The 144,179-nt window shown below is 39.3% G+C and overlaps 2 protein-coding genes and 1 long non-coding RNA gene across 3 annotated transcripts; 2 read left to right on the plus strand and 1 right to left on the minus strand.

The window, feature by feature from the left end:
* Positions 1–7,786: 7,786 nt before the first annotated feature.
* LOC124862347 (BAI1-associated protein 3-like) lies at positions 7,787–68,428 on the minus strand. Its single transcript, XM_047356207.1, has 34 exons — positions 68,231–68,428; positions 59,632–59,778; positions 42,901–42,988; positions 41,957–42,040; positions 41,675–41,782; positions 41,192–41,251; positions 31,740–31,806; positions 31,171–31,384; positions 30,885–30,929; positions 28,500–28,577; positions 26,664–26,769; positions 26,472–26,579; positions 26,307–26,399; positions 25,478–25,581; positions 25,276–25,393; positions 24,991–25,115; positions 23,960–24,050; positions 20,459–20,515; positions 20,269–20,366; positions 20,068–20,119; positions 19,805–19,956; positions 19,589–19,712; positions 19,023–19,163; positions 17,826–17,921; positions 17,373–17,588; positions 16,622–16,690; positions 16,459–16,538; positions 14,299–14,407; positions 13,755–13,826; positions 13,576–13,659; positions 13,172–13,292; positions 12,965–13,088; positions 11,098–11,303; positions 7,787–10,982 (listed from the first exon to the last, which is right to left on the minus strand). Exons 2-34 carry the CDS (start codon positions 59,766–59,768, stop codon positions 10,879–10,881), a joined length of 3,531 nt encoding a protein of 1,176 aa, XP_047212163.1. The 5' UTR covers positions 59,769–59,778; positions 68,231–68,428; the 3' UTR covers positions 7,787–10,878.
* Positions 68,429–78,119: 9,691 nt separating this feature from the next.
* Positions 78,120–100,646, plus strand: LOC124863391 (ubiquitin carboxyl-terminal hydrolase 31-like). Its single transcript, XM_047357751.1, has 16 exons — positions 78,120–79,187; positions 82,404–82,538; positions 82,841–82,935; positions 83,012–83,104; positions 84,107–84,242; positions 84,479–84,626; positions 84,738–84,918; positions 85,019–85,130; positions 85,307–85,401; positions 87,277–87,354; positions 88,235–88,364; positions 88,741–88,860; positions 91,211–91,436; positions 91,543–91,701; positions 91,940–92,092; positions 93,841–100,646. Exons 1-16 carry the CDS (start codon positions 78,681–78,683, stop codon positions 95,322–95,324), a joined length of 3,852 nt encoding a protein of 1,283 aa, XP_047213707.1. The 5' UTR covers positions 78,120–78,680; the 3' UTR covers positions 95,325–100,646.
* Positions 100,647–124,336: 23,690 nt separating this feature from the next.
* LOC124862306 lies at positions 124,337–124,816 on the plus strand. The gene is made up of 2 exons (XR_007036898.1): positions 124,337–124,393; positions 124,470–124,816. It is a non-coding gene; the product is annotated as an uncharacterized LOC124862306 (long non-coding RNA).
* Positions 124,817–144,179: the final 19,363 nt, after the last annotated feature.

A 144,179-nucleotide genomic window follows, 5' to 3' on the forward strand; every position in this document is an offset into this window, starting at 1 on the left:
TTTAATGTGGCATTAGGTGTGCAACATTTAGTCTCCCTGTTGGTTAAAACGGTTTTCCTTGTGTTTTTGTTTTCCTGGTGTACTTTGTGCGGCCCCCATACTCAGACCGACAACATTGATGCGAAAAGAGAGTGCCTCCGTCAGGCGCTGTCGGTCTACTTGAACGAAGACCCGGAGAAAGTGGTGAAAGAACGCATGGTATGTAATTTATAATTTTCCTTATATTTACATCTTACAAAAGAAAATGCAATTATAGATCACACATTATGTTAATTAAGTAGATGTTTTGCATTAGTCATTTGGCCCTTGAAGCAAAACAAAATCTGTTGTAATATATGATATTTATGTTTTTGTTTACTTTTTTCAGGACTCTGATGTTGACAAGGGTTCAGCTGAAATGGAGACTGTCTTCGGAGTATTTGTGATACGCAGAGAAGGTGCAGAACGTGATGATGGTCCAGATGATGTGGGCATCATTTTGGAGGGGGTACAAGTCCTCAATGAGCTGGGTAATGTAGCAGTAGCAGTTGCAATGCTGTTCACTTTAGTTCATGCACTCAATCTCAGCTACCCCCCCAGAGTGGAAATACACTTTCGAAGCTCTGCAGAAACTCATCATGGGGCTTGATGGACAGAGGTTGTCTAAGAAACTGCAGGTGCTGAAAACCCTACTTACGTGTTAATATTTTGTAGGGTAGCTGTTAGAGGTCTTCAACAACGAAAGTATCCCAGAGTCATGTTGGGGAGGCAGGTGGGGAGTCGTTCAGTCAATATTAGTGTTTTAAAATGTTTCAATGCTCCCAGTTGTTGCAAAAATGTGGAGAAGCCTTCTGTTCCGTGTTAATCTATTTTTGTGTTAACAATGCTTCAAATTGTTGCCTTGTTTGAATTTGAAGGACATGTGTATGAGTATTTCAGACTATTTTTCCATTAAAAAAGAAAGATGACAATAGGTAAATCTGTTTCATCTGATTTTGAATTTTAAAATGAGACTGAATTTTTAGCATTGCATATTATAGCATTGAAATACTCGTACTCGTCATCTTCTGCTTCATCCGGGACCGGGTTGTAGGGGCAGCAGACTCAGCAGAGACGCCCAGACGTCCCTCTCTCCAGACACCTCCTCCAGCCGAGAGACATAGTCCCTCCAGCGTGTCCTGGGCCGTCCCCTGGGCCTCCTCCCGGTGGGACGTGCCTGGAACACCTCCCGAGGAAGGCGTCCAGGAGGCATCCGGTATAGATGTCCGAGCCACCTCAACTGGCTCCTCTCGATGTGGAGGAGCAGCGGCTCTACTCCGAGCCCCTCCTGGATGGCCAAGCTCCTCATCCTATCTCTAAGGGAGTGCCCGGCGACCCTACGGAGGAAACTCATTTCAGCCGCTTGTATCCGGGATCTTGTTCTTTCGGTCATGACCCAACGTTCATGGCCATAGGTGAGGGTAGGAACGTAGACTGACCAGTAAATTGAGAACTTTGCTTTTCGGCTCAGCTCTCTCTTCACCACAACGGACCGGCACAGCGCCCCCATTACTGTGGCAGCAGCACCGATCCGTCTGTCGATCTCTCTCTCCATTTTTCCCTCACTCGTGAACAAGACCCCGAGATACTTAAACTCCTCCACTTGAGACAGGAACTCTCCTCCAACCTGAAGAGGACAAGCCACCCTTTTCCGGTCGAGTACCATGGCCTCGGACTTGGAGGAGCTGATCCTCATCCCAGCCGCTTCACACTCGGCTGCGAACCGCCACAGCGCATGCTGTAGGTCCTGGCTAGATGGGGCCAGCAGGACCACGTCATCTGCAAAAAGAAGAGACAAAATCCACTGGTCCCCTAACCAGACCCCCTCCGGCCCTTGGCTGCATCTAGAAATCCTGTCCATAAAAGTTATGAACAGGACCGGTGACAAAGGGCAGCCCTGCTGGAGTCCAACATGCACCAGGAACAGGTCCGACTTAGTGCCGGCAATGCGGAACAAACTCCTGCTCTGTTCGTACAGCGACCGGATGGCCCCTAATAAAGCCCTGAGTACCCTAATTGAGGTACTCAGGGCGGATCTCATCCAACCCTGAAGCCCTGCCACCGTGGAGCTTTTAAACCACCGCAGTGACTTCAGCCTGGGTGATGAAAGAGTCCAACCCTGAGTCCCCAGCCTCTGTTTCCACCAGGGAATGCGTGAAGGCAGGATTGAGGAGATCCTCGAAGTACTCCTTCCACGGCCCGAGTTTTTGCCTCTGCCACAGCTCGGGCCGCGGCACGCTTGGCCTCTCAGTCGCCTCAGGAGTCCCACAAGCTTACTGCCGGTGTCCACCACCAGGTCCGGGGATTGCTGCCACGACAGGCACCACAGAACCTACGGCCGCAGCTACGGGTGGCAGCATCGACAATAGATGCGGAGAACATGGTCCACTCGGACTCTATGTCTCCAACATCCCCCAAAATCTGGTCAAAGTTCTCCCGGAGGTGGGAGTTTAACGTCACGTGCCTCGATTTTGTGGTCCTCATGAAGGTGTCTTGGACCGCTCTTTTTCTGACCTGTCACCTACAGCCTGTTTGCCATAGGAGACCCTACCAGGGGCATTTAAGCCCCAGACAACATAGCCTCGAGGATCATTCGAGCCCTTCCACCACGTTAAGGTGGCGGTTCATGGTTGAAGTAGTGTATCTGAATTTTTTTACACTGAAATTAAACCTTCCTATCTTTATTAGTGAATTTTCACCTGTATTTTTCAGTATTTTCACATTCAAAATCAAAATAAATTTGTTTTTAAAATTACATTGAAATAAATGAAGTTTGTGAAAATACAAAGTAGAGGGTGACACGGGAGTGGATTTTCTCTCCTGTCCCATCCCGCTCCCACAGAAAAATTTCTTGTCCCATCCCGATCCCAGGCCAGCATACCGAAAAAAATCCTGTCCCGTCCCACTCCTGGTAAATTGACTCCCACTCCCATCCCGCTCCCATTCAGAACGACTCCCACTCCTGTGCCACTCCCATTTTTGTTTTCTTCATTTAGTCTTTTGGCAATTTCTTTCTTTGAAGGACCAGTTAGGTCCCTGTTTTTAGCTGTAGTAAAGGCCAGTTAAAGTAAAAAGAATAATAATGAAGAAATAATAAAATATCAAACAAGGAAACAGACCATGCTTATCTTAGTTGAATAAACAAAATGTACCTAGTTGTATTTTACTTATTTATTAAGTGACTGTTTCCTTTGAACAATGACATCACTTTTATGTTTCAAGTTGCTGAAACGAAAGAAAAATGCACCTAGCAAGAGAACTGTACTTGTTGAACAAAAGGCCAAAAAGGCATTACCTTCATAATTTAGAAACTGTACCTCAATGGTTCACAGCCCTGGTCCTCAGGGACCCCTTCTCTGCAAGTTTTAGATGTGTGTCTGCTCCAGAACACCTGATTCAAATTCTGACATGACCTCCTATACAGGCATCAAGAATGGAGGGTCAAACTGGACAAATTTAATACAATAAAATCATCATTAAATAAATAAATGTTGTGAATGTCCCATAAGTGAAGTAAATGTAACATGAAAGAAATGTAACATTAAATGTGCCTTTAAATTAAAGGTACCATTTATTTATTTAATACATCATTAGAAACAATAAATGTACCATTATATCATGAAATGGACTATAATGCAATTAAATGTGCCACTGAATAATTAAGTATAATTTTAAAGACGACATGACGTAATTAGTGGTACACTTAATATTTAATGATGTATTAAATAAATTGTACATTTAATGGTACATTCAATTTTTTTCTATTTCACAACATATTTATTTAATATCTTCCCATGATTAAGCCTTTCTATACGGAGTCCGCGAGGGGACATGGGGGAATTTTTTCTCTTTTGTGTCCCCACACAATAGACTTTGCGTTATTTTGCAATACTTTGTGGGATAGTTTCCAAACCAGATAACTGCAAAAATGAAACAAACACTACACCCGTTTTGAGATTTATTGAGTTTTATTTTGAAATCAGCCTTAAATAAAAATTATCTTCAATCAGACTAAAAGACAATTTTTATCCACAAGCTGTCAAACTCCTGAACTCTGGACAATAATGCTGCACGAAACCACATCTGTGACACTTTATTTCCTTATTACTGCTGCATGATGTGTACTTTTTTTTTTTGTACGCCATTAGTGTTTTTGTTTTTATCGTGATTTGAAAGGTTCTTCTTATCCTAAGCATTTCATCGCATTGTTGACTGCGTGTTAACCTGCATACGACAAATAATCCATATCAATGACATATCAGTGTTTGTTTTATGAGCAGTTTGTCATCTGTGCTGCTGTTCCAAAATGCCGAACGCAAAAGTATTGCGTGGAGACGCAAAAGTAATAAATTTCCCCATGTCCCCTCACGGGCTTCCGTACCTTACCTCTTAAATCTTTAGAGCACATGCAGCAATTCTGTTGGTCAGATGAGACTTGACACATGTTGGTACTTTTGGTTTGATGAATGAAGAGATGCAGGGCTGATTTAATCCAGAATCTGTCTTACAAGTGTCTCTTAATCACTAGTGAACTTGATTACGACTAAACACGTTTTATAAGCAGCAGACTGCGTGTTAACACCGCTACATTCAACTCTCCTGAAGTTCGGTAATATTTGCGACTTTCCTGTCAGCTCTATGAGTTTAATAGATAAGTCCTTACTTCTGACTTTACGTTACAAATCCAATTTTACCACGTCCAGTTCTCCACCTGCGTTTGCTCCCTCCATTCTGAACGCAGGTGGAAAACACCGAGCAGAAGCACTGTTGGCTTGTGGGTCGTGTAGTTCGTTTGACTCACATTATACTATAGGCTTCTTGGAAAAAAACTACACAACGGCGGCGTCGATCCAAGTTTTTTTTTCTTAAAGTTTATAACAAAGTCTCAGTTTTACATTTCCAAAGACAATTGATCCTAGTTTATTTTCCCTCCTATTAGTTAGCTCCTGGTCCCGTCTGCTCCCGTTCATTTTTTAATCCTGTACCGTCCCAATCACGGGATCTTTACTGATGCTGTCTCCCGTCCCGCGGGTTTCCCGTGGGAATCCCGTGACCCGTGGGACTCCCGAAAAAATGTCAGCCTCTAATACAAAGTTTAGATTTCAGTTGCTAAATTTTCAAGACGCCAAATTCAGCATCAAAATACAACGTCTGAAATTCATGAAAACAGCGAAGATTCTAGATCAAGTCAAACCAATATCCAGCCTGTTCATTAGGTCTTAATGTAAAACAAACCGAAATTGTGTCAGCGATGCTGGAGATGATAGCTGACTAACAGAAACAGCTGGACAGATGAGTTACCAGCTGTTCACTTTATAGAAAACAGTTTTACATGAAACCCTGATGAAAAGGCTGGATATTGGTTCAACTTGATCTATAATTTATTGCTTTTCCCTGGGATCTCAGCTGTTTCAAATTGAATTTCAGATTGCATATTTCGACACTGAATTTTGCCGGTTAAATTTGACTATTAGAATGTTAGAATTTCTATTAGAATTATTTTATTAGAATTTTTTGAAACATGAAATTTTGATTCTGAATATGAAAATAGTGAAGCATTGCTATTGAAAATTTGAAGCAGTAAATTCAGGGTAAAAGCAATTCAGGCACACAATTTCAATGCATTAATATTCACTGGTAACAATTCTACTTCATTTTTAATTCAAAATCAGATGAAACAGATTTACGCCGTAAATAGAGGGCTCTGTAGTATACAGATTCATTTTGAGAATTTTATTATTTATTTCAAATTCATTGATGCACAAGAATGCACTTTTATTTTATTGTATTTACATTGTTTGTAGAGTCCGATGTTTTTCTATGTTTGCCTCTTCATGGGCAATAAAGTTCAATGTCAAGAAATCCTGTTTGCTTTAAAGTGTTTTTTTCCTAACTTGATATCAACTGTCATAAACTAGGATGACAAATTTTTATATTGTTTAAAACAAATATTGATGTCAGAATTGACTTGTTGAATTATTGCTATTGATTTTCATATGAATGAAACGACTCACAACTAAAGTATTTGTGATTGTCAAACACACATAAGTCTTGTCTGATCAGCACAATGAATTAATTGTTTTGTATCATTTTAAAATATAGTTGCAGCTACCCCATTAAAGTGGGTCATCCACACTTAAATCAAACATGGGTGAATATGTTGAACTAACCTTTAAAAATGATGTTAGATTTACCTCTATTCGGCGTGTTTACATTAATTTCCCTCAACAAAATTGTCACTTGCTAAATGAGCGTATTATAATTGGGTGGAAATACTTTCCATAAATTTTGTATGTTCACCCAACAAAAGATTATTATATTGGACTTACCCCTTGTGATTGAGTAATAATAACACCAACACCTTATGTTGAACCAGCATATTTACATTTATGTCACTTAATAAAACAATTTTTTGCTAAATTAGCGTATTATTATTGGGTGGAAATAATTTCCATAATTTTTTTATGTTCACCCAACAAATAATTTTTTTGAGTGTATAAGCTGTGTGCAACAACGTCACAAAAAGCACCTATCCAAGAAGATAATCATAGTGACACAGGGAAGCATAATAACAACTATCTGGTTTTTAAACAAATCAGTTTACATCTAGTTAGGTAAGAAATGTGTCAGTGGCCTACACAAAGGAAAACAGGATTTGTTATTGTCCGCAAGGTATGACTTAATGCAACCTTTTTATTCATTTTGTGAAATTTCAAAGTGAATGTATAAGCATGTTGAATCCTTTATCCAATCACGTGGTTTGCTGTATTTAATATAAAGCACAAAAAACTGAAAAAGTCCTATTGCACTACTATTTTGGGATTACTGTCAGTGAGGTAAGGTGGTGCTTGGAAAACACATCAAGTTTGAGAACCAGTACTAAATCAATGCATTTAAGGTTTTTTCTCTCTCAAGAGCACTACTGAGAAACACAATTTTATAATTTAAAGGAACTCAATGAAATATATTGTCCCTTTGAAGCAAACAGAGAATTTAATTTTCCTTTTTGTGAACAAGAGGATGACATGACTGCATGAGTTTCTAAGTGGAAACAGTTCCTCAAACTACGAGGACATCTAGTGGTGGGGGATCAGAAAACCTACAAAAATTCACAGGGAACCAGTATAATCTACAACAGGCGTTAACCTTTCACATGCAGCAGCTGATGCACTGGCTAGAGGGCTTAGTGTCTATATTAAATGACAAGATCCTCTCCACACCTGAGCATACATGTAGTTTATAACCCATCTGTCTTCACCAGGTTTTTAATTTAAAATATATCGACTGCCGGTGCGTAAACTACATGCTTTCATGTCTGGCAGCTATGAGAACTCCTTGTCTAATCCACTATCACAGCAGTCCCTGTGTGTCGACACTAAGGTTAGTGTGTCCTGTCGCTGTGTATTCTTACAGTGGACATAATGAACAATACTGTTTCCTACTGGTTGTATGTAGCTTTTCTGCAGAGTTGCCACTGTGCTGCAGGGCGTTTGATCTCCGGCTAGTCGCGGCAGTTGGGAAGGAAAATATTAAAAGGTCAAGGATTGCCAGAGACACCGGACTGAGAGGAGGAGTGTGGGTGAAGAAATGTGAGAGATTGACAGATAGGATGAATGGACAAAAAGGTCAAAATCAGCCTGTGGATTTTTTTTTTCACACTAAGTTCAAGTGTTGTGTTGCATCATGTGCCGTTGTTGTTGTACCCTTTTCTGTACAATTAATTCAATGAATAAAGACAGTTATTCTCAAGAGAATGAAGAAACCAGGATGATATTTAAATACAGTCTTTATTGGGTCAAGACATTTTCTAAATTTTTAATCTAATAAACAGCAACACAGCAGCACAAATTCAAATACTCGATTCATTACGCCTGGGAAAAAAGTTAGCTTATGTTCTAATTCGTGCCAGTCTGAAATAAGTAATTGTGGTAAATGAATAATGAGATTTGTTTACTTCTATGCTTTCTTGATCCTTTTGTTTTGCTGCTTTTTTTATGCTGGCAAGAAAAAATAACAACAAGTATACTGTGACTGAGTACAGACAAGTTCTTAATATTATTCCAAATATACGACCCTAAATTTAAAACTATCCCCCTCATCACTGTCTTTACAAAGATATAAATGGCTACTAAGTCATGACCCTAATCAAAATTTTACTTATGCTTGTTTGTACTCAAAATGAGGTTGCATTGCTTTTTGTAAACATTAGGCAGAAACAAATGAAAGTTCTTCAGGGAAAATGCCAATCAAACACTGTTAGCTATTTAAGTTTTACCTTAAAAAGCCGTGCTTATTATACCCTCTTAAGAAACAGATAATACTGTAAATTGCAAATAAGAAGTTTAATCGATTCTGATCTAAATGCCAAATCTCAAAAATAAAGTCCAGAGTACTAAAAGATTCCCTGCACCTGTAAGATAGCAGGCTTCTTGAACACATGAACAAACCCTGTAACGCAGAACACTATCTTTTTAGGCAATAAAATGTTTTTTTTTATTCATTTTTTGTGTACTTTATCCTCAACTTCACAGGGTACAGCAAAGCACTACACAAGCAGCTACTGTAAAGTTACGTCACTATCAAAATGCTGTCGGTGTGTGGATTTTGGTGCCAAGTTCTTAGTAGCAGCTACAATTTGTTTACTACATTTCTGTGATAGTTGTTCTGTTTTTTTTAGAAAAGAAACAGCAATTTTATGCGTGTGTGTGTGTGCGTGTTCACATTACCTGGCACCCCTGTTTTTTTTAGAAATCTTTAATTTGCATATCAGTGTAGTAAGGTTTTTCATTTTCACAAAGTAAAAGTGGATGGATTCCAGGTCATAGTTTGACCCTCTGTTTTGCAGCAGCATTAAGGTCCCAATCTTTCAGCTGCACTCACACAGCTCTGGGAGCTCAAGCTGAGTTCTGCCTGTCAGGCCAGTGACAGCTGCTGCAAAGGGTCAGACTTTCTTTTCCTCTCAAGTGCAATTACACCACTGCACGTGTCATTATTCTACTCACTTCTCTTCACCTTGAGAGATAAAATGTCACTTGGTGACACAGATTATATCATAAATGAAGGCCTGCATTGATTTAAAGCTTGGATATCACAGGCGCTGTGATGTCTGTGCTAGTTTTCGAGAGGTTTCTGAATACTGTATGAGCTTTTCCAAACCAATTAGCCTGGTTTTCTTTTAAAAGATTTTCTGAAGCGCTGGCTCTTTGAAACAAGGTTGTCCACTGTGCCGCATTTTTGCCTCTATCAGAAGTTCAAGGTTTTTCTCAAATTATAAAAATGTGACAGACTAAGAAAGAAAGGTAGGAAGATTCTAGAAATGAATTGCTTAAACTCTTTAGATCCATGTGTTTGACTTGTTCAATTTTGTTGCATTTAATATTTTTAATCACTTAAATTTAAGTTGTTTCGCATGTAATAACTTCTGTATATTATCATGTTTTTTTTTATGACTAAAGTGTCAATTAGGTCATTAAAAAAATATCTAAATCCATAACATTTGTTCCATCAATATGAATGGTTCATACTGCTTTAAATGTATGAATTTGCTCTATGTCAAAGTTTTGCATAACCTTAAAACAGCTCTCAGTAAACCTACTGTTCTTATGAACACAGGAAGAAAGGCTGAGATAAGTGACTGAGTTTTCATAATACTAAAATTCCTTGTCATCGGTTTCCTTAGTGACCTTTCACAACAATAACAAGCAATCTAGAAAGTTGAATGAAACCAAGCAGTGGTGTGTGTATGTGTGTGTGTTTGTGAGGAAATGTTAGCCCTCCCTGCTGCTGACCACTCACTGGCCCACAAACTTCAAGTTTCAGACTGCCTAAAACTTTACAGTTAATGTCATAAGCTTCATAGTATAGATAATATATCTCTTTCCACAATTATTGGCAACCCTTAGATGTGCACAAAGCCCTATAATAAATTAAGCTTTAACTGCATTAGCACAATATAACCATGAAAATTTAAGAAAAATTCAGCCTTCAGTTTGAGTACGTTTATTCAGAAGGGGAAAAAACACATTTTACTAAAATTTGGTGCCAAAATTATTGCATTTCTAACAATGTCTATAAAATAAATGTACGTAAAGGATTTTTGTGATTTATAACGGAATGTCTTTAGGTTTATTAGGTTTATTATGATGTGACACAGAGGTCAGTTACTCCCTACCACAATTCAGAGAGGGAAAAACAAGAGAAAATACCATGCAAGTGGGGCAGATGTGTGTTGATTTTAGTACCTCAGGGAATGGCTAACTTAGTCTAAACTTGCCCATATTTACAGGCGAAGTAATAATTAAACAACTGAAACTCTGAGAGTTGAACACTTATTAACACATCATTTCCAGGGGTGCCACTAATTGTGATGGATGCTGTAGCTGGTTAACATGCTAAATAAGCTTTCACACAATTGACCTCCACATTATCTTTGAAGAACCCCGATTAAACTCCTCTGTAACTAATGAGCATATCTGAGGTATAGATTTAGACTTAAGACTTAGTGCTATAAGTTGGCTACTTGCACAAAACATTTTTAGATGTTAAATCTATCATATCAAATATTATACAACAAAGATAACAATTACTTCATTACAAAAAATATAGACTAGTAACATTCAGGATCAACTATCCATTGACTTCTAAAATATAGTTAAACTGAGACAGCATACAGTTGCACAGTGACAGGATGTCTGTCTTCCAGTAAGAAAACATCCTCATTTTCTTTTCATTTTGGTATAATTACCGAGCAAACAATACATTGGAAAAAAAAGTTAAATATTGTAAACAGTGTTACAAGTACAAAAGCACATGTCGCAAGATGGGGTCAGAAAACATGGATACAAGCAATACTAACAGCTCTTAGTCCTCCTCCATCGACTTCTCAATCTCCTTCAGCCTGCGGACAAACTCCTGCGCCTCCCTGTCTCCCGTGCGAGCATCCAGCATCCTCATGATTGGCTTATCTGAGGGAGAGAGAGCAAACATGCCTTTTATGCACTTAGGATTTTCTCTAAAGACAAGATACAATGCTATCTCTGTGTAAGAAGTTCAAAACATCCTCAGCTAATGTATTTGTACCACTGGGTTTGCTGCGGGACAAGTGCAGAATGACGGGCTGGACATTCTTCCCGGCAGCCGAGGCGTTTGGTCTCCCTGGCCAGCAGAAGTCGCTAAGAGGAGCGACAGCTTCTCCAGCAAAGTCGTTGGTAGACAGCCAGTCATAGTCCATCACAGTGAAGGTCAAACAAGCGTACCTGTGCCTGTACTGTTCAGGGCTTACATGACTGGAAAACGATAGAACCAAAGAACCAAACAAATGAGGATAGGAGTATACACATATACTGCCACTGCTTTTTGGCATTTTGTCACAGAACAACCACAAACCTCAATCTACTTTATAGGGATTGTGTGTGATAGACCAACACAAGGCAGTGGAAAAATGTGAAGTGAAAGGGTAGTGATTCTTGGCTTTTTAATTATATTACAAATGAAAGTGTGGTGTGGATATGTATTCACCCCCCCTTTACTCTGATAACTCTAAATAAAATCTAGTCCAACCAACTGTCTTGTCTGTCAGATTTCACAAATTAGTCTGTCTGTGTGTAATTCAATCTCACTGCAAATCAAGCTATTCTGTGAAGGCTTCGGAGGTTTGTTAGAGAACATTAATAAACACAGAATCATGGAGACCAAGAAATCATCAGGCAGGTCAGGAATAAAGTTGTAGAAAATTCTAAAGCAGAATTAAGTTATGCAAACATTTCCCAACCTTTGAACATCTCACATACCATCTTCCCAAAATGGAAAGTGTACAGAACAACTGCAAACCTAATACCACATAGTCGTACACCAAAAGCCGAGCCAAAAAATCACGAAGGAGAGAAGCAACCAAAAGACCCATGGTAACTCTGGAAAAGTTGCAGAGATCCACAGCTAAAGTGGGAGAATTTGTTGAAAGAACAACTGTTATGCAAAGTTGTGCAGTAAAAAATTGCCTTTATTGAACAGAGGCAACATTGAAAGAAGGCCAGAAGTCCTTTCTGCAGTTTGCTATGAGCCATGTAGGGGACCCATAAAACGTGTGGAAGAAGCTGTTCTGGTCAGATGAGACCAAAGTTAAACGTTTTAGCTGACATACAAAATGTAATGTGTAGCAGAAAACTAACACCATGAAAACATTGTGGTAGCATCGTGCTCTGGTTTTATATTTCTGCAGCAAGACAGGGAAGCTGGTCGGAGCTGATGTGAAGGTGTTTGTAGCTAAATACAGAGCAATCCTGGAAGAAAATCTGTTAGAGGCTGCATCAACTTTAGAATGGGGCCGTGGTTCACCTTCCAGCAGGACAACAGCCCTAAACATACAGCCAGAACGATAATAGAATGGTTTAGATAAGTGATTCCCAAACTTCCTCATCCGAAAGAAATAACAGCTACCCAAGAACCGTGAATATTGCTTTAAAGCAGAAGCATCTCTCTATAAAATCAATTAAAAAAGGGTAGACAATGTCAACACAAACAGCATTGATAACCGATGTATTGCTTTTACCTATTTTTAATTCTTGTAACATTTTAGCATAAATATGCTTTGCCGTTATCATTTTTGCTGTTTATTTTAACTTCTGAAGGGGATACCTAAGACCCCGAACTTTCTGATTTGCGACTCTAAGTGGGGTCCCAACCCCAACTTTGAAAACCACTGGTTTAGGTTAAAGTATATTATTTTGTTAGTACTGACCTATAAGAGGTAAATACAAATGCCCACCATGATTTGGAAATCATGTAATATTTTCTTTCCAATTATACTTATATGCCACTTTCTGTTTGCTTATTAAATAAAATCCCCCAAAAAATAGATTAAAGCTTGAGGTTGTAACGTGAGGTAGGTGGAGAGTTTCGAGGAAATAAATAGTTCTGCAAACTACTGAGACTAAGGGACGTTACTCACAAATAAAACAGTTCATCAAATACTGGGTGCAGTGTCTTCAGCTTCACTTGAGTGCGTTGACTCTTGGCTGCTGGAAAGAGGTGGTGAGGACAAAGCTCCACTATGACAAATGGGTCACTAAGACCTGAGGAAGATGACAAAAACATTACAAGATATTCAACCAACAGTTCACATCTATCAAAAAAACTTTTATTTTTTTATTATTACCGTTGGCATCCAGTGCGATAATGTCTGCAGCGTGCAGAATTTCCACAGTCAGTCTCTGCTCTGGAGGGTCATAGTAACATTTCACACTGATCCGACCATAGGGTGTATGTTTGAGTGTTTTCTGCAACATATTACAACATCATAAGGTAAAGCAAACCATATTTACTATGTGTTTATGTAGTGGAATTACATCCTCTAAAATGAAGAATCCTTTTTATCTCATGGCCTACAAAAATATTCTAAATATCTCACAATGTCTTACATTAGTTGATTGCATGATGCCTTTAGGGCCTTGAGAGAAAGCAGACTTTCAATCAGGTGTGGAGCAACAGACCACAGAGTATTCAATCAATACCTCTCTATCCACTTAAATGAAATTGTCTGTTCAGTAAATTAAAACGCACCTGGAGGGAAATCTTCTCCAGGTAGTAATGCTCAATCAGATCAAACGAGGAACATTTATTTAGCCTGAGCTCTTCATCCAAGACCTAAACAACGAAGGTGATCGGTTAATGAAACACATAAAGGACATAAATTTACCAGGCACATGAGATTCGGCTAGATGATTTGCATGACTACATACCTTGTAGTCTCCACTTTTCATGTCTTCCAAGGACAGACCATCTTCCTTAACATGGAAGAACTGCAACAGGGTCTAAAACATTTAAATAACAAAATAGAACAAGCCTGCTATGAGTCATCACACAAACCCCTCTAACATCAATAGGCTAAAGTCTCAGCTTCGAGAAAAGGCCCGTTGTTCACGAAAACATTATGAATCCTCAGGGATGAAAACTTGATATTTGTGAAGGAAGGTGTGGATGGATGGTGCACGTGGCTGCTGAATCCCAACTTAGCCCACTTCTGTGGCAGGGCTTGACTTCTCATGGAAATGTGTGATGTCCCCTGCCAGCTTGTTGAATTTGTCAAATAAACAACAGTTTCCACATTGTCATTCATAAGGGGGCTCATGTTGGCACATAGCTACTATCTGAAGACTTCATGAATATCTGACATATGCAAACTACTGCGTTACAGCCAGCATCCAGAGAAAGAACAATTAGTATAGAGGGAAGGTTTTTAATTTTTTAATGGAAAAGAAAGCCAAAGAAAGCTATGACACTAACCTCAACTGTGTACTGGAAGCGGTTGTAAAACTCCACCTGAACACCCCTGTTTTCTGTGACCGTGTCCAGGATCATTCGCAGGAGCAGCTCCCACATGCTCTGCAGAACTCTGCAAGGCAACAAGCACAATGACACCTTCAAAAACAACACCCACAGACCGCACAAATGTGAAAACCCATTTCCAAAATCATGTTGTCAAAACTCCCTACTACTTGGAGACAACAGCAATGTGAACATATTAAATGTTGAACTAAAATAGTCACTTGCTTTCAAAGCCGTTTAGCAGTTTTTGCCAGATCCAGATTATTACCCAAACACTTCATACAGAGCCAGGGCCTGAAAAAAAATTTCATATTTGCTAGCAGCCTGTTTTACTTCTAAAATAAGTAAATATTGTTCAGCCCTAATGGCAATTTCATAGAAGCAAAAGTTACCAACGCCATGTGCATCAATGCACCTCACAGTCATGCATGCTGGCATTGCAGAGTGCTCGTAACAAAAGCAGATGGTGTCTTCTCTTTTTAGGCTGGATGAAGTGCTGTCCATCATTTCCCAGATAATCGACTTGGAAAGGTTGTACGTTTACAGAACAGATTTCGTATGTAGATCCAGCCTGCTAGCTTTGCTCCAGGTTTATTCAGCCAAACATGTTGACTGTGTTTTATATGGGTGGGAAACATGCAGAGGATATATTGGTTTATTTCTGGCTAAACTGTCCTATCAAATTGAATTGACTGCCCATTTTAACGCTACCCACCTTTCACACAATGAAACAGGAAACAACACTCTCCAATTATTTTTACCTCTGCCTTCCTCCCTCCCTGTTGGATGGAGTAAGGGGGAGTCAGGTTTAGCCTAAACCGGCTCAGTTATAGTTGAGGTCCAAACACACCCTCCATTTCTGCTACCTGTATGACCCCTTCTCTTTTCCAATGGTTATAATCAGTCTGACAGAGAGAGGTATCCCAATCCTTGTGGTTTTTAGTATAACAATGGCCACCAGTGGGCTCTACATGGACACACTTTATCAGTGTATTATTTTACTTAGTACCCCTAAACATGCCCCATTCTAAAATGGCCAAACTCTAACACTCAGTAGTTTAATCAAACCTCCGCAACAACCTTATTCCATTCCAAACCCTTTGTGAAGTGCCTTGAGACGACATGTGTTGTGAATTGGCGCTATATAAATAAAATAAAATAAATAAATCCCCTTTAGGTTGAGGTACACATATAAAACTTATTCTGCTGATAAATATAACCATTAAATAAGATGAAGTACACACATTCCCAACTGGATTAGGTCTGAACTTTGACTGAACAATTACATTTTAACTCTGGAGAGATGTTTAGGTTTGCTGCCCTGCTGGACAGTGAAGTTTTACCACAGTCTCATGTGTTTTGTAGCCTCTAAAAAGGTTTTCTGTGATCCTGTAATTAGCTCTATCCATCTTCCGATCAACTCTAACCAGATATCCTGTGTGTGCTGAAGAAAGGAATGATGCTGCCACCCCAATCTTTCATCATGAGGTTGGTGATTAGGGCGATGCACTGTTTTTGTGTTCTGTTTGTAGTCCAAATTGTGTAATGCTGGTTCTATTTGACCAGAGCACCTTATTCTTCATGGCTTGTGGCCTAACTTTAGGTGGGACTTCTTGTGGCTTTCTATCAACCATGAGATTGTTCTTTCCACTCTCCCATATTATGCCACCTGAGCTATGGATTTTTGCAGCTCCTCCAGAGCTACCATGTGCCTCTCAGCTGCTTCTCTGATTAATGTCCTTCTTAAAACATGTCGTTCTCCTTGCCCAGCCTGTCAGTTTAGGTGGACAGGCTATGTCCTGGCAAATTACCAGGTGCGCTATACTCTATGTTCAGATGATGGACTGAAAAGTGTTCAGAATCTGCGTTAAATTTCTCTACACCTTTATCTCTGACCTATCTGGTGTGTTCCTTGGTCTTCAGGATGCTTGAGTCATACCTCATGTTTGTTTTTTGCAAAGTTTTATTCCAGTACGTGAACACTTTCAGAGGAAGGGTTATGTTTTTTTATATCATAAATAAAGTGAATTATCAAAAAATAAAGTGAAGGCATCATTTGTCAAGTTCAAAAGGCTATTTTATTTATATCTATATATATATATCTATATATATAGTTACCTGGTCAGATTTTCCTTAACTAGGTTTGCTGTCAGGATGACCATAGTGTCTTGAAGGTACTTCATGAGAGGGGACACAGCCTGGAATAAATTTACATGTCACACATAAACAGTGGCTGACTAAACTGAGACAGGAATGAAAATGGCAGATGGTTGTTACTAACATCGTCATTGTTGATGGAGTCTGGAGACAAGCTGATGTGCTGAATGTATCTCCGCAGCTCCGGCAGCATCTGCACAAATAATACTCAGTTATAGAAGAGCATGCTAGTGTTTTTATGCATGACCTTCTACCGTTTTACAGGCATCCTATAAAGATCTAAATATGGGAGTCTGTTTTTTTTTTTTTTTCTGTAATCTTGAAGATGGTAGCAAGCAGTTACTTAAGATGAAAAATATTATGAAGATAAACTAATGTGCAAAATTCTGTGGGGATGTTTTTAAAATGACCATTTAGGCTTTATCTATTATACTCTGCAAAATTTTAAACTGATTTTCTTTTCATTTGGGAAACAAAATAGACAAGAACGCAAAAAATAATAACAAACAACTATGTTGTACCAGTAGGTGGCGATAACATTAAAATAGTGACCTGCCTAAAAAGAAAAAAGTACGCTTAGGAGCAAAGCTAACAATTCTAAAAATGTCCTATTTTTATTAGACACCTATTAAGAGTTCATTTGTTTTACCAAAGTTTAATGTTTACATAGTCAGGACAAAGCTAATCAATTGCACAAAGAAAAATATTTGCTTGTTGTTGATGCAACAGAAAATATCCTGTTTTGCAATACATCTGTTAGTTAATTTACTCCAAAGCTCTGATCACCGATGAAGCATGTCTGGACGTGTCAACCAGTACATGTGTGAATGTCTTGCCAGTACCAGTGTAACCTGAGTTGAGGTTAATGTTCTCACCTTATCGGTGAGCAGTGTGATCAGGCGTTTAGCTTCTCTTTGCATGTCTAGGTCCATGTTGAGCAGTTGCCCATTGAGGGCCTTGTAAACCTGCTCTTTTCCCTCCACTCCACAGGACTCCTCCATGGCCCGCTCCACGCCAGGCCAGTCTAGGTCCCGAGGCAGGTGAGCCAGGTACACACGCACATGTTCTACGTTGTTTAGGCCAATGCAAAGCTAGCAGAAAGCCACGAGGAGCAAAATAGGAGAAAGAGAAGGGTGGTGGAGGAGATAAAAGCAGGAAAAGAAGCAGGGCTACCAAGAAGTAGAGAGATGACTTGTAAGTGTAAATAATTCATGACATCAAGACGCAACTGCTTTATTTCTGTGTGTGTACATTTGTGCTCTCCTGCCCAGCCTTTCGTGTTTACAAGAGGGAACTTTCTAACAGCTCTGTCTTGCCACAGGCTTTACCTGCACCGTGAAAGTTTTGTAATCTCGGCCCTGCTGGTTCTTCTCAATCTTGCGTGTCATCAACTCTGAGTAACAAACAGCTTCACTGCAGAAGTTCTGGGGAAAATAAAGCCAAGAGCATTTCTACAACCTTATTACATTGTTGGGATCTTATGTGATAGAACAACACAAAGTACTGCATAATTGTGAAGTGGAATGAAAAAAATAGATGGTTATCTTTTTTTTATTTTCTGCAAAGAGCACACCTGTAGCATTTGGACTCAACCCCCCTGAGTAAATAATTTTAGAACCACCGTTTGCTGAAATCACAGTACATCAGCAAGGCTTTTGGAGTATGCCTCCACCTGCATTTGCACATCTTGAGACTGACCACTACCTGACAGATCCAAACCATTCAGTTGCAGCTTTGGCTGTTTGTTACGTTTTGCGCTGTTTGAGGGTAAACCTCGCCCCCAGATCCATTTTCAAGTTTTTAGCATACTCCAGCAGGTTTCCTTCCAGGATTCCCCTGTATTTATAGTAGCTACATTTCATCTATCCATTAATTCTGACCTGTTTCCCTGTCCCTGCTGAAGAAAAGCCTCCCCACAGCATGATTTTATCACCACTGTGGGTGTCATTGTGGGGATTTTTAAATTCTAGTCATTCACAGTTGTGTTGTACTCTTTTTTTTTGATGATGATGGATTAAGCCGTGCTCAAAGGTCAAAATATTGTTTTGTAACATAACCCTGCTTTAATTTCTTTACAACCTTTTCCCTGACTGGTCAGGTGTTGTCATTAGTCTTTAAGATGCTGTTTGTTCTTCACAGAACAGCTATATTTATAATGAGACTATTTAATTATGTGACTGCTGAAAGCAGTTTGTTGCACTGGATTTTATTTAGGTGTCAGAGTAAAGACGTCTGAATACAGCTGTATGCCACACGTTTTAAATTTTTATTTGCAAGTAAATGTGAAAAGCACCTTGTTTCTTCTTTTCACTTTACATATATGCTACCTTGTGCTAGTTTATAACATAACACATCAATAAAACACTTTAAAGTTTGTGGTCAAGGCATACTTTTCTAAGGCATTGTAAGTTTCTTTTTTCACTTCGACTGGTAAAGTCTTATTTTAACTCTTGCTGAATGCATGTCTTCTTTATGACTGCAGGATATGAGTATGCATGTGTGGCCATGCTAAAAGTGGCACTCACGTCCGTCAAACGAGTGACAAAGATGAAGGCCCCCGCAGAGTCTGGCCAGGCCAGCTGGAGCCAGATCTCGCGTACCTGGCTGAAGCAAGATGTCACTTCCACTGCTGAGGAACTGTGTTTGGCTTGCTGCACAGGCTGAAGCTGTTCACAAAACCCATGCTTTTCAATTATTTTACATTGGCAGAAGATTAATATATTGAGTGAAAACAATTCAGACATTAAGATTTAATCAGGAAGTTCAAGATACAACATTTCATAGCATTCCTGCACATCTATATGTCTTAATGAACCAATTTTAATGTCATTTATTTGTTCACATTTACAGTATATTAACACCTTCACAAAAAATAAAATGTGTTTCCTTAATTTAATCAGCTAAAATATAATATGGTGTGGTCAAAAGCACTGAAAATAATAAATAACTTAATTTCATAATTGTACGGGTTGTGGTTTGCCCCTTAACCAGAATGGATGTCTGCTCCAAGGTGTAGGTCCTGTCATCATAGATCTACTCTCACCAATTTTATTACACAATTATTTGCAGTTGAAGGGCAGAAGTGTCCCACCTGATCGGTTTCCACCGCTTTGTGGATTCTGTCACAGGATCTGTCATGAACAATCTGCAGGAACTTATGAATGGACGACTTGAACCAGTTATGAAAGCCCGTCAGGGCCAACATTTTGGCATCTCTATTTGAGAAGAGCAGAAATCTTTATGAATAAAACGCAGGGTAAGCAAATGATCACAATGGCACATGAATAGTCATCAGAATTGAACAAACCTGAGGGGAAGAAATTCTCGAAACCCTTTGAGGATCTTCAAGGACATGAATAGTTCGAAGATGATTTCCCCCATAATCTGAGTCAGTCTAGAGCTCTCCTGCTCCAGAGAGCCACAAACCCGCTCCATTGCTACATTTACATCATCTGCTACCTGCCAGGGGGGAGAATTTGAAAGAGGCAGGGTCAAATTTAGCAACAACAACAACGCAGCATGACTCACAAAGACTTCAGAAGACATTTTCACCTCGTTTCAAAGACTTACCTGTTTTTCCAACTGCCTGTATGATATGCTGAAGAAATCTACTTTCACGGCACTGTGAGAGCAAAGGATGAAATAACCTGAGACCAACTACTAGGCAAGCACACAAAACAAGTCTTTGCCAGGTTGCACAGGACTTGAACACTGAGGTGCCTTTCATAAAATGCATAGCAGATACTATTGCCTTTAGTAAAAAATAAGCACCTGTAGAAGAGTTTGTTGTAGATGTTTTGAGCTCTCTGTAAATCTGCACAAACGGCATCGATCACCTGAACCATTTTTTTCAGCTGCTCTTCCAGAGACTGAATCATCAAAAAAGATTGACAACATAAACATCTACAAGGCACATTCAGTAAAGCAAGATTATTTTTGCCTTTACACACCATCAACTTACCCCTTCCTCTGGTTTATACTGAGCAATTAAGCTTTCATACCACTCAGATGTTCCTTTCTGTAGATAAAAAGAAACAATGGGTTTGACTGGTGATGCAACTTTTGATGACATAAGATTTTGTCAAAGTGAAGTTTGTCTTGCAAAGTACTTTTTTGCTGCTGTCAGCATGTTAATTCTTCTGAGAAAAAAAAGTATAAACTATCATTAGCAGCCCAAGAAATGAATGTTTCTGCTTGAAGCATCACATCGTGTTGTATTTATGTCTGAGGCTCTTATTGTGTGCAAAAAGATGTAGATCTTTAGTTACCCTGTTGTATTGACAAAACTGACAAATGAAGTCAGCCTAGCTGACAATTTTCAGTTACTAAAGTAAAATGTTTTGTAAATTGTTTTTGTGGAAGCATTTTGTGTACTCGGTTAAAAAAAGAATCAGTGAAAGAGGCTTGAATCAAATTACTTGTAAGCACTGTGAAAATAATGCAACTGGTTAACCATTTGCTGCTATGGATGCTAAACTAGCATTAGAGCTTCAGATTAGCTAGGGTTCCCATCCATCCCTTAAAATAGCAAACTGTCATAAGAACCTAAAATAGGGGCTCCGTATTAAATCAATACCAGACAAACCTTTGTTCTGTATTTTTATGCAAATCTAATTATAGATGAGGATAATATGTATAAGCATTATAGCTAACATGGTTAAAAGCAGTGCGATCTCTCTCAAGCTGCGTTTTACATCAGCTCAAGCAACAAAATCATCACTCATCAGTTGTGAGTCGTGCCTCCTACAGGTCCTTCTCAAAAAATTAGCATATTGTGATAAAGTTCATTATTTTCTATAATGTAATGATGAAAATTTAACATTCATATATTTTAGATTTATTGCACACTAACTGAATATTTCAGGTCTTTCATTGTCTTAATACGGATGATTGTGGCATACAGCTCATGAAAACCCAAAATTCCTATCTCACAAAATTAGCATATCATTAAAAGGGTCTCTAAACGAGCTATGAACCTAATCATCTGAATCAACGAGTTAACTCTAAACACCTGCAAAAGATTCCTGAGGCCTTTAAAACTCCCAGCCTGGTTCATCACTCAAAACCCCAATCATGGGTAAGACTGCCGACCTGACTGCTGTCCAGAAGGCCACTATTGACACCCTCAAGCAAGAGGGTAAGACACAGAAATAAATTTCTGTACGAATAGGCTGTTCCCAGAGTGCTGTATCAAGGCACCTCAGTGGGAAGTCTGTGGGAAGGAAAAGTGTGGCAGAAAACGCTGCACAACGGGAAGAGGTGACCGGACCCTGAGGAAGATTGTGGAGAAGGGCCGATTCCAGACCTTGGGGGACCTGCGGAACCAGTGGACTGAGTCTGGAGTAGAAACATCCAGAGCCACCGTGCACAAGCGTGTGCAGGAAATGGGCTACAGGTGCCGCATTCCCCAGTCCTGGGCTACAGAGAAGCCGCACTGGACTGTTGCTCAGTGGTCCAAAGTACTTTTTTCGGATGAAAGCAAATTCTGCATGTCATTCGGAAATCAAGGTGCCAGAGTCTGGAGGAAGACTGGGGAGAAGGAAATGCCAAAATGCCAGAAGTCCAGTGTCAAGTACCCACAGTCAGTGATGGTCTGGGGTGCCGTGTCAGCTGCTGGTGTTGGTCCACTGTGTTTTATCAAGGGCAGGGTCAATGCAGCTAGCTATCAGGAGATTTTGGAGCACTTCATGCTTCCATCTGCTGAAAAGCTTTATGGAGATTAAGATTTCATTTTTCAGCACGACCTGGCACCTGCTCACAGTGCCAAAACCACTGGTAAATGGTTTACTGACCATGGTATCTCTGTGCTCAATTGGCCTGCCAACTCTTCTGACCCGAACCCCATAGAGAATCTGTGGGATATTGTGAAGAGAGCGTTGAGAGACTCAAGACCCAACACTCTGGATGAGCTAAAGGCCGCTATCGAAGCATCCTGGGCCTCCATAAGACCTCAGCAGTGCCACAGGCTGATTGCCTCCATGCCACGCCGCATTGAAGCAGTCATTTCTGCAAAAGGATTCCCGACCAAGTATTGAGTGCATAACTGTACATGATTATTTGAAGGATGACGTTTTTTGTATTAAAAACACTTTTCTTTTATTGGTCGGATGAAATATGCTAATTTTGTGAGATAGGAATTTTGGGTTTTCATGAGCTGTATGCCAAAATCATCCGTATTAAGACAATGAAAGACCTGAAATATTCCAGTTAGTGTGCAATGAATCTAAAATATATGAATGTTAAATTTTCATCATGACATTATGGAAAATAATGAACTTTATCACAAAATGCTAATTTTTTGAGAAGGACCTGTATAGCCAATCAGATGTCTTCCCTTTTAGTGTTGCGAGGGTATGGATTACAAAAGCACGAGGATAGTTTGCAGGTAAAAACTATGAAAACTGGGAAAATACCGAGGAACATATATAAAAAAACGGTTATCCATGAAGCACAGTGAGATCTTACATGGGAAGTTTTAATTTTTTACTCATGAATTATTGACGTCACATGAGCAGCAGAAGAATACCCAGAAAAGCGACAGGCAGGAACCCAGAGACAATCAGTCACTTCATCAACTTAGGAACCTTTATCTAAACTTCAGAAAGGGAACAATTGCTTGTTTTATTTAGATTTTAGGTCCATATTTATGAGCAAAACCATTTTGTGTGGTCCAGAATACAAATTAGGAAAAATTCACCAGATCACCAGAGAATACAATTCTGATTAAAGTAATGTCTTCTTGATGTTTCCTGATTTGGTCCTGTGAATTCTTTACTGTTAAAAGTTTTTTAAGTTGCATTTTCCTTTATGATTTACATTATCATAATGCCCCCCCCCCAAAATATTATTTTCATTTTCAAAAGGTGGCAATCCCACTATTGCTGTTAAATAAAAAAGCTATTTTACAATTTTTTATGAGTCTTGACTGAATTTAATCATCTCTAGTGTAAAATCTGAAATACCTATACTGGTCCAAGCTGGACTGGATTATTCTACACTGAACACAGCTTATTTTTAGATTCATACATTAGAATTAGAATTAGAACAAGATAAAAACATAACAACAACAGAAAACTTGGGGTGGTGACTTTTTTTTTTTTTTTTTACAAAATATTACTATTATCCTGTTACTGTTTGTTTTTGTGAACCCAATATCTTGTCTCATCTTGTCTGGTGAACCTGATGTGTTGTTACACAGCTCAGTTTGTCATTCTAATACATATAGTAACCTAAATTCTGTATGCTTTTTCTTTGAGCTTGCTTTATTTTTTACCGTACATTAGCAGTATTGTAAATATTACAAAAATAATTTTCCAGAGTAAAATGGAAATAACACAACCTATCACATTTCTAGTTATTTCTATCTTGGCAGACCATGCTACTGCGATGCAACATAAATAGGTCCTGTGGTGAGTGATATTACAGATGTTCTGTTCTGTTATAAATTATCTTTCATTGTTACCTTGACAGCAGTCGTGATGTCCAAATGAAGCTCATTTCGGAGAGGACAAACAGTCTTAAATGCCCTCATGTTTTGCATGTAGCCAATCCCCCTGGCATGGACAGACAGGAAAAACCAATTACACGACAAAATTGCTATTCAACTCATCACACAGTGACACATTGTTCTCAGAATTTAGCAAGTATAATAGCTGCAATCTCTAAATTAATTTCAGTCTAATTGTATGCAGGAGGCTGGATTATTTATGCAGGAGGAGAAAGATATGTGTTGGGTTTGTATGAATGACAGTTTGTTTTTACACTACAATGGGGCCAACACCTGACTAATCACTAACTAATGGGGTGCTTCTGTAAATATGTGGACACAATTATAACTCTCACATTGAAATAATTGTTGTTCTTCAGGATGTTTGTTTTCGGATTCAGATGATCCCAAATATTTGAGTATTAAGCTGATTCTCTATCCAAAGAATGCTGCACATGCTTAATGAATTCCTGTTTTTGGTTAGAAAATGTTCATGTTCAAATGCTCTCAATGGAGTTAATGTTGCTCTGGAGATCTTCTCAAACTAACATTTATATCTTTATTTTTAACACAAACGGTGGAAACAGATCAGGTGGGATACTTCTACAATATCCTGTTTGCATTTTTATTCTTTAAAAAGACATGGCCAGATTTGTTTTGTATTGTGACATGAGTACTGTAAATGCAACCATTTCTTTACAAATTATATGGAAGCTTAGCATGATATAAATGAGAAATAATATAAGGATAAAATGAGAATATGTCAGAATACTTGCACACAAAATTCAGCTTTTTTGCATTTTGTAGTAAGAAACAAATAATCATTTTGTTTCATATGAATAATGAGAAATGATCAAGATAATATCATTGTAATATACTGTGATATTATTGCTTCCTGCACAGAGTGTGACTGACTGGCTTTGGTCCCTCTGTGTTTGTTGGAGTGAAAAAGGTACTTGGTATGGGAGCGCAGGCGAGAGCCTGATGTGATGGTGGTGTGAGTTTACCTCAGCATGAGCTCGTAGCGTGTAATGGCAGCAGCGCTTGTGCAGGGGAAAACCTGACGCATGTTCTTCATCAGGCACAGGCAGTGCTCTGTGTACAGTCTGAAGCTGTCTGATAGCTGCCTCTCCTGGACACAGGAAGGGCCCTCAGTTATAGCTTCCAGTACACTGGCTGTGAGACATTTTTGGCTGAACCAAAAACCTTGATGAAGGGCTGAGCTAATGAGGTGACTGTTTCTAGGCGATGAAAGTTTTTTCCTATTGGAAAGCCGATAATGTAGAACCTACCAGGTCTCCCCTCACGGTGGGAGGGTCCCACTCTGCATCGATGGTTCTCAGGAGGCGCAGCAGCAGGGAGTAGCACACCCTCTGGTTCCGATGATGGCTGCTGTAGCACTGCCAGCGCCTGCATAAAACAGAAATAATATGCACCTTAGAGCCAAATGCTTCAGGTTTCATATTTAATTTAATCAATGTCATTAATACCTACACAATAGCCTGCTGCAGAGGTGAAAGATCAGTTTGCACAGCATGGTGTGTTAGTACAGTCCATGCTGGAGGAGAAACCTGTCCGTTCCAGTTGTACGGCTCTCTCTGCAGTTTTAAAAGAAGTACAATATAATTTCAGTCACACAGACTACGTTGCCATGTTTGCCATGTATGTTTTGAAGGACATGTTACACAGGTCTAAATGTGGGGAAAGGATGGAACATCAAGTCCTGTCACAACTTTAAAGGATGTGTGTCAGTTTTGATGTGATACTGTTCTGAATAATGTGTTTATACTTAAATCAATGATATGGAATTCACAGTGTTCTGCCGGGTCCTGGCCACGACTGTGACTTATCTGCTGTGTTAACTTCTTGTTTTATTTGTTTATTTTTAATATTACAGGACCAACGGACCATCTAGGAATAAAATCGTTATGCTTGCAAGTGGTCAGAGAATTATCTCATTCTGAGATGAGTGAACAGTCTGCACAGCTTACTGTGAGATTCACTGTTGTTCTTATTGGGTCATTGCTTGAGTCATAGCTGCACTGATTTTATAGCATTAGTGAGTGTGTGCAGTTTATATGCAGTGTGAGTGCTGCGGCATTCATATGGCGGAATATTTGGCCATGTCCAAAAAAACTGAAAACCGTGGCAGGCTGGCTTACATGGTGATCAAGCAGTGTATGGTACAGTGTTAGGAAAGCAATGCAAGAGCATTATTTGCAACAAAAACACAAAAACAGAAGAAATCTCTATGGTCACGAATACTTTTTTTACATCACTATATGAATAATATGCTTGAATAAATAATCTGGAGAAAACTTACCTTAACTTGAGCGTGCTCATACTCCACAATCTGGCACAGAAGTTTCTTGTGAATGGAGACATTTGTGTCCCTCTTTGATAAAGTTGTGTCTCTCTGAAGGTAGAACAAATATTAGAGGTTGTACAAACAGACAGGTGTGTTTAACCGATGATGTGTTGTAGAAACCTGGCTAGTGAAGACTTTCAGAATAAGGTGACATTCTCCCTGAACTGTAGATGCACTTGAGCGGGGCTCCAGTTTAAACCAGGTGTCATATCCAGCAACAGGAACTTCCTGCAAAAATGAGCCAGTTTGCAGTTGATTAACTGTTTAATTATGCACGTTTTGCATGCTGATTGGACAGACATTGCCGCTCACATTCAAAGGAATGTTGATGCATCCGAGAAAGTCGTCAACGTTTTCCTCAGACCCTGATGATGCTGATCCATTAGCTCGCACTGACTTTGCTATTTGCTTGAAATACCTGAAAAGAAAAATGATAATTTTTCAGTTTTGTTCCAGTTGAAATTAAAACTCTGCAATTTTCGCTAATCCCTTAGCTGTGTATGGCATTCTGGGTTTTTTATTAGACATGTCTACTATTTATCTGGCTTTGCTATCCGTGTGCACAGCTTTATGGGCCACTGGCTTTTCTCTGAGCGCCTTTCAAAAGACAAAAATCAAAAGATTCTGTGGAATCAACAAGCAGGGTGCAGTTAGCTTTTTTTTTCCAGCAAATACACACAAAGGCCTCTTTGTTCAATAATGGCCACTTCATGCATTTTTACATGAAAGTGACCATTTCATTGACAGGTTTAACCAATCATTTATTTTCTGCCATAATGCTGACTGGGTGAGTTCATTGCTTAAATAATTTTTTGCCCAGGGTCAGAACCTGCTGCATCTTTACACATCAAAACAATTAGTAAAATGAAAAATAATCACAAACAGAAAGACCTGCTAGGTATTTACTGTTTACTAGTTGATACAGTAAACAGATTTCAGTGTCAGACAACGATAACCTGAATAAATACAAAATGTTTTTCAAATCACGATTTTATTTAAGGGAAAAAGCTATGTGATAAAGTCAATGTTAAATCATGAGTTAAATTTAATTAACCATGTTTTCAAATAAAACCACTTAAATAAATCCTATTAGACAACTGGAAGTAGGCTATAAGATCTCAAAAAGCAATATATCATGCCCTATTCTTAGGAAATTCAAGAACAGATGAGAAACAGATTCACTGAAATTTATTGACATTCATCAGGCTGAAAATAAAGTCATTTCCATGGTCTTGGGTCTCCATCAAACTATAGTGACAAAATGGAGAAAACATGGAGCAGTGGTGAACCTTCCCAGATGGCCTACCAAAATTACCCAATAAGCTTATCAATAACTTATTCAGGAAGTCACAAAACAACCAAGAACACCAACTAAAAGACTGCAGGCCTCATGCCCCTCAGTTAAAATCAGTGTTAGCTATTCAAAAATAAGAGAGGTCATGCAAAATCTGGTGAAAACCACGAATGTTCAAAAATAAAATAAAGTCCAAAACATCTTGATGATCACTTAAGACTTTTTGGGAAACACTTTCCTGAAAGAAAAGTGGAACTTTTTGGACAGATTTTGTCCAGTTACATTCATGTCAGAAACAAACATACCTGCCTTCAAACATCATGCTGATAATATGATGATCTGGGACTGCTGATGTATGAACTGAATAACTAATTGTATTTAATAAAGGGAAACATGAATTCTGTGCTCCACCACAGAATCCTGAAGGAGAATCTCCAGCCATCGGTTTATAACTTTAAGTTCAAGCTTGCTTGGGTTATTGAGCAGTGAAATGGTCCAAAGCACACCAGTAAATCCACTCTGAATGGCTAAAAAATCTAATTTTATGTTTTAAACTGCCCTAGTTAAAGTCTGAAATTAAATTTTATTAAGATGCAGAGGCATGATCTGAAAGTTCATGGCCAAAAATATTTCAGTTGAGGTGAATTGAAAATGCTTGATAGCACCGCACCTGTTTTTTGGGGGATTTCAATAGCCATAATAAATAAAAGCATTGTTTAAAAAATGCTTTTTTTATTTACTTTGGTTATTTTTGATATATAAATTTGTTTGATTATCTTAAACATTTAAGTGTGACGAAAAACCTTTAAGATGGCAAATACTTTTTCAAGGCATTGTAAACTGCTTTTCTTTACCGGCCCATTCCTCGAAGACCACTGACTTCATTGAGCTTTTTGCAGGCCTCTGCAACAGATACATCATCATCATGATCCCTGCAGAACAAGATATTACTCAGAGGTTAGCACAAGGTTGTATTTCATCTATGTTCATGTTTCAGTTTGATTAACCATGAGGAGAACTGAGAAGTAAATGAAATGTCCAAATAGAGTGACTTTGGTGCAGGAAAACAAAAGGATTTTTCATTTTTTTGGCCAGCCTGTACAATTTACTTTTTTAATTGTTTTATTGACTAACAACATGTTTAAAATGTGAATTGTATACATTCTCTACAACTACCAAAAACATTAAAAATTTTAATGAACTATAAATAAGAAAAAGATCTACAGTGACTGACCATACTATTACCAAAATATAAAACAAACAAGGAAATGTAAAACAATATAAAACAACAAATTTACTTTTTTAAATGGTTGTGTAAGAGTCTCTCTTAAGCATTGAAATGATTAATTGAAATTTCCACATAGGCACAAACAGGCTCAAAAATAGCATTTGTTTTCCCCCAGAGCTGGGGATGTTCTGGACAAACACACACACATGCACACAGATAAACTATAACAATCAACTCGCTCCAACATTGCGTGTTCTGTCTCCCATTATATCATTATGCTGCATTCTGTTTGCACCGTGTATAAACTGTAAATATAATCACCCTGGGTCACCTTCTCCACATTCTTCAACACTAATTCTGCACAATCCTGCTCTCCACTCATCCTCATTAGTGCTGTTGAACTGTTGGATATTTTTTTTTCTGTTTTTATATTGCCATTTGTCCTATTTTTAATCTGTTTATTACTTCTTTACTCAAGAGTGTTACCATGGAGCTGCTAAAACACATTTCATTATTCTGTACGTTTGCAAACTGAAATGGCAGTAAAGTGTATTGTGCTTTACTGTGACCACTGATTTCCAAACTGACATGTGTTTCACGATTCCAGAATTAAGTAATTTATAACATGACTTTCTATAATGGTCAGAAATGTGTCTAGTCCACCTATTTGTGTGGATTAAAGAAAGCTTACAACCATATACTCCTAGGAGGAGATTGTCTGCTTGTGTGACAGGTACAAGGAGAGCCAGGATCTCTTTTTGCAGGCTTATCCAGTCCCTGTAGGGCCAAAGAAAGAGCCATGTTCACTTTTTTGGCACAAAATGTGTGAAGTGACTAGGATGGCTCCTCAAAGCCTGAGGCTATGGTCCTTAAATGGAAAGGGGGGATGTGCCCCTCAAGCAAGGAATGGAAGAGTCTTGTTTGCACTGATAGAGCAGGAGACGTATTAATGAATAGTGCAGTCAGAATAGGTAAGGCAGGCACTGCCTACCTAAGGCAGAATGGAAACTTTAAGTAAAAATGTTGGTTTGGATTTTTTAAAGCGTTGTTCTATTAAGTTATGAGTATTAGTTCCCTTAACCTATAGCAGAAAGATGTCATTTCACTGTGAGATTGTTGAAAAAATAAAGACAAAAGTAATGTTAATTCCACATAAAAACAGACATTGTTCTGTTATGATCCTTAGGTGTTGGAGCTTCCTTCTTGTCTGTTTCTCTGTTCTTTCCCTGTTGTTTATGTTTTCTGGTTGCTGCTATTTTAGTTCATTTATTGCAAATTAGGTTCCTAGTTCATGTTTTTGTATATTTTAAATGATTTCTGTTAGAATTCTTCCCTGTGTCTCTCACTGTTCTGCTCCTGCTCATTCTCTCTCCTCCCTCAGCTCCCTTTCCCTTCATTGGTCTCAGCTGCTACTCATTTTCACCTGATTACTCACACCTGCTTCTCATGCCTTCTCCTCACGTCTCCTCACAGCTTAAGCTGTATGGTTTTCTTTGTTCCTCACTGGTTTCTTCCATCTTACTGCACGTATGCAGGCAACAGGCTGCAGAATGGTATTAGCCTATTTTTTCACCAGCACTACAGTGCATGGAAGAACAGCTCTGCTCTGTGTTTGTATCTCCAATTCAGAGGGTTTTTTTGAGCATGTGCAAACTGCTGAAGTACAGTTGTAAGCATAAAGGCAGTCTGCAGTCTGTGATCTCATATAGATACTCTGGAGAAACTTCTTGTTTACTTTAAAGATAACATCTGAAAATGAAGCTCAAGCATGCTGACAAGTAATTCTGGGGTTTCTTAAAAAGAAAACTAAAACAGTATTACCGTAAATAGTTTAATGATTAATTATTACATAACTCCACATATGACAGCAATTCTAATGTTTTTACTGTTGTTTCTTCTAGTGTTTGGTAGATTTTATAAGTTGTTTTTTTTCTGCAACTCCAAGAAATCTGAAAAACTGATAAATAAAAAATTATGATGAAGCAGCAATGCACATGTGTTCTCAACTTACCAAATGTCCAGATGTAAGCGGTCACTGTGGACATCATCTATTTCACTAAAAATAAAAAAAAATAAAAAACACAAACAAATAATGACTTTTGATCCTTTTCATTACTAAGGTTGACTATAAACACTTTGGTGCTGCTTTCACAGCGGTGAATATGTGCTGCGCTGGTCACATAACTAACGGCTTTAGGCGTTGTGTGAAACATGTAAAACTGAGAGTCCTGCATGTGACACAAGAATAATTATGGACAGTACTTTTCAAAAAGCTTCAAAGTTTGCCTGGTACTCACAACACAAAGTGCTCGTCCCACACTGGGTTTAGAGTCTCTGGTTTGACTTCGGTCACCTGAATGCACCTGGCAGGTAAAACCTCTTTGGTGCTGGAGCGTTTCTCCAGTTTTTCCCTCCTCTTTCTGAAGCTAAACTTTCTCTCCTTCTTCTCTTCTGTTTCTCGAGGGCTCTGACCAACCAGGATTCCCAGCATGCAGTAGGGGTCGCTATACCCTGTAACAGAGGTTTGGAAAATATATAAATTTGGGCTTTTTGAGGCATCTCTATAGAAGGTAAAAATAGGTCTCATATAACATACTGCTTTTTGCATCTATCAGTACCTAAATATATCTGCAACTGAAAATAATTTCTATAGCCCTACAGTGTATCATTGTTAATGGTAAAAATAACTCAAGAAAGCACATATTTTGCATTAGTTTTAATAATGGCTACTAATTCAGTGGGGGATTAATCCAATTAAGTTACATTAAAAGCTTTTCAGCTGCATTTTATTACAGGACCAAGCCTATTTCATGAAACACATTATTTTCCATTACAAAATACTTAGCTCAAGCTTGAATGGTTTTACCGTTTGCATCCTTGGCCATTAGGTTCTTTGCTTTCATAACAGAGACTCTCAAGGAAAAACTGGCTCGCTGTAAAAAAAAAGGAATATCTGTTAATAAAAGAAACCTGTAACCACAGCCAACATTGATTCTCATGAAAGTTGAGGATTAAATATGGTGATGAGGATATCAAGTGCTGCAAATAAGAATGTATATGATCCAATTCTTGTGTGATTCAATAGGTGCAAATTCTGACTGTGTCACCATTTCAAAAGAGCTCCTAGTTCTTTACAGGTAGGGCCCTGGAATACAAGCAAACGCAAACAACAAAAGCTTTTGGATGTCAGAGGTCACACTTCTCTCTATAGACAACTTCAAGGGCATCAATAGACCTCAACTAAGTAAATAATCTGTTCATACTAAAATTAAAAAAGACATAACAAATTGCATGGGATTTAAAGAAAAATAGTCAAGAACCTAAATGATTTTGCTATTTATCTCTGAAACAAGATCAAGAAAAGAATTAGATTTTGTTAGGCATTATATGGTCATTTTTAATTCTATATTTCAAAAAATAGGTTAGAAATAGCAAGTGTATAAAGCTGTAAAACTATATTTTTAAATATATGTACACACTTTCTGCCAATGTTTTCTTAAAACGTCAATGTTAAAATTATTAATGTAGCACATTTAAAAACAACAGGTTGACCAAAGCGCTTCACAATTACACTGTAAGGATTATGTGTTGTGATTATGGGCTCAAAGCTCTTAATAATTGCAATTAGTTATTTATCATTAATAATTGATAACCAAAACCACTAAATGTCAATGTTTATTCAACCGCTTCACCGAAGGTGGGGGAACTTCGACCTTATTTTGACAGATAAATCACTCTTGCACAAAATAAACACAAATGCTTCTCTTCAATATATATGTGAACATTTATTGAAGCCATATAGTTCTGATATGCCATTATTGTGGTCCAAAAACCCTCACCTAACTAACAACCGCTATTCTACACAAAGGGGATATAAATGACTACCTAACAATAATAATAAAAGAAAAATATGCGCATTGAATATCTATGAAGATCAAACCAGCAGTTTTATGGACAAAATGTGCAATTTGGGTTAACCTGGAAAGAGAAGCCCTCCTGGTGTTCTGATATCTCGATAGCGACGATCAGCTGGTAACAGTGGGCTGTGCTCTTAGCCACTAGCAACTGATTGCCCCAAATCTCGAACAAAGAGTCTCTGAGGCAGGAACTCAGTGAAAAACAGCAGTAATAAAACTGGGACAAAAGAGTGGTCAGGCCACGAGGCCCAGACCACAGTTGCTTTGAATGGAAAACTTTAAAACTCCAATTTCTAACTCCTGGCTGATTTGGGATCAGCTGGACAAAACATACACATGCACCTTGCTGATCGCATCCGCGCTGCGCGATTCAGCACATTTGCGCAGCAAATCAAAACACCTCAGCATAAAACACTTCAATCAGTATTGCATGCAACAAGGTGATAAATTGGATTAACTACTGGTGATTCTAAATCACCTTAATTGTGCCTCACCCTGCCCAGACTTCTAGATGTACCTATCCAATTTAATGTAAAAAGAACAAAATTACTTCGACGTTGATTTCTTCTCTCCACCAGTTGAAGATGGGTCAGGTCTGATGGGAAACGAGGGGGGGATCACTCGTCCATGATCAACTCAAAAGGAAAACTGTAAACTTCTCGTCCGTCCAAAAGGAGAAAATATGAAGAACCGTTTAGTCGACTGAATCACAAGGGTAAACTCCTCTCCTTGGAAATAAAACCTCTGTGGGTTTTTCACCTGCGCCGGGTGTCGGCAGGGTCTTCGATCGGTATATGAATCTTCTGACCTTGTATCAGACACATTTCCAGCTTTCAAGCTCTTCCGGGAATGGCCGTGTGGAGAAAAAAAATTCCCCTGTGAAATTTTGTCTCTCCAGATATTAGCCTCCAATGCGTCATCCCGTGAGATGCTAGAAATGGTGGTTTAAAAGTTAGTTTTTTCAGCTTTTATAGCTCTGATGAAGTCAGCTTCGATGTCCATCACTGCAACGAAGGCCCAAATGGATGACCCCAGCAACATTAACAGTCATAAAATAGCAAATTGAAAAAAAAACTGTAATAAAAATGTATAAAACACGCAAGAGTTAAGATTGCTGAGAACTAATTAGCATTTTATTCTTAATCAAATGCCACGCAAAAGAGATGATTTTTGTAATAGACATTTAGTCCATTCTATGCTCTGATGGATGTGTTGTGGAATTTTCTTATCAAAGTGGGTAGAAGTTGACTCACAACAAGAGAAAATCCGGACTTTGTCTTATAAGTTTTATTCAAAGGCATTCAGCGTTTGAAGACCCTGACACTGAGGTTAGTCAGTGAAACAGAGCCCCGATCAACATTTACACACAGTATTTATACCAGAACATGACTGTGTTATCTCAACTTCCAAGAGTCTGTGCTTTATGAACCAAACCCTTCTTGAGTTCAAAGGTGACAAGGTTATCTAGGAACAGACCTAACTGCCCTTCCTGACATCATCCTAAATAATGGGTCTTAACCATTAAACTCTCCAGCATTGGAATTTAGAGTCCATCTGCTCTAAAAAACAGAACACTAACAAAACACAGAGGTCAGAGGTGAGAGGTAGATGGAAGGTCACCTGTGGGTGATAAAACACAGAATCAAATGAGAGAGGTGAAGGGAATATCAGAGCACTTTAAAATAATTTTCCATTACAGATGTGGACATGTTGAGGTAAGGTATTCCATGGTCTTGGGACGGCCACAGAGAATGAATAGTCATCTCTACATCTTAACTTTGATTTCAAGGAGAAGCTGGATGGTTGGCCAGAGTGCTCTCAAAGGTGTGTGGATGTTGAGGAGCTCACATAGATAGGATGGTACTAGACCATTTAAAACTTTAAAACCAAGTAATACAATTTTTAAATTAATGGGAAGACAGACAGGAAGCCAGTGAAGAGATTTTAAGACTGGAGTTAAGCGTCCATGCTTTCTTTGTACCAGTTAAAAGATGAGCTGCAGCTTTCCGAACTATTTGTAAACGCCTGCAGGAATGATTGATGTATTAAGAGCCTCTACAGTCCTGACGAGAGGTGATAAAAGCATGGACAGATGTACAAACCAAATGACCTAAGTCTTCTTTTCGTTAAGGTTTAGAAAAATGTAATCCAGGAGTTCATTTCAGCCAGTTTAATTTGAGTGTCAGTACATTAACGTTACAGACTTAAAAATAAGAGAATCCAGAATGGGTGTAATGAGACATCACAATATTGTCGGAGTCTGGGAGTGTTCATGTATTGTTTTTTGCCTGCTGCTAACACTTACTCACCACTAAATGCCGCCAAGATCCTCTGGTGTGGAGGGTAGCAGGTGTTCCTCATTTCCATCAACCTGGAGGAGTATAAGAAGGTGGAGCTGTCAGCACTCCAGTGCCTAAGTGTTAACCTCTGTGGTAACTCCAAATGGCCAAGCTATGAGATCTCAGTCTAAAGGTAAAGTTCATAGTCTCTTACCTCTCTTGTGCTCCATCCTAGGAAACCTCAAGTCCTGATCTCCAGTCCTTGCGAGCTTCAGCTCTGGCTCTAAGTCCTCAGTTTGGATCCAGCCTCAGCCTAAGTATTCAAGCCTCAAAAGAAACCCATTTTGGATCAAGCTCCGGCTGACAGCTCAATACCGACATCTCCAGCAAGCTCACCCTGCTCACACTCCACCAATTGCTTCACCGAATCCTCACCAGGTAACCTCAAATCAGTAATAGTGATCTGGATAATTCAACTGCCAAATACTCACCCAAAGTCTCAGCAGAGTACTCACCATCTTCCTGGATAACTTGCCGTTTCCGCAGCAGCATCTATTCAGTCCTCCCAGCCCCCGCATCATTCCTCCAGTCCAACCACCTTTCATCAAACAGTAAGCAAAGAACTTGATCCAGTTCCCAGTAATCCCCATTTGTCTCCAGAGTACTTACCTGTCCTCCTTTCCCATACAGTGCTGTGCCTCCAGTCCTGGTTCCAGTTCAATATCCTCTACCTGTCAAAATAAACTTGTTAAACTTTTCTCCTGCCTCCTGAGTATCATTCTGCATGTGGGTCAAATCAGTGAAGAAAACAACGACAGAACACTGAGGCCAATCTGACCAAGCAGAGACACTCAGGAGGACTTTAGCCGAACACAGCCTCCAGATCCAATCACACGGATCCACACTTCATACCCTCCTGGAACAATAACAACATTCAAGTCAACAGCTAAATCAGATGGCTTCACTCCTTCAACTAGCCCTGAACATCTGGACATCCCAGACACTAGAAGGTGCCGCCGAGTCACCAGTTTCTCCTCCAGTCTCACAACAACTTCCGTACTCCCGTGACGTCACCTCCCCAAACCCGGAAAAATTATCCGGTGAGACCAGTAGTTGTAGAGGATTTTTGTTACAGTGTTCATTGGTGTTTAACTGTTCCCCACAGTCTTTCCTCCTTGATGACGCTAAGTTAGCATTCATTTTAGGGTTATTAACTGGCAAAGCGCTTCGTGGGCAGAAGCAAGATTTACGAATTGTAGTCAGTTTGGTTGTTCATTTGATGAATTTATCCAAGTATTTAAACAAGCGTTCTTGTTACATTTAGATCAAATGAGTGTGGCCCGTCACCTGATGGCACTGAAACAAGGAAATAGACCTGTGTGAGAATTTTCCATTGAGTTTCGTACCTTAGCAGCAGCTTCCAGCTGGAACTCCTGTGCCCTTAAGTCAGCTTTTTTCCAGTCCCTAGATGAGTCCTTGAAAGATGAGTTAGCTCTGGTTGAAGAGCCCAAGACCTTGAATGAATATATCACCCTGGCCACTCGGATGGACAATCGCATGAGAGAAAGAAAATAAATATCCTCTTCCACTGTTATCTTCTGCATTTGAACCAGTCCAAAACGCCACAATATTCACCAAACTAGATCTCTGCAGCGCCTACCACCTGGTCCGGATACGCCAAAGAGATTAATGGAAGACAGCTTTTAAGACCCTCCTTGGCCATTTCGAGTACCTGGTAATGCCATTTGGTCTCAGCAATGCTCCAGCAGTTTTCCAAGCCTTGGTTAACGACATGTTAAGAGATTTTTTAAACCTCTTTGTTTACGTGTATCTTGATGATATCCTCATTTACTCACATCAGGTTACCACCCACAATCCAATGGTCAGACTGAACGCATGAACCAGGAACTCAAGTCAACCCTCAGATGCCTTACATCCGTTAACCCTTCAGATTGGAACAAATGTTTACCTTAGGGTGGAATACAATCACAATGCTCACATCTCCTCTGCTACTGAATTTTCACCTTTTGAAATCTCTCTAGGTTACCAGCCCCCTGTGTTTCCTGCTGATGAAAAGGAAATAGCCGTCACCTCTGTAAATCATCACATCCGCCGTTGTAAACAGGTCTGGCAATCAACCATTCAAGCACTCCACCGCACAGCCCACCAAAACAAGGTATACACAGACAGAAAACGTTCACCTGCTCCTCAGTATCTACCCGGACAGAAGGTTTAGCTATCCTCCAGAGACATTCCCTTAAAATCCATGTCCATAAATTGTCACCCAGATTCATTGGTCCTTACGAAATTGAGTCCATAGTCAGTCCCACCTCAGTCCGTCTCCGTCTCCCTGTCGGCCTCCGCATTCATCCAACCTTTCATGTCTCCCAGTTGACACCTGTCCTCACCAGTACTTTGTGCCCTCCAGCCGAGCCCCATCCACCCGCCTGGGACTTCCAGGGGCATCCTATCTACACGGTTTGACGGATCGTAGACTCCCGTTGGCAGCGTAGGGGCTGGCAATACTTTGTCGATTGGGAGGGCTACGGTCCGGAGGACTGTACTTGGGTCCCCAAGTCGTTCATTTGCGACCCTTCTTTAATCACTGATTATCTTGCTTCTCTGCCTTCTTCCTCTTCTCAGCCGCCAGGAGGCGACCATTGAGGGGGGGATGATGTCAGAGTCTGGAAGTGTTCATGTATTGTTTTTTGCCTGCTGCTAACACTTACTCACCATAGACAACACCAAGATCCTCTGGTGTGGAGGGTAGCAGGTGTTCCTCATTTCCATCAACCTGGAGGAGTATAAGAAGGTGGAGCTGTCAACACTCCAGTGCCTGAGTGTTAACCTCTGTGGTAACTCCAAATGGCCAAGCTATGAGATCTCAGTCTAAAGTTAAAGTTCATAGTCTCTTACCACTCTTATGCTCCATCCTAGGAAACCTCAAGTCCTGGTCTCAAGTCCCTGCGACTTGAGACCAGGACTCAAGTCGCAGGGACTTGATCCGCTGTCTTTATGTGAGCTCGTCTAAATCAAGCTCCGGCTGACAGCTCAATACCGACATCTCCAGGCAAGCGAACCCTGCTCACCCTCCACCGATTGCTTCAAAGAATCCTCACCAGGTAACGTCAAATCAGTAATATTAATCTGGATAATTCAACTGCCAAATACTCACCCAAAGTCTCAGCAGAGTACTCACCATCTTCCTGGATAACTTGTCGTTTCCACAGCAGTCCTCCCAGTCTCTGCATCATTCCTCCACTCCAACCACCTTTCATCAAACAGTAAGCAAAAATCTTAATCCAGTTCCCAGTAATTCCCATTTGTCTCTAGAGTACTTACCTGTCCTCCTTTCCCGTACAGTGCTGTGCCTCCAGTCCCGGTTCCAGTTCAATATCCACTACCTGTCAAAATAAACTTGTCAAACATTTCTGCTGCATCCTGAGTGTCATTCTGCATGTGGGTCAAATCAGTGAAGAAAAAAATGACAAATATTAAAATGACATGACCTTTCATCTCAAATTGAAGTCTGTCTCACGTAGTGCTGTCTAACTGCTGTCTTTATGTGAGCTCGTCTAAAGGTATGCTTTGCCTTAGAGACCCAAAATGTTTTTGCTGGAACCTTGTAATTTCCCCCGGCTGTTTCTTTTGTTTGTCTGCACTGTGGGGTCCAAAAAAGAGTCATTCATCTGAAATATATCCACAGATTCATTGCTGAGTGTGGGAGAGAGAGTCTCTCACCATGAAAATAAAGAGCCTTATTTTTCAGCAATAAATCTATAACCAATGATTCTGTCACAGCAATTACAGTAAATAACTTAAACAGTTAAACCCAAAATTAATCATACATACCTGGCAGCTTTAAATTTAAAACTTTTATCTAACCAAGAACATTGTTTTTGATTGAAAATGAGACAGGCATCTCTCAAAAGTAAAAAACAAAAACAAACGTGAAAGGAATAGCAATTAAAAAAAATACATTTTGATAAATGGACTGAACTTATATAGCGCTTTTCCAGTCATACAGACCACTCAAAGCACTTTACACTAGCACCACATTCACCCAATTGCACTCACTAACACCCACACATTCATACACCAATACACAGATTGGTAGGCAACTTGAGGTTAAGTGCCTTGCCCAGGGGCACATCGACATATGGCAGGAGGAAGCTGGAATTGAACCCACAACCTTCTGATTGCAAGACGACTACTCTTCCTACTGAGCCACAGTCACCTAAATAGACCATGGAAAATTATTTAGATCTTTCTCAGTAATCAATAGAAAAAACGTCATTGACATTATATCAAATAAACAATTATAATCGCTGGCAAGCTTTTTGCATGTTTCCATTGGTATTTTTATTTATTTATTTTTGGTGATGATCTCCAAGTATTTGGGGCTGAAGGGCCCCCTCTTGACATCCCCCTTAGCTCTTATTAGATTCAAGTCAGGACTCTGTCTGGGTCACTCCAAAACTTCAAAATGTTTTTAAGCCAGAAAGAACATGTCAGTAAATGAAAAGAAGACTTTAAATCTAAATGTGCCAGGTGTATGAATAGTGTTGGGCTTAATGGGATTAAGCTGCTACAAAGTCTATGCAAAGGTGTAACTTTCGCAAATTTAAATTAATTTTGCCAATAAAGATACCCAATTTTTTTCACCTGCAAAGTGAGTGAAGAGGGAAGGATAAACAGTTCCAGATAGGTTTATAACCTGGTGCTGATTATATTACATGTGTTAACACTCTGAAACAAATAAAACTGCCTCAATGTCAGAACACGTTTGCAACATTCACAGCTTTTTAATAATATCTGTAATCATATTGTCCCTGAACAGCATTAACCACACATGTGACAGCTCCGTGGGCATTTTGTTTCTTAACTTAAAATCTGTTAAAAATCCACAGTGTTTATGGTTGTTTTTATTTGTGCTTCAGAACATAAACAGTTTACAACCCAAAAATACTACTTTGATTCCATGATTTACTTGCTCTTTTGCCTCTGATAGCTGTGAGCAGATATCAACAAAACAGTTAACGTTAACAGAAAACATGAGCTGTAGACTAATTTAAGCTGAGATTATTAAATAATAATCCGAGCAGAATTACAATAATGTTATTGATTTCTGCTAAAACAATAAGACTTAGAATAAGCAATACAATAATTAAGCAATGTTGATGTCTTTCTGCTCTGAGGTCTTTTTTTTTTTTTTACCAAAGTCTATAATCTGTCCAGCATCTGGGAAAAAATCTATTCATCATTTCTATCTCAACAGCAAAGTTTTACTGGAAAAGCTGGTTCTTGCAAACATCTGCTTTTTTGGCCATACATCAACTTAGTTGTAATTTCTCAATGACTATCACCTTACCACCTCTTGCCTTTATTAAACATTTTTTTGCTGCACTAAACAACAAGTGTCACCAAATATAATACATGCATAGGACTAATAAAATAATGAACTAACATGTATTGCAGTCCAAGCAGTGCTTTGCTATATGCATATTGCATACAGTGATATTGCAATAAATTTGTGATATATTATTCAGGCTTAATCCTATTGCTAAAAACATTCTGCTAATTCGCAATGCTTAGCAACCCCCCTCCCCCAAAACTCGATCCAAAAGAACTACCTACCTACCCGGGCATTATTTCTAAAGTAAATTACTACCCTGATCATTTATTTTTATTATAGTAAATGCAGAGGAAATTTAGGGGTAATTAATGGGCTGGAAAGGATGCCTGTGGTTGAGAACGCACATTGGGCTATATATAGCCCTCAAATCGGGGATATGAAGGTGAGTGTTTCAAGATCTATACTCTACTGTATCTATGTGAGACTCTCATTAGGAAATATAAAATAAAGTAATCAAGTTAGTGCCCTGTTGCCCTGTTTTGTTGACAGGGTACGCTAATAAAGATGTTGGACTGGCTGACAGCATTTGGTTCCATAACAATTGAGGAAGCTTACGGTATTTTTACATTATTATTTGTATGACAGCATTATAGATATTCTGAAAAAAAAAAAAAAACCCAGAACAATACAGGAAAAAAAAACAAAAACATTGCAAGACCGTACATCTAATTTCAGTTTTAGACATTAAGAGAATAAAATGCCTCACCTTTGATTTTTGAACTTTTTGGAGAATGATATCATGTTCCTCGTCACCCATATCAAACACCTTAGAAAAAAAAACAGTAATAACATCCTTATTATGGGACTATATGTAACGTAATGTTTACTAATTGTGCACAAACAAATTACTGAGAGATCTTAAATTATTTCTTTAGTAGGTGAACTGTTGGGAAAATCTTAGAAATAAGACTCCCACTTCAGACAAACAAAAGGCTACAATCCTTAGTGTAGCATAATTATGGCTGAATATCAGTACACAGTGTAACTGAGCTTTGATGTTTAATCAGTTTTGAGCCAAGAGCATCTGCTTGAATTCTTACAGCCTCCTCACAACAAATAACACTCTCTTGGAGGCCACCATCAGTGTTACTGACAGAAATTTAATGACACTCCAGGAATACAGTCTGTTCTTTGGTTGTGTGTGTGATTATTACATGACTGACAGACAGACAGATGGATGGATAGATACCTTCAGCAGGTAAGCAAGCAGCTCGTCGTCACTTTTCACATGTTCTGGAGCAGGCATGCCAACCCTGTTGACCACTGTGTACACAGCTTCCTCATAAAGCAGATTCAGCTACATGAAAACACACTCCACTCAATAACTTCCTTTCAAAGATAAATGCACAAGTTCTTTTCCCTACATGATTTCTGCTCTGCTGCACATCACAAGCAGGGATAAAAGCCGCTGATTTCTAAAACATAACTCCTGCTGAAGCACAATGAAAATAGCAAAAACAAACCGACACACCTCTGTCCTGCTGACTCTTTCAGAAATCAAGGCCTGGTCCACATGCTCTTGTGGTGGTGGCATTGTGCATGGCCCTATTTGGCACTGCAAGGAGAAATATTTAGTTTAGGCCCAATAGAACATGCTTCTGATAAAAGGTTGTGACAGTAGAGGAGACGCTGAGATCGCAGATAGGTATTAGAAAGTATCATTAGGTCAAATGAAAATACTTCACAAAGGTTGCTCAGGCGGCACAATAAATCGATCAGAAAGGACTACGGAGCTTTAAATGTCATCCGCATGGACTTCAGATTACTGTGAATTCTGGAAAATTACCTGCTCTGTTTACAGTTTCTATGAATTTGGCTGCTATGATCCATAAATGCTTGCATTATTCTGATGGACACATTTACATTCTCACATGCAGGCCCCAGGATAATCTGCAGATGCTTTAAGGGTTGTAGTGTATATGGTTAAAACCAGTGAATGACTTACACAATATATATATAAATTCATAACTGAATTAAGGATTAAAACCTGAAGAAATCCCACACTTTGTTCTAAATTTAGACATTACAACTGCAAAGGTAATACAAACTTCTCTGCCATCAGTTTGTTAATTTGTAAATCAGTGTGGACATTCTTTATGTCTCGACCAACATCAACAGTTAGTGTAATTTTAGTGTGTGAACATACAGCAATTTGGGTGTGAAGTCATGAGCTGCTCTCATCACTCATGTCTTGCTGTGGCAGTAAATACTGAGCAAACATATCAATTGACAGCAGCTTGTAACAGCTGAGCTCCCAGTCTTCTGAGCACCCTTTTGACCCAGTCCTTCTGTCTGCAGACGTCATAGTGGTCATGGTGGTGGGCTGAAAGACAGCTCTGTGCCCTGCTTGCAACACAAACTGTTCACATTTTAAGTGTGTAACAGACGGAAAGGTGAAAGTTGGTTTAGGGTTACCTCAGCCTGAGCTGCCCGCATCATGTTCTTCTGTTTCTGCAGGATGGCATTCATACGCTCAAAGAACTCCACACTTTCCTCTGAAACCCTGCCAAAAAAGGGAGCAAAATAAAGAAAAAATGCTTTTATGTCTACAACTTAAAAGAGAGAGAATACATGTTGCACAGTGTGACCTAAATAGGCTACATCACCTTATTTGCTTGACATATTAATAGTAATGGGTTTTGAGTAAACACATATCCAGGTTCATTGACATTGGTGGGATCAAAGAGCATGTTGTTAACACATTTTCAACAGGATCTGTCAGTACACAATCTTTTTGATCTGGTTTTGCTGACCTACAGGATTTCAATTCCTGCTGTCTGCGTTTTTTCAGATGTATAAACACATTCTCTTGTTTAGAGGGCTTTTAATTACACTCCGCATGAGGCATGTTAATCAAATTTTATGTGTCAGGTTGTGCCCAATATGCAAATGATGCTTTTCTGTTTCTTCCAGGTGGGAATGACTCCCCAAACTCTTGCTGGCCACAGTTGTCATGGTGATGAGGGCACATTCAGGAAAAGGGTAGCTGGCAGAGCACCTTGGGAATCCCCACCAAAACCATCCTCTCACCGACTCCTCCTTCCTCCAAAATCTCCCAAGGGCTATCTTCCTTCTAGCCTGAATTGAAATAACGGACAGCCGCCCTGATGTGAGCTGTAGTGGAACCGCCAGGATCACTCGGGCTGTGTTTTTTTTAATGCCTCATCCTGACTATCCCCTCCCACCATGATCCTGTCTTCTTCCTCATCTATCAGGCAACACTGTGCAGAAGAGCCCCTACTCCCTTCTTTATTAGCGTCATCACTTCACACCAGGCATATGGCAGCCCATCCCAGCACCCACTGACTTTCACCATGGTGGGAGAGCGGATGGCAAACTTATTAAGGTGTTTATGGAGACTAATGGCAGTCATGCTGGGAGAACTAGGAACATTTTCACTGATTTCAGGCCAAATATATATTTGAAAGGTGGTATGTTTAAAAGACAAAATGTCCGATTAATTCTTCTTTCCTGCATATAAATCTAGTGGGACTGCAGCTCACAGTTATAGTATGTTACAACTATAGGGGTTTATTTTTATCCTGATCAGACCAGTGACTGACTGATACAAGTATTTTCGAACAGTAAATGCACTATACCAAGTGCTACGAAGTCAAGTTGAGTACAACACTCCAGAGTGTGGACACTATTAGTGAGTGCAAAAGACTCAAAGTTAGCTGTGAGGTGCTTAAAATTAAGTCAGAGGAAGCTCAGAGAAGGAAGAGGCTACATAAAAGGAAACTTCAGTTTCCACATCTCGAGAAAAGAGTCTAAAGTCTAGGTTTCTTTCAAGCCGCACAAAAACAAGACTCAGTGGCTAATAGAAAGGCTGAATAGAGTACAGCAAAGTTCCTCTGTTTTACCTTTTTTAGCTTCCGACCTCTGACTGTTGTGTTTGTAAAGAAACAGAGTGCAAGTTTTGCCAACTGCAATACTGCAATAAGGTGTAAAAGTCGATTTAAAATGCAAGATACTGCTCCCTCACAAGCAGGTTAGCTCAGCTATTAATATAACATACATTGTTGACTCCTCCTTACAGAAAGACTAGGAAAAATATTTTCTGTGCTTTTCTTATATATTTTTTATATTTTGCTGTAGTTTTTAAAATGAAATTGGAGACAGCCACAAGATTTGGACTGGTGCATCTCTATATACCAGAAGTGTTCACAAGTCTTTTTTCCCCAAGTCCAAGTCAAGTCACTAATGACATAAGCATGTTCGAATCAATGCATAACATCTAATAAACCAATAACACTGCAATGCTGTAGGTAATGTAATTCAAACCTGTATTGTTTCTTCTGAGGCTTAATTAAACACACGGAGAATTGAGCATTGTCTTTAAATCTTTAAATTTGCTGAAAATAATCTTTTAAAACGTAATTCTACATGCTAAAAACTGTTATGAGTTGCTTCAAAAACCAATAAAGCATAATATTTTCCATCAGACGTTTATATAAGCAATGAAGTTAAAAGCAAACTAATGAAGAGATGAAAAGCCTGCAAATGTTGACATAGTTAACACCTGTTAATCTCCACATTCATATTGTTACTCCTTCACTATATACTGCACTAAATCTACCTTATTCCGGGCTGTGTTGACAAAGAGTGGACTATCTTGAAAGCAGTGGCAGATGCTGGTCTTTCAAGGAGGGGAAGCTCAATTTCAAGATCGCTGATCCGCTGATTCGCTCATTTCACTGTCAATCAAAAAGGGATTCAGCCTCAGACAGATCATCCAATCTGCATGCAGAAGCTGAGCGTCCGGGCCAGCCGAGGCAAGCCCACTGCCCCATAGACCCCCAGAGACGCTGATGAGCGGGACAAGGCCCAGCATTTATCCAATGACTCGTCTCGTTTCGCTGCAGCCGAGGCTGCCCCATAGACTCCCGGAGACGCTGAGCGTCCGATGGGCGGGACAAAGCCCAGCAATTTTGCTTCACTATTGAACTCACTGTTTAAAGCACTGTGAAGCTGCGGGAATGAGTGAGAGGAAAGCCGCGTCGTTACCAGTGATAAGAAGCTGATTCTGAACACATGTTGAGCGCGTTGTAGCGCATATTTAGTCAATGACATGTACACACAACAGTATATATTTGATCGCATATTTTTTGACATTTTAGGGGAAGATGAGCTTCCCTTGCAGTCTTAGAGCAATCGCCACTGGTTGAAAGGCTGCACCTTTAGTAAAACAAAGCTTGCCTTGTGGTTTCAGCACGTGCTTTGAACATGCACCCAAAGTGAAACTTGATTGATCCTGCAATCAATGGGTTGTTTTATATCAGTAACCAACAAATGGACGAAGATGAATGTGCCTGAAGAATCTAAATTTAAAGCGACTGCAAAAAGTCCTACATGTCTGCTGCTTTCAAAGTTACGCTTTCAATTACAACATAATTAGGGAGGTTCACAGTAGTGAGTAACAGAGATAGAATATCAGACTTTTGAATGAACAGAACAGGAAGTGGTTTTATTTTGATAAACGTGTTTTTGTAAGGATGCAGCTATCATAACGACAAAAGCTGGAGGTAAAATAAGACAATTTATGATCTGAAAACAACCCAAATTTGTGTAATACAACATTTAGTTCAAGAGATATTCATGTTGTCATTATTAAGAAGCTATGGCAAACATGACAATATTGTTATAAGCTATGATCAAATCACAGCCCACAAATATCACTGGCTAATGAATTAAACATATCCTTTTACGGTAACATATGCACATGAGCAAGGGTGTGGCATGTATCATTTTCAATAACATCTAAATAATCATTTTCTAAGTGAGGTAGCTGGCATTTTAGAGACTTCCCTAACATTGCAAAAACACTAAAAAACAAAAAAAAAGCAGAAAACAGACTAGTTGGCACGCATACTCTATGGTATGTCACTGAGGTAAATATAGCATGCTATTCATCAGCAAAGGTTAAGCAACAGTTGGGTTAGGTCTGAAAACAAGAGAGCCAGACAAATTTTCTAACAACTTAACAGCTTTATAGTCTGTTAGCATGTTAGCCAGAGATTTCCTTTCATAACGAAAGATTTTGGCTAAGATGGGTGATAATACCATGAACCTGGCCTAAGTCTAAAGCCTTTGTTTTTGCCACCTAATTGTGACTGTAGTCACCATCTAGATACTGTTGTTCATTTTTCAACAGGTAATATTTCGTTACTGATTCCTCTACAACTTTAAAAACGCCCAAAACCAAATTTTGTTCTATTAAATGCCAACATCTACAAATATACTTTTAAAGCTGATAAAAAAAACAACCTTATCCTTAATCTCGCACATTTTTACCAAAATGTAATCAAAGCATGGTTTCATTGTCAGTCTTCAACACAAGCATGTTCAAATTAGGCGATTTATTAGTGGCATTAATATTTCATTTTGAACTTAAGGCTGTTTTTACCTGAGGGATCCAAACTGAGCAAAGCTCAACATGGTGACATGAATGTTGTACCGGGGGGTGAACACGCCGAATGTTTTTATACTAACATTAACTACTTCCTGCAGGAAACATATTTCCCCTGGAGTGCAGGATCAGGTTGTCAGCTACGTACATGCCATGTAGTCAGGGTGTTACACATCTGTTAACTCCTCCTTCTATCATGTCATTTAAAACTTGTTCTTTTCGACAATTAAGCAGGTAGTATAAAAGGACAGATGTTCATTTTTGTTTACGTGAATGTAGGTTTATTCAGTTGTAAATAAATCAGCATTTTACAAAAATACCAACACTATCATAGTGCGTTTGATTAAAAACATACTCTTAATGAGCTTAAAAGGCCCTCTTTTGACTCAAAATGACCATCTTGATAGATACCTCCTGCAAGCTATCATAAGTTTTGCTGCTATACAATAATGCCCCTTTCCCACTGGCTCGATTTGGCTCTCCACTCGGCTTGCTTTGCATTTCCATTACTGTTTTTTCTGTACTGGTACCTAGTTTTCTGTTCGGGACAATATGTGACCTGAACAGACTGCTGTTCACTGATTAGCAGTGGTCGCAGGATAAATGAGAAGGTTTTTGCTGATGTCTTATGAGATATTCCTGTTGTGTGTGGTGTATTAAGAGTGATCTAGCCGGCTCGGAAGGACGTCGGGATCGCATGGACCTCAAATCGGGGATATTTAACATGTTGGATTGTCTTGGCCCAATATCCTACTGTGTGGGGTGTTATCCAAGGACAAACGAGCACGCAGCCTGTTGAATGTGACATATAGCCAATCAGAAAGTGAAGTGACCGAAACACGCAGGAGAATTACTCTGAACTCACATTTGATCTCAAGAGGGTTTGTGAGATGTCCTGTCTGAGATCTGAATGTTCGTGAGTAAAATCTGTTAATGCGCGGTGTGTTTTGATTGCCGTGAGGCTGGACACGACAAACTATAGCACCAAAGCTATTATTTCTACAAATTTTTATCGTTATGTGTGTGGTCTCTCAGGTTTTGAAAATCAAATGATAACTTTAAAATCTTGCCATGTTAACCAGGCACAAGGCAGAGACCGGATTGCAAATGCTCCATGATGACAAAACTGAGGAATGATGTTATTTACCAACATTTTGTAGGTTGTAGAAGACTTTCTCAAAAAAAAAAAAACCATAGATGACATGAAATTGTTCTTTTTGCAGCTGTGACTTAAAGTTTACCACTAACCGTTTTAAGTGATACATAGTCTACATTGATTAATCTATTTTGAATTGCTTGAGACAAATCAAACTATTTTTTTATGAAGAGTGAACTTTATCATGAAAAATTAAAGCCAAGAACTCTGGGAGCTCTTGGCTTGGAGTGGTTACAGTTTTAATTTAAGCAGAAGATCAATTTCATCGAAAGACTTCTGTTTTGAGTCGGTCATTTTTCTCCAAAACTTTTCCGTGAATTTTGTCTCTTTTTAAACAAGTGGCAACACATTTAAGGTAGGAAATGAAACCATAATAATTAAAATCGTACAAACAATTTTGATTTGATATTTACACATATATAAAAATACAGTTCTTATATCCCTTTCACTTTCTCTCTCTCTCTTTCTCACACACGCAGACACACAGAAACACACGAGCAGAATAACAGTGATTTGATGTTGCTAGGAAACAAGTCTTTAAAAGGAGAGAAAAACAAAACAAAACAATGTTGTAATTTATTTTTTAAATTCATCCAGATGCTTCAATCATGTTTTCCTGTGTAGAGAGTGAATCAGAGGCACAGCAAAAATTTAAAATATGAATCTCATGTACCTCCTTTGTTTACAAGCGTTGGTTTAAACACCAATGAATGGGTGTATGAAAGGGACAGCAGGCGCTGTCTGCAAACTTCAACGTACTATGGCAGTGCATAAATAATAATTAATTCTGTACCCATGACTGTTGTCCCCAGCATGAAAAAGAATGTGACGTCTAGCTGCATTGTAACAAAATAAGATCCTTTTTTTAAAATTGGATTCATCATGGTTGTCACACAACAATATTAGCCAGCAGCTTGCATCATAAACAAGATCTGAATGAGAAGGATCAACCTCAGTGGTATAAAAGACTGTTTGTTTTATTGTAATTATACCTCTGATTAGGCAACACAACATCACAGGTGGAAAGGCTTCGGAGCACAAACCCAGAACAACCACAAAAGCCCTGATCACATCTCCCCATTCAGTAACTTGAAGAAAGAGCTTCACAGGTAGCAGATTACAGCACATTTAAAATGTTCAACAACATATTCAGCATTGATAAAAGAACATTAAGCTGTTCTTAGTACATAACAAGGAAAAAGCAACAACAGATAAATATATGGAGAGGCTGAAATGTCTTATCAAAGGGATATACATGATTCAGGACTAACAGCTGAGTTTGAATGTCTGATAGTGTCTGCAAAATAAAACAAAACGTTCATGCACCTATGATCTACATGATCTCTATTTTTTCCATTTTATTTTCTCAGGTTTTTTATTTCCTTCTTCAGCCTTGACTATTGTAGTCAATATTTTGTGGCCTTTGTGCTTGCCTTTTTGGTTTTTCAGGAATAATGCGTTCAAAGTGGGCACTTATCAAGACAGACGTCACGTTGAAGAGTAATATTGTATTTGTTTCATGAGATCTTGTGCTATGAGAGCTTATAACACCTCTCCTGTTCAGATATTACTGCAATTCCAAAAATGAGGTCAACCTTTTAAATTTGCGAATGAATACAGAGCAGTGGGATTCAGTCAAGGGAATGTATCAAGAACACCAGTTGAATGATGAAACTTGCCCAGCAGGGACTGCACTACTTGACAGGACCTGACAGGATTTTAGGGCCCTAAGCATACAGGGCCCTTGTCCGAGACTAATCACAGCATCTTCAACAACTTCAAACTGCTACCTTTTGGAAAACAGTGCTGCAACTCTAAATGGACTAAAGGACCCTGTTAATGAGATCCAGTTTGCTATTTTGCAGGAAGAGATATAGCCTTATACCCTCCAGGCTGCTTAAACACTGAGACTGTCAATTTTGTCTTCTATACCTGCAAAGGAGACAATACTCCATAAGTTAGCTGGTCAATCAAGCAAAGTTATACTATGGTAATTAAACTGACATTGGGACTTTTGGCAGTGCAAGCAGATATCAAGTCCATTTCAGTCCATTCTGAAAAGCTTTAGATTCTGAAAATAATTTCAGAATCTAAAGCTTGTCAGCAGAGGGAAGCATGGAATGCTCTCAAGCTTCATTGCAGGTAAGAGCACAGACCTTGCACTTGATAAAACATGGTGGACCCATCCCAGCAGAGGATGTGGCTTTCCAAATCCTCACTTGACTGTAAAAACTTCATCACCACCCCACACTCTAGGACTCGAGATTTCAAAAGGAAATGCAAAATATACTTTCATTTCAAAAGAGGTATTTGAATCAATGAGCAACAGTCCAGTCTTTTCTGGACCTTTGCCCAGCTAAGACTTACCTTGACATCATCTCTGTTTCAGAAGTGTCTGTGTGGTGGCTCTTAAAACACTAATTCCAGCCACAGACCATACATTGTGGATCTCCCTCAAACTCCTGACTGGGCTTTGCTTCAGTCTTCTAAAGGCTACAGTTATCTCTGTTGCTTTTGCACCCATTTTTCTCACACTTTATCCTTCCATTTAACTTTTCATTAATAAGCTTTGATAATGCACTCTTTAGCAATACCCTTTTCATGGCTTACCCCCCTTGCAGAGGATGTCACTGACTGCTGGGCAACTGTGAAGGGAGGTTTTTTACTCTTCATAATCATGGATTAGGGGTTTCTAGTTAACTGCATTGTAATTTCTTTGAGTTTTTTAGTGCAGTAAGTTTCAGATTCAGATTCAAAACACAGTGAAATTAAGTGAAATATCAAGTTTACCACTTACCAAAGCAATCAGAGGAAAGACTAAATTTGTGAACAACCAGCAGAAATATACAATCAATCATAAATCCATGTGGGTTTATCTTCACAGTCTGACAACCTCATCTGAATTATTATTGTTTTTATTTTTTATTTAATGATCAGTTCGCTAAGAGGTAAAGCCAATAATTTGCTCAACTGAATTAAATGTTTTTGTCCCCAGTCTGCCAGTCAGTGACAACTCAGAGAGCATCAGCTCTGATGACCGACTCTACCACTGGGTCAACAGCTGCGGATGAACCAGTCCAAATCTACCCGGCCTCATTTGCAAATTCTCAATTAGAGTGAGACTGCAGGCAGGTCAGCAGCAGTCTGAATGGATAACAAAGATCAACAGCCTGGATCTAATGATGAGCATTCAGGGTGAGGCTCAGTGGGAAGGCTGCAGCACCAGGAAACTGGTACGGAAAATAAGAAGGTGAGACATTGATTGTCAGTTCGGATCAGCTGCTAAGAAAAGAGCTCAAGACTATATTGGGTTGCATTAAAACGTAATTAATGGAACAAAATGACACTGCCATAAATAAAAAATTTAAAACCATGTATTACCATTTATTCCCAGCTTCAGCCTTCCAAATCCAAAATTTAACAATATGCAACAAAATACCTGAGGTAATCTTCCCTATTAAAAATAGATATGGATGTCTTTACAAGTAAAGGTTCACATTGTGACAGCAGCCTGTATCTAGGTTGCCATAGAAACCTCAGGTTCATACTATCACTTTTGGGTTAAGATGAAGCTCAGAACGAGACTGAAAAATATTAGATGACTCTTTTCACCAAAGAGACCTAATTAGTTATTATATCTAAACGCATTGGGGGGAACTGTGCTGCCTGCTCCATCACTGGCCAAAAGAAATGAAGATATGCTTGATGAGGAATAGTCTTGGCATTCTAATGATAAAATCATTGTAGATATTGAGATATTCTTGAACAAAATACAAAATGCTGCAAAATTAATTGTGACACATAGATCTTCTGCTAAGTTACTTTAGGAATAATTTGCTATGAGCTATTTACAGTATGATGACCTGTGACCAAAGTACAATATCACAAATATTACAGTTTTAAAGCAACGATGTAAAAGGTATCCCTGATCTGATTAACCCTGTATTTAGAAACTTAAATGCAACTACCCCTGGAAAAGCTGCGAAAATAATATCACATATTGAAATAACTGCTAGCCACCAAATTAGTGTCACTCAGGGCTGAAAAAGGACCATTAAAAGTATCAGACCAAACCAGTATCAGTCTGTTTCTGTTTCTTTATTTTTATTTTCAGAAAAAAAGGAGCATTTTATGCTTGTATCTGTTTCTTTTAGCTGCTGTAACATATCTATGCCAAACTGTCACCTAAACTCTGCAGTACTGTTACACTTCCTTATAGCTAAATGAATATTATCCGGTTATTTTGAGATTGATGTACTCATAATCAAATGCGTGAGAGAAACAGGTGAGTATCATGATTGGGACTCTCTAAAACCAGTATAACGTATAGATATATTAATCTCAACTGTGATATGAACTTTGAACAAGGCTCCACATCTTCCAAAGAAAGAGACGGAGAGGGTTCCTGAAATACCTGTCCGATGGAGATTCTACGTTTAGTGACTGAACAACATGTTTCCATGTGGACCTAAAGTGGGTTCCTCTATGTTATTCTGCTGCCATGAAAGTGCATGAGTGATTGGTTCAAACCCAGGACCTTCTTGCTGCAAGCCAAAAGTGCTACCAACTTCACCAGCATGCAGCCCATTGTATTAGATCATTAGCAGATAAAGAATTCATGCCTTCGACTGATAACTTTAATAATTTGAAAGAGTATGAGATTGATTCATTGTTGTACAGTACACCCAGAAGGTTTTACACACAAATCGGAATAATGACAAATTTAAACAAAATATTTGTTCAAAATCTTTGCAAATATGTCCAAATTTGAAAAAAAAAAATAAGCAAATGCACATCAGTATTCACACTGTTGGCTTAACACTTTGTTGATACACTAGTGATGCCAGTCTCATAATTTCTTGGGTATGTCTATACATACTTGGCATAACTGTTTTAGAGATTTCTACCATTCGTCTCTCCTTATCATCAGTAGAACCTCAGGTTGCCGGTTCAAACCCCCACTCTGTCTGTCTCAGTCATTGTGTCCTTGGACAAGGCACTTCACCCGACTTGCCTGCTGATGGTGGTCAGAGGGCTTGGTGGCACCTGTGTATGGCAGCCTCACTTCTGTCAGTGTTCCCCAGGGCAGCTGTGGCTACATCGTAGCTCACCACTGTCAGTGTGTGAATGGGTGAATGACTGATTGTAGTATAAAGCTCTTTGGGGTCTCTGGGGACTTGATAAAGTGCTATACAAGTTCAGGCCATTTACTAAGTTGTGAGTGCTGGTGGCCATGCTTAGGTTTTTCAGATATGTTTACTCAGATTTACAACTGAGGTCTCACTGGCTTCAATTACAGACTGCTCCCAAATCACTTCTTTATTATCTTGGCTGTGTTCTTCAGGTCCTTGTCATGTTGGATGAACAATAATTGGTTTAATCTAAAGTCCAGAGCACTCTGAATGAGGTTTTCCCGAAGAACTTTGGCTGCTGTATTTGGCTGCTGTCATGTCACTCTCTATGGGAATTAGTTGTCTAGTGCTGGCCACAAGGAGGCATCCCCATAGCACAATGCTGCCACTGCCATTCTTCATAGTAGGAGATTTGTTTTCTAAGTGGTCTCTTTTTCTTCAGATATTATCCTTGGATTTCAGGCCTGCCACGTCTGTTTGGCCACTCTAGCATTGTGGAGTAAATTAGAAATGATTGACCTTCTGGGTGGTTCTTCTTTGCAACTCTATGCGTTACATTAACGCTCAGCATGGACTCCTGCTTTACTTGCACTGCCATACTTGCACAATGATCACCTGCACTGTTGTACCGCTCTGGCATCCTATACTGCTCTACACTTACTCTCACTCACTTAAAACTGTGCACATATATTTATATTATATTGTAGATATGTTTATACAGTTTAATTTGTGTTGTATTGCACCGACTACGCCAAAACAAATTCCTTGTATGTCCAAAAACGTACTTGGCAATAAAGTTTTTCTGATTCTGATTCTGATTCTATCTCCACAAGGGAACACTGGAGATCTACCTAAATGCCAGTTGAGTTCTCGGTCAGCTCTCTGACCTTATCCCTGATTACTACGCTTTTAATTTGATTAAAATTTGTTTGGTAAGAAATGGATTGAAAAAATAATTTTATTGTAACTTTTCAAACCAAATTTGTGTTACTACTAAACACAAATTCCTTATAATAATATATAATATATTCCTTATAGTAATATAATAATTACTATGATGTTTATTAGCTCATTGTGAGCCTGTAGCCCTACATTGTATTTAAAAAATGACTACTTTACAACAGCATAAAACTGGACTTTTAAACCATAACAGAATTGATAATGTTTATTTTATTTCTGATTATCTATTCTTGTATTTGCTTGCATTGGTACTCTTTCATTTATTACCATAATAAAACAAATAAAGAAAAAATAAAAACACAGGTGATTTGACAATCTGCTTTATGATGTGAGAAGACATTTTTATCACTGAAATAAAAGCAGGAAGCATTTTTACATCATAACCAAGTTTAAAGCTGTTTTACAAGCAAGCCGCATTTATATCCCTGAGGAGCCTGTCTGTGCATGTAACAGTGTGGTTAATGTGTCACAGGGGAAAGGTCTGTGTCTGAATGGCTTTCTCAGTGAGCCACGGCTCAGGTATAAATGTGATGTATTTATCACATCATGTCGGCAAGAAATTATGACCTGTAGCTTCAGCAACATGGCCAGTGCAAAACAAATGAATAGCAAACATGAATTATTACCTCAGAGCCATTTCTTAAGACATGTCATTACCTTCTGAGCTCTCTTGACTGCACTTTAATTTCCCAAAAAAGAATCTCATAAGTAAAGCTATTACTCATCCGTGATGGCAACAATCAAGCAAATAATAACTAGAGCTACGTCTGGCAGGTTTAGACAAAGTAATATACCTTTGTACGGACTGCCCACTTGTGCATAAACTTTAGCAAGGTTTATGATCGAGTCAGGATCTTTTCAATCAAAACCACTAATTATCATTAACTCTATTTTAATGTGTATGCTTTGTTGTACCTAAAATTTTCTTTTTTCTAAGCAGATTTAAATGTGTCAATAAAAAGTTTACTCTAGGGGCGCTGTTGAGCAGGCAATGGAGTAGGACGTGGGCTTTGTAGCTCCTGCCAATTTCGGTTTAAATTCTTATTCAGCTGTGCTTTTCTTTGTAACCCAAGCCTTTTTTTCTACGCTTTTGTATTCTGGACCTGAGTATATACTGAGTATATACTTTTACACTACACTGTAATGTCAGTTCCTTTTCAGGCTATAAATTGAATTTGGAGAAAAGTGAATGCTTTCCTATTAATACTGCTCCTTGTGGTCTTCAGCACTCTGACTTTCCTTTTAAACTTAGTCCCACATGATTTAAGTATCTTGGTATAAATGTGACACGTTCCTTATCTGGCCTCGCCTCAGCCAACTTCTCCCCTCTTATGACAAAAACAATTTCTGATATCCACAGCTGGCGTAATCTTCCTCTCTCCCTTTGGGTAGGATTAATGTCGTCAAGATGAATATTTTACCTACATTTCTTTTTTTATTTCAGTCCATTCCTCTTTTTCTGCCAAAATACTTTTTTGATTCCTTGGATAGGTTAGTTCGTGGCTTTATTTGGAAAGGGAAACCTCCTCGGGTTCGTAAGACTTGCTGCAAAGATGCAAACTCAGCGGAGGACTTGCATTGCCTGATTTTCAATCATACTATTGGGCTGCTCACATACAAAAAATTAGTTATTGGTTAAAATTGTCCAATTTGCCTTCGTGCAGATTGGAGCTATCTTCTTGTACTGGGTCCTCATTAGCGGGTCTAATGTTTTCTTCCTTACCTATAAAACCCTCTTTATACACTAATAACCAAGTTGTTAATACACTGAAATTTTGGTTTCAATTTAGAAGGCGTTTTAAGTTTGTTGCTGCCTCTTTTTTGTGCCCCTTGATTAACAGCCATTTGTTTCCCTCCGTCTCTTTCGGATCCATCTTTTTCAGTTTGGTATGAGGTATAAAACAAATAAGAAATCTATACACATCAGGGGTATTTGATAGTTTTGCTAATTTGTCTTCCAAATATAATTTACCTGGTACACATTTGTTTCGTTATCTACAAATTCGGAATTTTGCCTCTAAATGTTTCCCAAATTTCCCTTCAGTTCCCCCTGAACAGCCCTGGGAAAAAGTGATTGCATATAATCCGCTTCAGAAAGGCCTGATTTCAAAGATTTATAGTTTTATTCTAACTCTAAGGGTTGATTCTAGTGTTAAAATTAAAGCTGCATGGGATAAAGATTTGGGAATCCAGCTGATCGAAGAGCTCTGGGATAACGCCATTGACAGAAATCGATCGACTTCCTCTTGGGCTCGTCTTAGTCTGATTCAATTTAAAGGTGTACATAGGGTTAATTTCTCAAAATCTAAGATTTATCCGGATGTTATGGATACATAGGATAAATGCAAAGGCTCTCCATGTCATCTTAGCCAAATGTTCTTTTTCTGTCCTAAATTATAACATTTTTGGTCTAGTTACTTTTCAATTATTTCTTATGTTCTTAAAGTACATTTGCAACCTTGTCCATTTGTGGCCATATTTGGTAGCACTTTAGCACTAATTTCTGCACAAAAGGATATTATTGCTTTTTCATCTTTAATCGCTAGACGTTCTTTATTGTTACACTGGAAGTCTGATAAATGTCCCTCAATATCCCTGTGGGTTAAACATATGATGTTTTCTTTAAAGCCTGAGAAAACTAAATACACTTTACGTGGATCTACACAAAGGTTTTACAAAAAATGGGAATGTTTTCTTTCCTATTTTTCAAACTTGGAGGTTTTGCCTAACCGAAGGTGCCAGTCAGTGTAATTTTTTGCTTTTGGTTATGAATATGGGTGTACATATCTGATAAAGAGTTTTTTTGGGTTGATTTTGGTGAGCTGAAATGGGAAGGGGAGGGGGGTTTGGTTTTACTTTGTAGTCTTATTTTTTTATTTAAGGTTTTTATTTTTTTTCTTCCTTTAGTTGAAAAAGCAAAAACAAAAGGGCTGAAGCTGGTGAATTGTAATTTTTATTTTTTTATTTTATTTTTTAAATTTACTTTCTTGTTATGCACTGTCTTGTCAGTATTATATTGTTGAGTGTATCAATAGATGTATACGTATAATAATTGTATACTGTAATTTGTTTGAGTGGCTCTAATAAAAAAAAAGTAAAAAAAAAAAGGTTTACTGTAATTAAAACTAAAAATGATCCATCTGCATCAACCATCTGTTTTGGAAGACCAAAACCTGTTTCATTCTTGAACTGGCATTTAGAGCATAACCCTGAGTGTGTGTACAAAGATCATGTTTCTGGTTTGGAATATTAATTTCATATAAAAATTTAATTAAACGTTCTCTGCGATTTGAATGACTAATGTTTTGGAACGTAGTTCGCAGATATCTCTGTCATTTTGTGGGAAACTCCAAAGTTGGTTGTCTGATAGGACGCACATTTCTAGGTCATTTTAGATTAAATACCTGGGGGAGAAAGCGTTAGAAGGTTTTAAATTTTTTGCAATGTAACACAAAATTTATTTAAAAATATTAGGCACAAATAGACATGGCTTAGCTTATGTGATGCAAGTCATTCAAGAATTCTATACACAAGGTTTTTGACAATAGGATTTATAGTTCAGAAGTTATAAGCCATAATGTTTGTTATACATCAGACTAGTGGTGCACATACAGTGGCATGTAAAGGTATTCATACCCCTTGAACTTTTCCACATATTGTCACATCACAACCACAAATAAAACACTGAAAAGGGCATTTTTAAGTATTCCCTTGAGTCAATACTTTGTGGAACCACATTTTGCTGCAATTAAGTATTTTAGGGCATGTTTCTATCAGCTTTGCACATCCAGTGACTGACATTTTTGCCCATTCTTCTGCGCAAAACACCTCAAGCTCAATCCGATTAGATGGAGAGCGTTTGTGAACAGCAGTCCCTGTCCCCCGCTGAAGAGAAGCAACCCATGATGCTGCCACCACCATATTTGACAGTGGGGATGGTGTGTTCAGAGGGATGTCCAATGTTAGTTCTGCACCACACATAGCATTTTGCATTTTAGCCAAAAAGTTTAATTTTGGTTTCGTCTGACCAAAGGACCTTCTTCCATATATTTGCTGTGTCCCCAACATGGCTTCTGGCAAACTGTAAATGGGACTTCTTATGGTTTTCTTTTAACAATGGCTTTCTTCTAGCCACTCTTCCATAAAGACCACATTTGTGCAATGCATGACTAATAGTTGTCCTGTGGACAGATCCCCCCACGTGAGCTGTGGATCTCTGCATTTGATCCAGAGTCACCATGGGCCTCTTGGCTGCATCTCTGATCCGTGCTCTACATGTTCGGCCTGTAAGTTTAGGTGGATGGCCTTGTCTTGGTAGGTTTACAGTTGGTTTACTGATGTTCAAAGCTTGGGAAATCTTTTTTAGCTTAAGCCTGCTTCAAACGTCTCCACAACCTTATCCCTGTCCTGTCTGGTGTGTTCCTTGGACTTCACGATGCTCCCCAATATTCTCTTAACCAACCTCTGAGGGCATCACAGAGCCGCTGTGTTTGTACTGAGATTAGATTACAGTCATGTATAATTTTTGTTCCACTTCACAATCGTATACCACATTGTGTTGGTCTTTCACATAAAATTCCAATAAAATATATTTGTTTGTGGTTGTAATGTGACAGTATGTGGAAAGGTTTAACAGGTATGAATACTTTGTACTTAAGTTCCAAGTGAAGTTATTTTTTCAGTTTAGGCTTCACTATGAGCATTCTTGGACAAGAAAAACAAGCAGCAATTACAAAATGTTTTCATGCATCACTGGATGCAACACCACTGCTTTTGCATCCATGTTATGCATCCATGTTATCTTGCCTTGCTTTCTGGGAACCCTAATACACAACTTGCTCAACTTGTCTTGAAGCTTTCTCAGGAGAAAGTGTCTATTATCTTAGAACATGACAGAATAAGTCAGGTTTTTAAAACAGCATATTGGAAAAAAAACTTGTCAACTAACGTCTTTTGGAAAGAATATTGAAACCTAGAGATGTATTTTAAATCCGAGTTAAGTCAAAGAAAACAGTTTATGAGCATAAATAACTAATGCTAACTTTCTACTAGGCTTTTGACAAGGTAATAATCTGGTTTTTATTGATCAGAAAGACAACTTGAGCACATTAGTCATTTACTTAACTTCAAACCCCACTGTATATAAAAATATAACCTGTCCAACGACTAATGCTTGCCACTCAACAGAACAATGTTTACAAAAAAGAAAAATCAGCAAATCAGCAAAGTTTAAAAAGGACATGTGAAGCAACAAAGGTCAAAATTCCCCCACAAATTAAGAAAGAAAACAATTACTTAAAGTTATTCTTGCTTTAAGGCAAGAGTTTTGCAGCTTTTCTACATATTACTTCAGCTAATAAGTTGTTTGTCTGAGGTTTTATTTACTAATTTTAGGACCTAATATTACAAGAGCAGGTGATGAGAGGGTTCATTTTCATAATGTGTTATTTGGTTTGATGTGTGTGTGTGTGTGGTCATCAGTGACTCACCTGCAAGGTAAGGGCTCAGGAGGACAGTGTGTGAGGGGGCTGCTGGCAGTGGGAGGGGGTTCCCTCCGACTTCTCAGAGACTGGCTTCTCTGAACCTGCCTTAGCACACTACTCTTCAGGTCCAGCAGTGTCGTCATGATTGTTACACTGGTAGAGAGCAACAACAAAAATCAAACATGTCAGAATTAATTAAAAAAATAGATGGAAACAGACTTAGTTATTATGCTTCAAACAAGTAAAACATTTATTAGCATAATTATACATTTTTTTTAATCTCTCTTTAAATATTTAGCAACTGCAAGCTTATTTGGTGGAAAGGCTTGTTGGTAATTTACTTATGTTGAGAAAATGCACAAGAGATATGAAGAGAAACACATTAATCCTGTATGTACATAATAATAATTACTGGACGTAATTAAAACATAACAAAAATGACATATATTTACAGTTCCTGTGGAAACAAAGACTTTGCTGATAATATTTGCAAAACTACTCCTGTATTTACGAGAGCATTTATTAACTTTGTGCATCCCCTCACTATCCGTTCTAATGATTTAAGATTCATACCAATCCGTACCAAGAGAATGGCACTTATCTTTTCTAAATAATATTTAAATTTTTGGTAAATATACTGAGTTAGTATCCAAAGCCATAACTTTTAAAATGTGTTTTTGGACCCACTCCTAAGCCTCTTAACTATGTAGATGTTGACTACAAATATTAGATTTGAATGACAATTAAAAGATAAACATAAAATTTTAAATCTTCTTATTAGGATCACAGGTATAATATATATTTAAATAATTACTGTTTGTTTTATGTATTAACATGTGCGAGTATATTTTTTCTTATCCAAATGTCATCCAATCATTGCAGAGAAAGTTATTCTTGGGTTATCGTGACTGTAACATAAGCCTACCAGGCGACCTTAGAGAGATTGGCAATGTGTTGCTAAGCAATTCTCTGAGATGGGAGTTGGCGTACTTGGAAACACTTGCCACAAAGTGCGTTTTCATTTTGGTTTCCTGGAGTCCTCTAAATATGTGTAAATCTTATGACCTCACTGTCCCTACGCTCCAAAGAGGAACGGAACAAACAGTTTTTCACAGGGATGTTTTATAAAAGAGCGTGCGTGTCCCTTTACATCTGGCAAAAAAACAGCATTTCAGTTCAAGCGGACTTGGGTTATAAGGAAGGAAAATGATTAGAAGAACACGTCTACCTCTGAATGGTTCAAATAAATAAAAAACAAGTGACCTTGGCAAAGTCTAGACTTAAATCAGATTCAGATGCTGTGGGATGATCTTAAACAAGCTGTTAATGCTCAAAAACCCTCAAATGTGGCTAATTGATACCAAATGCTCAAAAATGAAGCTGTTCAACAGTACTATTATAAAGCACCACCTGTTTAATTCTAAATATTTTTGTTAAACTCCAATAGTAGTTGGTAGTGAAAAATAGATGAGACAAATGCAACAAAGACTAGATGGAGACACACTCAGACATGCAGTCTGTTACTCTTTTCAACAGATGACAGCTTATGTCTTTGCATCTATGTGAAAATGATGTTATGAACCATTGTTAGTGATTTGAGGACAATTAGCCTGGTGTGCTTGAAGCAAGAGAGTGTTTGTTGTTGTAGCCCATATTGGAGGTGACCCTGAGTCATTTGTCTCCCTTGATTTTGAATGGCACAGTTCAGGTTTGCCTGTTTAGTATAACAGAACTTACACCAAAGAGATCCAGCAAATCAAACATATTAGCCTCTTTGAGTGTAATAATTCAGAGCTCTGGACCAACAGAATGGAAAGCAGAATGCACTTGGAGCTCCGGCTTGCAGTAAGCCCAAAATTCATGGTACAAGATGCATCATTGTCTCAGCCAAAGAACAGTATGCTGCCTATCCAGGAGGATGCCATCAATACAGGAAGCTACTATGAGTTTCCAGCACCCGTTCTTCCCTGCTGTTAGACACTATCAATGTGTCATACCCAATGCACCCCTGGGAAAAACCTGAGCTCTTCCCAATTCTACTTTGTTTAGCCTTTTCTATGATGGCACAGACTTAGAATAAACTTAGTGTTGCACCTGAGGTGGTGATTGTGAATTTAAACATGCCAGGAAAAACTAGTAATTTTTACTTAAACAGCAGGAGTGCCATGATTATTTTTCCAAACATTTTTGGAACCAGCAGTATAAGTGCCTTGCAAGAGAATGACCCAGGGGATGCTAATGAGCCACAAAAACAAAACTAAATAAAAACTGCCTTCATTTCATTTAACTGCTGAACGCTCTCTAAGTTTAGACAAGTTGTCTGTCTGCTACATTTTCCCATTTTTCTGCCACGTTTGGCTGATAAGTGTTGTGCTTGCATGCACAGATTTGGCGCGAAGGGGCAAATCGAATTTGCGGCATCCCATTTTATTCACCGTTATTTGTATGGATAATGAGTCAAATTTGAACAAGACAAATTCCCAAATAATACAAAGTGTCAACATGTACAATTCATTTCAACATTTCAGTCTATGTTATTACATTTTAACTACAAAGTGTCATAGAAAATTATTATTTGTCTTATTATTAATATCTGTTTATTTCCAGTTCATTCTAATCATATTTGGCATTATGAATATTAATAATAAGAGCTTCTTTTTAATTATTTTTATTTTGCTACAGGTGGCACTTTAAATCTTAAAATCTTCATTCAAATGTTTTGTGGTATGCAGAAAATGAAAAATAATAAGAAATAAAAAAGTGTAACTTCATTAGTACATAGGGGTTAATATGTGGAGGAATTTTAAGAAAAACAGAATTAAAACAGGAATGTGGCTATGCTTAAAACTTTCCTTTTTGATAAAGCTTATAGTTAGAGTGGCTTAGGTTATCAGGGAGAGAGCCTTCCTCCCTCCCTGGTTGAGGTGCAAACACACCCTCCATTTCTGCTACCTGTGTGACCTCTTCTCTTTTCCAATGGTTATAATCAGTCTGACAGAGAGAGGTATCCCAATCCTCGTGGTTTTTAGTATAACAATGACCATCAGCGGGACCCTTTGTGGGGTTCCTTGAGACGACATTGTTGTAAATAAGCGCCGTTTAACTAAATAATCTGAACTGAAACTATCTGTGTAGTTATGCTGCTATAGGCTTAGGCTGCTGGAGGACATAATGACCACTTTCACCCTCTTCGCTACATTCTCACACTACTCTCCAATTTTGCATTATTTGCTGTTATTTCAGCTTTTAAGCTTGTTCTCTCTTTTCTTTTCCTAGAAGCTACACCTGGCCTGACTCTGTGTCTACCTGTGACACCTTTCTGGAGAGGGGAATCGTCCAAGATTCTGCTGGCAACAACTTAATGCTCACCCTCTACCAATGATCCACATAGCCCTGTCTTTCAGTGTTTAACCCTTTCTCTCTCCTAGACATGGCAATTGACTGAGCTTTTACTGTAACTAACTCTATGTGCTCTCTTTCAGACTCTAACCTTGAAAACTGGCTCAGAGTTTATCTGTTCTTTCTTTCTAGGTGAAACGACTAAAGGAGCTGCATCCATTAACATTTACTTTCCCTTCCCATAGAAAGTACTCCTGGATCAGTGCTTCTGTGTTCTTTTTGTGTCTCTGCTCTGTTCTCTCAAACCCCCAGTCGGTCGTGGCAGATGGCCGCTCACACTGAGCCTGGTTCTGCTGGAGGTTTCTTCCTGTTAAAAGGGAGTTTTTCCTCTTCGCTGTCGCTACATGCATGCTCAGTATGAGGGATTGCTGCAAAGCCAACGCCAGTGACTGTCCACTGTCTCTACATGCTCATCCGGGAGGAGGGAATGCCACAAGTCACTGACTGGATGCAATCTGCTGGGTTTCCTTAGACAGAAAAACTTTTAATCCAATTTGAATAAATAACTAATTCTGACTGCACTGTTCAATGATTAGGATTAATTGGAATTTATGTACCTGACTGTTGTGAAGTGCCTTGAGACAACATGTGTTGTGAATTGGCGCTATATAAATAAAACTGAATTGAATTGAATTGGTATTTTATTATGATTGCACTGGCAAGCTTAGGACTTCTGCTCTCTGGCAAATATGACATGTGGATAGATCTGACAAGGATCCAAAATAGACATCAATCCATCCGTTGATTTTTCTGCACAAGCTTAATCCTTGCAGGGTTTTGGGTGGGTGGGTGGGTGGCGGGGGGGGGGGGGGGGGGGGGGGGGGGGTTGTCTCTAAGTCAATGGTCAGTCAATGGATGAAGGGGTACACTTCGACAATCCATTACAGAGGAAAGCAGAGACCATGCTCGCATACAGTTATGTATAATGGCAATTCATAGTGGTCAATTAACCTAACACGCATGTATTTGGAGAGAGGGAGCAATTGGAGTATTCCACAAGTGTGAAGTACCAAGAGAAAACCAATGCATGCAGGAAAAACATGAAAATTCCACACAAAAAGCCCAATATAAGGATTCAAAACAGGACCTTCTTGATGTGAAGCCACAGTGCTTACACTTTGCAGCCCCTGTCTAATCATACATAAATTTGTAAGCTAAACATGGACCTGTTGTTGGTATCACAGCATACCAAGGTTTTGAAAGGTTACAGTTTGAAAAACACAAAAATCCCATCAAACCATTTCTATGATTCTAAGTCCTTTTAATGAGAGGACAGACTGTTTTCCTCAGCTGTATAGAGTCTAAATTAAGGCAGCACTGCCCCTTCTCACCCAATGCTGTGCACCACCCGTCAGATGACTAAAAGAAGGCTACTATCTTTTTTTCTTAAAGAAAAGAAAGATTTTTCTGTTTCAAAAATATTTCCAGTCCTGGAAAACAGAAACAACTAAGGAAGAACCACCCATCACTCTTATCAATGTAATACTACAATCTTCAGGCTACAAGAAGGTTCGGAAGTGTCTAAGTTAGTGGATTTTGTTATAAAGTTTTGTTTTAAAGCTTTGTGTTAATGCTAAAAGACTGTTAAACCGTGGTGAGAATCTCATACTGTCCAATGTCTGCTCTACTTGAAACACCTGCAGAAGATTGGCAGAGCATCCATGTTGGATTTTGAGATCAGGCCAAACTAAAATGTCATAGAAAACAAAGAACATGAAACGAGCATCCCCATAGGATACAAAGGGATGCAATGACATAGATATTGTTTTTGGCACAGAATTGACAAGAAAGCAAAAAAGCTGTCTGTCAGCATTGAGACGAGCTTACCCATACAGACAAATCATGTTTTTGGGTGAGCTTGCTTCTTTTTAAAAGGCATTGAACTTTATTCTGTAGGCGGAGTGAGCCAAGGTGAAAGGCAGCTCTATTGTGTTAACTCTACAATTATTCCTTTATTGTGTAAACAAATCAACTAAAAGACAGAAGCCAAGTCAATATAAAAAGATAACTAGTCGAGCAAAAATGCAGTAGATAATGAACAATTTTGAAAGTCTTACTTCAAAAATGAAATTCCAAAATGCTAATTAAAATGTTAACAAATGTTACAAATCAAAGCTCCTTGTCATGAAAATCTCCAATGGAAGAATAAGCACCTTTACCTTCAAGCTGCGCTGCAGCTATATTTATGTGGATTTTGTCACTGCAGGTGAACAACTGTTCAATGTTTCATACTCCATCGAGTGACTCCTATTTACCAGCTCTCTGCTCTTTTCATCGCATCTCTAAATGCCACACATCTGGAATACCTGAGGCATGTTTGCTGGGAGCAATGAGCAGCGAAAATGTTTCCCAACTTTTAAACAATAGTGTCACAGGCCTAGTGATAACTGCTCAGGGCTTCTTCTATCATTTCCACATGCACGGACTGTGACAACTACCAAGCACCCTGCTGCAGCTGTCTCCCAGGTGAGCTCATTTCAATTACAGGGGTGGATTTCTCCCAGCTGGATTTCATGCGGTCTCGGTCGTCAACGCAAAGTGACAAAACGGGTTGACGTGCCGCTGTCGTTGGGCCACAGGCTTTCAGGGAAACACTGTCAAAGCTAAGTAAATAACTTTCGCTACAGTGGTGCCGAAGTCAAGCCAGGGAGGCACTTGCCTACCGGAGTCTCTCCTGCAAGTGAGCTGATGAGCCCTGCAGCCAAAGTCGACTTGCTGATGGGGATGGAGTGTCTCTATGGTAACAGCAGAGGGAAAGGAGCCGGTAAATACAGGTAAATGGAATTCTGTGAAGGATGAAAAAAACCTCTCCTTCATGTTAAAATGTGTTTATCCTAACGCACCCTTCATAAATAACAGGTTTAATGATGGAGAACCTTGCTTGGTTAACTGACAAGAAGATCAAATGATTTGTAACAAGATGCATAGTGCCCTTTTAATGAGGGTACCAAGCACTCCTGAGAACCTAAAGTATTCACAGTCTATTGTATGCTCTCATACATATACCCAAAGACAGAGAGATAATAAAGATAATCATTGCTACATGTTCTACACCCATTAATGCCAGTTTCAAACAGGCAAGTGTGTTCCTGTGTGTCTCTTAATAGTTTAAAATCATTATCAATACCAGGATATAGATAATTTACTACATTCCCTATGAGACTTCAATATAAGATGACAGCTTATGTAATTGAATGTAACAAGACTTTAACTGAAGACCATAACATTTCTCAAGACCTTGTTAGCAAACCACCCAGAGATGATACAGATTCAAACCATATCACAACCTTGAAGAGATTCTTCTCTAGTGCTGCTGTTTCCTGATGAGCTTTAAGACAGAGCAAAAAGCTTTATCAATGACCATTAATGTTATAATGTGGCAGGCCCTTAGGGACTCATAGGCTAAATGGATCACAGTGTCAGGTCTGTGTCAAACCCTTAATAAGCTTTCCAAATAGAGGGATGGAGAAATGTGAAAACAGGGTAGACATGACTGGGATCTTTAGCTGCAGCTGCCTGTGGTTAACACGTAATCCATAACCAGCTAAAAAGCACAATACTTGTCTATTCTGAGCAGCTTACGTTGTTAAGACACATGACAGGCACTCTGGCCTCAGAATTGATTGCCAGAGAATATTCCAAGAATTGACGGCTGTGCGCTTTTGTGAAAAGCCTCTGCTGCACAGCCGAGCAGCAAAAATCACTGACAGTTGCACAGAGAAAATTTTCAACTAGTACAATGGCACAAAGTCTTGCTTATTATACCCCAATAATACATTTTTTGTCACCCTGATAACACTCAAAAGTATCTCTGTAGTCAAAAATAGCAGCCATTGAGTTTTTCTGCAGACGCAATACAGCCACCTCCATAGTTTACGGACAAACATCAATCTGCATCCACGAGACACTGTGCCTAGTTCGGAAATCATACTACTGTTCAACAGGCTGTAATTACAGTGTGAACAAAGCAACCCAGTTGTAACTGCATTACTATACCATTTTTTGTCATGCCTCAACACGTGTGGAAGCTGTGCTTTCAAAAAAAGAATTTCTTTAAATTATGACCACACATTCACTCTGTAATAAGAGGTAATGATTAATGACACATACAGATCAGCCTGAAGTGAGGCTATGACCTGCACCAGTCCGTTTCTTAAGAAAATTTAGATGAGAGTTGCACTGAAAGACAAAACGCGATCAACAGAAGATTTCTGCAAAATGCAGACATTCGTAATGATTACGCTCTGCACAGAGCAGAGTTTAATCTCTATTATTCTGTATTGGGCTGATGAATAACGAAACGTAATGCTTTTTATTGCCCTTTTAATCAGCCGGATGTGTAATTATTGTCAATAAATGCAGCACAGGTAAATTGAAAGCACTGAACTGCTGGGGCTGTCTCTGGGGTAAGATAGTTGGAGCTGTGATGTCTGTGAGTGTTTGTGCCTGTGTGTGAGTGTGTGTGTGTGTAATAGAGAAAGAGAGAGAGAGAGTCAGAGATACAGACAGAGTCCACAGGATTCTCCATGGCACTGCCTCTGAAACTAGCCATCAAATGCATCGGTCAACTCAGGATGTTTTCAACCTGCACCCACATCTTCAACTCTTCACTTTACAATTTACTCTATTGCATTTATGTGTTTTGATTTTTTTCAGTTACAGTTTTTCTTATCAAAATTTCCCAAACATTAAATTTCCCATAAATAATTATTTCATTTATTAAAAGCAAGCATATTTACCCCGCCACCCCCCCCCCCCTCCACCGCCACCACACCCCCAACACCCACACACACACACTTTCTTCATTTAAATCTGTGTATACTTGAATCTGAGAGCATTTTTACCAGCTGATCAGGTTAACACGCAAAAGCCATTCTTGTTGAGCAGACATGAAACTTCTGCTTACAAATAGCATCACATTTATTATTTTATAAACACAATGTGTCTGACAGGTCAAATTTATGGGGAATAAATCTTTATCATCTCGACATTCCCTCATATTCTTATACTTGATCAAAACATTAATAGAACTTTATCCTTTTTACAATGGCACATTTGAAATTATCCTGAACTTAATTCAGTTCAACAGGTGCCAGTTCAGGGCCATATTTCGCAATTACGGAATAAAAGAAGCAACTAGTGCGTAATTTAGCTTGACTATTAACATCATTTTTTTTTTCTCATAAATAACAAAAGAATCTCTTACCTGCGTCTCTAGACAGTTTTTCCAGTGTGATTTTTTTTAAAGGTTGCGTGTGTCAGAGTTCCTACAATCAAAGCTCTGATTAGTGCAGCAGGACGTCGCTCCTTGCTGTGAACGTGACGCAGTCAACTTATGAGAAAACAACGTTTGGGTCTTTTTCTTCAGATAGACGACAGACAAAAGCTCTTATTAGTCTCTCAAAATGCTTCCCCTCCGCTCTACCGATGCCAACCCAAATATGGCCATAGGAAGTGGAGCGATACTTCATGGACCTTGTCTACTGTCGGAAATATCTTATTTAGCCCTTGTTTCTGGAATGGAATTAAAATTTGGTAAAAAATTTTGGAAAACGTGAGAGACGACTATTGTGTGAAATGATGAGGAAGATTTTGTTTTTAAATCCTAAAGCTAATGATATTCCCTATAACACTAATTTACAAATAATCCTTGTTAAATACAAGATTTTACTTACAATAATGTAATCTTTGCTTTTATGACTTGAAATATAGAGTAAAACATATATAGAATAAACATCCACTAAAAGTAGATGTAATTTTTAAATAAAATGCTTAATATACATACTATTATACAGTTTTGCTATTCATTATAGTATAGAACAAGTATAGCAAGTCAATATTAGCTGGTTAATGTTAGGCCGTATGCAATGACGGTTCTTGATATGAGAAACATGGCTCAGAGCTCAGGGCACCATTCTTTAAGGGGTGGTACAAGCACTCCAAATCACAAGGTGGTGTAACCATTTAAGAAATAAATAAAGAAATAGCAGATCTAAAGCTGATATCTGAACAACTGTAAAATATTAACAGTATTGCCTTGATAAGAGTGCTCAGTTGCGCTCCATTAGTTACCACACTGTGAATGATTATGTTTTTTCAAACCAGAAATACTTCCAAATAGCCAAATTGTTTGCTCCTGTAACTAAAGCAAAACCGTGGGAGCCTTCTTTCAGCTAGCCGCAGGTAGGGGAGAGGGAGTGCTGCAGTATGCTCCATACGGCTGAGAAAATTATTTCAAAACTATTTAAAGATTTTAATAGTTTTGAAAGTGCAGCTTTTTAAAACTTTGGTATACCTTGATGGCGGTAACTGGCCCATGCCTATTTTCATAAAAGATGTCAGAATGTGTGGTTTTTGAGCTGGACCAATGCATAGACAGGATCTCGGGAGTGGCATGGAAAATTAAGGGATTATAATGAAAATAAAAAGAAAACAAAAACACAAGGAGATCAAGACATGGAACATGGATGGAGCAACAGACATAGTACACATGAAGTACCAGGCATGGAAAAGCAATACAGAGTAAAACAATTGAAGGATTCAGCGGGGAACAATGAAAACAAATGAGTATACTGAGAAGATGTAGTGAGTCACATGGAAACCAGGTGAACACAATCTACAAAATGCAGAACAGCTTGGAGAGAATCAATTTCGGGAACTGAGGGAAGGTGACTAAAAACCATGAATAGGGGTAAACTATTAAACTATAGAGGGTATACCCTCTATACCCTCTACAGGGTACTCAAGGGTTCATGGGAGTTTGCCCAACCGGTTCACATGTGTTTTGTGGACCTGGAGAAAGCATTCGACTGTATCCCTCATGATGCCCTGTGGGGGGTGCTCCAGGAGTATGGAATCGGGGGCCCTTTATTAGGGGCCATCCGGTCCCTGTACGAACAGAGCAGGAGTTTGGTCTGCATTGCCGGCACTAAGTCGGACCTGTTCCCAGTGCATGTTGGACTCCGGCAGGGCTGCCCTTTGTCACCGGTCCTGTTCATAACTTTTATGGACAGGATTTCTAGACGCAGCCAAGGGCCGGAGGGGGTCTGGTTAGGGGACCAGTGGATTTTGTCTCTTCTTTTTGCAGATGACGTGGTCCTGCTGGCCCCCTCTAGCCAGGACCTACAGCATGCGCTGAGGTGGTTCGCAGCCGAGTGTGAAGCAGCTGGGATGAAGATCAGCTCCTCCAAGTCAGAGGCCATGGTTCTTGACCAGAAAAGGGTGGCTTGTCCTCTTCAGGTTGGAGGAGAGTTCCTGCCTCAAGTGGAGGAGTTTAAGTATCTCGGGGTCTTGTTCACGAGTAAGGGAAGAATGGAGCGGGAGATCGACAGATGGATTGGTGCGGCTGCCACAGTAATGGGGGTGCTGTGCCGGTCCGTTGTAGTGAAGAGAGAGCTGAGCCGAAAAGCGAACTCTTGATTTACCGGTCGGTCTACATTCCTACCCTCACTTATGGCCATGAACTTTGGGTCATGACCGAAAGAACAAAATCCCAGATACAAGCGGCTGAAATGAGCTTCCTCCATAGGGTGGCCGGGCACTCCCTTAGAGATAGGGTGAGGAGCTTGGCCATCCAGGAGGGGCTCGGAGTAGAGCCGCTGCTCCTCCACATCGAGAGGAGCCAGTTGAGGTGGCTCGGGCATCTATACTGAATGTCCCCTGGACGCCTTCCTCGGGAGGTGTTCCAGGCACGTCCCACCAGGAGGAGGCCCAGGACACGGCCCAGGACACGCTGGAGGGACTATGTCTCTCGGCTGGCCTGGGAACGCCTTGGGCTCCCCCGGAGGAGCTGGAGGAGGTGTCTGGGGAGAGGGACGTCTGGGTGTCTCTGCTGAGTCTGCTGCCCCCGCGACCCGGTCCCGGATAAGCGGAAGACGACAAGTACAAGTACGAGTGCGAATACGAGTACGAGTACGAGTACGAGTATGAGTACGAGTACGAGTACGAGTATGAGTATGAGTACGAGTACGAGTATTAAACTGAGGGGAAAAATCTGAAGGAAAACAAACAAGAAATTACTTTACATGTACAAATAACAATGGAATAAACTGGGAAGCTTAACACAAAAGAATGAACTGAAGAAGACACCTAAAGAACATAACAGACACATGATCAAAACACATACACAAAAGAAAATCAAAATCCCAACACCTCTTGATTGTGACAGTAGAGCAGATAATTTTTATACTTTAAATCACCTAGTCGATTTGTTACTTTTTTCAAGCTGGGTAAGTTACAAAGCAGAGGTTTACGTAGTGTCCATGAACGCACCATTTGACTGTTGCTGAGGGGATGTCGCCGAGAAAAATCCTCTCTGAGGCAGAGGGGATCAAGTTCAGCTGTCAATCAACACGTAATGTATGGGTTTTTCCTTTATTTGGCTTAATTAGCTCAACAGTATTTTGTTCATTAACACCTAACAAAATAAAAGGAATGAAACAATGCCAGTCGATGCATCATAGATATTTTCAAAATTTATACAAAATAGTAACATAAACAAATACACAGTCTTTTTAATTTGTATGAGTGAGACCTGCAAATTACCACACATGTTGTCTTTTTAAATAACTGTCAATATGCAGAAGAAGTGAACTTATGGAAACAAAGATTAGTGGCTACAATGTGTCAGAAATTCAATGTTAGGTAAAAACTCAGTAGGGTGATTGCTGGTTTAAAACAAAAAACAAATACAGTCAACATTTAACACTGAACTTGTTATTAAAAAAATGATAATGTCCTTTATATTGTTTATTTTAGATTTAAAGCACATTGACACCTGTCATGTTTTGAAGAGCGTGATTGAGATATTTGATTGGCAGATATTCTGGGGGCGTGGTCTTGGCGGAGGGTTGGGGTCGTCTTCTTCTTTTCTATAATGGTGGATCACAAAAAGCTTTGAGGTGCATACCGCCACCGACTGTATGAAACACCCACAACTTCACCCAACAAATTCTGCTTTTTAGTTTTGTGTTATGTAGATATCTGAAAAACACTTTTCTATCTAAATAAGTTTACTCCTTGTTTCCTTCAGTTTCCAAACTCCATTCTTGTCCTGCCTCTGTTTTCCACAATCTTTCTCTTTCATTTGTATACACCTCACGCTTCAACAATACATGTTCCACATTTTGTTTTTCTCCACACCCCTCACATTTATCATTGTTTTTTCTCCCGATTACATACAGCATGGCATTAAGACAGATATGACCCTCAGTCGGAGGGTTGCAGCCCCACCTGGATGCATCTTTTAATGGAACTGGTTCATCCTGAGTCTCCTCTGGTTGGCTTGCTTGTTTGGACCAGGTGGACCCCTTTTATTTTTGGACACATGTCTGGATGGGGTTGGGGGTTGTTGGGGGCCTGGGTCATTTGGGGGTCGGGGTCTGGACTTGGGTCGTTCAAGTTCAGGCAGTGCCTGGCCCTACTCTGGACTGGTGGCTTGGGTGGTTTGTCAGTCTCCTCTCTGGAATGAAGGTGACCACCTCCTGGGTCCCGGGGCTGGTTGACCCTCTGGGGTATCAGTACCTGGATCTGGGAGTATAGAGTGTGTCTGGGGAGTGTGAGTGAGTGAACAGCATCTATTCTTGATTGTCTTAACGTTTGCTGTGTGTGTGTGTGTGAGTGTTTCTTTGTTTACGCGTGACGGTGGGAACATGTAATTGTGACTGTGTGTGCCTGTTTTTCTGTCAGGTTGGGTCTTGGGATGCCCCCTCTCCTGGATCATCTAAGGCCCCCTTCAAATGTGGAGCAAACCTCCCCTCCGTTACGGTCCCTACCGGTGGCTGGTGTCTCTGCCCGCTGGAGTGTTGGTGGTTCTTGGTGTCGGTGGCTGGGTTCTTAGGAGTGGCTTATTCTCGGTGGCTGCTTGGCGGTGCCTGGACCACCTGGCTCTGTCCAGCCTTTGCTGGGGGCTGGTGTGCCCTTGAGTCTTGGATCTGCTCTGCTGTAGCCGGCAGCCTCAGGTCCTGGGGGGCAGGTCTATGGCTCCTTATGCCCGCTTTTTCTTTTTTTTTCTCTTTCAGTTCCGTCTCGATGTCTATTGCATTTCAAACCATCCCAAAAGTATTGTAGCGAAAGCCGTAATGCTGCACTTGTGAATGTAAATCAGTTGGGCATCTTCTTGGCACTCAATTGGCACCTCAAATCTGAGAGGTGCTCTGCTCTGCTACGTTTTGAGCATTGTAACGTTTTCCTGTTATCCATGTTTTGCAGAAACAAAGATCATAACTCTTTGGAACTAACACACAACCCTCCTTACAGAAAACAACATGCCGATCGTCTCTTCAGTAAACTCTTCAAAACAGTTTCTTGTCTTGAGTGGTTTCCCTGCATGTGGGTCAAAACATTATCTCAGATCATGACAGACACCTGTTGGTACGTGCTGGAACTATATTTAAAATCAGGTTAGATCTGCATAACAGCAGGCATTATCTCACTCTTTCGTTTTCATTAACAGAAGGAAATGCGCATAAGTGCTTTAAATAGGCACACAAGCATATTGCTGTAGGTTAGAGGCTCTCTTTAAAAAAGATTTCCCTCAGGGGGTGCCGGTGGGCATCAACTCGTAGTGTAGAAATGAGTAATTTATCTTTATCCACAAAGTAAAAACTCCTACTAAAGCCTAGTTTGTCTGAAACCTTCTACGTCAAGATAGCTTTGTTTGTAAATTATATAAAATATTTTCCCATTGTGAAATTTGTTTATAAGATACAGGGCATGATAACATTTGAAGCGGGTGAACAGGGAGCATTAAGTAATGACTGATCTGGTCTTTGGAAATCATAGACTGCTTTTGTAAATACACTCTTCAAATATCAGATTACTCAAGACACCCTAAAGCCATTTTTTAAATTCTGTTAAGATATTATTGGTTGCAAAGGAAATGAAAGCTGGTTCAGCATTCAAAATTACTCATTCACTCTTTTGATTTTCTGTTTAAAGATGGCCCTAATCTTTAGACTGTTTATGACTTTAAGGGTCATTAAATACAGTTTTGCTCACCTCTGAAGTGCATATAGAGACGAACAGCGGTGTAAAGCAAACAATCTGAGAAAGCTTCTAAAAAATGAACTCAGAAAGTTAAATCAAAGGTTTCGTCAAGCACATTAGGGAGGAAAAACACAAAGGTAGACTTGTGTTTGACTTTGAAATGCCTTGGCATCATTGTAAAATCTCAGGCGAGACAAAGCATGAAGCTTTTCCTTTGCTGAGTGATAAGACACATGTGACCATGTTCCTTGTTTCCATGGACACATCATTACAGAACTTCCCCAGCTGGTTTTTACTACTAGTGTTGACAGCAAATAGCAAGTGAAGGATTTGGGATTTGGTCATAACCAGGTTAAAAGCAAAAGCGGCTTTTTAATTCCTGCACCACAGAACAGGGTCCTTGGGGGGCATGGGGGAACTGAAAATACCAGGACATTTAGATTATAAGCTATACTGGATCTACATTATTTTAAGGGTGATTCCTTAATTTAGATTTGTTTTATTACATCTATTTTTCATTTGTTAATTTAATTTTGAATATACAAGTCATTCTTAATTTGGTGCTTCTTCCTATCTTAACAAAATTACCTAATATTTAGAAGTGTCAGACCAAAAGATTTGTTACAGTTATTTCAATTACCCTATTTAGAGTCCCTCTATATTGACTATATTGACGTTAGCCTCTCAAGAGTAATACCGATCACATCAGTCAGTGTCAAACCAAACTAACATTAGAAATTAAATCGTATGCATTCCTCATGGTATGTTGGTAATTTGATTCCTGTAATTTTAAAACTGAATTATAAAGCCCAACTTCTGACTGTTCTCACTTAATTTCACAAAACACATCGGGTAGAGTTCAGAATTAACACTAAGGAAGTTGTGAGGATTTTACCTCTGCTGCTAAGAAGAAGTAAAGAAACAAGAAACACAAATTGCAATATCTGTAACAATGGGTAAAGGATGCTTAGGTGATTTATTATGTGATTATAAATATAATTACCAGGGAAAAGAAAAAAAAAAAAAATCAGCTGTCTTTAGATCTTTGCAAAACTGGCAAATTCAAGCATACACACATCACCTTTGTTATTTGAGAACTTAAACCAGAGTTGTCATAGCTTTCTGCGCTGCAGGCCAGAATCACCAAGTTAAAGCACTCACAGGCCATTAAAAAAAAAATGTAAAAACACAAAATAATTATATTGTGGATTATTTTCTTTTATCCTCCTCAGCAACAAATGAAACATGTAATTATTTAATGAAGCAAAGTAAAAAACAACAAATTATTATTGATCTGAAAAAGGCTCTCAGACAGAAATAAAATATAGCTGTGTATAATCCAAACATTTTGGGTTGAACATATTTAATTTTGTTGGTCTAGAAAATACTTTTAGTCTATTCTCAGCAGCAAAAGTGAGACTTTCTGTGAAGACTCTTGCTGTATTTACCAAAGTTTAATGAACAGGTCTGGTCTAAGTCTGGTTTTAAGTAAAAGGTCACTGAACGTTTTTGGCATTACTGACTATGATATTAAAATGGAAGCATAAAAACATAACTAGTCAGTCAGTCATTTTCTACCGCTTATTTTCCATAGTGGGTTGCGGGGGAGCTGGTGCCTATCTCCAGCAGTCTATGGGCAAAAGGCAGGGTACACCCTGGACAAGTTGCCAGTCCATCACAGGGCAACACACAAACACACTCATTCATACACCTAAGGGCAATTTAGAGTGACCAATTAACCTAACAGGCATGTCTTTGGACTGTGGGAGGAAGCCAGAGTACCCAGTGAGAACCCATGCATGCACTGGGAGAATATGCAAATTCCATGCAGAAAGACCCCTGGTCAGGAATTGAACCCAGGACCTTATTGCTGCAAGGCAACAGTGCTACCAACTGCACCACCGTGCAGCCCACACATAAAAACATAACTAAATGATGAAAATAATTTGTATTGTACTAAGATGTTTCCATTTAAGAAGACATAATTTTGTTTGTGAAAATCTCATTCTACAAAATTATAAGAAAGTGTCCATCTGCATCATTTAATGGAGGGTCAAAATTGGTCAATTGTTGAAATGTGGTCGGGGGCTCCCTCCTCTGGGAGACAAAGGAACTGGTGAAGCATTCACTATCACTATTTTTTTTATTGTTTGCTTGTGTGTTCTCTTATGTCTTCACCAGCAAAATTGAAGCAACTTTGCTGCAAGGTTTTACACTCCCAGACTCAGATAATACCTCCTTCCAGTTTGCAAAAGAATGGTGAGAAACATCTACTATTTATGTTACTGTTTTTTTTTTTTTTGAAAAACATATACACATATAAAAATTGGTTATTCTAAAACTGGCATTTAAAGGGTCAAAATAATATATATATATATATATATATATATATATATATATATATATATATATATATATATTTGTTTTTTTTGTTGTTTTTTTTAAAGTTTTATTGTGTGTCACAGAGCACAAAATAATTGGAACCACAATGGTTAAACCCAGTGTTTTCAAACCATTGTCTTGTAATTGTTGCCTCATTGCCATTAATGCCACCTGCATATCTTACTGCTCCCAGTAAGATTTTCTTTAAACTTGTTTTTCTCTCTTTGTTTCCTGTTATAAAAAAAACATTATAAAAATTTTAAAATCTGTTTCCTTGCAAACATTTTTACTAATTACAACAGAAAAACTGCAGGTTTATTTATACGTACATATACTGTTAGGCATGTGGATTAAGAAAGCAACCATTCCTGTACTTATATGACAATGATCAACTGTCAATTGTCCAAACAGGACAGAGATTGGTCTCAGCCTTAAGTTGAGGGAGTCAAGCATCTTAGAACTTAGAGCAGAGGCACTGCTCCTTCACGCGAAAAGGAGTCAGCTAAGGTGGTTTGTACATCTGACAACTATCTAAAAAACATAAACATCATGACCAAAAGATTGAGATATTGGATAATAATGGCTGAAATGAGCTCCTTCGCCCTCAGAGATAGGACAAGGAAGTCCATCTTGTGGGATGGAACAGCCCTGTAACGTTCAGACCCTTTTCTCACTCTTAAAGATAGAATGAGGAGGCCTTTGGTTTCTGTAGGAATTTAGGGGGACCACTGTTCCAAAGAAGTATTTAACTAGGGTCTAAATGGACACTCATACTTCCATACGACATTTCTCAACTAGTACAATGCCTAAACTGCTAATCTTGGTATCAACTAACAGAAAGGTCCTGGAGGATGATGTGGATGTGAAAATTTGAGAGTAAATTATTCTGGGCCTGAGTAAATGAGGTTTGAATGCAAAAACCTAAATTCTGCCTAACAAAAACCAGATGTTTACATACAAAACCTCTTGCTGTAAAGAAGGAAATAAATGCAATATATTGTAATTGCAACATCTGAGTGACATCTGTAGTCAGTGGATATAAGAATGAAGTAGATACTTTTGTAGAGGTGTCCCAGATTAAGATCTGGACATACGACGTGTGTGTCAGTCTCAGAGTTAGTCAGCTACAAGTGTGTTATTGTTGCTAAAGAGGCCAAGACCCCATGTAAGGGGACCCTAGGGCTTAAGAGGTTAAAAGGAGTCAACAGAAGTGATTCGGTCATTTAATCTGGATGTTTAATCTGGGCATTTCCTGGCCCGGGAATTCCTTGAGGTCCCCCAGAGAGGGGATGAGTGGATGTTTGGGTTTCTCTCCTGGACCTGGCAAGACTACAATCCGATCTTGGATTAGCAGAACACGATGGATGGATTGATGAATGTGTTGCTCAAGAACAAACCCTAAATTCCATCACTAATGGACTGAATAATGCTCCTCATATGTTTTGCTAGCAACATGTTTGTGTTCTGCTCATCAGTAGCAGTGAAAAAAATGCCAGACTGTTGAAAATGCATTATAGTTTTTATACTTTTACGAAAGAATTGAGAAGGTGCTGCAGATTGTCTCTATTGTAACTCTTGAAAATGTATTTATTTATTTTCCATTTAAATGACTGAGTTGTAAACTATTAAAAAAAAAAGAAAATCCAGTCAGACTCACTCCAGTCCAGTGCGTGGTGCTGTGGAGGAGTTGTAGATTGTGAAAGCTCTGGTAAAGAAGAAGAAGTAAATCAAGCCTTTCCAGTCTGGCCCGAATGTGTCTCCAACACACAAAATGTGAGGTTATACAGTTTCAGCCGGGTGTCTAACTTTGACTGTCGTTAGCTGCATGTCATGGCGGAAAATCCGTTCCGGTTGGACCGAACTATCTCAACCGAAACAGACTGTCATCGTTTCTGCTGTTCTTGTTGTTATTGGAGCTAGCATTAGCCTTTTTTAAATTAGCTAACGTTGCTGTTATTTTACATAATTGATCCATCGCTGCAGGGCAGAAAGCAGGAAAACAAGGTAACTGTTGCCAGTTGCACAAATGAGCAATAACCAGGTTAATATCTAGGTTTCATTCTTTTATTTGTTTGTCGTTTGTAGTATTTTTTCTAAAAAGCAATTAGCTCTTGTGTGAGTTTTAGGAAGAAATCGCTCAGGCAAAAATGATCCCTGTATCTACGGTTAAGGTTAGCTAACAGACTCAGAGTTGTCTGCAGACTTTCTGTTTTGAGATGTAGCAGCAGGCAGCCGGTGAGCTGACCCTGGTTCAGCACGGCCCGACGGTCAGATTGAAAAGGGAAATCATGTCCTGCAAATCCGCCACCAAGGACAAGAAGTCCAGCTTCAGCAAGAAGCTGTTCAGGCGAGGCTCTGTGGGCAGTTTTATGAGCAGAGTCCTCAGGACGCTGACAGCCTTATCACATTTTGGATCTGAAGTTCAAACCGAGGATGACAAGGATGATGGAGGATTCTCCGCTTTCAAATCTGGGAATAAAGATGTTCCCATGGAGGATGGTGGGTTCCTGTCCGGAGAGAGAGTTCCCGGAGTGTCAGGTCTGAAAAACCACGGCAATACCTGCTTTATGAATGCAATCCTGCAGTGCCTGAGTAACACCGAACTCTTCGCTGAGTACCTCGTTTTGGAGCACTACAAAGGGGAGGATTTGGAGGAGGACAAGCCCAAAACAAATGGGGTTCATCTGCAGAAAAAGGGTCCTCTGGTCAAAGGAGAAGTGACCGAGCAGCTGTCGGGACTTGTACGGGCTTTGTGGACGTTTGAATACACACCTCAGCATAGCAGGGACTTCAAGGTAAGAACCGAAACAAGACAACAGTATGAATGGACATTAATGTGACTGTGTGCTCATTTTGAGGTACTTCAGTATGCAATAGACCTTCTGCTTTGGAGTATAACTATATATGTGCAAATTGGACATTTTTGTATGTATAGCAAAATTATGCCCTTCCATACGCTTAAAAGTGCTGCAGTGGGAAAATTTGTTAAGACTGAATGATACTGGAAAGTCATTTTAAGGTGATAATATTGTGAAATACCATGATGATATCAGTCCTGATAAATCATTATTACAGTGCTTCCAACTCTATTTCTTTTAGATGTGGATTTCTACTACAGTGAGACTGTAAATAGAAGGAATATATTATTGGGTAGAGATGCACCGATTGGGCCTTTTTGGGCAAAGACCGACTTCTAGCATTCCTTAGTAGTCTGATCTGGTGATTCCAATTAGTTAATTTCATTTTCCTAAAGAATATCAGTCATTAAAGAGTATGACCACTTGTTTCAGTAGTTTCAAAACCAATAAAGATGTCTCTAATCTTTTTGGGATTTGTATTACTCTTAAACAAACTGAATTAAAGTACATGCTATTGAAAACATTGGTCGTTTTTAGCTTTATCCCTTTTATAAATAGACGAAGAGAAAAAAATACAATTTTTCATTGTTTGACCAACTGATCACCAGTCAGAGCTAACTGGGGGAAAATGTTCAGATTTTGATTTCTGGTGTTTGATTGGTAATAATTATTGCCATGCAAAGTTCAAATTCCTAACACTTCGGATTTAACAGTCAGCAAAGATTGCGTTTCATGCGGTCATTTGTTAAATTAACATTGCACATGCTGATATTAGGGTGAGGAAATATTTAGAATATATTGTGTTTAATATAGAATAAGGATGAAACAAACAATATAAATGAATATGACATGCGTGGAATTTATTTTTCTGAGATTTGGATCAGGTTTAATGTACACAACCGGTTAAAAGTTCTAGAAGGCCTTTTTTATTTAATGGTCTTCTCTATGTTTATGATCCTTTCTGCTGTACATCGATTCTCACTAAAGGCATCAAAACTGTGAATGAACACATATGGAATTATGTAGCACACAAAAAAATGTAAAAGAACTTTAAATACGTTATATTTTAAATTCCTTAAAGTAGCCGTCCTTTGCTGTGATGACTGATCAATTAACCTTTGGCCGTCTATCAATGAAGTTCTTTCGAGACTCTTTGTTAAACCATTTCAGGTGACCACCTCATGAAGCTCATAGAGGATGGCAAGAGAGCAAAGCAGTAAACAAAGCAATGGGTGGCTATTTTGAAGAACCTAAAATATAAAAATGTTATTTAAAATTTTTTGTTTACTACATAATTCCATGTGTGTTCTTTTGTCTTTGGTGAGAATCTACAATGTAAATAGTCATGAAAGTAAAGAGACCCACTAAGTGAAAAAATGTCTAAAACGTTTGACCGGTTGTGTATTGCCCCTTTTCCACTGGCTCGATTTGGCCCTACTTCACTCCACTCGGCTCGCTGTGCCAGCATTTCCATTAGTGTTTTTTCCGTACCAGTGCCTAGTATTTTGGTACCCCATGGAGGAGGAGAAATGAGAAGGTTTTCGTTGAGACAGTGCATGGAAAAGCTAATGAAACTCAAGAGCAACTGCCATAATATTAAGGACCACAGTGGCCAGAGCAAGTCATACATGTAATTTTACCACCATAAACCATGCCTGAAGGCTGACAGAAAAGACAAGAACAAATCGGCTTTCTGAATTACACTCAGGCAGAGTGATGTATTTAATAACATCCTAAATCAGCTGATCACACATAAAATCAGCAGTTCAGAGGCACAAACATTCCTCACAAAACACACAAAATAAAACCACCATGAAACATGTTTGGTTTGGACATTTATTGACGGTCCTTAAGCGTACCAGCGTCTGCAGGAGGAGGGAGCAGGCAGAGAGCAACTGCCCGTAACCAGACTGCCTGCATCGGACCAAACGTGAAGGACGAGCTCACTGAATGTGCGGAGCACAAATATGCAAAATCCAACCTAAAACTAACTCCCAAGGTGATAAGTCTGCAGTTTTGCGCTTTTAAGTCCTTGTCCTTGGATGTCCTTGCCATGGATAAGAGAAAAACTTCATAAAGCCTTACAAACAAAATTTTGTCTTCAGGCAAACTTTGGAGCTTCACCAGTCCAGATAGCAACGTCTCTCCTCTCTGCTTCTGCTGCCACACCCCCCTCACATCAGAACCCCTGTCTTATTTTATAAGTTCTGGCTGGGCTGTTGTCCAGATATTTATCCTAGTGCATCATTTTAGACATAAAAAAACATAAGGCATTCTTGCATATACATATTTAGTTTATTTATGTTTGTATTTTCTATTTATTGTTTAGCATTTCACTTAGATTACTTTAATGTGACAATGTAACACAGTAACGTTAATAGCTGCACAACTGATGGCTGTAGGCGGCGCTTCAGCCGCCATAGCTTCAGGTCAGTGGAAACACAACAGTTACCGTAAAGCGAAACCGAGTGAAGCAGGGCGGCGCCGGCCAGTGGAAAAGGGTCACAAGTAATCAAATTTCAGCCTGTTTATAAAATTGGATTGATTTGATAATATCTTTATATAAATTGATCTGCTTGTATTGTTAAGTGCCCTGGCACGACGTTTGTTGTGAGTGAAACACTTAAATTGAACTACATAAAAGGTCTAATTTAGGGGTGCACCGATTGCAGTTTTCTGGCCAATCACAGATTACCAATCTTTAAAAAAGCCTGACCTGCCGATTCCGATTTTGGCCGCAACTGATTTTTTTTCATATTTGACACTGTCAGGTGTAATAAGGTCACAATACACCTTCAAAGTTCCAATCTTATTTTATTCAAAAACATTGAACAATACCCATGAAACAATACAAACTTGTTTTAGCTGCACATGAGGTTGTGCTCTCAAATATAAATGAAACCTTTAGAGCATTGCACTTCCTTCAGTCTTTGATTTTTCACATAAAAAAAAAAACAAAACTTGCACAAAAGGTTAGACAAGTAGATAAGATTGGTGGATAAAATCGGTTTCACATGCCAGTATTGGCCGTTCCCCCAAAATTAAGGAAATCAGGCGATCGATTGGCCGGCCGATCAGTTGGTGCACCCCTAGTCTAATTAATTTAGAGTTTTTGCCTGACAATTTATTGTTGAATTATGTTATTTGTTGCAGAATGCTGTGTCAAAGAATGCCACACAGTTTAAAGGGAACGCCCAGCATGATGCTCAAGAGTTTCTGCTCTGGTTGCTGGACAGAGTGCATGAGGATCTCAACACCAACAACCCTAACAGCAGGCCTGCTATTAAGGTGAACCTAGAAGCTATTAGAAGGATAATGAGGCACAGGCAGGCCTGAAATTTAAATCGGAAACTTGAGATTTTACTCCCAACTTTTCAGCTATCAGAAGCTTATTTATTTTGTGCATTATATTTAATCATATCACACAGTTTCTCAGTTTATGTTGCACGTTCATTTGATTTGTAGTTTGGCCGAATTAGACTTGCCCGATGATGTGATTTCCCTTGAATTAGGCAAAATAAAGAGCATTTCAAGGCAACATAGATTCCAATTATGACTAGTGAGAATAATAATTGATCTTGTCTCATCAGCCTCCCATTGAAGAGGATGACCAGAGCATAGAGGGGCCCTCTCCTCCCCTCTCTGCTGGGTCGTTTGTGCAGGAGCTGTTTCAAGCCCAGTACAGGTAGACTCAATTCCTTCAGAATCTGGCAACACTATCTCGTGATCACATTAAGAGATTTATGTTCTTTTCCCTACAGGTCTTCTCTTACTTGCCCGCATTGCCAAAAGCAGAGCAACACCTTTGATCCCTTCCTCTGTATCTCCTTACCAATCCCTCTGCCACACACACGGTGAGTTACTGTGTGGAACAGCAGGGAGAAACCAGTTTCTAGTGCTCCATTTACGGGTCCCTACACGTTCCTGACTATAACCACTAAACAGCTGTGTTTTTTTTCTTTGAAACTACACAAAAGTACACAAATACATTGCATGCATAGTCTTGAAAGCACTGTCACTTTTGACTTTACATCAAACATAATGTGTGTGCACGCACGTGTATGTGTTTTAAGAAGCTTACATGGGTGTGAAACAAAACTGAGGTGTGAGTGTGTGTGGTTTTAGAAGGAGGTTAACCTGTTGTGGCAGGAGGGCTCTGGGGCTAAAGGTGTAGGAGCATCAAACAGGTTGGGAAGGAGCATGTGCTTCGGGCTATAAACAAAAACAGTAAAGTGTGAACAGAGGGAGGAGAGAGTGAAGCATGCTGTTATGTTGTAGATCAGCCAGTTTAGCCTGTAAGCGGTGCATGTTTTCTCTTTAAGCTCTATGCTTTGGTAATTCAGTATAGAGGAATTTACTGGAATGTTTTTCTACTTGCGCTAAATTGCAACTTCATGTCTTTATTAGGAGTGAAGAAGTGATACGACAACAAAGTTAAAATGAGAGCAAATCACTTGAGAACTGTCAAAGATTGTTGGTTTACATTCTTAAATACACATTTCGAGAAAACTAGAAAATGTTAAAGGACTTAGACGTGCAAGGGCCACAAATCGGGTAGACTGGAGACCAAACAAACCTCGACATGACTGTTTGCGTATCAAGCATCATCTCTTGAATGGACAATTGTTAACCTAAACTTAGATTATTCAGTTGTAATACTCAGGAAATGATTTTCAACTAAAATTTAACAAAATTCATCAGGTTTACAAAAAGACATGGCAAAGAAGTGGGGAAGAGTTTTAAAACACAATTTGTGGATCAGTAATTTTACCATTGGCTTTAAAGAACTTGTTAATTGGAATGCAATATACTTTATTTTAATTTTTTTTTAACATTTCACTGTTTTCTTTTGTTAGGCCCTTGTATGTGACAGTGGTCTACCAGGGGAAGTACTCTCACTGCATGAGGATTGGAGTTGCTGTTCCTCTCAAAAGTACTGTCTATCGCCTCAGAGATGCTGTGTCACGTGAAACCAAGATCCCGATGGACCAGGTGCTATTCCCGTCTCTTTTCAGGGTCTGACACTGGGAGGCTATGTTACAGACACAAGGTGTCAGCTCAGTCAGTGTCTGTAAAACCAGTTCTGCCTGCAGCCAGATAGCAATGTGTAAATCAGACCAGTTTTTCCCAAAGCTGCTTATTGTTAACACTGCTGGAAATTGAGTTGAAATTGAATGTAGCTGATAGCAGAAGCAGTATGTCATTTGTTTTATTTTTCTTTTCTTTAGTTTGTGCTGACGGAAATGTATTATGATGGCTTTCATCGCTCATTTTGTGATGACGACGATGATCTTGATATCATCCAAGAGAGCGATTCCATCTTTGCCTTTGAGACACCAGAGACCTTCAAATTGGAAAACCTACGCACAAAAAGAGGCAAGTCGGGTACAATTTTAAAAAACAATTGTATTGTTATTTTCATTTTTTTTTACACCTATACTTAATGATACAGAACAGAAACATCAAAGCATGCCTTTTTTGTCACAGGAAGCCTTCTGGCAAACCTGAATCATAACAATCTGAAGTACGGGATAGAAATCGGCAGGACTCCATCCTTCATGCAGGGGGCAATGACTCCTGTGACTGGATCACCAAATAAAAACGTAGGGCCAGAAAAAATTATTCTCCTGGTGTGTAACAGAGCGTGCACTGGCCACCAAGCAAAAAGGTACGGCTATGAAATTTATCATGACTTTTAATTTTAATCAAACATCTCAAGAACAGATGTTTTTTTTTGCGAATCACATCTATACATTGTGTTTTATTAGGTTTGGCCTGCCTTTTGTACTGTACATGGAGCGCACTGTGACTTGGGATGCTTTACAAAAAGAGATCCTGGAGAAAATGCGGCATCTTTTGAGGCCCGGGGTCTACCTTCAGGTAGGAAGATGATAAATTCCTGCCTATTACATAGTTTTTAATCTTAAGACTACATTAAGAATCAAATTTCAACATTTTAGCAGTGGATGAATTCTTTTATTACAAAAGTGTGCTGACAAAGACTAATGTAGTTATAAAATAGAACATTTATGACAACAAGATCACTCTTTGTGTAGGTTGGACCTTTCAGTCTTCGTGTGGTTGGCGTTGTTGGTATTACCTACCTCCTTCCTCAAGATGAGAAACCACTGTGTCACCCAACTGTTGAAAGGTCAGTCCTTATAGTTAATGTCATATTTCATAAACTATGTAATAGATTGGACCTGTCACTTCAAATTTGTTTTCACATATAAATTCGGCCTAATTTTGACAGTCAAGCATAAGTCTGCTTAGAGTTTATTTGGTCATGGAAAAACACTTTCCAAAAAAGCATATAACTATAATGTGCATAACAATTCTGATAGCTTTTAGTAAATAAAAATTTAAACCTCAAAGATATTTTCTCAAAAGGATAATTTTATTTTTACAAATTTGTCTTCTGAAATTAATGTGACGTGTAAGATCCAGGGTTCCTACACAGTTGAATATCCAGCACTTAACTTATATGTTATACATTCACAAAGAACGGTAGTGATGTCTGGAAATTCGAGTCTGATAAAAGATGTAATTTTGACAGAAAATGTGTTGTAACCTTAGAGATGTCTGTGTAAATATACACAAACTAATTAATACCTGTTTTTTAAATAAATAAAATAATACCAGTCTCCTCTATATTTTAGTCAGGATTTTGCAATTTCCTTTGTGATTTTTTTTGCAATCAAAATTACTGATTTTGTGGTGCTACTTTGGAAATATTTGTAAGAAATTTGGCGATACTTTTTTTCTCATTACATTTCTGTTTAGAAAAGTGCTCATTTTAGAATTACTAATATAAAATGAGATAACATGTCTGGCATCAGTCCATTGATTTAATTTCATTGGTGCTAGCATTACCGTTACTTTAAAAAGTAAATAACAGGTAAATGAAATGTTTTTTTACTTGGTTTCGTTCAGCTGCTGCTGTGGTTATTCTTGCTTGTGATTCAGTTACTCAACACATTGATATTTGATTCCTTGTAACTGGTAGTCAATTGTAGACTTCCTTTGGTGGGCAAGTGCCTTATTGCAAGATGTGCAAAAATAATTTTCCACCACTCTCATGGAGAACAGAGGCATCCTGCTTTGATTGGTCCTCTGCGTATTTGTTTGACGGTAAATGTGACTTTTTGTAACTTGCTATATTGATCACAGATTAACATCAAGTAAGGCTAAGGCAGCATTGCAGTAGAAGTAAGAAATACTGCCACCTGCAGGTGGGAGTTAGCAGTCACTTAAACCCAATGTTTTTGGCCATTTTTGTGGAATGTTTGCTACAAACTCAAAATGATGTATTAGCACAAAAAAATCTGGGGATGGGTTGATTTTGCGTTACTTTCCACGATCGCGGAATCACGAAAAACTGGAGGGACTGATATTTGTCTCTGATCACATGCTCTTTCAGTTTTATTGTCTTTACTTATTGAGTCAGGTTATGTTGTCACAGGAATATGATTGTTAAGATGCCAGTTTAGCTTGTTCTGCTAATCCATTGGATTTTGCATGAATGAATGAGGACCAGTAAAGCGTGTAAATCCAGGTGTAACCAGTGAACCTTCTTGCTAATCATGTTGGGTTAAGTAATCCTTAATGTATTGCTACACACTAAATGATCTTTAAATAACATAATAAGAGAATGAATGGAAAGCATAACAGTAGTCTGTAATGTTTCTCGACACTATCTTAGATAAGGTAGTTTAATAACAAATGCATTAATAATGCTTGAAGTCAGATGCTGGTTATTTCGCGTCATAGCTGTTCTGTTTTTACAATTGAATTAGATTGTACCTCGGATTTGACCATTTTTAACAATTATTTATCCCCATTGTCCATTAAAATACTGATCTACTGTTAAAAATAAAGTGATAGGCCAGGGTTTAAGCAGTTGAGCGCATACTGGTGTTTGTACAGGAACAAGTCAAAAGAAGATATAGTGATATATAGATATAAAAAGGGAGTGAAATTTGTTAATGGGTCACTTAAGTAATTGCCGCTGTCTTTTTTATTGCAGAGCATACAAGTCCTGTGGACAAGGGGGACCCCCACATGTGAAGATTGTGGTTGAGTGGGACAAAGAGACCAAGGACTAGTGAGTTAAAACAACACAATTGAAATAACAAAGTTAATGCTGACTACTAAACGCCATGAAAAAGAGAGAGGATACGATAATGCAACGCACTATTTTGAAATGTAAAAATGTTATTAGTTAAACCCAATTGCTACTTTGATGTATTTTAAGACCTACAAGAACCTTCAGTCAAATTGGCTGTCTAAAGCTCCGCATTTCGATCCTTATTTTTACTTTGCTTTCTTTTTGGTTTCTAAGGTGACAAATATCTGGCCACAGTTGCAAGTTCATATTTTCCTAAACATCTCTTGTAGTGAAGAAGCTTTTGCAGTTTGACAACTACGTAGTAAAAAGTCATGACGACCTAATTTGACAAAGTTTCTGTCAATATTTTTGCTTTCAAAAGAACGTCAAACCTAGATTACATTCAGGACTCAGCCTGTTTCGAACTCTTTCACAACTGAACAAATACATTGAACAAATGCTCTCTGTTTGAACAAAGTTGTAGCTTTTAACTAAACAACAATGTTGAAGTTCCTCCTACACAATCAGATATATCTGCTGTTTTAATGTCATGCCAGCCAAACCGTGCTGAATCATTAATGCACACATCTATTCTTGTCTGACTTGGTCACTGTTTCTTTACATTTCTCTGGATCAGGTTCCTTTCGTTGACAGTTGTTAAATTTGGCTCTGAAAGAATTCTCCGAGGTGTTAAGTTTGAGGAAGTAATTGATTCGAACTAATTGCTGCCACATTCCTTGATGATGACCTGAAATGCAATATCAGTCTGCATTCCCATTATAATAACATCGACTAATAAAAAGGGGATTTGGAGACATCAAGGACTCGTTTTCATCTTGCCTTTCCTGTTGAGTGAACTGTTCTTAATTTTCCGCAGTCTGTTCGGCCACACTGAGGAGGAGTATATTCCAGATGCTGAGAGTGTCTATCTGCACAGACAGCAGCACCATCAGCCCCAGGCCTGCACCCTTGCTCAGTGCTTTCAGCTCTACACTAAGGAGGAGCAGGTACAACCCAGCAGTCTAATATCCTCTCCAACTGTTTCAGAATACTTCCTAAATGTGCCTTGGCAATAGCAGTTTAGGCAAAAAGGCTTTTTTGTTTTTTTACAGTTTAAAGTTTTCTTGAAATTTTCTTCAGTCAAAAGCTATTCAGTTTATGGATTTTAACTGTATGTTACTGCTGATGTTATGTTTCAAATTTACTAAAAATCTGGATGCAATCATTGTGGTTTAAGTTGCCTTGAACCGCTCTTGTGGAAAAGTGTAGTGGTGAAAATGTGGGCCTCATCCTGTGTGGAGCTTATTTTAAAAGCACTGTGGTTGAAACTTGTTTTTCTTTTTTGACTCTTTCTGTGTGTGTGTGTGTGTGTGTGTGTTTTAGCTGGCTCCAGACGATGCCTGGCGATGTCCCCACTGCAAGCAGCTACAACAGGGCCGGATAAAGCTCAGCTTGTGGACACTGCCGGATGTGCTCATACTGCATCTCAAGAGGTTTAGACAGGTATTTCAGCTTATCTGGTCACAAAATAAAGTTAAAATGGTCTCTGGGGTATATAGGTACATGTTAATAAATTAGAAAATCTATAAAAGTACATTTATTTCAGTAATTTCATTCAAAAAGTAAAACTTACATACATTAATTACAGACAGAGTGACCTAATTTACCTGTTTTTTCTGTTAATATTGATATTTATGGTTTGCTGCTAATGTTTCATCAGATCAACAGAAAATATTTTTTATTACATAGATATTATATATGGTCTACACAAGCATAGGGAAGGCTACTGATTTGAATGTTGTCTGGCAGTCATTGACACCCTTTATAAGGAGGGTAAGCCATGAAAGGTCATTTTGAGGAAGCTGGCTGTCCAAGCATATTGATGGTAAGTTGTGTGGAAGGAAAAAATGTAGTTGCAAAAGATGCTTAAGACCTCTTTGAGAGTCTTTGGGGTACTGTCAAGAGGTTGATGAGAAACAGCAGAGCCAACAATGCAGACAAGCTGAAGGCAGCTATGAAACCTATCTGGGGTTGTTTGCCATCTTGCCACGCTGCATTGCTGCAGTAACTCATGCAAAAGGAGCCACAGCCAAGTATTTAACACACTGAACTGTAAGTGGACATGCTTCTGAGAAGGCTGAGTTTCTGTAATAAAAAGTTGCTTTTATTGGTCTTATGTGTGCATCAGTATTTATTGCTTTGTGTTTTTGTGGGATTTTGATTTTATATAAAGCTTCTGAGGAGAGCTGCACAAAATATGGATTTACAGAGTCTCCTAAATTCAAAGTCTTGTATTTATGCAGTATTACAGTAATTTTGTCTGTGCCAGCAGACACGGTTGATGGAACTAGTCATCATTTTTCAGCTCCGACAGCAACTTTAAATTTACTTCAAATTCATGCACACATGCTGATATCTGGAGCATCCATATTAAGTGTCGAAAATGCAGCATGCTGCATACAATGTAACATCTTTATCAGTGGATGTGGGTCACTTTAGGGCCGTAGTTTGTTCAAATGGCAGTCGGATAACAGCCCCATCAAAATTATATGAACAACCGAACAAAAGCAATCTCTGTTCTCTGCAAAAAAAAATCAGAGTTGACCATGAAGACCTGTAGTGTGCATGTAGCCTACCTGTCCTTAATTCCCACACCTGATCTGTATTTTGTTGTGGCTGAGATGATAAAGCTCACAGAGAGTGGTGGGGACATTGCATTGGTAAAGAAAGAAAAGATCCAGGAAATGTGGGTTAAATAGTCCTGTCAAGTTTCAGCAAGTACACATTACTCAGATTTTTAGCAACCCAGCTTCTGAACATCTTGGTCATTGAAATTTCAGGGAGGACTCTGGTCCGACTTGTGAACCTTTAGAACAAGGTGGTGCTGAGGAAGACAACCTCTGTCATGTTACATTCAGACCACCCCCTCTTTAGAGATTCTTAGCTGCTTCCCTCAGGCTGTTGGTATAAAGTGCTTTCACTAAAGACCAAGAGACATAGTCTCTTTTATAGCTGCTGCTATGCTTAATAACATACAGTAGAACCATAATGTTTGCTGCCAGTACTGTTGCTCATTGAACTTAGTTGATTCTAACTAATAAAACCTGGGCTGTTCTGTGTTTTCGTTATTTTTGTGTTTTAATAAGTGGACATGCTGCTAATGTATTTCCCGTTGGGGGCAATAAAGTTGCCATTGAGCATAGATCTCTTCAAGTTAAGTAGATCCCATTTAGTTTCTTCTTCTGCTGTTTATTTTTTAATTGCCTTGCAATGTTTCATTTTCTACCGCTTATTCCATAGTGGGTCGCGGGGAAGCTGGTGCCTATCTCCAGCAGTCTATGGGCGAGAGGCAGGGTACACCCTGGACAGGTCGCCAGTCCATCGCAGGGCAACACACATACAACCATGCACACACTCATTCATACACCTAAGGGCAATTTAGAGTTACCAATTAACCTAACTGGCATGTCTTTGGACTGTGGGAGGAAGCCGGAGTACCCAGTGAGAACCCACACATGCACGGGGAGAACATGCAAACTCCATGCAGAAAGACCCCCGGCCGGGAATTGAATCCAGAACCTTCTTGCTGCAAGGCAACAGTGCTACCAACTGCTGCACGTTTCACACACGCTGGGGGTGGTTTTCCTAGCCTGATTTAGGGAGAATAACTGTTTTTTTAAGAGTGAGGGATTTAGTGTTGTTTATGTGTATTTTATTTTTATTTCTGACTAGAAGTTGACTTGAGAGCAACATACTAGAATTTCAGTGTTTTCTGTTTCTTCTGTTCTGTCTAAAATAAATATGATTATGCAAATCTAACCTGCTTCTGGGTCTTGGTTGGTTCTGTATTCAGGAAGGAGACCGGAGGGTGAAGATGCAGAACATGGTGCGGTTCCCACTGATGGGAATGGACATGGCTCCACATGTGGTCAAGAGAAGCCAGAGCAGTTGGAGTTTACCATCTCATTGGTCGCCATGGAGAAGGTCCTACGGCCTTGGAAGAAACCCTGATGACTACCTTTATGACCTGTATGCTGTTTGCAACCATCATGGCAACATGCACGGAGGCCACTACACTGGTAATGTATAAAGTTGCAGGAATTTTAAACATTGCATATTTCAAGATCTGAATGAATGTTTTGGTTGTTAATTTGAACCCTTTTTATTCTTTCTTTGTGTTCCCAGCTTACTGCAAAAACTCTGTTGATGGTCAGTGGTACTGCTTCGATGACAGTGAGGTGACACCGATTTCTGATGATGCTGTGTGTCAGCAGACGGCCTATATACTGTTTTATCAGAGAAGAACCGCAATTCCTTCCTGGTCTGCCAATAGCTCTGTCGCTGGTCGGTATCTTTACTATGCTGTCTGTACGCAAGCTAGCCATAAAGAGCTTTCAGTTTTTCTTGCTAAAGTTTACTGTTTTAACTTCACATGAGTACTTATGCGTTGCTGCCAATACGTTCTTGTTTATTTTAGCCGTTGGTTCCATACAGATGTTTTCAGAGATGATCATGTTTCAACAGAATTACTTGCAAACTTTGTATAAGAGCTAAATTGAATCCCCGCTTCTCTTTTACCCAGGCTCCACGAGCTCATCACTGTGTGACCACTGGGTCAACAGGTTACCTGGAAGCAGACCTGCCAGTTTGGCCTCTGGAGCTTCATCTAGACGCACGTCGCTGGCTTCGCTTGCTGAGTCAGTAGAGTTTCCTGGAGAACGTAATGAGGATGATGGTGAGGATAAACTTTCATTCACATTTGTGTGGGAAATGGTTATTGTTGATAGTGTCTGTTTTTTTTTTTTTTATTTCAACTATGTTCCCCGGACTTTAATTTTACATCTTAATTTTAGTCAATCACAAAATCTGGAGTTAGGTTTGGCATTGAATACTTAAAGTTTGTACAAACTACTTGTAATGCCTCCTGTCCAACAGATAGATTGTTGTTGTGGAGCATTAATTAAATAAAGAAAAGTTTTGATTTACAATGACTATAAAAAGTACGCACCTGCCTTTGTTGTTTTGCCCCTTTGTTGCTTCAATATTAAGTAAGTAAAACTTTGTTTAAAAAGCGCGTTTCAAGAAATAGATCTGTAATAGATAGAGCCTAAATGCTGTACATTAAACGTCAGTACATCAAAATACTTCATTAAAAGCAACAGTAAAAATGAGTTGTTAGATGTTTTTTAAAAGCTCAGCAGAATCCACAGACCTCAAACTACAAAGGAAGTAGTTCCAAAAGTCCCGGGTCTATTGCTGAGAAGGCCCTTTCATCTTTAGTTTTCACCACTGTCCGTAACACAATCAGCAGGCCTTGGTCACATGACCTTACAGATGTAAATGTTCTTAGATTTCTGCTGATGCTTGACCATTCAAAGCCCTAGAAGTGGGAACCAAGAACCAAGATCTTAAAGTGTACTGAACGGGTAGCGGTCAGAGGTGTGGCAGCAGCGTTCTGTGCAACCTGCAATCCAATGATTTTGTTTTGTTTAAGCAGGTGAATAATGAGTTGCAGTAGTCCAACCTGGAAGCAACAAATGTGTGAATAACAGTTTTCAGTTCTGTTTCTGAGATAATACTGCTTAGCTTAGCAATATTTTGCAAGTGAGAAATACATGAGCGAACCAGAGATTGAACATGACCATCTAAAGTAAAACCAGGATACTGATGGAAGAGTGGGGTGCATGTTCTGGAGGGGGCAAGTCAAAGCCCAGATCTTCATTAAACTTTATAGGAGCTGCTCATGTCTGCTTCCCAAGCAAGCTGACCGAACCTGATCTGTTTTGCAAGGAAGAGTGGAGAAAAACTGCAGTGAAGGCTGCACAATATATCAAATTGTTGCAGTATCCATGTATGCAATATCACAACTGCAAAGGACGGTTGCAGACAGACGAAAGAGGAACACGTGGGAATAATCGCAATCAATATAATTATCTTAATATTCAACAATCATAATTTCGTGTTTTGCTAATAATGTGCAGCTCTAAGCCAGATGTGCCTCTGATTGAGACGTATTCTCACAGACTCTAGTGGTGTGAATGCAGTTAAAGGTGCATCTGCTAAATACTGTGCGCAGGTGAATATGTATGCAGTCATTCATTTTATCTCATATATTTTTGATTAAGTGACACATTCTTTTTCGCTTTGATACTAGTGTTTTTTCTAAACACAATACATTTCATTAACCATGACTTCATTAATAAAAGCTTTCTTTTACTTTCTTTATAAAGCTTGACCTCGTCTGTTTTGTTTCAGTCTGAAATAACTGGGATAAAGTAATCTTGCATATACAGATGATGGATATAGTTTCTGCATTTAATATAGAGCTAATTACAAAGCCTTAAATTAATTAGATACATTTTTTATAATTGTGTCCTACTTTAGTAATCCCCATATAAGTTTAATATTGACTCAGTTTTTAGATATATGTTGTTTCTATCCCCTTCGACACTAAAAAATGTCTAAATGCGTTACTGTTTGTAGGAGGATTTTCTGTTCGTCCATTTGTGAGAAGCATCCAGCGACAGAGCTTGTCCTCGAGGTCGTCTATCGCCAGCCCTTTGGCCTTCAGTGACAGCGGAATAAAGCCCTCTTGGTCTCTTTCTGCCAAGCTGCAAATGAGATCCAACTCACCCTCACGCTTCTCCCTAGACTCTCGATGCTCCCCTCCTCTGGAGAGGATAGGGGAGGCAGGCAACGACAAGGTTTCCATGTCCTGTTTTGGCAGCTACAGTAAACATGAACGATACTTCGGCAGCAGGACTCCTTCCTCTATGATGGAAAGCAACTTTGGTGAGGACAGCAATAAAAGGTTCCTAGACATGATGTACTGCAGGGCTCCCACTCCAGTGGAAAAGAAGAGCAACAAAAACGACACAACTGAGAACAACAATGAGATCACAGCTATAGACCAAAACATGCAACCAACTCAAGCAACCCCCTCCAAAGAGCAGAAACGAAAAAGTAGCATCGGAGGGTTTACGTTAAAGTCCGAAAGCTCAGGCTCCATCAAGAGTTCCAACAAAGCAGAGCTAGAGAAGACCTCTAAAAAACGCCTGTGCTCAATCAATAAGAACCCAGCCTCAGACACGTCTTCCAGTACACCTGCAAAAGGCAAGAAGCTGAGCAACACCAAGGAGAAGACTGTAAATACTAAGAAAAGCACCTCGACACCCAGTGGAACTCCCTCAAAAACGAAGGATTCAAATCAAACTCCTGATGCAACTCCACAACATAAACCTTGCCTCCGCTCCACACCTCAGTCTTCAGCTTCTCCGTCTCCAAATGCAAAGAAGAACTCCAGCATTACTGAGAAAGGCTCCACAAGCTGCCGGAAACGACTGATCGAAAGGAGTTTCAGCAGAGATTCTATGCACACCAGCCCACTGGTTGACAGCCATCGAAGCAGCTGTGTGGCCCGCTCTTCACTTCCCAAGAATGGGGATAGTAATCGGCTTGAGAGGAGGTCCGTGAGGAGTTCCAGCAGCAGTTCTTCAGTCACTAGCCTGCGCTCACCTAGTGTATCCACCAGAGACCTGCAGCGTAGCACCAAATGCGAGGAGAAAGCATTGTCTTTCTTCAAAAGTGCCCTGCGACAAAGGGAAAGTCGCCGGTCAGCCGATTTAGGAAAAAGCGTCATGCTTACCAAAAAGGCTTCAGAGAGGACATGCAAGCAGAATGGGCAAGCTAAGGAGATAGACGGTAATAATCAAAAGACTGGAGATGCTGGGTCTTTGAAAACGTCTAAGGAAACTCTTGGAGGTGAGTCAAACTCAGCCAAGCAGGAGTCTTCCAAGCCCCCCAGCTCCCTTAGTCGCACTCTACTAGGAAAGTCCAAGTCTTCCACTTCTGATGTAAGTAGCAAGTCTCATACAGATGGGAAGAAGCCTCTAGAGAAGATGGCATCTTCCCGAAAGTTGTCATCAAACATGCAATCTCCTGCACGAACAACTCAGAGGCCTCAGTGATAGCAATGCGAAAACAAACATTAAAGCGGTTTCAGTTGGCACCAGATGTATTTGAGACACATTTTTTCATATTATGGTTTTGTACATCAGCCCTAAAATTCTTTGGCTTTGAAACTTTATTATTGAAGAAATTTCATTTTTGTTTGCTAAAGTAAAAACATTCGATCATCTGCATGTATGAGTTCATAGCACTTGCCTGATACGCTAACAGTAGTGGGTTGAACAGTAGCATACTGTTGGGTATTTTTTCAGCCTTAAATGCTTATTTTCTGAAGGCCTTCTGTAAATATTTGAGTAATCAATTGCAAAGAAAACAAAACCATAACATAACAAAATTAGCCTCTGGGACCAACTCTGAGTTAATAATTTCACAGACTGGAAAGAGTTTCATTCCAAAATATTTCTGTCTAAATTTCCTGTGTCATGAATTGTTTTGTCTGAACAAAACTGTCGACACATTTATAAATTAAAAACTCTAAACTTTTTAATTGAGAGCAGTGAAGATGCATACCGTATCTAAAACACTAACATTCTTGAAAGCTTTCGGCTTCGATGCATTGGAGCAGCATCAAATGAGTCTTTATTGTGAATATTAAAAGTCTTAAAATTAATGATGGCTTTAGACCAAAAAAAAAGGATGGAAGAAAACTCAAAATTGCTCTACAAGAGGTTTTTCAAAAAACTTTAGTTTTTTTTAAACGTAGTCTTTTGATAATTTTTTTTTTATTAAACAAAATGTAGTTCGGTTCTTATGTAATGGAAAAAGTGGAGGTTTTGGAATAAATCCCTTTTAAATTGAAGTTTATAAATATATAGATGTGTTTGTTGACATTAAATAAATAGCATCTGTTTGTCCCTCTATGAGCAAGAAAGAAAATGATCTTAAGCGCCTTTTAATGCTGCACATGGGACAAGAAATTGCCATTTGGCAAATTAGTCTTTTACTGTAAGCGTCACTTGTAGGAATGTTGTTCAGTAGCACTTTGTATATATAAAAACATATGATAAATATTACATATTAATTAGTTAAATATTTTAGGACGTATTATAAAGTAGAGTAAGCGGCCTTAGATAATGAAATGGCAAAAAGGGTACATTCATCTCAGTGTTTCAGGGGTCATCCAACTGGAAGAAATCTTTCCTTTAATACACCTGGTGCTGTTACAGACCACTGCTTCACTGGCACTGATGTTTTCTTTTTTTTTTTTTTTACAATTCTTTTTTTTCAAATGATGTTAAAACCTGTAACCACACTTTTCAATCAGCTACAAAGCTGTTGTGTTTTATATCATAACCTTTGGTACCTCATTGGAGATATCATCTTTGACAATATTTTGTGTTCTAAAGCCTGAATCTGGAGATTGATGATTTAATTAGCTAAATAACTCAGCAAATATTGTCTGGGAGTCGTCGTTGTGCACATGTGGACATGAATCCTGAACTTTCTGATCTAAGCTACTAGACAGGGCATGGTGGTTTTGCAATAAAACACCAGAAGCTAAGTAATGTGCAGAATATTCTCTATGCAGGAGCAATCGTTAGGGTTGCTGGACTTATTTTAGGCCGTTTGCTTTGTCATTGTAAAACTGTGCCGCCTCGTAAATCCGATGACAGCACAGGCTTCGTTTTCAAAGAATTAAATCAAAACTCAAATCACAAAATAGTTTTTTTTATTTTACATTTGGACTAATTGTCTTTCCTTGGCATTTGTGAAGTTTACCATGTTTCTTGGATTGTTTGAGAAAATGCCGACTAATTGAACCTGACTGCCTCATTTTAATGGTCTGTTTGGGATATGTCTTTTAAAATGGGACATAGACAAGGGACAACCTGGGTATCAAGCTCTTTTAAAAAGTTTCTGTAACCCGGAGTTGATGTTTGCCACTCAAAAGTTTTAAAAGAACTGTTCATGGGCGCACTAAGGACCGGATTGGTCGCTGTATTATACTACATCTAGACTGGTGAGTGAAATCAACGAAACAAAGAGATTGTTGACCTGATTCTTAGTGTGCTCAACCCATCAGTGACAGTGTTTCGTGTCTCTATTAAATACAAACATTAAGCAGTGCCAGGGAATAACTTGACTAAAGACAGCCCTACTTTGTGACCAATACAACTCACAGCAAATGTTTATTTAAAATGATTTGCCAAGTCTTTTCAATACAGAAGACTACAGTGATGCATTTGGATTTGGTATCATCCTCAGTTGTTGCCTGGTATGATGGTTCCTTTCTGTTGCACACCATAGAAATAACATGCAGTATGTTTAAATACTATGGGCACGTTTGAATCAAAGGAAAACTATCTATTTGTACATTTAGCTTTGACTGTTCTCCTGTTAAGTCTGTAACTGTTAGTATATATTTCAGAGCCAGTTCATTTCCATCATATATGTTTGTGTTTCCAACCATTTTCGAGTTCACGTAACCATAAAGCGGTTATTAAGGTGTGAGGCCCTTTACTTTTATTTTCAAATTTTCTATTAGGAGTGGAGGTGGCTGCTGGACAATCTGGTAAATTATATAAATGTAGATACTTTATTAAGATTATGTAAATATAAATAATTATTTTTAAGCCCATTGTCTTCCTAAAACGTTAGAGATTTTTATTTACCATCAAACCCCAAGTAAGACATGTGACATTTTCCACTGTTTCCCTTCCACTTTTATCACCACTACATCACTGACATTTTGTTTTTAAAACATGCAAAATACATTGAGATCTGACTGGTTAGAACATCTAGTTTAGTATTTAAATGGCAGGCAGCTAATCCTTTAGGAACTGGGCAGGTTCTCATTCGAGATGCAACTCAATAAATTTGAATTTAAATGAAAAGTTGATTTCGCTCCGTAATTCAGTTTAAAACGTCATACCATATCGATTCACTACAAACAGAGTGATATATTTCAGTCATTTATTTTTCTTATTTCTGATGACTAATGCTTACAGCTAATGAAAACTCAAAATTCCAAGACTAAGACCAATAAAGATTGGTTCCGCAAAACATTACAGGGCGTGGAAACTTCACACTTTACCTTAATCAACCTGGATTCTGTGTCTCCGCACTTTTCTTACGCAATTTGAGACCTTGGTTTCCTAATAAAATGCAAAATGTATTTCTTTATTTTTTCCTTTCACCTGAAAAGAGGACCAGCCCATTTTGTTTTTTCTTATTCCAGGTTGCCTCTGGTTTATGAATGACGTAACACAAAGAATGCAACAGTTATATTATACTTCTGTATGTATGTGATGTGACACTCTGATGCTGGATGCTCCATTTACTACCACACTTTTTTTCTTCCACTCAACTTTCTTTTGATATCCTTAGATACAACTGATTTTTTTTTTTTTTTTTTTTTTAATGAGCTGAAGCCAGTATCATCAACATTAACAGAAAAAAAAAAACACCTGGAATATTTTGGTGGCTAATTTCTATATTTGAGTTTCACTTTTTTGTATTGAATGACTGAAATAAATCAACTTCTTAATTATATTTAGATTTATGCACCTGATTTTTTTGAAGCTGCTGCTAAACATCCGATCATAAATGGGAGATGTGCATTAAGAACAAAAAATAGAACCAAGAACAAAGAAAACTTGGGATCCCCTGCTTATGATTTTATTATCCAACAGTCAGATAATGTGAGCTAAAAATGTAAACAATCCAAGGCTGAAAAACCAATTGATTGACCAGTTTTGATACCAGTTGAAGACATTCAGACGAACAGAATCACAATCTTTACACAAATCTTGTGTCTACCTTTCTGCACTGCAGTGCAGGTCTTTTTCATTTGCTGTTTCTTATAAACCTTCCATTGTACAGACTTCTAAATGATAAATGAATGCAGTATTGCATGAACACTAATGCATGTATTTCTTATCAACTATGCAAGAGTCTGCAGCTGTGTAACAAAGAATGCAATGCATGGCTGGTATATCCCATTGCTTAATTTGCACACCTTTCCTATATTTTTCAGAACTTTAAAACACAGAATACTTCATTTTCGATGTGTTTCGAAGTGTTTCGAATAATCTAATTTCTTCCTAGTTTTTTCTCACCTTTATTTAAAAAAAACTAATCTTTATGGGTGCTCCCGCCAGCCTGATGGGTTTTTGTCATCGTTTCACATTTACCATTGTACATCAGCAGAGATAGTAGTATGGATGTGAAAATCTATATGTTTTACTATGTCGTCTCATTATCTACGACTGTATTGTGAAAGCCTTTCATTAGTTTACTTCAGTAAAAAAAAAAAAAATAATTTTTGCGAACCCCTATTGCCATTTACTCTGCTGCATCAAAAATGTATAAAATATATCAAAGGAGCTAAATGCAATAAATAGAGATAGTAAATTTAGTTTTGTAATACAATATATACATATTTTAGTTTAATATTTATCACACATCGGTTGAGCTGTGATTTTGTTTTTTATTATTGACCTAAATTTATAGGAGGCCATTTTTTTCACTTGTTTGTGAACTTTTGTTGATGAATTGCATTTTTAGCCTCTCTGCAGCAACAAACAAGTCCACTCTGTTGAGATTGAATGGCATGTAACATATTTCCATACGCATTTTGCTGCTAAACTGAAGCTGCATTGAACCTTGAAACTTAGGTAGCAGCACCCTACATTTGAGTTACATACTTCAGTTCTGCAGATTCTGTGGCATTAAAAAAAAAAAAAAACGCCCTGTAGTGGTGCTCTTAAGTTTAAATGACTTGCAGTGATTTGAGATGGGTTTTCGAGGCATTGTTTTCTAAATGTAAGCACTACAGATGTAATCTACTAAAACAGTTCTCTAGCCTTAAGAAAAGTCACATTTAGTGGATATTATGTATCTTTGGATGATGCAGAATTTAGGAAGCTGTGTAATAAAGGAATGTCTTGAGTCTTATTTTCTGTTAAGCTAAAAATCATTCTGAATACAGAGAATGTCTGTTTTTCACTTGTTTGTTTTTTTTCTTTACATTTTTATACAATCCTAAAGCTGTTTTGTAAAGCAAAGTCTGTCGCAAATGTTGAGATTTGTTTACTTTTAAAGTCTGGGAATAGTTTTCTCCTTTTTCTCAGATTAATGACAGCTGAGTTGTCTGATCGTTGTTCTACAGCCTCTATTCCACAATATGCCTGTACATTTTTTTTGTTATACTGTTTTGTCATTACAGTTTTAAGCTCCTAAGTCGTTCAAATTAATTTATTTTTTCCGTTTAGTTTTTTTTCTATCATTTGCACTTTTATATTTGTTTCGTCCAAATGGACAAATATGTATATACTTTGTTAGTCCATGCAAGTACAAAATTAAACTTCTCATCAAAATATTGACGGTGTTTGGACTTGTTTTTTAAGGGATTTTGGAACTTGTATTTTTCACCACCAGGTGGCGCTTTCCTCAAACGAACTAGCCTAAAGCATTTCATCATTCATTTTGCACCTAAATTTGATTTGCTGTTACAGATATGTTGTTTGAGCATGTTTTGGGGATGATTAACGTTGCTATTGCAATTTCAATGTTTTTTGAGGTCATAGTTTGCTGCTTTGACCAGGTTTTCTCACTAATGTTACTAAATCTATTGTACCAGCATGAAGCTCATTGTTGATGTATTGTACATTCCAACAGCCCCCCCCGACATGTGTTTTGAAACCAGGCGTTTTAGCACACAATTATTGTTTTCCTGCTGCAGAGACTGTCTGTTATTGGAGATTTCAACAAAAGCCACACACAAACATCCCTAAATTTGTGGACAGGATTGTTATTTCAGGCTTTTCCTGGTCACGCCATTTTAGAGGTGCAGGAGCAAGGATGTGCAGATGCAAGCATGTCTGAGCTTAGCTTTTTCCAGAGAAGAGAATAATAATTGAACATCTTTAACTTCCCAGTTTGAAATAAGACGAGCGCAGTTGGGAAGTGCTGTTTGGAGATCACACTGCTGTTCCCCCATCTCATCGTTGGGGAATGTGGCCGTTGCATTGCACAGAACAAAACCTGATTCACACCTTAATTAAATTTTATCTGCATATATAGTAAATATGTAAAGGTTCAAAAGCTACAGGAAGAAAACTGACAGTTGTAGTGTTTGAAAAAAAAAAAATCTGGTGGAGATTTGTGGCTCAGAATTAAAACATTTAAAAACTTTGAGAATGCAGATTGTATTTTTTTTATTTTATGTAGGGCTGTCTACAGGGCTTTAAATATAAATTGTACTACAGGAAACCTGAGTAAGTTTTGTCATTTGAAATTGTCAAAAAGTCTGTCATGCAAGTTCAGAACATTTATGCAAGGGATTTCTGACTTGCAAAGTAAGAGAAATTACTATAAGGCAATAACTATTTTTAACTGATTTCGTTCGTTCGTTCGTCGTCTTCCGCTTATCCGGGACCGGGTCGCGGGGGCAGCAGACTCAGCAGAGACGCCCAGACGTCCCTCTCCCCAGACACCTCCTCCAGCTCCTCCAGGGGGAGCCCAAGGCGTTCCCAGGCCAGCCGAGAGACATAGTCCCTCCAGCGTGTACTGGGCCGTCCCCTGGGCCTCCTCCCGGTGGGAGGCATCCGGTATAGATGCCCAAGCCACCTCAACTGGCTCCTCTCAATGTGGAGGAGCAGCGGCTCTACTCCGAGCTCCTCCCGGATGGCCGAGCTCCTCACCCTATCTCTAAGGGAATGCCCGGCCACCCTACGGAGGAAGCTCATTTCAGCTGCTTGTATCCGTGATCTCGTTCTTTCGGTCATGACCCAAAGTTCATGGCCATAGGTGAGGGTAGGAACGTAGACCGACCAGTAAATTGAGAGCTTTGCTTTTCGGCTCAGTTCTCTCTTCACCACAATGGACCGGCACAGCGCCCTCATTACTGTGGCAGCAGCACCGATCCGTCTGTCGATCTCCCGCTCCATTCTTCCCCACTCGTGAACAAGACCCCGAGATACTTAAACTCCTCCACTTGAGGCAGGAACTCCCCTCCAACTGATTTCATACATTTTTATTTGAAAAGACTTTGGGGTGTCACTTCTATACATCACATATATTATAAATAACTTCAATATTCATTGCGTGCTGATATTTATAATACAAAAATAGCTCTAATTGGTTTATGAAATATGCATTTTGAAAGACTACTACATTTTTCTAAATCAGTTAAAATATTTATTATGGAGATAAAATCCCTGAAAATAAAACTGAAAATATCATTATATAGAAAGTTCATCATGAGCAACTTTATCCACATTTGTGGGAGTGATTAGTTTATATTAACATGTAACAATGCCAGATCCTAACAATACGTGAATATCTTCAAAAATAATTATTTTTATGTTCTTGCTGTATGCAAGTGAGTTGATATGATGATGACATACTTTAAAATTACTATTTAAATTTTTTCTTTATGTCTCAAAAATGAAAAAGCAAAAGCAGTGTTAGATGTATCTTAGCTCCTGCCTCTCTGTTTAGTTGTCATTATCCTGTTTATGAATGCTATGAATCAGACCACACAGCCAATCTGGACAAGATCCACCATCAGCACCAGATGCCATTTTGCTCTTATTTCCCAGTGCTTTTAAGTGGAGTCAAACCAGTATCTGACTCATCTCTCATGATCAGTTAAGTCCCCGGTGGTGCGGTGGAGTTACTCTGACAATCCGCCTATGGTTTTATCTCCTTTGTCCCCTCTTTTGACTCCACCCTGTAGAGTGCAGAGAAATCAATAAGAATTGATTTTACAAGGCAGGAAAAGGAGGTTAGAATTCAAGGGAAGGACCAGGGGAAGACGGAGACAGAGAGGCACTAGCCGAGAGGTGAAAGACCCAAGCAAAATACGTATGTGCTGGCACGGATAAAAGTCAACAACACAAACCTGTCTGTAACAACAGATCATTAGGTGTTTTGCCCTCATAGTGGTGAGACCTTAGAAAAAGGGAAATAATGACAGGTGTAAACAAAAAATAAGAAATGTGTAAAACTGCAGCCAGAGTGCAAGAGCTATTACAAAAAGCAAGCTTTATGGCCATTTAGCTCATAAAAAGCTTATTTTTCTTAATTTCTGCTTCAGGTTAGGAGAAATATATGGTCGACTCTTGAATTGTTCTGCCTCATAATTAACATCAGCATGTAGCTAATCCATCTATAACAGCTTGCTTTTACTTTGACACTGCTTGTTTATTGGTTTTTTTTTTTTCACCGAGTCAATCTTTACAGGAACATGTTCAAAGGAGCCTAAGAAATCATCAGACTCTCACAGCAGTGAGGAAGGGCTGTTTGATTTCTGTTGAAGGATCTGTCTGGGGTCCAGTGGGTCAGCGTGGCTGACAGTTTAGAGATTGATAGTTGAAATCTTCCCCAGGCGGAACAGTGTTGGACAGTATGACCAGTGATCCAAGACACCAGAGAAACAGGGTGGAGGTGATACAGCCGCAGATGCATTATATCCCACAGTGAAGTGTGTGTGTGTGTGTGTGGTCTTTTCACTGAAGGCCACTTCTCCCCACCTTCATCAAGACAGCTGAACTGTACTCAGCACATGAAGAGTTAGACGTAAGCACCACTGAAAAACCATCAGACTCAAGATGGGTTAAATTTAAAAGTAAGTGGGAAGCTATTTATCCCCTTCTTTCGTTTCTTGTTTTCTGTATAATTTTTTTTTATATCATTCCCTGCTGTCATTTCCTCTCCTTCCTTATCTTGTGTTTTCAGACAAAGCAAATACCCCCTGATAGCAATGCGATAAAACACCACTCTTTCAGATTTCGATCAGAACCATCCAAACAATGGGTTGATTTTAATATAGATGTGTGCGCTCATGAGCACCCAATCACAAAGCTGCTGGGGTGTTACTTTTTTGTAGTTTTTCTTCACCGTTAAAGGAGCTATTTGTTCAGCATCACAACAGCTCCTTTAAAAGTGGAGATGGACCAGAAAGCTTGGGCCCGGCTCACCTTAAGATGCCTTCAGCTGAATCTTAAAGCTTAAAAAAAATTATTTTTTCACACCACCTCTATCTGCTTAATAGAACATCTAGGTTCACTCTTAAAATATACACCAGATCAGTTACTTAGATGCACATAGTAATTATTCAGATCTATTTTTAAGATGAACAGCGGATCAGCATGTCAGTGGGCTGTAAATCCCGTGAGTTTGCAGAAAAAGGATGGAGTGGGCAGTAAATATCCCATTTTTTGTTGCTGTGGTTGTCTGAGCAGACAGGTGTAATGACCCTTTATACAGTTCAGGTGATTTCTGCTGACAGCACTTTCTATGGCATCCCAATTACAATGATAGACTGTTTTTTTATGTTTGGCTGTGGGGTTTAAGAGAATCAAAGCATGAACCCATCAGTGAATGAGAGTGATTCTATACAGTTATTGATGCATGGCTTTATATTACATCTTTGTAACATTAATATGGTTAGGCACAGTTCTTCATGAGAGAACACTAATTTGTGTAATAATAGGGACTCTGCTTTCCCCAGAGGGTAAAGAGTTTCAGATGGATGAAATTTTACCTTAAATATCTGAAAGACTTAGGAGCATTTTGGTAAGCATTTACATTTACTTTATGTAGAGATGTTAAAAATGTCTTTCCTCCGGAGAAAATACCTCTGACTCAGTACTTCTGTGTTTAGCTGTTGTCTCTGATCTGGATAGAACCACTGTTGGAAATATTGATGCCATTAACTTTGTGTATTTCCCATATAACCTATTTCAGGGTTAGGGCTCTGTTTGGCTTTGGTCTATGTCTCCCTCCTGCCATTTTAGCTCATAATGCCAGATGGCTGCACACAGTCATCCTGGTACGGCTGGAGGTTTCTTCTTGTTAAAAGGAAACACTTTCTCTCCACTGTTACCACGTGGTGCTCAGTAAGAGAGGTTGCTTCAAATTCAAATGCATGATGCAAGACATTTTTTTTTCATCAAATGGCATTTTGACAATTAGCAATTTGACTGTATTTTACTATGAAGCAATTATATATTTAATATAGACTGTTGGTTTAGAATTGGTGCTGCACGGTGGAACAGTGGTTAGCACTGTTGCCTTGCAGCAACAAGGTCCTGGGATCAACCCCCGACCAGGGTCTCTCTGCATGGAGTTTCTGCTTTTTGGAGTCAGCGGTTACCTGGCATATCGAGAAATTTGGAGAATGTCAGCAGCTGTTCTGGCCATTGTAAGGCTCCCTGGCATGTATGATGGGATCTTCAGAGCGATCAACACTCAGACTGAGATGTTACGTGAGCTGAATCGCAGACTGGATGTGATCCTTACACAGGATCGCAGGCAGGTTGCGGTTCCTGGACTCAGGGATGAAATGGGATAAATCTTGGAGAAAGTTGTTCGCTTGGATCTGGCAGAAAGACCAGGAATTTGGCTGTTTGGATTCGCCTTTGTGAAGCACCAGCAAGACTCTCAAGGCTGACGGAAAATTAAGAGTCAGCCTAACCCAAATAATTACTGTTTTTCTGAATCTGGCTCCCCTGTGCGGCCTTGATGGCTGGCTATCTTCAACTTTTCCTGGAAGTTATGTACACATGACGCTCTGCTCCCTCTGCACCCTCCCTTCCCTGAGGACATCTGTGGACCTGCTCAGACCTTTGTGGCCTGTTGATGTACATTCCAACGAATCATCAAGGACAATGGCCTCTGTGACAGTGCTTCATGGACTTACTTGCACACACTCACTTGCACACACACACATGCTCAAGATAAACATTTGCACTCCTCACACCACCTTCACCGTTCCTGGCATGATGTTGTTTTGTCAATTTGTTGCTTCTTTGTGCTGAGGTTTTTTGCAATCTCAAACTGTATCCTGCTAAGGATAAAGTGTGAAATATGATTTTTTTTCCCTCTACTTACCTAATGTGGCCTCTTTTCTCATCTAACAAGGGCAGCGCCTGTGAGTGGGCAGCAAAGCCTCGTCTTGTGTCATGATGTATGTTTGGATGGGTTGTACTGGAATTCTAATTTCCCCTCGGGGATCAATAAAGTATCTTTGAATTGAATTGAATTGAATGTTCTCCCGGTGCATGCATGGGTTCTCACCAGGTACTCTGGCTTCCTCCCACAGTCTAAAAACATGACTGTTAGGTTAACTGGTCTCTCTAAATTGCCCTTAGGTGTGAATTGGTGTGTGCATGGTTGTTTGTCCTGTATGTCTCTCTGTTGCCCTGCGATGGACTGGCAACGTGTTCAAGGTGTATCCTGCCTCTTACCTGTAGACTGCTGGAGATTTGCACCAGCTACCCTGTGACCTTGTACAGAAGAAGTGGGAATAGAAAAGGGATGGATTGTTTGGAATCAGACCACATGATTGAATATTTTTGTGTGTGAATTGGAAAATGTGTTTAGAAATGAATAAATTAGATTATTGGAGAATTTAATGGATATTCTATTTAAAACCCAAAAATAAATTTTTTGAAGGTGCTAAAAAAATATTTCCTAATTTAAAGTCAAAAGTGGTCAAATAATAAATCTGCAGTGTTAGAAGCCAGAAGGTTATAAGAGGAGCCAAATAAAAACAATATAAGGAATGGAGCAGCTTGATTATGTATGTATTGCCCTTGAGATGTATTGCACCTGTCCATCAGGTGTGTGCATGTTTTATGAATTCAGCAGTGAGCTCTTGGGAAAAAGCTGTTTTTCATTCTGTTCATTCTGACTCCGATGGTTCTCAGCCACCCTGATGGAAGGATGGTGAGCAGGTAGAGTCCGCAGTGAGAGGGCTTCTCAGAGATGTAAAAGACCCAGTTTTCTTGTGTAACCTCAGTGGATGTCATTCTGGTGATAGCTGAGAGCTTTTTGTTTTGCCATCAGTTGTACAAGTTCATCCTCTCTTGCACTGCAACTGGATTATCAGCAACAATACGATGAAGTGTTCTTAATAAGGCAGAGGAGTAGATTAACAAGCAAACTCTAAGGGAATCGGTTGTTTTCCTGATGATGCATATGGACATTTTTTGAAGCAGTAAAAATCCAGGGAGAAATGGAAGAACTACACAACACCTGAGTGGGGAAACAAATTTAGTCAAAGATCAAATGAACAAGTGCCACAGGAAGCTTGAGGCGAAAGACTCCAAAACCCAAGACATATGACAATAATGCTGTTTGTCTTCACTTTTGTTCTTAAAACTACTATATTTATTACTAGAGTTGGAAAAGTAATTGAACATGGCTTTAATATTGCACTTTTCTACAAGAACAAACAGCTTGAAGGAAATGTATTTTAAAAAACAACGAGGCTCATTAATTCTCTTTACCGTGATACATGGTTTCATGAGCACAGCAGCTAATATGAAAATAAAGCCAGATGCCCCCCATAAGCTGCTTTACCATTATTTATTTATGAATGAATATTCTCCAGCCACACTAATATGTCTCCGGGCCTTAGGAAATGGGCTAATATATGTGTTAAGCACGGTCTGGGATTCTTTATTGCCTGTCAAATCTATAAAAGTAGTACTTTGTCATGTGGTTTTATTTCTCTTTCCTTTCAGCCCCCCACAACATGCAGAAACTGCACAAGTGGATGTTTAATGAGAAGATTAAAAAAATACATTGTTTATTAGAAGCCCAAGTTACTGCTGTGTACAAAGTAATATGAAAATTTGGGGGTCCTTGTAACCAACAAAAATGTACATTTTTGCATCTGCCTGTAAATCAAAACAAATTGCTCTTTTAACGTTTCAAGAAAACAGAGCAGCTTTAAAACAAGAAAGATGTTTGCATTTTTTTTATGACTGGTGTGGATGCTCCCTTTTCACTGAGATGCTTTCATCAGCAACAGAGGATTGTGCATTGAAGTGTGCTGACTGACACACACAGTTCAAGTAGAAATGTTTTCCTTCAGCAGACACAGAGACGCTGGTCGGAGTGGATGACATATGGATCAAGCTAAATACAAGACAATCCTGAAAGAAGACCTGTTAGAGGCTACAAACATCTTGAAGCTGTGGAGGTTTTCTTTCCAGCAGAACAACAATAGAAAAAAACATCTGAGTTACAAAGGAGGGTTTTAAATCACAGTATATTCATGTGTTAGAATGGTCCAGTCAAAGTCCATCCCAAATCCAACTAAATCTATGGCAAGACTTGAAAATTGCTCATAGGATCCTCTACTTCCAAGCTTACTGATTTTGAGATATTTTGCAAAGAAGAACGGGTAAAGATTTCTTTCTCTATGTGCAGAGCTGGTGAAAACGATCACCTAAAGACTTAAGGCAAGGATTTAAGCAAAAGAAGGCACTATAAAGTATTCACTCAGTTTGTTTTTGAATGTTATAAAATGTGAAAAGGTTTAAACGGTATTAATACTTTTCAGACATAGGCACCAGATGTGCTCATTTATATAGTTCTAAGATTTTTGTGTGTCCTTGAAGTAAACAATTAAGCAGAATCATTAACACAATCTTAAGCAATGGACAAAGTAATTGAGATTTTGAAAGCATTTACTTTTCACCGTTTTTCCTGGAGAGAAGATACTATTACAGACTGCATTTATGCAATTTCCCAATAAGTTAAATTTCAATGTCACCTATTGCCCTTCTGTCACATAAATGACATTTTTTTGTTAAATAGCCAACCTCTCCGCTCTTCTAATTAACTGCAAGAATAGACCCTATCACATTCCCCGGACTGCCCTTTTCACCAATGAGAATAACAATGAACCTCACAGAATGAATTATAGATCACCCTATACTCTAAAGAATAATTGCAGAACTTTAGTACACAGAAAATGTTGGTGGCCACTTATGGCACTTGTGAGCTGTTTTAGGGCCCAAAAAGATATTTAATAAGTGTACTCGAAGTGAGACATGAATCAACTGAGCTTTAAAGGAGAGCGGTGCCCTGATCAAAAGCATCGCTTCTTCTTCAGTGTTTATCATGTTTTAGGCTTTCAGACAGCATTTCTTTTTTGTTGGGATATACAAAACGTGAATATACAACACTTATCTGTGTTTGTATTACCTGCTGATTTCTTAGATTTGCAAATGTGGAGGTGGCCCACGGCTCAATGGTAGAGCAGGGCCACTATATGCAGTCCTCAATGCAGCCCTGAGCCATTTGCTGCATCTCTGCCCTTCTTCTTGTCCAGTTACTAATGAATAAAGGCTGCTAATGCTGCCACAAAAACATTAAATTTGTAAATGTGTTAATACCCAATGAACATTTTCCTATTTTATCATGTTACAGATTTTTACGTTTTTATGGAGTAGACTGACACATAGACATAATTTTAAAAGGAAGGAAAAAGGTAGATGGTTTTCAAAATGTACGCTAGAGGAATCGGATTAAAGAAGGCTGAATGCAAGTGCATTTGCTGCTTTTCAGTGTTTGTTTGTGAAAAAAAAAACAAAAAAAAAACATGTTTTGATTTGTTTGTACTTCAAACTTCAATGCAGTTTGTATTTTTTTGTGTTTGTGTGTCTGATCCCCAAAAATACATTGAAATTAGTTGTTATAACATGTAGCACATATGACCCTCAAAGGTTTGACATTCTAGCCTTTTATTTACTCCTAAACTTACACAAACGGTCATCTCCTGAATTTCAGGGAATCAGAACATAATTGTTAACCAGACAGGAGCTTAGATGTTATGCTGTTTCGAGCTTTCTAGCTGATAACATTAAATAATTTAACAATTATATGGCTATTTTGTGGGCTGCACGGTGGCGCATTTGGTAGCACTGTTCCCTTGCAGCAAGAAGGTCTTGGGTTTGACTCCCGACCAGGAGTCTCTCAGCATGGAGTTTGCATGTTCTCCCCGTGCATGCGTGGGTTCTCACTGGGTACTCCGGCTTCCTCCCACAGTCCAAAAACATGACTGTCAGGTTAATTAGTCTCTCTCAATTGCCCTTAGATATGAATGGGTGCGTGCATGGTTGTTTGTCCTGTGTGCCTCTGTGTTGCCTGTGATGGACTGGCGACCTGTCAAAGGTGTACCCCGCCTCCGGCCTGTAGACTGCTGGAGAGAGGCACCAACTCCCCCTGTCACCCATTACGGATGAAGCAGGTATAGAAAATGGACGGATGGATGGATGGCTGTTTTGTAGCTTATTTGTAAATAATGACTGTGTCTCTTAGAAAAATAGATGCTGTTTCTGCAGTGCTTAAGAATTTTGTGCTTGGAGTCTTGATCATTTTCAGGTTGAAGGTATTTAAAAAGGTTATTTTGGGAGCTTCGGGGCCTTGCAAGACAAGTTCAGTTAAAGCTTATCACACAAGGGTTAGTTCAAGATCCTATGTAAGAAAAAAAAACATTTTAGAATCTCATCACATCTAAAAACAGTTTTCGTATCACTTTATATTTCCTTTCTTATCTGTAGTATTGCAGAAAAAGTAAAACTTCCCATCCTGACCCAGTTCTTGCCCTGGAAATGAGAGCTTTCATCGCTTTCACCAATCCAAATTGTCCTCAAGAACTAATTTTGCTGTTGCTGTAAGGGATGACATGAAACCCACAACAGCTGGTGAACATTCAGCGCAGTGGGCTCCTCATAAAGGAAGAAATGTCAGCCTTGACTTTAAGGCAAGCTCCTTAAGTCTACCTCTATAATTATGATGTGAGGAAAGCCATTAATGAATAAAATATCAAACTCTGCCTCCAGTGTGTAAACTGGAAAACCTCATGCCGACTTATGATGAGGATCTTAAAACTTCTACTGTCATGCATTTTTAATCGATGGAAAAATAAAGTGAGAGGGAAAGAAAAAAGACCAAAATGAACTTTACAAAAAAAAGTATCTGAATGTAATGCAAAAGCAATTTACAGCAATTTAGTGTGGCTGAAATCCAGAACCTTCCTTGGGCGCCTCTTTTATTTTCATACAAGACTCAGTGAGTGTAATGAATCATAGTTAAGACCATACTGCAGTGTAAGCTTGGAGTTTAATAAACAGCCTGCAACTCATTGCTTTTATTCCTTGGGAACGTCATTGTACTAGATTACATTTTGCCATGTCGATAGCTTTCCCTGCTATTCCTCTCTGATATTCCTTCCCAACCTATCTTCAAAGGATAAAAAAACAACCAACAAACAGACCCAAGGAGCCATGCTTTGGAATGTGAATGCACTGACCTTGGCTGGTGTTATCCTCTCGAGTGCTGAGGTTCTCGGTGGCTGAAGGCAGGAATTTAATCACTGCATTCTTTTTGTCTCTGAAACAGGTTCACTCTGACATTCTGGTGAAGGACGAGATATGTTTGGGGAGAGTTATCAGGGCCTACGCAGACACAGAACAAATTTAGTCTCCCTTGACTGTTTCATTCATCACCAGATGATGGATATTTATATCTGGTGCTGACATGGAAACATTCTTCTTAATTTTTTTACTTGCGTCTGGCAGAAGTTCAGAGCAGTGAGTCAGAATGGAGTTACTTTATTGATTAGTTAGCAACACCTGTATTGGTAATATTTGAGACCTTAATGGAAAACAGCAAATCACTTTAAGTCACGCTTTACACTTATACAACATAGAAAAATAGCTTCTTTTTTTTTTTTGTTAATGAGAAATAACAGATTCACAGAAACAATAAAACATTTGTTTTCATATTCAGCTTCAAATTCTGTTATCTTGTCAGACAGGAACAGGAGGAAAAATAATAATAATAATAATAATCAGGTGGTTTGGTTGACAAAACTGGATCAGAGATGCTTGTTTGCTAAATTTACAGCTGGACTGCTTTGAATTGAAATGCTGGTCTTTGGTCCTGTAAAGTCTTTTATCTCACAAAGTAACAAAAATGTGACAAATCAAATCTTATGAAATCAAAATGGTAATTACAGTGACATAAAAAAGTATTTGCCTCTTACAGATTTCTTCTGTTTTTGCTTTTTTTCACATTTAATTATTTTAGATCTTTGAATAAATTCTATGAGACAAATACAAATAAACACAATTTAAAATTGAGGATTTTATTTGGTAATTTGACATTACTGTGGAGGAATATTGGCTTACTCTACTTCAAATCATTTTAGAATAGGATATCACGTGTTGCTTTGTGAGATCTTTTACCCTACTTCATGCTGTGATGCAGGTTCTATTTTACTGATTTTTATTCTACATTTCGTACAGTAATCAGACTAGTGAAGATGAAGTTGCTTTTTATGGTTCAATACAATGAATTCATTTTAGCAAGGGTGACTGATTTTTTTTTTCACACAAGGCCAGATTGGTTTTGAGAACCTTTCCCTTAATGATTTAAATAATTTGAAAACAGCATTTTGTAGTTACTCAGGTTATTTTGTCTAATATTTACTTGATGATCTGAAACATTTAAGTGCAGCAAATAAGCAAAGCAAGAAGAATTCTGAAAGGGGAAATATTTTACTTGGATGAAATGTTTTTTTTTTTTTTTGGTCATCTTTGGCTTCACATGTAAATTAGAAGCAATTATTTTCCTAAACTAGCTTTAGATTATTAATAAAGTTCAGACAATTTGATCTTCGTAAGAAGTCAAACATGGATTACTCTATGTCTTATACAGCTAATGACAGCTAAACTTACTATTAATAAATTAGCATAATGGCTTGCTCACATTTGGACTCTTCTGGATCTGGACACTCCTATGGGATAATCCTTGGCACTTGACACTCTAGCATATAGTTTTCCAATTTTCACTCTGTCTTAATTTTACCTTTCTACACTGTGAGATTTGCATTACTTTTAAATTCCTTAGTTAAAGATTTTCTACTTTGCCTTCTCCATAATTGTTCAGATGCAATCTTAGCAATCTTTGTACATTCAAAAGGTACAGTTTGAATGTGATCTGCATTTAAAACTGACACTGTGTGAGACCCTGACCAAGCTTAGTTTTATCCTCACCTGAAACTGGTAAAGGATTGATTTGAATATTTCCATTTAAAAAAACATGTTCTTTCATACTTCCCAAAGTTAAGGTTAGGCATAATCCTCTTGTATTTTCCTGATCCGCAACATTTGTATATAATTTGGATACCAAAAGCATGCACAAATTGCAATTTACAAAAATATATTACTTGGCAAAAACTCTTGAATGCTCACTTTTAAGGATCCAGACTTTCTGGGGCTTGTGGCCTGACTCTGATGAAGGCAACAACCAGGAACGTATTAGTCTCCTAATAAAGGTAATTTCTCACTACGTTGAGTGTTTCTGGACTCCTCACATTATCAGATATTTGTTCCTGTATATCCACCTTGGAAGTAGGTAAGGTTGTTGCAGAAACCTTTGAAAAGCTAAGAACACCCCTTGATCACATAGCTTGTAGAAGCACCCTTAGCAGACTCATGATTTTCTGTATGAATTGATCAATTTCTCACAATGTCGCTTCAGTTTATTGGGATTGGCAGATATCTGTTTCTGTGCAGCTCTCTTAAGGTCCCATCATAGCATTTTAATCAGGTTGAGGTCTGAGCTTTGACTGGGCCATATCCTTACCTAGACCTTATTTGTTTTCCAGCAGTTTTCCAGCAGTTCTTTTGCGTTGTGCCTCTTCATGATCAAGTTTGAGCTTAAGTTTGACCTCAGCTGTAAAATAGATGGATTTACATCATAAAATGCTTATTTACATAGAGTTCATGGTCAACTGTGCAGGGCTTAGGTCCTGTTTCGGCAAAACAATCTCAAATCATCACTCTTCCACCACTGTGTTTGACAGTAGGTATGAGGTGTTTGTGCTGATTTATTACATTTGTTTTTTTGCCAAACACAGTGGCAAAAAACAAAACAAAACACAAGCTTCTTAGACTTATTTGTCCAATGGACATTGTTCTGGAAGTCTTGTGGGTTATTCAGATCCAACTTAGCAAACCTAAGTAACTCTGCCATGTTCTGTTTAGAAAGAAGAGGCTGTTCTAACTGTCCTCTCATTTACCTTAACATTTAGCATCCTGTCTGTGGCCCGTAGAGTCAAATAGCTCTTGGTTTTTTACAATATCTCTTAGCATTGCACAATATAGTCTTGGGCTTGAAGTTTGTGGGAGGTTGATTCCTGGGAAGATCTGTGGCTTTCCTAAATGTTTTCCACTATAGAAAATATTGAATAAAAAAAAACTAACTTTAGCTCCTTAGAGTATACAGGTAGCTGATTTCAGCGGTTCAAATAGCATATATACAGCTTTTTATTTTTTCTAATTAAAGTTTTTGATGAGATAACATTTCCAGACCTTTATCAGAGACAAAAAAGATCTACACTTCATGATAATACTCAATTATTAATACTAAAAACACTGATGGGACTAAGTTTAAGATGAAGAGTACACTAATGGGATAATGCTAATAAACCTGCAAACCATATTTTAAACATTTCTTTTGTTCTGTAAAAATAGCAGTGTGTAAAATTTGGATTTTGGTCACATTCTACGATTTTTCTTTCCTTTTTCCATTTTGCTCTGGTAAAATTACAGAAGTAACTTACTTATTTAGCAGTCCAATGCGCCTTCTGGAACTGAATATATTCAAATTGTGTCTGATTCTTTCATAAGTGTGAAACAGCTCAGTAGCATGTTGCATCCACCAGCTGCTCATCTCCTCTTTCATGTTTGGCAAGAGAATCAATTGCAGTCCAGGACATAACATGTCACCAATTGCAAGCACACAGAGCTGCATGCTGAACAATGAGGCACTTGCATTTCATAACTCACCAGCTGCACCCCTGCAGCCCTAGCTTGATTTTTCTTCTGGCAAAGTTCATGTTGGAGAGATGGCCACCTGAGTTGTCAACTTGGTCTTTTCTAATCTTTCTCTAATTTAGAGATAACTTTTATTTCTGGAAAAGCTGCTAAGACAGGTATTGAGATAATTTCCATTGTCTGGCTGGTTTCTGGAACAGTTTTTTTTACACAAGAGCCAGTGTAAAGTCAACTCAATGAGTGAGTGAAAAGAGAGGAGACACCCCGGACTGCCTGCTCTTGCACAACCACGTGCAACCAACCTTCACTCTGTAGCCAAGTTTTATGTGTGAAATGTTGACCATAGCCAGCCTTTTACTGACCTTTCTACATGCTTTGTGGGATGCTATATTGCATTTTATCCTGCCTCAGGATTCACTTGATTTCCTGCATTTTGAATGTTTGTGGGGTGGCAGAGTCATCCTGGTTTTGTGAAATCGTGTTAAAAATAAGTTACCATGAACATATTTTCATTTGCCTCTTTCTTCAGACCATGCTTTTAGGTCTTCCAGTCAACCCTAAAAGGACAGGGTATGTGATAATTCTAGATTTTTTTACCTAACAATGGAACTTAATTTTGTATTTTTTTATTTTTTTTTACCGTGTCCTGTCCGGCAGAGTAGCGGTCAGAATTGTTGTCTGAGTGCCAAGAAATTGCCAAACAGATTTTCTTTTACAAGCGGAGCATCACAGCTAATGCTTTAAAGCTCTGCTTGATATTTATGAAATAAACTTTATCATAAACTTCTTTGGGAATATTTCAATTGTTACGGACACGGAGACTGAAATGAAAAGGAAGAAAGTAGCTCAAAAAAGAGAGAGATGGGGCAAAAGGGAAAAAGGGGAGAAAAGGAGGAAAGAGTGGAGGAGAGAAAGAAGGATGGAGAGAATATAAGATTATACCCTGCTTGCTTATACACCTGCAGCTGTTTTTTTTTTTTTTAACAAAAAAGTACACGGCAATTATGAATGTAAAATGTACTTAGTGAGAGGTGCAGCCCACAACAAGACCCCCGACCCCACACCATGACGGGACAAACTCATCCACCAAGAGGTCCACGGCCAGCGGCAGGCACCCAGGGCCAGTGTCAACCACCATGCCCCCCTCAGCCACAAAAAACACTACATCACTGCCACTGCAATGACCGCCCAGGGAGAAACACTATCCAGCTCAGCTCCACGATCGCCGCCCAGACGATCCAAACGCCGGTGACCCCACGCCCTAGAAGTGGACACAACCCCTCCACCCCACAGGCTACAGCCCCTCCATGCCATCCCCCAGCCCTCCGCCCCGATCCCCTCCCAGACACGACAGCCAGCAGAGCAGCACACCTCCAAACCTGCCCAACCCCCCCAGACAGCGCCAGCAGCCCCAGCCCACCAGTCCACGAGAGGGATACATGCACCAGCCGGGTACCTGGGCCATGCAGGTCAACCGCTCCAGGGCAAGCACAACCCACCAGCCGCCCCGGTGCAGTCACAAGACATGCTCCGCCGCCCCACCCACCCAACCGCCAACCGCAGCCCGGCGCCCGACCATGGGCCAGAACCACAGAAGGAAGCAGTGGAAGAAGGCCACGGCAGCCCCTGTTACCGGGAACCCCGCCAACTCCAACCCCAAACCCCAGGGGCGCCCCAGCCCATCGGCCACCCGCACCCCCGCATGGCGCACCACAGCCCACCAAGCAGTCCAGCCGGCCAGCCCCTCCACCGAAGCGTGGCCACATCCCAATCAATGCTGGCTAAGACCCCCCTGCCGGAGCCCGGCACCCCCCAGCCGGCAGACCAGGGCCCAAAGCCAGGGGCCGAGATCCAAGGGAACCCAAGCGATCCCGAGAGAGCCGAAATGCCAGCCCCAGCACCAGACAATCCCCAAGACCTGACCCCCAACCCCAACCCCAGCCCAGAGCCGACTAGAGGGCCCACTCCCTCTCCCGGCCTCCGACCACAGATGGAAAATAGCGAACGGGGGTGTGAAAAGACCCCAAGCCTGCCGCCTTAATTTTGTATTATATGATAGCCTGCAAATGACGTCAGACAAAGAACATGTAATGTTCTGTTAAATAAAATCAGACTGCACTTCAATACAGAATAAAAATACTATAAAGCATGGCAAAAACACTGACATTGCAGTTTTACATCTATTCTTCCGTAGAGTTTGGGGGTCACAGCACCTTTTTTTATTGTTTGAACTGTGAGTCAGTAACTCAGTAAGGCCATATTGCCATGCAGAGTAATTAATCTATTCATAATGCTACAACAATTACTAGGCTTATCCTTTCACAAGGCAGCAGCGTATTCCAGCGTACTCAGATTTCCAAGCTGAAAATCCTTCTGACGTGTTTAAAATACCAAGCAGCTCAAAACTTGCAGCGACTGCACCTTTTTGCAAGCAAAGACTTACTTGAGTTGAATTAAATAACAGCAAGAATATGTCAGATGGGATTTACAAACTTCCCACTTCTATTTTGTTTTTTGTTTTGAAGTCTTTAAAATCTAACTCTTGCTCCCCTTATCTCTCATTGCTTCTGTTCTATACTGTTGGATCATGTGACTGATCCTAGCTCAACAGCAATGGGTGAATTGATACCTCATACTGCTGCGATAAATAGCACAGCTGAGTATGTAAGATACCTAAAGCTTTCCCTACACAATATGATTTTTTCTCTTATCCATGAGAGAAAAAGCAAAGCGACATTGTTAGATTACAGCCGACAAGCCTTATTTTATTTGTCTAAATATGGGCAACACAAAGAACTGAATACCACTAAAGATCTTATGTAGGGTGGTCTAGATAAAATAAGCCCCATTGTCCCATCAGCGTTGTTTCATATCTTTAATTCATTCAGATGGCAGATGTTCAGGAGTATTTTTATGTGGTTTTGATGTGAGGAAAAAGTTAAGCAGACTCTGTCGTCTGAAAGCTATGCACCAACACAAGCAATCTTATTACTTTAATTGGGCAGTGTGCAATGTGCCCTGTGACTGGACTGCCCTGAAAATTAATTCAAATCCCAAGCATTTAAAATAAACTCTTGAACTTTGAGTCTTTTGTGGAAAAACTTAACTTATTTCTGTAAAAAGCAGATGTAGTGGCTGCTCTTGCATGAATGGAGTAACTTGCTTGTGCTGCTCAATATAAATAAATGACTACCTGTAAAGAGGCTAAAACCAAAATAGTTTAAAGCCTTAATCCAAAAAGGTTTTTGAGTCTTAATAGGAAATGAATAAGAACAAAATGCACTCATATTGCATCAGACATGGAAAAGAAGCACAGAAACGTGGTCTGGTTAGGATGCATATGTTGGTCTAAGTCTTTGTGTAATACAGCAAAAGGCTCCAAGTTACAAGACTGCTGCTTTGTCAAAGAGCTGAGAGCAGACAGTTTATGTAAGGCTGGAGCCTTAAAGCTGAAAATATTATCTAAAGGGAGTTCATATTAAGAAAAGCTTTAGCCCATTAGTATTAGTCTTATGGTTTGTTATGTGAGTGTAGCAGCTGGTGATGTGTGTTCACCCCTAGTAATATGCTTTGTAAAATCCAAAATTGTTACAATTAATTATCTATAATTTACGTATTGCAAATAACTGTTAAAACCCATCTGTGATCATCCTAAAAACAATCAGTCTTGTTATTGGTTAGTAAGAACATTTTGTACCTCTAAAGGCTATTGTGTACATAAATTCATATGCTCCATGTTTCTTATAAATAATATAGGACACAATGCTGCTGATCTTCTCTTCAGTACTGTGCACCCATCTCTTTAAAGTAAGACATGGACTTTTGATGAAATATCAATGAAAAAGGAATCTCAGTCTGCTGAACATAGTTTATGTAAGACTTCTTGTTTGGCCTGGTTTTTTTCTTCTGTGTTTCTATTTAATTTCTGTTTCACTCAAATAGAGGAGGGCAGAGGACATGCTCGAGTGTTTCTGAGGACAGCTTCTCACCCTCTGTCCTGCCAACAAAGAACTTATGTTTTGGGCACATTATTTACAAGACACTTGCTGCATCTTTAATGTAATACTAAAGCCATATCCCCCGTGGACAAAAAAAGTGTTCTCTCATCATCTGCAGTCACAAAGAAACGTAACAGATGGGTCCAATCTATGATGGACGTGGAGCATATGAAAAACAGTATGGAATAAACATCTTGTGCATTTGCCAATATGTTTTTTTTTTCTCTTAGAATAAGAGGTGTCCTGATAATAGCACTGAGATTGCTTGAATCCAGAAAGCTTCTGGAACTGTGGTTGTAAAATGATGCCAAAATAAATGTGCTGATAATCAGAATTTATGGAAGATATTAGGGGTGCATAGATCTTGATTGCAGTAGACGTAATTTGCAAACAGGATGGACACTGTTTAAAATGTAGTCAAGAAAAAAGTGCAATTATTTGACACAGATTGTAGCATGATGATGATTACCCCTTCTCTCAGAAAGTACATCCTCCCAACCTAGGCAGATGGTGTAGGTTGATGAAATGCAGTGGTTTGCCTTTTAATTGCAATATTAACTCTACTTTTATATTTAATAAATATACAGGGATTGGACAATGAAACTAAAACCACAATGATTTATTAGTATGGTGTAGGGCCTCCTTTTGCGGCCAATGCAGCGTCAATTCGTCTTGGCAATGACATATACAAGTCCTGCACAGTGGTCAGAGGGATTTTAAGCCATTCTTCTTGCAGGATAGTGGCCAGGTCACTACGTGATACTGGTGGAGGAAAACGTTTCCTGACTCGCTCCTCCAAAACACCCCAAAGTGGCTCAATAATATTTAGATCTGGTGACTGTGCAGGCCATGGGAGATGTTCAACTTCACTTTCATGTTCATCAAACCAATCTTTCACCAGTCTTGCTGTGTGTATTGGTGCATTGTCATCCTGATACACAGCACCGCCTTCAGGAAACAATGTTTGAACCATTGGATGCACATGGTCCTCAAGAATGGTTCGGTAGTCCTTGGCAGTGATGCGCCCATCTAGCACAAGTATTGGGCCAAGGGAATACCATGATATGGCAGCCCAAAGCATCACTGATCCACCCCCATGCTTCACTCTGGGCATGCAACAGTCTGGGTGGTACGCTTCTTTGGGGCTTCTCCACACCGTAACTCTCCTGGATGTGGGGAAAACAGTAAAGGTGGACTCATCAGAGAACAATACATGTTTCACATTGTCCACAGCCCAAGATTTGCGCTCCTTGCACCATTGAAACCGACGTTTGGCATTGGCATGAGTGACCAAAGGTTTGGCTATAGCAGCCCGGCTGTGTATATTGACCCTGTGGAGCTCCCGACGGACAGTTCTGGTGGAAACAGGAGAGTTGAGGTGCACATTTAATTCTGCCGTGATTTGGACAGCCGTGGTTTTATGTTTTTTGGATACAATCCGGATTAGCACCCGAACATCCCTTTCAGACAGCTTCCTCTTGCGTCCACAGTTAATCCTGTTGGATGTGGTTCGTCTTTCTTGGTGGTATGCTGACATTACCCTGGATACCGTGGCTCTTGATACATCACATAGACTTGCTGTCTTGGTCACAGATGCGCCAGCAAGACGTGCACCAACAATTTGTCCTCTTTTGAACTCTGGTATGTCACCCATAATGTTGTGTGCATTTCAATATTTTGAGCAAAACTGTGCTCTTACCCTGCTAATTGAACCTTCACACTCTGCTCTTACTGGTGCAATGTGCAATCAGTGAAGACTGGCTACCAGGCTGGTCTAATTTAGCCATGAAACCTCCCACACTAAAATGACAGGTGTTTCATTGTCCAACCACTGTATGTGTTTTGTTGAGACTTGTCAGATTAAAGGTGCTTTTTTAAAATAACAACAAATAACAAGTAGATATTAAACATACTTTTCATTAAGCCAACATTTCAGCATACATTTTTTTTTTATTGGTCCAACAAGATGGCGCCGCAGATGGTCGCCTCGGCGTGTTGGTGCGCATTGTTTTGTTTTGTTTTTTGCTTTAAAATGGTCTTCTGTGATGGTACCCGGAGCTCTCTCACCAGAGAAGAACTCATGAACATCAGGGCTACTACACCAGAGGAGTTATTTCCAACATTTCTGCCCACTGCTCTGGAATATTTGGACATTCTGGTCAAAGGTGCGCTCACCTTTGTTCACGCGGTGAAACGCCGGAAGAGAGGGAAACGAGCTGGGGTGCTGGTACGTCTTCGCCAGCGTGGACTACGAACACCGTTACCTGGAATATTTCTCTCTAACGTGCGCTCACTTCCCAACAAAATGGAGGAACTACAACTGTTGTTGGGGAAAAACAGGGACTTTTATTCATCGGCAGTTTTGTGCTTCACGGAGACGTGGCTGTGTGGATTAATACCGGACTCCGCGCTGCAGCTGGCAGGATTCCAGCTCTACAGAGCGGACAGAGACACGGAACTCTCCGGCAAAGCGAAAGGTGGAGGAATCTGTTTTTACCTCAACAGTGGTTGGTGCAACGACGTGACAGTGATTCAACAGCACTGTTCTCCAGACCTGGAAGCCTTCATCATAAACTGTAAGCCTTTCTATTCCCCCCGTGAGTTCGCTTCGTTCATCCTGGTCGGTGTTTACATCCCACCGCAAGCTAACGTGCAGGTCGCACAGCGCATGCTCGCCGACCAGATACTGAGTGTGGAGCGGACCAACCCGGACTCCTTAGTAATCGTCGCTGGTGACTTTAACAAAGGTAATCTGACCCACGAACTTCCCAAATACAGACAGTTTATAAAATGTCCGACCAGAGAGGACAACATTCTGGATCACTGTTACACCACCATCAGAGACGCTTATCACGCCGTCCCACGTGCTGCACTGGGCCAATCCGACCACATCATGGTCCACCTGATTCCTGCATACAGGCAGAAACTAAAGCTCTGCAAACCTGTTGTGAGGACGACAAGGAAGTGGAGCAGTGAGGCTGTGGAGAATCTCCAGGCGTGTTTAGGCTGTACAGACTGGGATGTGTTCAGGACTACTACCAACAGTCTGGACGAGTACACAGAGGCTGTGACTTCCTACATCAGCTTCTGTGAGGACAGCTGTGTACCATCATGCACCAGGGTGAGTTACAACAACGACAAACCCTGGTTCACAGCTAAACTCAGAAGGTTAAGACTGGATAAGGAAGAGGCCTTCAGGAGTGGGGACAAAGACATATACAGAGAGGCAAAGTACAAGTTTGGCAAGGCAGTGAAAGAGGCCAAACGACTGTACTCTGAGAAGCTCCAAATCCAGTTCTCAGCCAACGACTCTGCGTCTGTCTGGAAAGGGCTCAAGCAAATCACCAACTACAAGCCGAAAGCCCCCCACTCCATCAACGACCGACGCCTCGCCAACGACCTGAACGAGTTCTACTGCCGCTTTGAAAGACAAAGGGACAGTCCTGCAACCATCTCCCACGACGCCCCCCAACAGCTGCAGCCACAATCCACCACCCCCACCTCCCCAACCTCAAGAGGGGCCTTGGCACCTCCAACCCCCACCAGCCCCCTACCCACGCCGAGGACGGCTCTTTCCATCCAGGAGAGGGACGTCAACAAACTCTTCAGGAGACAGAACCCCCGGAAAGCTGCTGGTCCGGATTCTGTCTCACCAGCCAGCCTGAAGCACTGCGCTGATCAGCTGTCTCCAGTCTTCACAGACATTTTTAACACCTCACTGGAGACATGTCATGTGCCAGCCTGCTTCAAGTCCTCCACCATCGTCCCTGTTCCCAAGAAGCCAAGGACCACAGGGCTTAATGACTTCAGACCCGTCGCCCTGACCTCTGTGGTGATGAAGTCCTTTGAGCGCCTTGTGCTCACACACCTAAAAGACATCACCGACCCCCTCCTGGACCCCCTGCAGTTTGCCTACAGAGCCAACAGGTCTGTAGATGATGCAGTCAACCTAGCCCTTCACTTCATCCTCCGGCACCTGGACTCCACAGGAACCTATGCCAGGATCCTGTTTGTGGATTTCAGCTCTGCCTTCAACACCATCGTCCCAGCTCTGCTCCAGGAGAAGCTCTCCCAGCTGAGTGTGCCCGACTCCACCTGCAGGTGGATCACTGACTTCCTGTCTGACAGGAAGCAGCGCGTGAGGCTGGGGAAGCACGTCTCTGACTCCCTGACCATCAGCACCGGTTCCCCCCAAGGCTGTGTTCTCTCTCCTCTGCTCTTCTCCCTGTACACCAACAGCTGCACCTCCAGTCACCAGTCTGTCAAGCTTCTGAAGTTTGCGGACGACACCACCCTGATCGGACTCATCTCTGATGGTGACGAGTCCGCGTACAGATGGGAAGTGGACCATCTGTTGGACTGGTGCAGCCAGAACAGCCTTGAGCTCAACGCTCTAAAGACAGTGGAGATGGTTGTGAACTTCAGGCAGAACCCAGCCCCACCTGCCCCCATCACCCTCTGTGACTCCACAATTGACACTGTGGAATCTTTCCGCTTCCTGGGAACCATCATCTCCCAGGATCTCAAGTGGGAGCCAAACATCAGCTCCCTCATCAAGAAAGCCCAGCAGAGGATGTTCTTCCTGCGGCAGCTGAAGAAATTCAACCTGCCAAAGACTATGATGGTGCACTTCTACACAGCCATCATTGAGTCCATCCTCACCTCCTCCATCACCATCTGGTACGCCGCTGCTACAGCCAAGGATAAGGGCAGGCTGCAGCGTGTCATTCGGTCTGCTGAGAAGGTGATTGGCTGCAGTCTACTGTCGCTCCAGGAACTGTACACCTCCAGGACCCTGAAGCGGGCAGGGAAGATTCTGGCTGATCCCTCCCACCCCGGTCACAGACTCTTTGAGACTCTCCCCTCTGGCAGGAGGCTGCGGTCCATCCGGACCAAAACCTCACGCCACAAGAACAGTTTTTTCCCATCTGCCACCAGCCTGGTTAACAAAGCCCGGAAACCACCCTGACATTCCCCCTTTCCCCCACACCCCCCCTTTTTTTGCTGACAGGTCACCTGTAACCTGTAACTCTATGCGTTACATTAACGCTCAGCTTGGACTCCTGCTTACTTGCACAATGATCACCTGCACTGTTGTATTGCTCTTGCATCTTATACTGCTCTATATTTACTCTCACTCACTTAAAACTGTGCACTTATATTTATATTATATTGTAGATATGTTTATACTGTTTAATTTGTACTGTATTGCACCGACTACGCCAAAACAAATTCCTTGTATGTCCAAAAACGTACTTGGCAATAAAGCTTTTCTGATTCTGATTCTGATTCTGATGTAATATTCTTATCCTAAATGTGTCAGAGTCTGAGTGTGTGTGTGTGTGTGTGTGTGTGTTTCACAGTTGGTGATGGAGTTCTCAGGTGCGCTGGATGACAGGTGTCTTCTATCTGCTGATTGCTTGGAGGAGTACTTAAGCGGGAGGCTGCCAGCACTTCGATGCCAGAGTGTTTGCCTTAGTGGTAACAAACTCAGCCACTACTGATTTTTTTGCTTCGTTCTTGAACTAAAGTAACTTTGTATTTTGTTCCCATGCAGGTTTTTACCTGAGGCTTTGTTTACCTTGCTGAGTTACGACTACCCAGGCATCAGCATACCCTGTTCCATCCTCCATCTTAAACATCGGCAATTAAGCTCCATTCGGCTGGCACCAAGATCTCAACTAAGAGGACAATTGAACAATCTTCCTTCGCAAGTTAAGGCTCTGAATCTCTCTACCCCTGGTGGTTCAAGCCACAACAATTTAGTAAGCCATTTCTCAGATCTAAGTGATCAGTTACTTCATATCACTCATTCACCTGTCCATTTTTCTTCCTTCCCATAGAGTTGGTGTTTCCAGCCCACAACCCAGATTACTTTGCTGACAATAAAATCCGTAAAACATTTCCCTTCTGAGTGTTTTCTGTATGTGGGTCAAATCTATCCTGAAAATGACAATGTCTTGTTTTCTTTAGCTGTAAGTGAAAAATTATTGCAATTAACAGGCTTTAAAACATCACACATCTGTTTGTAAATAGTCTTTATATGTTTTACTCATTGAATTTAGTTCAATAAGTAAAATAAAGGAACTTTTCAGTAATATTCTGATTTATTGAATATGACTGTATATTAAGAGCTTCCAAAAGATGAAAATGCCAACTTGGGACTTTTGATCATCCACCATCAGGTCATGGGGTAACAAGTCCAGGAGAAAGACCCCAGACAGCTAAACTCCCATGACCCCCTCAGCAGTTTGGAGATGACAGAGATCTGGTGAACATTTCCACAGGTGGGACTAAAGTGACTACTCCTCCTAAATCTGGTTTTATCAGTTTGTTGGAGTCTTCTCCTAAGTTAAGATTTTTCAGGGAGACTGAGAAGCATGATTCCTTGATAGTTGGGTAACTGAGGCAAACTGTCCGATTCTCCATTGTAAAAATTCACCTGCAGTCTGCCGCTCCGCAAGAGCTTTCTCAGTCTTTTATGCAGCACTGACAATGTGTATCAACTATGATAGCTTTACAGTGGCCAGAGCATTAACTAAATAAAAACCAGAGATGCTTCACTGTTGTTGATTAAGCTCAGTAACCGCTTTTAGCCTCTGCGTATCTAAACAGGAATTGATGTAGCTTAAAATGATGCAGAATTTATTGCTGATCTGGTCTTGCAGAGACATTTCTTATTTTAACTCACCTCTGTTTAACAGTTTACATCACTGGCAATCTACATCTATTTTTCTACATAGATGCTGATACTGAGATGAATAATTATTTTGTTAACCCCCCTCTCTTGGTTGCCATGGGATTTTCAACCTTGTTAAAATGTCTGTCCACTATTCCTAGTATGGAGATTAATTTTGAGGCTGGAGGCAAAGTGTCAAGAGTTGTCAGTCTCTATCAAGGCTACCTGAGAGAGGTCTCACTGTGCATAACAAAGTGGCCAATGAACTTTATTCACACCGAAACCAGAACTTTGTCCACAGCAACTGGCTCCGTATAGTTCAGAGTAAGTGATGCGCGTATGTAAAGGGAGAATGCACTGGTTTAAAAAAAACACATACACTTATGATTGCTACATGTCACTTTACTTGTGCAATCAGACGTGTGAAACCAGTAGACAAGTGAGCAGCTTGTGTGCAGGAAGAGAGCTGCTATCTGATTCTGACAGCTAAGCCTTATAATTGTTTCATCATACCAGTTTGTGCTGTGACATCTAAATATTCAGTGTCACATTTGCTTTATCTGCATCTACTGGATATTTATTTTAAACCAAGACCAGGCAGCTCTATGTTGACAAATGCTCTTTTTATACTCTTGATCAGCAGCTATAGGGTATCGTATTGTATTGACATTTTGTTCAGTCAGAGTCAGCTTGATAAATTTCCATTCACAGCAACAGTAGTGATGATTTTGATGAACAGCTTGTGGAATTTATTTACAACTCCTCCAGGCCGTCTCAAATTCTGAATATGTAGGGCAGTGATTACACAACAATCTGTGAGTTTCCAAGTTGTTGTACATGAGAAACCTCAAGGCTCTTATGGAGCCAGGTTACCCTGAGTCCCAAGAAGACATTCAATACATTGCTTCATTACACTGTCAGCATTATATAAGGCTGTGGAAATCAGATTTCTGCAATTTTGTATATTGTTAGAAAGACTGAAATTTAATTACACAGAAATGCTTTACAAGTTTTTGTATATACTCTACCCAGAGTTTTATACATTTTAAAGGAATCTGTTAGATGCCCTGTGATGGGCTGGTGACCTGTCCAGGTGATATTGACCCCTCGCAGCACTGCGGAGGGTGACATTGGAGCTTGGTTGTTCAGTGCACATGTTTTGTGTGTCTGGAGAAGACCCGTGACTGTGGCCCCTGAGGCATTTTGTTGGAAATACTAGCAGGTTAATTGGTTGCTTGGGGTGATTGTGAGGGCTAAACAATCCGTATATACAAAATGCAAGCGTCGTGTCCACATTCTCTGCAAAACATTGAGCTTGGTCCCACTGTATGTTGGACTCAATCAGCTCTTGTCACCAAACATGTTTGAGTGGTCTATTGATAGGTCTTCAAGGCCTAGTTAGAGAAAGAAAGTTATTTGGTTTAAAATCACACATCTCATCTTTGCTTTTTGCAGCCAGTTCTATTGGCTTCTTCACACCATGACCTTCAGTGTGTGCTGGGGCAGTTAATGTGAAGTGGAAGGGATGAGAGTCAGCTCCTTTAAAGGCATGTTTTTTTTCCCCAGAACTTAATTTCCCTGAACTGTCATTAACCCTGACTGTTTTTGTGAGCATTCCCACTGTGGGGTCCAAAACAGGGCTAAGAGGGAAACTCCTCCCACTGCAGCAGTGTTGACCAAGGTCTCACTCTACTTCAGAGAGTGGAGAGACTCCCACCATGAAAATAAAAAGCCATAATTGTTCACTTCTACACGTTAGGGTACACTTCACCAACCTCATACAGAGTAGATGGAAACATCAATGGACAGGTGTAACTGTAACAAATTTTACACGGTCTCTGCCTCAGGTAATGCAGTTTAAGCATCTTGGTGTTTTGTTCTCAAATGATGGTAGGACGCAGCAGGAGGTGGATAGAGGTATTTAAGTCTCGTCTGCAGTAATGCTTCAGTCTGTCATGGTGAAGAAACAGTTGAGTCAATAACCATGGCTTTCAAATTAATCTGTTGTCTGCCTTCTCACCTATGGTCATGAGATACAGACCATGTCCATGACTAAAAAAAATTTGAACATTATAAACGCATACATACATAGTAAATATTTATAAAAAAAACAAAACAAACGAATTTAAATTATTCATTTATTAAGGGAAAAAAAATGTCCAAGTCAACCAGTATGTATATGAAAAGGTTATTGCAGCGTAAACTGATTAACTACCAAACTTGGTGGCAACAATTGCCATAAAGCCTTTGTTGTCAGGATCTGCCATTTTGGGTTTTTTGTTAGTTTACTTTTCTTAGCTATTCTTCCTGGATTCTTGTGTTCATGTGTTTTACATTTTCCTGTAGATCTGTTTTCCCTTGGTTTTGTTATTTAGTCTAGTTTTCTCTCAGTTCCTCGTGTCCCTGCTTTCCTCCTGCTCATTAGTTTAACCTGACACATTCCTTCAGTCTCCCTGCAGCCTGTTTCACACCTGTTCCTTGTTACCCTTGATTACCCTGTCCCTCTGTTCATTGGCTCTCCCTGTATTCCCTGTCTGTATTAAAGCTGGTTTGTTTTCATTGTTCCCCACTGGTTCTTCCTGTAAACTTCCTCATAAACTCCCCTGTATTCTTCCCGAGTTCCTCCTAGTGCTTTGTTTTCTGTTTTGCCTCCTGTACCTGTTCGCCTATGAATGACCTGCTTGTACTTTGTACTCTGCCTGCCTGCCTGTAAGTCTGTGTGCATCTACAACATTTAACTTCATCTACTCATCATGCGGCCTTCTCGCCATGTTCTGCGTTTTGGTCCTACCTCCAAACCCTCGACCCTGACATTTGTGGCAACTGGCAAGCAGTCCTTTAAATTGATGTGTTAAATGATTTCAAATGTACCTGCAGTTTGAGCTTATAACTGATTTGGATAGTGTTTTTAAACTCAAAAGGTGTGGACAAACTGAATTGTTTATAAAACGACTGAAATCCTTACATGAGCCATAAGCCAACCTTAACTGTGCACAGGAGTGGGCCGCAGCTGAGTTTAAAGGCGCCAGCAAGGGAGTCACCCTCCTTCAAGTCTGAAGTTATTATAGATGTAGAGTTGTTGCTCAAAAGGAGTAAGCTGAGGTGGTTTGGACATCTGATCAGGATGCGTCCTAGCCACCAAACTTTGACAGGTTTGTGGGTGGCTTGCACTGAAAGAACACCCAAACTGTACAAAAATATGACAACCTGTTTTGATGCACATTGTTCAAACGCAGATGTTTGCTAACGAAATGTTTGTTTCACCTGCTTGATTGCTGAATAACAGATATAGCCAGTCTCAGTTTTACTGTTCAGGGTTTTATCAAAAACATCACTGTATTTCAATGTTTTGAATTTTACTGAACTACCTGAACAAGGATGAAGAATTCACACAAGATTCCCAGACAAGGCTCTTAATTAATCCTCATGAACCCAGATCCAACAAATTTATACCTCTACCTTCAGTAACAGATGGCTGTTAAAGAGCAAATGGCTTCATAATTGTAGAATAACACTAGCATCCCTGCAGGTATTGTACTAAACAGTCAGGAATGCATTAATACTTTTCTTGGCACTGATATTAGAATCCCATTTCAAGGCAGGTTGTTTGAAGCATTTCTTAGGAAAGCCTGAAGCATAAATATTCTTTGAACATGTAAGATCAATTGTCTGCAGTGATCAAAAACTACAGCACTGCAATGATTCCTTTTGAAGTGTAAGGCAATGCTGCTGAAGGCTTCTCATTTCAAACATTGCTGATTCTGTGACATTTCGTGACCCCTGCCAAGTATTATCACTCTCTAATCTGTTTTAGATAATATATGTACAGCATCTCACAAACTGTGTCCATTTCAGACACCATATCGTAAGGTTTTACAATCATAAAATGATGAACAATAAACTGCATAATAATTGTCAAGTCTGTTCATTATTAACAGTTGAAACAAAATACTTAGATGTACTGCAGAGATGCTATCTTTTCTGATATGAAATGAGATGAAACTTTTTCTGTTGTAAGTCATTTAAGATAACCAAAATATGTAAATCTGCTTGAATGTATATCTCAGAATACTGAGATATACATTTATGTTTTTTCTTTCTTTTAATTCAGAGGCCTACAATAATTTCCCTCAGATATGGTAGAATTGCCTTTTAAACTGTATTACTTTAAAAGTTCAGATATCTTGGGTATCCTTTCACAAGCTTCTCACAATAGTTTACTGTGATTCTGGCCCATTTCTCCTGACAGAACAGATGTAACTGAGTCAGGTTTGTAGGCTGTCTTGCTCACACACATCTTTTTAGCTGTGCCCACAGATTTTTAGTGGGATTTAGATAATGGGGTTATGTTTACCACTCAAAACACTGACTTTGTTACTCTAAGGCCACTTTGTAGCTCATTTGACAGTTTACTTATGGACGTTATCCATAAGTCAAAGTTTGACTTCCTTGTTGATTTTATGAGATGCTGCTTCAATATTTCCACATAAAGTTATTTCCTCATGATGCCATGTATTTGGCGAAGTGATCCTGTCCCTCCTGCAGAAAAACACTCGTATAACATCAAGTTACCACCCCTTTACCTCAGAGCTTGGCTAGTTTTCTCAACCCTGCAAGCTTATTGCTTTTTCTTCCACATGTAACTAAGGTCATTATGGTCAAACACCTTTGTTCTGGCGTGGATACAAGCATTTTACCCTAAAACAACTTTATGTCTAGGACACAGAACCCGTCTCTTTCCTAGACATTATATTGGCTGGATATGCCCATGTTTTTTATTTGCATATAATTGTTTGAACAGACAAACATGGCACTTTCAGGCAACTGGAAATTGAACAAGACTTGTTGAGGTCCTCTATTGTCTTCATGGTATTGTGCTGTCACTCAGCCATTTTCTACCACTTATTCCATAGTGGGTCGCAGGGGAGCTGGTGCCTATCTCCAGCAGTCTATGGGCGAGAGGCGGGGTACACCCAGGATAGGGGTGGACAGGTCACCAGTCAATCGCAGGGCAACACACAAACAACCATGCACACACTCATTAATACACCTAATGATGCTACACGTGGAAGCAGTGTGTTTGAGGTGCTGCGGGTATAGAAAATGGATGGATGGATGGATGGGTGAATATGACTGTATGTTACAGACTAATTAGCACACACACACACGCACACGCACACACACACACAGACACACATTTGTATATATATACATATATATACATATAACGCTGTATTGGCCGCAAAAGGAGGCCCTACACCACACTAATAAATTATTGTGGTCTAAAATCAAGTGTTTCAGTTTCAATGTCCAACCCCTGTATGTGTAAAAGGACAGATTACAACAGCGCTGCAGTTTTTGGAAGGAAGAATGGAGAAAGCAAAACAATCATCCATAGAACTGGACAATTCCCTTAATGGGTCTACAGACTATGGCACTACTTGTAGCTTATTTTGAGTTATAATAAAATTGCTTTTAATTTTATAGACATGGATCATGATGAGTATATGCAGGTTTTCTTTTGTTTTGTTGGTAAATTTGTGCATTTGATGTCCGGTAGAGATTTTCCACTGAACTGCACTTCTGATTACTACACAGATGTTGGTTTTATTACAAATATTTAAACTTTTAAACACACAAAGCCTGTTATCGTGAAGAAGTCAAACACAATCTCAAAACTGAAAAAAAAAAACCATATTATAAATAAATCCATAATTTTGCCATCTTTTGAAATCATGTGCAAAGAGCTGAAAAGGTTTTTGTTTATGCTCTTTCAAAGTAACAATACATTATTCTGTTATTTTCTTGCTCAAAGTCAAATTTTAACAGTTTCTCTTGAAATCAAGTCACTTCAAATTGAATGACTTCATGCAAACACTAAGAAAAAGGTTGGAGAACACAATGAGTCTTCGAAGCTTGTAAAAATGGGCACCGCTTAATGGTTTTGTGCTTGACAGAAAAATCTTATAGCTATATGCAGAAAACAACAAATCAGTCTTTGAGGCATGACAAGTTGCAGTACAAGTGTGCAAAGGATGCAGGAGGATTAGTAACGTTTGCTGACATAACTGGGACTTGCATTCATCTCCACTGGAATTGTCAGCCTTTGTGTCTTACAACATCAAAGATGTTTCAGCCTTGAAATATTAAAAGTGCTCCATCAACATTACTCAGAATAAAAGAATGCAGTTAAAAAAACCTTCCCAGAATGTGAAATCAAAAGAAAGCTTGCATCAAATATTTCAGCGGGCCAAAAAATGTCAAACATTTTAATCCTAAAATATGATGATGAAATGAGTCAGAAATGAGAGTTTATCCTTTAATTACTCAGTTGATGATCTCCTCTACAAATATAGAAACCTTTATAAAGACAATTTTTATCTCTGGTAAGTAAATTCTTTTTTTTACAAGAAAAAAAAAAAAAACAGCACAGAAATACTGCAGATCTGGAAACTTACATTAGAATTTCTTCCACTGTAGCACAGTCATTTCTAACATCACTTGTGGACTTGTGTGGATTCTAAATAACCACTGTCAGTTACCTGTAAAAGTGGAGTGATGATTTGCCACACACTGTGAAGGCCAAGTACGTGCAGTATTTTTTTATTCTCTCTTTCTGTTTCTGGAAGTTGTGATGGCACTTTACACACCATAAAATCACTGCCTGACTTTGAACTGAATGCCTTTTTCTTTTAAACGTGGCGTTGCTTTCACATCTTTTTAAGGAGTTTAAGGTTTCAGAAATATAATTATGTTTTTGCACAGAATAAATGACTTTGGTGCTTGATTCAAAAGCTGGTGTTGGTACAAAAGAAAGATGTGAAAGCATTCCAAAGAATGCATGGGTCTTACTTTCTGAGGTCACACTAATAACATGATTATTACCAACAATCTGTTCCATAAAATCAGAATACTAATCAATCGTGGAATGGAGAAAAACAATATTCAGTGACAATATTCAGACAGATTAGAGGATTACAGATTTCTGCTACTACGTTTTTTATTTTAATAAAAACATTTTTTAACAAAAATTCAGTGTTTTTCTTTTGAAAAGAATTAATTTCAAGTTGAAAAAAACAAACATTTAATTTTCGGGAGAAGATTTCAGAAAGTACATCTTGCTAAAGACTAAAATTCACATGGATTTCTCCAGTATTTGTTATGTCTGTTTTCAGTTTTTCTGCTGAGGTTAACCATTTCCCTTCTAAACTAAAACATTTGCATTGCGTCAGTTTAAGCACTTAAGTTGCATCAATCCAACATCCTGCTCACAGTCAGGTCATATACCTGTCAAAATGCTGCAGCAGTTACACCATTTCATTTTCTGTAAGCAGCACACCCACTTAAACAGAAAAGATAACCCTGGATCTAGTGAAGGCCAGATTGGCAAACTAGGTGTTAAATGTATCTCAGTTCAGGCTTAACTAAGGGGGGCAGTGTGAGGTAACTGACATTTACTTACATAAAACAACTGATATAAACTTTATATAAGTCATGACCTTTAGTGTGCACTGGAGGAGAGTGTGAAGCAGCCAGGATGGGAGTCAGCTACCTGAAGTCTGTGTTGTTGCTCCTCTGCATTAAAAGGAGGATGAATGGATGACTGGATGGATAAATGGATGGATGGAGGGATGGATGGACTTGTACAAATGATAATATCCAGTATGTTTTTAAGTTTTTCCAAATTTATTCATGCTTAATGAACAAATAAACATGTTTGGTTTGACAGATGTTAGAAAATGAGATTTCTAAATTGATCTGAATAACAGTTCAACTTTCAAGACAAAAACGTTCTCTAATAATCATAGCAGTATTGCATTGTCAGCTGCTAACACATTACTCCAGAAAATCATGCAAATCATGCAACGATGCTACAAAGAAGTCCCGTTGTCTGATCTAGCCATAGTGTAGCAACATACATTTTAATATTGGGCCATGAAGAAAACTCTTAACTGTGTCCAGTATGCAATAATATGAAGAAATGAAGATGAAACATTTTCCTTCATAGACCTTGGAGCAGAGATGTTGATGAAATAAAACAAATAATTTTTTTTATTTCTGAACACAAAGATAACTCTGCATCGTCACTGGGACACCTAAATGTTTATTTTTTCCCCTCTTTCCTAAAGTTGAGAATGCATTAGAGCAAAAAAAAAGGGGAATGATGTGGGTGAGCAGATATGATTCATGGGGCCAAACAAACAGTGTGTCCTATGGCTGCTTGTTAAATGTTCTGAAAATGGATAGTGGCATTTCAAAAATCCCAGAACTCTGTCACGCATTTTTGCACGGAAGAGAGCTGAGCCTACTTGCCATAGACTGGCAAGACAAAATGATATGTCAGAACTGTAGCCCCACATGGTTCATCATGTAAAGGTCACCTATTTTGCAGAGAGGGCCTGATCAGCACCCTAAAAGAAACACTATGTTAAATGAACAGGAACTGCATTTACGTCCCTGCAACTTGGTGTGGATTAGCAAAAGAAGCAGCCCAGTTTGAAATTCGCATTGACCTGTATTTTGCACAGGAAAGCATTGTCAGATCCCATTTTTAAACACCTGGCAGTTTAAATTCCCCCATAGCTGGCCAGCCAGTGCTGACACAAATAATGCAGCAGGTTTAAACTCAACATAATGACACTTTACGTACTGAAATGCTGATACTGTCATTATTCAGACAGCAGCAGCACATCACCAAAAACTTCTCACAAGCTAAAGACTGGGATTTATATATTTTGTTTTGCATAGCATCCTAAAGTTCTTGTTTTTAATTAGAATATTTTAGTATTTGATTTGCAAAAAGCAGCTTAGTTGTGCTGGGTTCTCATAAAAAAAGCAATCTTGGAAAATGCTTCTGATAGTTGAGTTGCTTTACATGCCAATGGTTTTTGTCTAATAATCCCCCAATAGTTTAGTTAGAAATACCTGTTCTTCTGTTCACATCAATCCACTTACTCAACAGAAGGTACTAAACATTTATTTTTCTAATGACAATACTCAAAATTGACTTTTTTTCTTGCTCATTAATTTAACTGTGTGACTCACACATTGGGTTTTTCTTTTATAGGGCTAATATGCAAAGAGCTAGTAGGGTAGAAGAGTTAATACAGTGTCTATGTTAAAATGAGGATAATAGTGAAGGTAATGACTGTCCCTCAGAAAATGAAGGACTGGGACACTAGGTTTGGGGCCACAGTAGGGCTGAGGATGCAAATGGAGATAAGGATGCTGAGAAGGCTGAGGATTTGGAGGCTCAAAAGGACTTGTCTCAGTGCAGGAGCTTTATTTTTTTTATTTGTACTTACAGATCATACAGTATCATTGAGTTCACTCATTACTTGCATTGCCTTTGTTATTTGGCTTTGTTAATTTTCTAAATTAAGAACATCACAGATTGTTTATGGATGTTTGTCTGTTTTGATTAGCATTGTTTTATATTTTATAATGTTTTTTGTTTTTTTCTGTATGTACCTCACGGTTGCTGTAGTTAATGAGGGCAGACCCTATAAAGGCTTGTAGAATCATTGTGCCAATGAATGACTTGAACTGACAACATGCTTGGCACAAGGAATTGAATGAACACTTGGTGTTCCCCAGTGAAAGCAGCGAGGTACGTTTTTGTTTTGTTGTTTGTATTGTAAGTTCATGTTTGTATTCTAATATTTGTATATGTTTTATTTTTCATGGTGATTGAAAGGCTGAGGTGACTGAGGGAAAATAAAATGCTAAAATCACCCGTCAAGACTGGCTGATTAATTTAAGTGCTGGGGAGCTGCTACAGTGAAAACTCGTGGCTTCCGTGTGTCGCCTTCTATTGACGGTGAGACGTTTGGATCGGACATTGGCCGAAGTTTGACGCTGCGTCGAAGTCAACGCCACAATGAGGAGCTGTCTTCGCGATGGATACAAGTTTGTATCAGAAACTGAATCTGACAGATGACCACTGGCGCGGTGAAAAATTGACTGATCAATCAACGCGGAAATAACTTGGAAATGATGTCACCTGCTTGATATTTATGAAATTAAATGAGTTCAGAACCTATGTTTGGTCAAATTGTACGATGAATTACTTACGAAAAAAAAAGGTAAGGTATTAGAATGATGTTCTTTGTTCATTGTTGATGTTCTTTGTAGCTAAATGTTAAGTTTGAATGTGGGTTTAATTTCACTGTAAGGTTTTAGAGTTAAGATGTCACTGCCATGTGAAAAGGGACTTTCTGCTGAAGATGTGTGCACTGAAGAAAAGCCAAAGGGACAAGAGTTGGTTTCAGGTCCTTGCACCAGAAGGTTGACTGAAAAGGGAGAGCAGTATAAAGAAGCAGAGTCTACAAAACAGATAAAAGCATTTCTTAAATCTTATGCATCCTGGAAACAAATTGCCAGAGAAGCCAGGAAGAAATTAAAGGGTTTCTGCTCTCAGGGGAATCTGGATGAAATAAATCAGCAAGTCCAAAACAGTCTTGATAAAGTGAAACAGAGTTATGAGTTTCTTTAACGTAATTCTTTAAATACTCCAGATATTGTGCAGAAATTAGATGCCTGCACTATACTAACAAATGAGATTTTTGATCTTGTGTGTAAGCGTTTAGAAAGGGAAATTGTTGAAGAGAAATTTAATCAAGAAGTTGAAAAGGAAAGGGTGAGAGAAGTCTTAAATAGAGATGAATATCAGTCTGTTTTTGGAGAAACATCCATTGAAAGTTCTTAATGTACATGTGGTTCATCAATTACCAGCTTCAAGATTTCTCAAGGACATGAAATTTGTGGACTTTAGAATATCATTTACAACTTTAATTGATTCAAAATCCATCTCTGCTGGAGAAAAAATGTATCTTAAAAGTTATCTTTCTGGAGAAGCCCAAAAGGCTGTGGAAGGTTTATTTTACAGAAGCTCTGAGGACTCATATGAAGGTGCTTGGTCAGTTCTACAGGAGAGATATGGAAACCCATTTGTAATTCAGAGAGCATTTAGGGATAAACTTATGTCATGGCCAAAGATCACAACAAATGATTCATTGTCTAAGATAATTTGCTGACTTTTTGAAAAGTTGTGAAGAGGCTATGCCTCAAGTAAAGGGACTGTTCCACTGAATGATTGTGAAGAAAATCATAAGATGTTGAGGAAGTTGCCAGACTGGGTTGTACGTAGATGCAGTAGAGTTGTAGTTGAAGTACTAGATGCGTGTGGAGAATATCCATCCATTGAACGTTTTTCTAGATTCATACAAAAGGAAGCACGTATAGCATGTAATCCTATTGCTTCTCTATTTTTAAGTCTGGAACTTCTTCAAATGATCTTTCCAGGAAAGCAAAAGCCTTTAAAACCAGTACGGAGTTCAAGAAATAAGAAACTGTTCATGTTCTGAAACCTACACTGCTTTGCTTGGTTTGTACAGACATGTCACACAATGTTGCTAAATGTCCTAAATTTGCAGTTAGATCAATGTAAGACAAGAGATCATTTATATATCAAAACCATCTTTGTTTTGGATGCTTAAGGAAAGGCCATTTATTGAAAGATTGTAAAACGCGGCATATTTGTGGAAAGTGTGGACGGCATCATCCTACTTGCTTACACAAGAAGAGAGTGAGATTACAGGATGTTGCTCAGCAGTGTTCCATGTCTCCAGAAGAAACACCTCAGGTTTCTCAGTGTTTTATCTCATGTACTCACCCGAAACATTACCGCTACATCAAGTAATGTTCCAGTGTTTTTGTCCTCTGTGAAGGATCCTGGGAAGGAAATACTTACGCACTCCTTGATACTCAGAGTGACTCCTCCTTTGTTTTAGAAGATCTTGTGAGAAACTTGATTGTTGAAACCAAATCAGTACAGCTAAAACTTAGTACCATGGTTTCTGTTGATACACCTGTTTCAAGTCAAAATCTGTATGACTTGCAGGTTCGGAGTTTTTTCTCTGATAATTATATATGGTTGCGGCAAGCATACACACGTGACTTCATTCCTGTTGATACATTTTGCATACCAAGTAGAAGTACAGCATTACAGTGGCCTCACCTTAAACATCTGGCTGGCAAAATGCATTCTTTGCAAGATTTTGAAGCAGGTTTACTCATTGGTTTTGACTGTCCTTCTGCTTTGGCTCCCTTGGATGTTGTTGTTGGTGGGGAAAATGAACCTTTTGCTCAGGAGATTGCTCTTGGAGTATTATCGGGGCAGCTAATCCACATTTAGATCGGCAAGGTAACCAAAGATTTGTACATAAAGTAATGGTGAATGAAATGCCCACTACATTAGCTTCTGATGTGTTAAGAGCTTTGGAGTTGGATTTCAATGAAAGGGGTACAGAAGGAAATTGTGTTTCCCAAGATGACATTCGGTTTATACAACTTCTAAGTAAAAACATTACACAGAAAGATGATGGCCGTTTGGAGATGCCCCTTCCATTTAAAACACCTTGCTTTCCTGTGTTGCCAAATAATAAAAGGCTGGCTACTATTCGTTTACAACATCTGGAAAGGAGATTAAAAAGAAATGATCAGTTCTATAATCATTATAAATATTTATGGAGTCTATTATTAGCTGTGGTGATGCTGAACTAGCTCCTGAGGCAAATGCCAATGATGATTGTGTGTGGTACTTACCTCACCATGGGGTGTATCATTCAAAGAAACCAGATAAGCTAAGAGTAGTGTTCGACTGCTTGGCTAGATTTCGTGGTATCTCTTTGAATGATACTTTGTTGACTGGTCCAGATTTGATTAACTCTTTAATCGGAATCCTTCTGCATTTCGGAAAAGAAGCTGTTGCTATTATTTGTGACATTGAAAGGATGTTTCACCAGTTTTATGCTGCATCAAAACATCGTTGTTACATCAGGTTTCTATGGTGGGAGCAAGGAGATTTGGAGAGCGAGCCTAAAGAATATCAGATGAAAGTCCACCTTTTTGGTGCAGCCTCCTTGCCAGGCTGTGCTAATTTTGGGCTGAAATACTTGGCACAACAGCAGAGATCGAAGTTTCCAGCTGCAGCAGCATTTGTGGAGAATAATTTTTATGTTGATGATGGTTTAATAAGTGTCCCTACAGCTAATGATGCCACCATATTAATAACTGAAGCGCAGAAACTGTGCAGAGAAGGTGGTTTGAGACTCCACAAATTTAATTCCAATAGGTCTGAAGTCCTAGACTGTGTGAATCCATCTGAGAGAGCCACAAGTGTGGTTTCTGCTGATCTCGAGCCTGATTTGACACTTACTGAATGTACCCTAGGTATGCAATGGCATGTCAAAGATGACTGTTTGGGTTTTCACATTGATCTGAGGGACAAACCTAATACACGTTGTGGTATTTTGTCAGAAATAGCCTCTCCATATGATCCGCTGGGATTTCTTTCACCATTCATTATGAATGGGAAATACATTTTACAAGATCTGTGCTGCAGAAGTATTGGATGGGATGATCCTCTGCCTGAAGACTTACTCGTACGGTGGGAGAAGTGGAAGTTTAGTCTTCAGGATGTGGAGAGGTTCTAGATACAAAGATGTTATCACCCGAAGGATATGGAAAGATTGTTAAAACAGAACTACATCACTTCTCAGATACTAGCAGCCTAGCATATGGTGCATGCTCTCACCTCAGATTTGAGAATGACGAAGATGAAATTCATTGTGTTTTGATCATGGCTAAAGCCAAAGTTGCTCCTTTGAAAATTACAACCATTCCTCGTCTTGAGCCTTCAGCTGCAGTGGTTGCTGCTAGGTTGAGTGTTCTGTTAAAGTCAGAACTTGATATGAGGATAGACAGAGTTTTTCTGGACAGATTCACAAGTAGTACTGTCATATATTGATAATGAAGCACGCCGGTTTCATGTATTCGTGGCAAATCGGGTCCAGATAATCAGAGAGAACACAAATCCAAATCAATGGAATCATGTTGACACTACTGAAAGACCAGCAGATCATGCGTCAACAGGGCTATTTGCCTCTGAGATTTTAACAACTAATTGGCTGACAGGTCCTGAATTTTTGTGGGAAAAGGAGATGAACAGGGAATTTAAATCTTACCCTGATCTGTTAGTTGGTGACCCAGAGGTTAAAGCTGTTAAGACATTTGTGACAAAAGCGAATGAGACTGCAGATTTTCTGGAATGTTTCATTAGGATTTCATCTTGGTCAACACTGATTAAAGTAGTTGCCAGAATCAAAAGACTTGGATGTCAGAATAAATGTTATTCAAATGTGGTGAGTGTTAAAGAATGTGAGGATGCTGTTAAATCAGTGGTGAAACCTGTACAAGAACAGGCCTTTGGCTCAGAGATGAAGCTGTTAAAAAGAGGAGACATCTTTCCACATTCTAGCCCTTTGTTCCATTTAAATCCATTTGTGGAAGATGGTCTGCTATGGGTCGGTGGAAGATTAAAACATTCATCTCTTAGTGAAGATTTTAGATATCCACTGATTTTGCCAAAAAACAGCCATATCACTCATCTTATTTTGTCCTACTGTCACACTCAGGTAGGTCATCAAGGCAGAGGTCAAACCCAAATGCAGCTCAGGATTAATGGGTTTTGGATAATTGACTGCAGCAGGTTGGTGGCTCAGATAATTCATAAATGTGTGCAGTGCAGGGAGTTCAGATGACCAGCGGAAGAACAGCTCATGGCTGAGCTTCCAAAGGAACGCTTGGAAGCATCTGCACCATGTACTTATTATGGAATGGACTGTTTTGGTCCTTTTGTGGTCAAAAGAAATCGTAAGGAACACAAAAGGTATGGGTTGGTGTTCACCTGTCTTTATTCGAGAGCTGTTCACATTGAAATGTTGGATGATTTGTCCACAGATTCCTTTATTAATGGCCTGCGTTGTTTCATTAGTTTGAGGGGAGCTGTTCGCCAGATATATTGCGATCAAGGAAGAAATTTTGTAGGGGCCCAAAATGAGTTGAAACAATGTGATCCTAAACATCTGGAGTCTTTCCTAGCAGAGAACCAATGTGAGTTCATCTTTAATGCTCCATCAGCAAGTCATGCTGGTAGTGTTTGGGAGAGTCAGATACGCACCATTCGAAATGTTTTAGCCTTTACTCTCTCTCGAAATTTGGGAAAACCCGATAATGCTTCATTAAGAACTTTCCTTTATGAAGCTATGGCCATAGTTAATAGTCGTCCTTTAACACTAAAGGGAATAAATGACCATGGTTCTCTTGAACCTTTAACTCCTAATCATTTGCTTCAAATGAAGTCTGAGTCTGCCCTGCTCCTGCAGGAACATTTGTAAGGGAGGATATCTATTCCTCAAAACGTTGGCGCTGTGTGCAGTTTTTGGTTGAACAGTTTTGGAGTCGATGGAAGAGGAAATACCTCCAGAATATTTTCATTAGACAAAGGTGGCATGTAATTCGGTGCAATCTAAAGGTAAATGATGTTGTAATTGTAAAAGAGGGTTGTGTCGTAGAAACAATGGTTGGTAGTGATGGCTTGGTCCAAAAGGTGAAGTTGAGTACAGGAGAACAAAGATCAGGAAGGGATATTATCTCTAAGAGTTCAGTAATAGAAAGACCAGTGCAAAAATTGGTGGTGTTATTAGAAAGTGACTCGTAAACTGAATGTACACAGACAAGCATGTTTTAAGCAATCTGAATGGTTTTAAGGGAAACTTTGAAATAGTGCATGATTTGGTTGTAGTTCATGCATTATTGGTGGGAGTGTAATGGTTTGTGATCTATTTAAAATGAATTGCCTAAATTTATTTTTGTAGACTATTTAAATCAAATTGTTCGAAGTGAATTTTCTAAATTAAGAACATCACAGATTGTTTATGGATGTTTGTCTGTTTTGATTAGCATTGTTTTATATTTTATAATGTTTTTTTTTTTTTTTTTTTGTATGTACCTCACGGGTTGCTGTGGTTGATGAGGGCAGGCCCTATAAAGGCTTGTAGAATCATTGTGCCAATGAATGACTTGAACTGACAACATGCTTGGCACAAGGAAATGAATGAACACTTGGTGTTCCCCAGTGAAAGCAACGAGGTACGTTTTTGTTTTGTTGTTTGTATTGTAAGTTCATGTTTGTATTCTAATATTTGTATATGTTTTAGTTTTCATGGTGATTGAAGGACTGAGGTGACTGAGGGAAAATAAAATGCAAAAATCACCCGTCGAGACTGGCTGATTAATTTAAGTGCTGGGGAGCTGCTACAGCATGCATCAAGCAGAGAAAACATCTAAGGAGATTGTAGAAACTACCAAAATTGGGTTAAGAACTGTCCAATGCATTATTAAAAACTGGAAGGATAGTGGGGACCCATTGTCTTGGAGGATGAAATGTGACCAGAAAGAAATCCTGAATGATTGTGATCGGCGGTCACTTAAACGTTTGGTGAAATCAAATCGAAGTAAAACAACAGTAGAACTCCAGGCTGTTTAACAGTAAAAGTAAGAGCATTTCCACACACACAATGCAAAGGAAACTCAAGGGATTGGGACTGAACAGCTGTGTAGCCTTAAGAAAACCACTATTTAGTGAGGCTAATCGGAAATAAAGGCTTCAGCTTGCTAGGGAGCATAAAGATTGGACTCTGGAGCAATGGAAGAAGGTCATATGGTCTGATGGGTCCGGATTAACCCTGCTCCAGAGTGATGGGAGCATCAGGGTAAGAAGAGAGGCAGGTGAAGTGATGCACCCATCATGCTTAGTGCCTACTGTACAAGCCTGTGGGGGCCGTGCTATGATCTGGGATTGCTGCAGTTGGTCAGGTCTGGGTTCATCAACAATATGTGTTCAAAGAATGAGGTCAGCTGACTACCTGAATATACTGAATGACCGGGTTGTTCCATCAATGGATTTTTTTCTTCCCTGATGGCACGGGCATATTCCAAGATGACAATGCCAGGATTCATTGCAGAAGCTTTTCGAAAAAATGCCACAGTGAATGCATGCCGTAATCAAAGCTAAAGGTGGTCCAACAAAATATTAGAGTGCGTGACCTATTTTTTTTTTTTTTTTGGTGGTGACTTTCTTCTTGGCCAGGCAGTGTATGTTTCCAATCTGAGTAAAAACATTGGAAACACAATAGAAACTGCATCTGATCCTCAGCTGTTTTGGTCTCAAATCTGAGCAAAAACTGCTTGATGAGTAATGCACATTATGTGTGTTTCTTAAAGATCTGTTTCAATCACGTTTTTACTAGGTGATTATGCATCTATAGCAGTGGTTCCCAACCTTTTTTGACATGAGCACACCCTCAGTCATATGTGTTGATTCTTTAAAAGTAGAACACAACACAACTGATTATTCAATGAAAAATCAAACATTTAGTTCTCAGACATGTTATTCTTTTTTAATCAAATTACACATAAAGATAAATAATATGTTGCCTTGAAAGTAAATAATATAAAATACAAAATCAAAATACTTAAAACACTTGTCTTTGTTATATATTAAACAAAAAGCTGGAGTTGCTTTGAACAAGTCCCCTGGAAACAGACATTTAAACTTCAGGAACAAAATATTTAACAAAAATAATATTGAGACTCACAGCTTCTGTCAGTTTTACTTTCTTTTCATCATTCATCTGAGTTTTTATGAGACACTTGAGCTTGCTTGTCTTTGATAAGCTCTGATAGTTCTAGGGGCAGTGTGGAAACAGCTGTTACCAAGCTATTCTCTACATCCAGTCTGTTCCTCTGCTTGATTTTGTTCTGTGTCAAAACTGAGAAGGTCACCTCACACATACAAGTAGAACCACAAGGCAGAAGTTCAATCAGTGCATGTTTCTCAGTTCAGAATATATCCTTTCCACATCATACCAAATCTCAGTCAATGTCTTCTCAGCAAATGCCACATTGAGCCCACAGTCAGACAATAAATCCATCAGATGCTTCTGCAGCCTTGCAGGAAGGTTGTTGCTGCGCTCACTCAAAATAATTGGGTCCCCCACCCAACCTAATCTATCTGACTTTTTGTCAATGTCCTGAAAATCCAGGCTGAGTCAGTGCAGAGTTTGGACAGATGTATTAGGACCAATTTGATCACTAGACCCTGGCAACATCAGTGGTGACATTAAGTAGTAGGAAACAGTTCACGTCTCCTTTATCACATAACGTCTCTCATAGTTGGAGCATTTTTGTGAATCATTTCACTTTGTCATACATTTTCAGGATGTCTGACTCCTTTCCCTTAAGGGATAGGTTGATCTTCTTAAGTTTGGTAAACACATCAACAAGATATGCCAGGTGCACCTCCAACTTGGTATTCCTAAACACCACAGCATAAGGATGCAGATGCTCCGTCAAAAACACAAAATTCTCACTGTGAAGTTTATTAAGTCTGAATACCATTTTCCCACGTGACAGCCAGCCAGCTGTGAAGCAATAGCTATCCATGCTATACACTGTTATCATGACAAAGAGTTTCAAACATCTTATGACTGGGATTGAAATTTAACATCTTCACAGCATTATTCAGAACTGCACTTAAATCAGGACTAATTATCTTACTAGCCAGTGCTTTGCAATGATAATACAATGCATTTAATGTCGAGATTTACCTTTTTATGTACAAACAGCCCCTTCATGCTTCCTGACATTGCAGCCGCACCTTCAGTACAGATGTGGGTGAAGGAT

Source organism: Girardinichthys multiradiatus, chromosome X (assembly GCF_021462225.1).
Source record: "Girardinichthys multiradiatus isolate DD_20200921_A chromosome X, DD_fGirMul_XY1, whole genome shotgun sequence".
Taxonomy (NCBI): Eukaryota; Metazoa; Chordata; class Actinopteri; order Cyprinodontiformes; family Goodeidae; genus Girardinichthys; species Girardinichthys multiradiatus.

Excerpts from the sequence above, each read along its gene's own strand:
- LOC124863391 (XM_047357751.1), top strand. The coding sequence starts at position 78,681 with ATGTCCTGCAAATCCGCCACCAAGGACAAGAAGTCCAGCTTCAGCAAG. Across the intron at positions 82,936-83,011 it reads CTGTTTCAAGCCCAGTACAG|GTCTTCTCTTACTTGCCCGC; the intron begins GTAGACTCAATT and ends TTTTCCCTACAG. Across the intron at positions 84,919-85,018 it reads ACTGGCCACCAAGCAAAAAG|GTTTGGCCTGCCTTTTGTAC; the intron begins GTACGGCTATGA and ends GTGTTTTATTAG.
- LOC124862347 (XM_047356207.1), bottom strand. The coding sequence starts at position 59,768 with ATGACGACACTGCTGGACCTGAAGAGTAGTGTGCTAAGGCAGGTTCAG. Across the intron at positions 41,783-41,956 it reads AAAGAGTCAGCAGGACAGAG|CTGAATCTGCTTTATGAGGA; the intron begins GTGTGTCGGTTT and ends GTTTTCATGTAG. Across the intron at positions 41,252-41,674 it reads TGCTTGCTTACCTGCTGAAG|GTGTTTGATATGGGTGACGA; the intron begins GTATCTATCCAT and ends TTTTTTTCTAAG.